The following is a 141527-nucleotide window of genomic DNA, read 5'->3' as shown; positions in this document are numbered from 1 at the left end:
TCAGGCGGTTCTGGCTCTGGTTCAACACGCTACTGGGTTTTCACCAATATAACCTTCAGTACCTTCAGGTCCCGACTCAGTCTGATTGGATTCCTTTGGCTTTCCAAAACAAGATCCGACATGGCGGTGGCTGCTGATCTGCTGCCTCTGATGAGGAGGAAATGCAGCAGAAAACGGATCCAACTCAAAGTTCCTGCTTCGCTCAGGAGTCCAAAGCAGGACAACGTCCAGAAATCCATCAGGTTTATGTCTGAAAGTCCAAAAACGCCACACATTGGAGTTCAGTTGGGTCTGAGTTCTGGTTCTCAGGACGTGTTCATGTATTTAGTTTCTTTCCTCTCCTGTTGCTGCAGGACTGGTGGTGGGAAAACCTCCAACACCAGCAGGTTCTGACCCGGCTGGTACTCTCACAGCCAGGATTAAGTTCACGTTTTAACCCGCTGTCCTCTCTCCAAGCGTCATTAGTTTCCATCAGAGGAGGTGATGCGACGCTGACTGCTGCAGAGAATATTCAACCTTTTGACATTTAGTACATTTTTAAGATGAACTTTTTGTTCCTTTTATTTTATTGATTCAATAATTATTTTAAAAAGTGGTGATTTCATTGAAAGCAACAAAATAGTTGGATTTTATTTTAAGACTGTAGACACAGAACAAACTATCAGCTAAAAAACAGATTTTTTATCATGCTATTCCTAACAGGAAGTTCAACACTTCATGGCTCACTACTGACACCTGCTGTTGCATTGAAAGAGTTGCAGCCTTATTACTGAAATAAATCATATTTCTAAATTTATTACAACAGAGCAGTGAGTGGCTGCAATAGTATCACAATATAGACAATAACTGGTGAACCCTTTTTAACCATGGCGTCTATTTTCAGTTCTTAAAATGATTCATATTTTCTCTAGATATAATCTTGTTTTTTTGAGTGGTAGCCACAGTATGGCAGACCATTTTACCATAAAATCAGTTTACTCTGACTGTCTGTATTTACATTACAGCTTGATTTGACAGGAACATTTTGACTATTCTGAATGTTAGCTTAAGATAATTAGAGATATCTTAATAAACTAACATGTCTAGTCATAAATCCATTTCAGATGTCTGCGATGTAAATGTGGTGAAGCAGATTTCTGTAATCGGCTTACTGTAGGCCAACAGCAGCACCGTTTTGTATTTAGAGGCAACCTGACGTGAAACCTGATGGAGGAAAGCAGAAAGAGAACAAAGAAAGCTAGAATAAAAGGAAGACGTTAAGTGTGTTTTTGCGTAATTTTGTAGCGAACATTGGGAAGTTTTTCACAAAATGAGCCGACAGTAACATCAAATGAGGACGATGAAACGGTCAGAGCAAAACAAGGTTCAGTCAGTGGACTGTGGCACATTGATGCATGATTTAAATGTTTCTGTCAAGACGCCCCACTACTTGGAACGTTTTCTCACCTGTTTAACATTATTAAACCTAATTACATTATTTTAATAACACGAGGATGTTATGTAAAGTGGGCCGGTCTAACATCAATAATTAATCTGCTTGATCAAATCAATTTATACTGATTGACCAGGAAAAGGTTTGTTTTTCTTTATTGCAACTGAAAACATTTTAATAGAAAATCTGAGTTTAAAGAAAATTATTTCTAAATAAACTGAATATGCATCTAGTTTCCTGCTCTGTTTCTTCATTATATTTAGCTTTTTATATCAGCAGCTTAAAAAAATACATAAAGCCTGTAATTCTCTTCCTGCCTATTTCCAGTGATTTTTTATTCGTCTTTCATTAGGATTATATTAAACTCTTTAGATCAAATGATTCAGAAAACATTTCATTTCCCTTCAGCTCTTTGCATCGTTTCCTCTTCCCAAATGTTGACTGTGATTTTTTTAAGCTGCTGCTTGTTTAATAATAATTTTTATTTTTGTCATTAATTACACACACAGCAGTTTTGATTGATTGAAAACGTGTTTCTGTTCCACCGATAAAGTGGAACAGAGACACGTTTTAAAATGACGGCTCCGCTTTCCGTCGCTGGATAAAAACTGCCTTGTTTTTCACATAACGCATGAACTAATTTCTACCTGAATGTTTCTGAAAGCTGAGCTGCAGTCGGCCTAATTTAACATGCAGAGAGGAGTTACTGGAAAAACACATAAAGCAGGAAGTGAGAGAGAGAGAACAGGAAGTTACATCACCACTGATCAGTTTTGTGGCAGAATGATCAGCAGCAAAGAGTCTAAACTCAGGATGGTTCCTGGAGGTGGAAAGGTTTTCTGGAGCTTCATGTTCCTGCTGGCAGGTGAGAAGTTTGATCTCCATCAGGAAGAAAAAATCCCTGAAAGCAGGAAATTAAATCTGTTTAAATAATTCCTAAAGTTTTATTGACAGCAGAGTTTTTCTCCTTCATCTCTGACTCTGAGTCTGGCTGAGTTCGGACAGAAAGGTGAAAGTTTTTCAGGTTTATAGAAACTTGTGTTTGTTGTTTCTTTGGTTTTCATGCTGATTCATGTTCTTCTTGTCTTGAAAGACTCACACCATTATTTAACGCATTTACTTTGTGTTGAAGAAAATCAGAACGGCCCGATTAAATGAAGCATCATTTAAAAAAAACATTTCAATATTTTGCTGTAAAATGTAGAAAAATCAATTAACTTTAATATCTTTAATTTGATCATAATTTTCATTTTGCATGACACACCAGGAACATGTTTGATGCATTATTTGGAAAGTTAGTATTTGTAGATCAAATCACTGACATCATACAGTAAATTATTAATATAATGTTGGATTCCTCTCAGCTGTTTGGGTTGGAAATGTTAAAATCTGATTTTTACATTGAAAGAGTGAAATAACTGAGGCCAAACACAAGAAACAACTTATTAAAAATGCAAATTCAAAACGCAACACAATCCAAGACCCTGAAAAAGATTTTTTTCCTTCTTACAACCAAACTGCTTTCTTTAAAACGCAGAATGAGCAACGATGAGGCAGCCGGCCCACATATTCACTAATTCAGTGTATTTCAGTGTAATTCAGTGTAATTCAGTGTATTTCAGTGTAATTCAGTGTATTTCAGTGTAATTCAGTGTAATTCAGTCTAATTCAGTGTATTTCACTGTATTTCAGTGTATTTCAGTCTAATTCAGTGTATTTCAGTGTATTTCAGTGTATTTCAGTCTAATTCAGTCTAATTCAGTGTAATTCAGTGTATTTCAGTGTAATTCAGTCTAATTCAGTGTATTTCAGTGTATTTCAGTGTATTTCAGTCTAATTCAGTGTATTTCAGTGTATTTCAGTGTATTTCAGTCTAATTCAGTGTATTTCAGTCTAATTCAGTGTAATTCAGTGTAATTCAGTGTATTTCAGTGTATTTCAGTCTAATTCAGTGTATTTCAGTCTAATTCAGTGTAATTCAGTGTATTTCAGTGTATTTCAGTCTAATTCAGTGTATTTCAGTCTAATTCAGTGTAATTCAGTGTATTTCAGTGTATTTCAGTCTAATTCAGTGTATTTCAGTGTATTTCAGTCTAATTCAGTGTATTTCAGTCTAATTCAGTGTAATTCAGTGTATTTCAGTCTAATTCAGTGTATTTCAGTCTAATTCAGTGTAATTCAGTGTAATTCAGTGTAATTCAGTGTATTTCAGTGTATTTCAGTATAATTCAGTGTATTTCAGTCTAAGTCAGTGTATTTCAATCTAATTCAGTGTATTTCAGTCTAATTCAGTGTAATTCAGTGTAATTCAGTGTAATTTAGTGTATTTCAGTGTATTTCAGTCTAATTCAGTGTAATTCAGTGTAATTTAGTGTATTTCAGTGTATTTCAGTCTAATTCAGTGTAATTCAGTGTAATTCAGTGTAATTTAGTGTATTTCAGTGTATTTCAGTGTAATTCAGTGTAATTCAGTGTAATTCAGTGTATTTCAGTGTATTTCAGTATAATTCAGTGTATTTCAGTCTAATTCAGTGTAATTCAGTGTAATTTAGTGTATTTCAGTGTATTTCAGTCTAATTCAGTGTATTTCAGTCTAATTCAGCGTATTTCAGTCTAATTCAGTGTAATTCAGTGTAATTCAGTGTAATTCAGTGTATTTCAGTCTAATTCAGTGTATTTCAGTGTATTTTCTTTATATATTTCCAGTTCAGTGAAAGTAGAGTTGCTTCACAATGTAGATTTTTTTCCAACATCTCATTAAAATTAGAGTTCAGGGAAATCCAAAGCTTGAAAATTAAAGAGTAAATAACCGAAACATTTTCAGGAAAATAAAGAGCGTGTTTTTCCAGGAAGCAGTTCCATCTCAACTTAGATTTCATAAATATGAGAACATGAGTTAGAGAGTAAATTTCCAACATGATTCTTTCAGAATTTCCTTTTGTCAAGCGAATCCATTCACAGATGGTTAGAGACACATTGCACTGTTCTCTGTGAGTTTATTCACACTTTCTATTGACCCTGTAATGTTTTTTCCTCTGCAGAAGTTGTTTTAAAGAAGCAGCGATCCATTTTTACAAAGTCCTGACTAATTAAGTTGAGTCACAATGAGCTGAATCATCGAGTATCAGATTTTTTTTCCTAAAAATCAGATGTGCCGCTCCAAGCTCATCATAATCCGAATGATTTTCGCTGAATGAGTAAAAACACCAGCTCACTCTGGCTGCTGCATCTTTCTTCTGACTGTAAGACAATTATAGGGCGTTGAGTCATAAAAACATTTAAATAATGCAGCTTTATATTACATTTGCTACAACACCACACAATTTATTAACTTGACTGATCAGTTGTTTATCTGTTTCATCATCCTCATTTGATGTTACAAACTGAGTTTGTTTTTGTGAAAAAGTTGCTATTTTTCAACATTTGAGTGTCTGTTTGCATTTTTCTCTTCCTATTTTCCATCTTTTGAGCAGCTCTGGCTGAGAGCATTGAAGTTTTACACCAGAGTGTCTGGAAATTAAAAAGAAGAGGAAGTTGCCAGCGGAGGCGTTTTGTGACTTCAGCATGTTCCTGGGTTAGCTTTGTGTTTATGGAACCGATAACAAAATGCAGAATTTACTTAGTTTCTAACTCGCAGCACAACATCAGTTTTCAGCCAGGGGTCACCAACATGGTGGGGGCCAGGTCTAAAAACAGCCACTGTCATTGGGAGCACTGCCAAAGAAATTATTTGTTTTTACATTGAAGTAATAACATTTGTTTATATTCAGAATTTTAAAAAAGTAAATTATAAAAAATTTAAATACATTTTTTATGCATAAAACTCTTTTCCATGGTGAAAGTTCAGGATATGCGCCTGCAGCCCTGCTGCTCCCACTCTGGAAGTAAAAAAGAAAAGAATAATTTCTGAAATTTTAATTATCGAAGCCTCTTTACAATTAACAAAATTGTGGGGAAAAAAGACCTTATGCGTCAAAACATCTTGCACATCTGAGTGTGTAGGGGTCAAAGGTCACCCAAAGCTCAACTCTTATTGGTCCGTTTGCTTTTGTTTATTTGGCGGTTTGGCGCTTTTTCTGTAAGCTAAAAATGAATGAGTGGAGTTTGAACCTCCCGGTTTGGGTCCCGGCTGAGCTTTTTACCGTGTGGTTCTGGCGGGTCCGGATGGCTGAGATCTGCTGCTCCTCCTGAGCGACTCAGCCTGCAGGTTAAACAGTTTAATCCAGTCGAAACTTTTCCCAACAGAGTAGAAATTAAGCAAACATTGTTGCTTCACCTTCTCCTCCTCTGGACGTCTGACCCCTGAACCTGGGATCAGCATCCTCCTCTTTCCGTGGATCTCAGGTCGGCTTCGCTTCCATGTCTTTATTATTTAGCACCGTTTGAAATAATAATAATAAAAAAAAGTCTGCTGCTCTTGTGGTTTAGGTTTACCCTGGTTTTGTGTGGTGCACACAGGATGTGCACTTCAGGTCAGGTGCAGGGATAGTTTTGTGTCACCTTCCAATCTGTCAGACTTTTTTTTTCGACATCTGCTGGTGTCAGCCTGCAGAAGCCAGCAGATGTCTCTGCACAATGTTGTTAATAGTAAAGAGGATTAGATAATAAAACAACTATTCTTTTCCTTTTCTATTTAAAGAAAAATCTCACAGTGCGTCCAGCTGCTCCAATAATCCAGACCGTCAGTCACTTGTGAGAAATTTAGAATCACACAGAAAAGCTAAAAAAGGGAATAAAACTTAAAACTCTGAACTAAGAACTTCTGATCACATAATAGCAATTAACCATGTCTGCCATGGTAAATCATTACTGACAACTATAGTCAGTAACATTAACATGGTTAGACCACATGTAATCATATGTATTATTGTTATAAAGGCTGAGCCAAGAAAATTTATGTCTTTATCAAACAAGCAGCCCTTCGTGTTACTCTGGACCCATAAAGTAGCTCCAGTCTCAAAAAGCTTGGTGACCCCTGATTCACGCGATGGATGCGCCCCCTAGCGGTCAGAGTGATTACAACAAGTACAGCTGAAGCAGAGGCAGACGGCAGCAGCAGCTAATATCTTTCACAAAGATCAGTTTTCACTAAGACAACCATTTTAAACTCCGTTTCTCCAGGAGCCGCGGCCCAAACGATCCGGTACCGGTTTGGATCGACCTGTGCGGTGAGAGGATCGACTGTCATCCTGCCCTGTTACTTCACTCCTCTGAAATCTTTCTCTCATGGAGGAAGAGAGATTCCTCTGAGGATCGTCAGAGTTCTCTGGTGTAAGAATCATCAGATCTGTCATAAAACGACTCCGTCTGTTTACGACAGCAACTCAACAGCCAGAGAGCCTCGGTTTCATTACCTGGGCAACATGGAGGCAAACTGCACTCTGCAGATCAGAGACATTAGGATGGAGGACGAGGGAACCTTTAGATTCAGGATGGAAGCGGATAATTCTGCTGGACATTTTACAAACCAGGCTGGAGTCCGAATCTCAGTGGCTGGTAAGATCAACACGTCACATTCAGACAGTAATCACAGATATTAATGGAAACTAATGAGAACGTTTCACTCAGATCTGATCAAGATGAAGTTAAAGAGCTCCAGCAACAGGTCAGAGGTCAGCAGAGGTCAAACTGTCTCCCTGCAGTGCACCACTTCTACCTGCACCTTCACTCACCTGGAGGTCACCTGGAGGAAAGATGGCCACGCCCTCCCAGGGAACGGCTCCGCCCTCCAGCTCGGCCCTCTGACCGCAAAGGATTCTGGGAACTACAGCTGTGCTCTGAGGGGGAACATGGAGACCCAATCAGAGCCGTTCAGCCTGCAGGTGGAGGAAGAGGAGGAAGAGGAGGAGGAAGGTTGGTTCTGGTTTCACCTGGAGACGCTTTCAGCAACAACAGCAACATCAGTGGTTCCCAAAGATTAAAGATTTTCTTCTCGGCCCCCCTATGGATTACAATAACCCCCCCCAAAGAAAAACAGAATCAACTGGGCACAAACATTGTTCAACCAGATATAAACCTACACACAACAAAACAACTACAAACCATCTTTACAGTGAAACACTTTTAACTGTTTTTGTTTTCGTTCTATACTGTAAAAGAGTTTTCTTTGCTGTCAGTGTTATTTCAAACATACTTATCTTTTTTATTTGTAACAATATTCAACTTTGCTATCATCAATACATTAAAAAAAGCCTCTGTGCAAAATGGGGTTAAAACATGAACAGCTCCCTGAGAGGTTTTTTTTTTTCATCGCGCCCCCCCTGCAATGGCATTGCGTCCACCCTAGGGGGCACGCCCCACACTTTGGGAACCACTGAGCAACATCTAAAAAAACTACAAAATCCTTAAAACGTTCAATGTTTTCTGTTAACACAATGAGTAAAATATTTCAAACCAAGAAAACTGAGTGGAAGGAAAAAGTGTATTAAGTAATGGTGTCCTAGCATCCAGGATAAGCACTGATTTGACAGGATTGTCATTCAGATCCTTGAAAAACTTTGTGAGATCTTTGCATGGAGCCGAAGCATCAAGCAACACAATGGGGCTTCCTGGATTTGGGTTTTCATTCATTGTTAACCAGAATCATCAAAACTACAAGAAATAAAAACTTTACATATTTTATTCAAGGTGTAATAAATCTACATAACTGATGCAACATGGAGGACAAAAATAATGAACTTTTTCATCATATTCTAATTTTCTGAGCTATGCATCCACCACATGTGACACTTTTTTTTAAAGGTTTTTTGGCTTCAGTGGCCTTTATTTAAAAATGTTATGACAGGAAAACATGAGGCAAAGGTCAGCAGGCTGGGATTTGATCCTGTGATGGCCATGTCTGGGACCAAGGCCTCCTTATTTGGGTTGTGCTTAACCCCTGCGCCACCACAGAACCCCGACACATTTTTATAGCTAAACTCTTGCGATTTTCTGGAAATAAAATCCTCCGTTAACGGTTTAAATCATCTAGATTTAATGGATCTGAATGGTGCGTCCAGCTGCAGAATAAACCTGATGGTTAGAAACTTTGTTTTCCAGACTCTAACTTTCCTCTGGCTGCTGCTGTGACCTTTGGAGTCCTGCTGGTGGTCACCACCCTCATCCTCCTCATCTTCATCTTTAAAAGGTACCGCAGTAGTGCTAATGTGCTAATAGAGTAGCTAAGGGCTAACTTTGAAAATGTTTACTGCACTTAGCTTCCTATTTTTCCTGATAAATTTTCAAGCGCTAATTTACTTGGCTGTTTTGTAAACTTTTAGTTGAACAAAGGTTGACATCTGTTTTCAGGACTGTTAAAGATTCTTTAAGTAGATGTTTATATTCACACTCTTATTTTGAAGTTTTTTACTCTGCAGTCCTGTTTCCTCTCTTCACCATTCTCTTTCTGTTTCTCCTCAAATAATTTTATTTAAAACAAGAAACATTCAGGAATAAACTAAAATAGACAGAAGAAAACAAGATAGAAATATAAATTCAATATCTAAGGGATTATAGAACATTTAAATAATAACGTAAAATTTAAATTTTGCTCGAGGGTTGTAGTCTTTTAAGAGCAGATAGAATTTAAATTGAAGTTTAGCATTAGCCATTAGCTTCAACTAAATACTGTGTTGGTGTAGCACTTTCATGTGCTAATTATTAACTAATTATTATACTAATTATTAACTAAATTTAATAATTAGTGTTTTAGGTTTAGCACAGCTAGTATTTTAATTAGCAGTGTCTGGGTGTTTCCAGAACCTTCCCAAGACAAACAGGAAGCTGAGTAATTAAAACTTTACTTAGGAATCAGTTTGTGTTAAACCAGAGTTTATTAAACCTTCTCACCCACATTCAGCCACCAAAGCGTCATCAGGGTGGAGTTAAAAATAGGTTACCATTAAAATACGAACATCAATCAGGATTATTTCTTCATTTGATTAGTTCTTTCTGCACTCAAAAAAATGAACTTAGGGGGTTATTAGATTAATAAAAGAATATCATGTACTTTTAACACAATAATTTCATGTTTTAAACAAAAACGTGATAAAATCATGTTGAACAAACAAGAAATTCATCAACTTAACGTTTATGAAATTGAATCATGTTGAGATAACACGATTCATTATAGCCAGACTGATCTTGTGCTGGAGGCGACGAGCGAGATCACGGCAGATCCCGCGAGATCATGGGAAATCACACGAGACCCTGCGAGATGATTGTTTTTCGTGCCAGGAAAACGCCAGCTGCAGTTTAGAGAATACTAAATTTTCCTGGCAGGATTGTGCACATATCAGTGTTGCTATGTACACTGAAAGAAATAACTCTTTGGATTAACATAAAAAAAATCATGGAAAGATTTTCCACCTGATTACTTTGCTTTATTTCAGCACTATGTAATTCTGTTACTTCAATTTAAAGCAAATGTGTTGGCTCAACTTAACTTTTGTGGTTGATTCAACTTATTTACTTTAGTTGGACCCAATGTAATTTAATAGAACCAGACCAACTAATTTGCAATGTTTTGGACCAAATAATTGACTTTACTTGATTAAGATGAATGCAAATTTAGTTGAAACCAACTTATTTAACAGTGATACCTTCACACTATGTAATTGATGTACTCATGTCAATGGCTAACATGTGTTAACATCACATGAAGTGATGGTTAGCTGGTAATTAATCAGCGTTTTTTCTAACATTTATTGCCTGCTTGCTCCATGCTTGTGTCAAAGCACAACTGAATTGAAGTGGTTATTGCATTTATAAAAAATAACATGTTTAACAGAATTATTTTATATTTCAAAGGCAAATATGACAAAATCACGTCAAATAAACATAAAATTCAACAACCTAGCGTTAATAAAATGTATTCAAGTTGAGACAACGTGATTCAATGTAGTCAGACTAATCTCCCGCCGAAGAGGGTCTAGCGAGACCCGGAGATCACGCGAGACACTGGCGAGATTACGGAAGATCACGCGAGATGCTAGCGAAATTATGGAAGATCACGCGAGATGCTAGCGAAATTACGGAAGATCACGCGAGATGCTAGCGAGATCACGCGAGATCTTGTGTCTGGGAAAACTTCAAACTGTTCTTTCAAGAGAAGCGGGAAGATTCCTGATTTGGATCTGCTTAATTTGAAAAAGGTAAGATTCAGTCTATTTTCATCCGTCTAAATCAAAATAAAAATCGAAATAAAAAGATGCAAATTAATATCATCAGACTTTTTAAAAAAAACATTTTTTTCTATGTTCGGTCACGTTTCTATGTCGGCCACCGTATGATGTACTCAAATCATGCTAACATCACATGAAGCAGTGTAAGGGTCACAAAGCTGCTGTCAAGACAAAAAACGGACCCCATAAATGTCACAGTTTTGCTCCTCCTCAGGTTGTTAAAACTCCCTGGAAAAAAGTTGGACTGATGTAAATTCAGCATCTGGTGCCATACAAACTCTGAAGTCTGAGGTTTAGTGGATTTTAAACACTGGGGCCAAACATAAGTCTATTTAAATGTTTTTTTATTATTATTATTATTATTTAATTTCAGTACTGTTATTATGTAGGTAAATGCAGAGTGGACATTGGATGCACACACACTTTTGTGGCTTTCTATCGTAACACAGATTCTTAATTTATTAATAATAAAAAGTATTAAATTTGAGTCAGAGGAACCTTTTTTTCTAACAGCATTGTTTCATATGCAGACAAAAATATTAAGTAACTTTACCTAAGATGTTAGTACTGATCTATTTGGAAATAACTACCACACATAGTCATGACATTTCCTCCATCCAGGAAATAAGACAGGTTCTTCATGTATAAGATGTTTGGTTTGTGTACAGTGTCAGGGCTTTGTTTGCACATAAGTAGGACTAGTTTAGAATGACAGTCTGTGTGGTGGATCCTCAGACTGTCATTTCAATTGAGGAGAACAGGCCATGGAATATGGGGCCTATTTGGGATTCATCCCTTCTCTTCATGTTTTTCCATATGAGACAATATACCGTATTTTCCGCACCACAAGGTGCACCGGATTATAAGACGATTTTTGTGAAAATGTAGAAAATATGGTACCTTTTCTAAATGGAAAATCTTACCACTGGACTCACAATTAACACAGACAGGTCTTTGATGGACCTTAGCTGTTGTTGAGTCAGCCAAATAAGTGTAAAGTTATTTTTTTATTTAATGGGATGTGAAATCTCTCCCCTCCAAAACCCCACCCATGTTCTCATCATCAAGGTGCACAAATGGCCGAGACCGTCTGTGGAATATGTTATCCGACCGGAGAGTGCAGAGCCTGGCGATGCCATTGAGGATGTTGGGATTCTCCTGGACGGGGTGGAAGTGATGAACAACTTGAGCAATCTATCTTTACATGTTTTTCTAAAGACCGCAATGGAAAACTAAATTTTAACTGTTACATTTCGCAAAGTTGAGCGAATTTACTGACACTTTTTATGTTGTTAAGAATTTGATCTATGCTAAACACAGCCCAGTTTTTTTCTGGAAAAACAAAACTGACCTTTTGTTGTTTATTTCAACTTTCAACTCAGCTGTTTTTTGTGCTGTGTAAAAAGAAAATGGATAACAATTTTGAAAATACAGTTCATGTTGTACTTTTTCTCATTGTTGAGTGTTCTTTCTTCTTTCAGTGTGGTCTTAAAACACTTCATTTAATAGCACTTAAGAAAATGTCTTTGATTTAACATAATTCAATCATGGAAAGATTTTCCACACGATTAAATAGCTTTCTTTCAGCATGAAGCATGTTTGTTCAGCTAACTTAATTTTCATGAGTTGGATCAACTTAATTAAGTAGTGTGAAGTTATCAGTGTAAAATTAGTTAGGCTGGCTCTATTAAATTACATTGGGTCCAACTAAAGTAAATAAGTTGAATCAACCACAAAAATTAAGTTGAACCAACACATTTCCTTTAAATTGGAATAACCTTAATAAATTAAGTTGAACCAACACATTTCCTTTAAATTGGAATAACCTTAATAAATTAAGTTGAACCAACACATTTCCTTTAAATCGGAGTAACAAAATTACATAGTGCTGAAATAAAGCAAAGTAATCAGGTGGAAAATCTTTCCATGATTTTTTTATGTTAATCCAAAGACTTATTTTTTTCAGTGTGTGTTTAAAACCTTTGTTTGTTACAGGAAGCGAACAGCAGCAGGGAGTTCAAACATCAGGAGAGGAGAAACAGAGCTGAAGGTGACTTCCTGTTTGTCATCGATTCTGTGGCGATGCTTGCATATTCATGTCTTAATTTATTCATTTATTAACCTCTATTTATGAGGACAGAGGTCAGGAAGGGACGAGGAAGTAAAAGCAAGATCCAATCCAAGATGTTTCTGTTTAATAATTAATTATTAAATTATTAGATTAAGTTATTAAGTAATTTTTTTATCTACATATAGTTTGCTAGCATAGCTTGCTAGCATAAGTTTACTTACTTAGCGCACTAGTTTATATTGTGTTCGTAGTTGGACAATTAAACCGATTAAGACTAATAATTAAATAACTTATCATAACATGGGAACATGCAGCTAAATGTGTAAATGTCGGTGTTTTACTTACACTCCGCTGTAATTACCCGAAGCCACGTTGTAAATCAAGATATAGTCGTTTGTGCATCACAAATATAGACTCACGCTTTGAACATTAAACTTTTTAAATATTAGAGCTGCATTTAACGGTTATTTTAGTAATAAATTAATCTATCAATTATTCTGAAGATTAATTGATTTATCAGATTTTTTTTAAATGGCACATTCTACATTTTTTTAATTTAACTACTTAAACATTTTTTATACTTTATTTAAAATACATTCAAAGATACAAATAAACAAATATTTATTTGTTTATTTGTATCTTTCCTATTTCTTTTTAAAATAGGAAAACAAACATTTTATTGCCTAATATGCAATAACCACATTCTTTTAGTGTGAAGTGAAAAGAAAGTTGATGATTTTTGGGCAAAACACATTTACAGACAAAAGTGTTTTTTCAGTCTTCATTGCAAAATGTATCTATTTTTTGGACAGTTTTGGCTTAATTAAATCTATGAACATGTTTTTTTTTTTCAGCAAATGGCCATTTTTGAGCGTGTAAAGGATTAATCAATTAAATTGATTAATCGTTTTAGACCTATTACATAAATCACAAGTTCACTATCAATGTCGTCTCAGGACAAATGAATCTGGTTGAAATAATATATATAAAACCAGGTGTTTGCAGCTGGTCGTTTTGCAGCAGTCATTCAAACTGAGGATGCATGTGGCGACAGTGGAAAGGAAAAACTTCCTTTGAACCAGAATCAGATTGAGTTTGAGGAGGCAGCTCCCTCAAACTCTGCAGGTTTGAAAACAAAACATCGTAGAAATTGTTTGCTTTGTAAAAATTAAATAACCCTCAGGGGGTATAAATAAATTTAAACTTAACATTTTGGGCAAAACCTTTATGCGGAATAGTTTTTGAAAGATCAAAGCCTCTTTTAGCGGATAATAAAAAATAAAAAAAATTTAAAGGCACGTGGAGCCTCTGTTTACAGAGCGAGCCGAGGTCGTGGCAGCTGGACCCACCGGTGGGTCTGTCGGGTTCTAGGGGCTAAAGATAATCAAGTCAGTTGAAAATTTTTGATACAATAAACAGTAATAAGTTTGTTCCTGCAGCTGTAGCAGTCCGTTCCTCAGTGTTCACTGTCTTCTTCTCTCTGCGCTCCTCAGACTGATCACATCTACAGCAGCATCCTGCCGCCTCTTCAGCAGGAAACAGGAAGTCAGAAACAGGAAGTAGAGGCTGAGGAGATGAGCTACGCTTCGGTCCAGTTCAAACACAGCAAACTGGACAGGTAGGACATGCAGACATGACTGACTGACTGACTGACTGATGAGCTGAGACACTTTTACATTTAGAACTTCTTATTTTTATTCTGTACAGAAAAGCAGAAGAACTGGATCAGACCATCTACTCTTCAGTAGCCACCAGAGGCTGAGGTCACGACCCGCGACCTCCCATTTTAATGTGGCTGTGCTGAATCAACCAGCAACACCTTCTGGTTTCACCTCAGCACAGAAGAAGAAGCAGCTTTCTGGAAGAGCTGTGCTGCAGATTAGCCTCACATGGATATTAATCCTCCATCCTGCTGCAGCAGAAGCTCAAACTGTTTCTGTTTGAGAAACCGGGTCAGAACTGAAGGAATCACAATGCTCAAGCAGAGCAGAAATATTTAACAGACAGCGTTAGAAACTGGATGGGATATAAATCATGTCACCAAATGAAATTATGGTGCTGACAAAACAAAAACAGCCTTTAAATGTCACCCAGTTCCTGTTGCTTAACTTTTATTCCTGAAATCTGTAAATATTTTCAAACACAAGATAAATTATGCTTTAACAAGAGACTGTATAGAATATGTAAATAGTACATAAAAATATATAAAGTTGTGCAGTATATCTGTCCTAACCAGTATTTTTGTTGTTAAAAACTCAAAGCTACGGTGGCCTACGGGTTCAAACAAGTTGCAAATACATGAATGATGAAAACTCATTATGTATTTGCACAAACACACACAAAAAAAAAATGCTGCAGAAAAACATTTTTCTGCATAGAAACCACAGAAAATGGAACCAAAATAAACAAAAGCAACAAGCAGGAGACCACATGCTTTTTTTAAGCAATTACAATTTGAAAGTTATTGCAAGAACAAAAATTCAGAGATAAGTATTAAAAATTTATTAGTTTTTTAGGCATCGTCGACATGTTTTCTGAAAACTGGTCTGCAGATAAAAACACCTTTAAAGGAACTTGTTGTTCCTGTTTTCATTGAGGAGAAACTCTCTGCTGAAATGCAAAATCCTCAACAAACTGGACCATTTCATAACGTCCTTCTCTTTTAGCATCACAGTGAAACTCTAAAATGTAAATCTAGTGTTTGTGAAACCGAGTCATGTGTTTCAGAAGACGGCAGTTTCACAACTTTTATCTCCCGAGATGTGAAGAGGAGGAAGTTCTTTCACCATTTTGGTTTTTGGGAGAAGGCACCGCCGGTTACTGCAGCTGTGTCTGCTCCTACAAATGACTGAAGGCTGCAGAACTGACAGTGAATAATCAGGAGGAAGCATCAAAATCATTCATCTCTTCAGGTTTTATTTGACATAACTGGAGGAGGAGAGAGTTACTGAGTCATCACTCCTTTATAAAATAGGAATCAGATCCAAAGAAAAAGAGCGGAAGGAATACAAATTAAATGATTTCAGTTGATTATATGGTTGAGCTCAGTTTTTCTTATATTCTGCCTTAAATAATCAGTGCTTCTCTTTTTTTAACCACCACTTCTGCAGATTTCTTGAGGTTAACATTTGGTTTAGAAGCTCATTTCTAACACAAGTACACTTGTGGCCAAACGTCTAACCATAACTTCCCCAAAAATCAGGTATATTTTGTGTGTCTACTGAATTTTTGAGATTAAACTTTTCAATTAAATTTGAGTTGTTTTAATATGTAGATTGGTGAATGTAACATATGCAGCTAACTGCTTTCAGTTCATCTTTTTATTGTTCATTTATTAATTATAAGACTTTAACAATATAATCTGATGTTGTAATAGAAGTTAGTTTATATATATATTTGGTTTATTATCCATATATTCTGTTTTGTTCAGCTTAAAATTATTTCATTTAATTTTCTTCACAATGATTTTATTATGTCTTCTCTAATTGAATTTAATGATTTCTGATGTTTCACATTTGAATTTATTTCAATAGAATTACATGCAATGTGCAAAGATTATTTGAGTCTTCAGTATAATTTTTAAGATGATACAAAATTATTTTATTTTATTTTATTTTATTTTGATACCCGCCGGTGGAGAAGAACGCTCCTTTTCCGGTGTTAAAGTTCATCTTCCGGTTGAAAAAGATGGCGGCCCCCGACGAGTTGTTTTGCTGGGAAGGAGACTGGGGTTTACCGTCTGTCAGCACCGACTGCCTGGTGGTTCTGGTGAGGGTTCGGTCGCTGGTACTCTGTGTCGGTTCGTCAGCTGCCTGTCGGCGGTGTTTCTGTTACCAAAAGACGGGTTAAGTCCTCCAGCCGAACCGCTGAATGAGGCTCTGGCGCCTAAACCAGATTATTTAAACTGGTTTAAATAAACTGGTTTATTATGACGGTCAAACTGGCTTATTTTAAATGTAATTTAGTGGTTTATTTTAACGTATAAACACACGGAAGCTGATCAAACAGCTGCAGTAGTTTAACTGAGTAACTTTTCTGTCTTCCAGTGGGAAATTAAGACCAGTTAACATTAAAATAACTCGATGATAACTGCAGATCACGTGGTCTTTGGTACTTTTGAAAGTCTTAAAAATAACAACGTTAATATTCAAAAGCTTGGATTTCCTAAACCTGGAATATTTTTTCCTCTTGTATTCGTTTTAGTCACTGGAACCAAAAGAAAATGAAAATCAACCTTGGAAGCCTGATGGTTGCATTTTTACCTGCTGGGTTCGATTGGTCGTAGCTTTGAAAACTGTAGAAAAAACAGCAAATATACTAATTGTTTATTTGTCATTTTATCCTAACAAAGTTTACTGTATTCATCCTGAAGTATCCAGGATGATTCATATCCTAATATTATCTTCAGCATCTGGATGTTCATGAATGTTGTGTAATTCTTCGGATTACCAGCAGGTGGCAGCAAACTGCCGGAAAGTGTTGGAAGTTTTAGTTTCTGAATATTTTTCTTTTCCAGTTCAGCATAAATTAAAAGCATTTAGCAGTTGTAGAAAGCTCCTGTTCAGCTCAGACGTCCAGTTTCTGGATATTCCTGTGTCTCAGCTTTTGACCAGGAAGTGTTTCTGCTGCGGGTTGAAGTCAGACAGTGATTGGTTAATAAATGAACTTCCCTGGAGTCTGATTGGTTCGTCTGCTTTAAGTAAACACTGCAGCTTTAAGAACCAGCAGAACTTTAAAAACATTTTCTTACATCAGACTGACAGATCAGATGATGACGACCACCCAGAATACTTTGTGTCTGGAGACCGCGCTGAGCGATTAAACCTGATCCAAACATGTTAGTGTTGGCTTCACATCAGTCAGCGGAGCAGCAGTGTATGCTGGGTAATGACGCGGGTGAGAAACCAGTTACTGAGTCACAGCTGGCTGTGGGTTTGCATGGAGGAGGCGGGGCTTCAGCCCACCTGGGCGGTTACCAAGCGCCCCCTGCCGGACTGACGCTGTGATGTCCCAACCTGTCTGAGCCCTTAAACGTTACGTAACGAACACATGCAGGTGAGTTTTACTGCAGGAGCTTCTCAGCAGCAAACTGACTTTACCTCCTGCCTGGTGATGCTGAAGCAGTACCAGAACCCAGACCCAAAGGAGCAGCACCCAGAGGAGGAGCAGCAGCACCCAGAGGAGGAGGAGCAGCAGCACCCAGAGGAGGAGGAGCAGCAGCACCCAGAGGAGGAGGAGCAGAACCTCTGATCCATATGCAGCTCCAGTTCCCTCACATCCAGCTGGTGGAATAAATGTCTTCACAGTTTTATGAGGAAATTCCTCCTCATTTTCCTGGTTGTAAAACTGAGTGAGGCTCTCGACTAGCAGCCAATAGTTTTTACGCGGCTTTTACTTCCAGAAGCTCTGAGTCACCTTTTACTGTAAGTGTCTGTCTGAAAGCTGCTTTTGGCCCCGTCGGATCGACCGGCAGAGGAACCGAAAGGCGCCGTTAAACACAAACAGCCTGAATGAGAGAACTCGTGAACAAAAAAAAGTGATTTAATCAGCAGCAGATTCTGGGAACATTTTCCAGATGCTGTCATCATGTCTCAGGCAGTTTAACAGAAACCCACACATCCCTACATGAGGAGACGTTTGTTCCTGCCGTCTGCAGAGATCGTTTATTCTGATTCCTCAAGCAGCTTCGGCTTCTGACTTCTGCTGCAGCTTCAATTAAACATAGTTTCATTATCCATCTGCAGCTCTTCAAAAGATTTTCTTAGAAATATTAAATATCAACTTTTTTAAACTTTTTTTCATGTCAATTTTCACAAATTTAACAAATATTGATGAGTTTTATGACTTTGAATCTTAAAGAGTAACTAAACCCCAAATATTCTTGATCTTGCAGATAAACTGACTCTTCAGGGTTTTATTTTGTTTACGTGCAAATTTTGACAATTTTGTTTAAATGCTAGTCACTTAAAGAAAAGGGTACTAGAGTTTTTTTGTTAGTCACGTTTTTGAGAAAAAAAAAAAAAAAGTTGCTAGATTTTTCCAGTCACTTTTTTGAAGTCACTAGATTTGATAGTTGCTTTTTGAAAATAAACATAAAAACTGTTAACTGGAGCAGGAGGTTAAACTGCTGGAGTAAAGATGTTCCTCTGATTCCTCTCGTTCTGCAGGCATATGCTCAGTTCGCTGGCGCTCCGCTGAAGCTTAGGAAGATCTGCAGCCCCTGGCGGAGTCCCGGCGGTGAGTCGGATCGTTGCAGCTCCGCTTCACTCCGACGGAAAAAATCATCCAAAACTTCTCACGCTTTACTGCTTCCCATGGTTTCACCAGGCTCTCTTCCTGCTCTGAGGACCAATCAGAACGAGACTCTGTCCCGCCCCTCTGACATCATCATCCACCTCAGGAAACAGGTGAACGACTCAGGGGTCTCAAACTCCAGTCCTCAAGAGCCACTGTCCTGCAACTTTTAGATGTGCCTCTGATGCGCCACACCTGAATAGAATAATTAGGTCATTAGCAAGGCTCTGGAGAACTGATCTACACAAGGAGGAGGTAATTAAGCCATTTCCTTCCAGTGTTTTGTACCTGTGGCACATCTAAAAACTGCAGGACACCGGCCCTCGAGGACTGGAGTTTGAGACCTAACCAGTCAGAGAAAATAATTATGATTTATTGTTTTTTAATAAGTAGTTCAGGTAAATTTCACCTGGATTTATGGTTGTTGACACGACTTTTGCAAAAATGACATTTTTTAAGATTTAAAACAAGAGAGAGACCAGATGCCTTTAATGTGAAACTTTGTGGACTGAACAGGAAATCCAGCCAGTCGCTCATTTGCATCTTTTATTTTTAATTATAATTTGAAGAGATTTTAGAAAAGAAGCAAAATAATCTCACTACAATAACACAAAACCTTACCAAGTATTTTTGTCTACTTTCTAGTGCAAATATCTACTTTTGAAAAAATACAAAACTAACAAGTAACATTTCAACAAGATAAAGGAGCTTGTTTTGTGTCAATAATCATTTAATAAGTATTTTTAAAAAGTCTTCCTCCACTGACAGTTTTTCACTTCTAACAGGATATTTTTCCTGGTTTTAAGTGGAAATCTGCCAGTGAAACTGGTGCTTTTTATCTGTAGTAACACTTGGAGTTACGTCATCTACGGTTATCAGCCAAACCTCTGGCTTCAGCTGGGATCAGCAGCAGCTGGAAGACATTACCCAGCATGCTCTGGGGCTCCCTCGATGTGGTAGGTTGTCCAGAAACCACAGGAGCTGCAGGAGGAGCAAACTGCGGTTTTCACGCTCGGCTGCAGCTTTTAAACCCGGTCAGTCACGTTTCTGCTGCTTGTTTGTCTCCGTCATCATGGTTTCCAACCACAGCTCCTGACTTCTTCTTCATCCCAACGCTGATCTTTGGTGGTTCTTTCTCCTTGTCAGGTTCTTTTCACCTTAATTTCAGAATAACTTCATGTCCTCACGGTAGTGAAGGAAAATGAAATGGGTCTAACCAGAATCTGCAGACCTATAAACTCCCCAACACCCAGTAAAACACACTTGCAGAGCTTCAGACTGGACCAGAACCAGAACTGAGTGAAGCTGCAGCCATCACAGCTGAACTTCTCCAGAACCCTCTACTTCAGCCTGTCTCCTTTAGTTTACATGAGAATCAGAAAAAATAGGCTTTTAATCTAAATGGGTTTTATTTATTCTGGGAACATAAAGATTAAGAAGAATAAGAATAAGGGTCAGACAGTTTTTTTATTAAAGTTTATGTCTTTAAATACACCTCAACGTGAATCCAACAAGTAACAAACTAATCAAATTGTCAATAAATTAACAGAAGTAAAAGGGGGTGAACGTGTATTGAATTGATCTGTAATATCGAGTTACACCAAAAGGTGGCGGTGTATCTTTTACCCCACTTTACCGTCCTCATATACATGAAGAAGTGGACAAGCACTTTTTATTAGTGTTCGGCTAATAACGTCCATCAAATACATTGAAGAAATTCCTCTAAAGTTTTTATCATAGAGTATTTGGCATTCCACCAACCAGTCTTTGGTAGACGATGTTTTGAGAGTGAAATAACCATTCTACTGCAAATAATACACTTTGTTGAAGATTGTGTAAGTTATGCTGCATTAACTGTTTTTGTAAAAACAATTTAGAGCTTCCTCTGGTAGTTATTTTGTGACCGTTTTTGTTTACCCTGAAAAACAAAACGGAGGAAGCAGAAAAATCCAAGATGGAGTATGTAATGCCGAAGTGTTTATAAGTTAAAGTTAGGTTGTTGGTTTGGACGATATTTGTCCAAACCAACAAACTCATTTTACACAGCATCAGAAATACATTAATGCAAATAAATAATAATAACACTTATTATTTTTTAAGGTGAAAAATAATAAATGTCTTTGTTTTGTGTAAAAAAGGTTTGATGATTTGTACATTTAAATGAGTTAAAATGCTTTTTATTAAGCGGCTATTCTAAAATAAATCAGGACAAACTTATTAAAAAAGTGAAAGTTTACAGCTCAGACATTTCAGATTATAGCATAAGCAAATTAGCATCTGCAGTGTCTGAAAACCCTCCTGGTTTGTGTTTCCTCAGAAATTCAACGCAGACTTCGACCTGTCGGCTAAAGAAGGTGCTGACAGCCTGGCCTTCATCTCTCTGCTGGAGGAGAAGCTCATGCCGGCGCTGGTAAGACAGATTGTTTCCCCCTGAACCCTGCGTCCCGTCCTGAACCTGCTCACCAGCCTGCGGGTCGGACTTCCTCCTGCAGATCTACACCTTCTGGGTGGAGCCGAAGAACTTCGTGGAGGTGACCCGACGCTGGTACGCCGAGCACATGATGTTCCCCCTGAACTTCTTCCTGCCGGGCCGGATGCAGAGCCGGCAGCTGGAGAAGCTGCGGCTGCTGAGGGGAGACGAGCACCTGGAGGCTGGGGAGGAGCTGGAGAAGGAGGTGAGACCAAGTTGGAGCTTCCCAGCAGCTTAAAGGGCCAGTATCATGTAAAATCCACTTTTCTGGATTGATTCTTTACTGCCTATTTGAGAAATCCTTTAATCTCTATGGCAATCATTCAGCTGTGCAAAATGCCTGGGTGGACGTAGCCCCGCCTTCGAAGATGAAGCTCCTTCAGACTAGCCAGCAGCAATTAGCAAACACTTGGTGGACCTGCTAAGCTCATTATAGGAGCTGCTGCAGAGCAACTCTGGTAAAACGCTAAAGGGTTAATAGAGGAGCCATGTTGGGATGACTTCCTGGAGGCGGAGCTTCAGAAAGAGCAGGAGTTCTTAAAGAAACAGAGGCTCAATTTCAAGACCTTAAATCTGGAAGTGAAATTTCTTTCAAGTCATATTTTATATATATATAACATTTTTATACCAACCGAAGGTAACACAGTTATCTGATTGTGCTGTAAAACTGCACTATGTGCCACATTTTGTGTAAATATGATTTATCCAGAACTCATCTAGTGGCAGATTTATTTTCACCTGCAATTCTGTAAATAAAATTTATTAATTACCTTTTAATCCAATTATTAATCAATATAAAATAATAATCAGCAGATCAGTCCTTCACTGTACTGCTGTTCAGTCAGCTGAAGGTTTTCTGAATGAATGCTGTTGATGCATTTTAGGTAATAAAATGTTGATTTTCTTATATCAAAAAGGAAATTATTTATTTGCATCTTTTAATGTATTTCTGATACTGTGTAAAATAAGTTTGTCGTTAAATGAAAAATCTGCAGAAGGATAATTTTTTAATCTGATTAATCTGGTTTATTTTAATATAATCTCAGGTCGGCTTCATTCGCTCCGTCTTTATGTGAATCCTTTGAGGTCGAAGGTCGGTCTAGTTTCTCTGAGGGTTTTCTTCCTGCTACTCAGATCTCCGGTTTTATTCTTTCTGAACTATTCCCTACAAACGGCTCTGTTCCGGTTCTGGTCATGTTCCTTGTATTTCCTGCTGCCAGAGGCATTTTGGACCTGTGTTTTTATCAGAACCCAGGTGTTTGTTGAGTTTTACCCTCTGAGTCGCGGTTTGGACCTGTGTTTTCCAGCTGTACCGGGACGCTGCAGAGTGCATGAACCTCCTGTCGCAGAGACTCGGCTCACACAAGTTCTTCTTCGGAGACTCGTAAGTTCTCAAGTTCTGCAGATTTTCCATCTCCGACCTCAGAGTGAAATTTAAAACGATTATTGTAGTGAATTATTCCAGACGTGCAGCGCCCACGCTGCCTGGAAATTGTTTCTACAAAGTTTTATTATATAATATGTGTTGTTACACCAAGCAGTGTCATGAAGTCGATGTTTTGAGAGTGAAATAACCGCTTTGTTGTGTTAGCATTTTGATGCTATCATGCCAGTTTCCCCACTAGCTTAGCAGCTAACAGTTAGCTGCTAACTGCTGGTGTATTTTGGGTTGGTTCTGCAATGTTTTTAAGTTAATGCATTGGTAATAATAATAAACTTTGCTCTGCCTTTTGTTAGTTGTACCAGATTAATGGTTTTTGTAAACTGTTTTAGAATTCCCTCTGGTTGTTCTGTGACTTTTTTGGTTACAAGAAAGTCCTAAAACGGAGGAAGCAAAAAAATCCAAGATGGCCGAATGTATCGGCGAAGAGCTAAGCTAACAATCTGAAATACTTACAGGGAGGGTATTTTTATTAATCTTCTTGTTGTATATCATTGAAATAATAAAAATAGTGTATTGATTGAATATAATTACAAGAAATAAGAATCAAAACGATTTAATTGCATTTCGCAACACTTCTCAATCTGTCCACTTTAGAACGGTTATCAAAAGTGAGGAAAGATGGTTTAATTAGTGTTTCACATAAACACCAGTACGGTAACATGTATTTGATCTAAACAAATGCTACAATCAGGCTGCTGCGGTGGCGCAGCGTTAACCCACATCAGGAGGCCTCAGTCCTCGATGCAGGTTCAAATCCTGACCTGGTGACCTTTGCTGCACGTCTTCCTCCTTCTCATTATTCTACTTTCCTGTCTGAGCACTGTCAAATAAAAGCCACTAGAGCCAAAAAAGGAAACATAAAAAAATTATGCAATTATATGAAATGAAGGTCTCTTGTTGTCCTTGATGAGTCCACCAGAGGGCGCATCGGCTGTAGCTGCTAGCTAACAGTCCAGTGAGTTAAATACTCAGTTTTCTAATTCTTGAACTAAATTGACAATTATTAATTAAGAGAATTATAACATGACCTAGCAAGATGAGAAATTATAGCAATAATATTTTAATTACTGTAAATAAGTATGTTACACTTTATTGATGTACATTTTAAGAATAATCCATAAATATTTCTTCCAAGGGTACGGATCGTGCAATGATAATATCAGCCTTAAAACATTGTTGCTTTGGACGAGATTTGTCCATAAGCACGGATTATGATGGCAATAATAATCACCTCTTTGTTTAAGTGAGTAATTAAAATGTTTGTTTATTTTAGCTTGCAGTAAGCATGTAACGTTTTTTACGTTCAGTTGGATGCCATTCTCCAATAAATCATCACTAACTTTATTAAAAAAGGGACGCGTGCAGCCCAGACACTAACGCTGACATTTCTGTTGTCTCGTTTCCCCTGCAGGCCTTCGTCTCTGGACGCCTACGTCTTCGGCCACCTGGCTCCCATCCTGAAGTGCAAACTTCCCAACGGAAAGCTGCAGCAGCACCTGAAGTCCCTGGACAACCTGAGCGACTTCTGCTCCAACATCCTGCTGCTCTACTTCCCCAGAGACGGCCGAGGTGAGCGACATCTGGAAGCATCTGCAGGAAAACGCTCCACAAGTCACTTCTGGGCCCTGAAATGATGGGTTGAAATGACTTCATATAAACTGTGTCTGTAAACAGATGAGCTCAGTGACAGAGGAGGAGCGAAATCTGGTGCAGGGAAAACAGAGTCACAGAAAAAAAATAAGGTTTTAAAGTTTTACCTTCAGCATGAGAATTATTATCAACATTAAAAAAAGTAAATTATCATAAAAATATTGTATAAATTAACCATTTGAGTGTTATGTATTAATTAATTTGATTTAATTGCTATGTAAATGTCATAACTATTTTTAATATTTTAAAATGTAAAGTAATATAACTATGTAAGCACGTTTAAATATATTCATATAATTTCTAATCAAATGCTTTATTAGTTAAATGTTTGAGAATATTATGTATGTAGGACAAATTAAATTAAATGTAGTATAATTAAAATCTTACATAAATGTTAAATATTTCAAATATTTAAAAATGTTTATAAAGCTATATAAACATTTAAATATAAATTATAATCATAAAATGTTATTATACATCATATTATATAAATGTTTAGAGAATGTTTTGCATTGATGAATTAAAACAAATTAATATGTAAATGGGAAATATTTTAAATATCTAAAATATATTCCAGATTTATTTATTTTATTGAAAATAATAAATAAGAACTTCAGTTATTGATGAAATTGTTGTAAAAATGAAGTGGAAAATATTAAATGCTTCTAGAACAGATTTTATATCAACATGAACAGTTAGAGTTGTTTAAAGCGTTGATGTAAAGCCACAGCTGATAATCCTCCGGATTCATCATTTCTCTGCGCAGAGCCGTCGGCTCAGAAAGCGCCGGCGGCGCCGGAGGCCGGAGACTTCGACAACGTCCCCAACAAGCGCAGGAAGCAGTTTCTGTCGGCTCTGTTTGCCTTGGGCGCCATGCTGAGCTACGCCCTGCTGACCGGCATGGTGTCCATCCAACACGGCCACCAGGAGGCGCTGGAGGAGCCGCCGGACCCGGAGCACATCGGGGCCCACGAAGAAGAAGGGGACGGCTGAGGAAAACGAAGGACGATACGGGACTGAAAACCAGATCTTTTCCAGGTTCACCGCCGCGGGGACGGCCAGGAAAAGATCCAAACAGAAATAATTTATGAGCCTGGAGCGGACAGGAAGTGGGTCTGGGTGCTGAACAGGAAATAAAGATATTCAACCCACTGCAGCTTCATCTGAGCAATGTTTGAAAGCATTAATTACTTCCTTTTAGGAAGATCCTCGGTTTGTCGGATTACATCTTTAAGGTTTCTGCTTTTCACTAAACTAAAATCAGATTACAGCATAAATCTGTAAATTAGGATTTAATTTTTAGAAATATTCAGCCATTTGTACAGACCTGCTGATTAACGCTCCTTGTTTGAGAAATTAAAATGAAAACATTCCTGTAATCTGATGCAGGAGAAAATAAATTAAACTCAAATTTGTTAACAGGAGTATAATATTACATTTCATCTCAGTGCTGAAATATAAGTTACAGTTATTTAATTTAACTACTTAAGATAATAATCTAAGTTTTTCAGTTAACTTCCAGCAGGTATTTGTCATATTTTTAGACTGAGATTGTTCTTTTAAAAAGCCTTAAAATTCACTTTGATATTTGCAGAGATCCTGTAAGAAGATGGAGAAAAACAGAAAGAAGAGCATTAACAGTAACTAGTGTGGAGCTAAATATTTACATTGCTGACTAAATATTTAGTTTGCCAATTAAATATTTCAAGCTGAATATTTAATTTGAAGCGACATTCATCTTGCTAATTAAATATTTAGATTTAAACTAAATATTTAACTAGTAAAGTTTGCTAGCTAAATAAATAAGTAGTTTGATAACTATGTTAAGCTAAATATTAAGGTTGCAAGGTATTGCAAATATTAAGGTTGAAGCTAAATATGTAGCTTGCTAGCTAAGCATTTGGTTTGCATCAAAAATAATTAGGTTGTAAATTAAATATTTAGCTTGCTAACGAAATATTCAGTTTGCAACTGAAGTTGCGTGCTAGCTACATATTTAGTTTGGAGCGAAGTATTTAGGATGTAAACTAAACATTTAGTTTGAAACTGACATATAAATGAATGAAAATGTTTGTTGTGGCCTGTAACTTTGCAAACGGCTCCATATATTTTTATTCTGAGTCATATTTTTACAGCAGACTGGATCAGTGAAGCCAGTTGGGAACATGTAAATGTGGCCCCTCTGCCCTGAGCCTCCAGCCGTCGGTCTGGACCGGGTCTGGACCTCCTGAGGGACACCCAGCTGCACATGACGGCACCATGCAGGAATCCTGGCCGGGGTCCCTCACTGCTAACGAGCTGATCTGGAAACAGTTTGTGGATTGAAATCCTCCTTTCATTCTGCTCACTGAGAAACTGGAGAAACTACCAGAACCGACACAGAACCAGCTCAGTCTCTGAAGGGGAAAACTCTCCTGCTTCTCACTTTTTATGTTTTGCTTTCTGCTGCTGCAGGCTGAGCAGGAAAACCAAGTCAGACGGTTGGAAGAAGGAGTTTCCTCCCTCCTCCTCCTCACCTGCTGTTAAATGCACGTTTCCATGGCAACGCTCCAGGATCCGAAACAAACAGCCGCAGAGCTGGAGGGGAGGCCAGAGGAGAAACTGTTGGGTTTGTTTCAGATCCTGGACATTTTCCTCCCTGAAACTCGTGTTTCCTGCTCCATGGATCAACGTTCCAGAACCTAACCACAAGTTTTTAAAAAACATTTTTTTATCAAACAGTTTTAATATCAACAACAAAAACTTATCGACGGTTTATATAGAAAAAGTTTTGCTACAAAATCAGGTGTGATTAGTAGTTCTCTAAGTCTTCCAAAAGTTGCTTTTTTAAATCTTTGTTAGCTTCTGTTAGCTTAACAGACACTGGGCTTCATATTTTTGTTCAACTTGTCTTTTAGCTTAGGTTAGTAAAGATCACCTTTACTGTTTATCTTAGTGCATTTCATTTTAACTTAGTTTAAACCCTTAGCTTAGCATCTGTTAGCCCAGCTCAGTTTATTTTAGCTTTATTAGCCTAGTTTTATTTGATCTCATGTTAGCTTAGGTTAACTTTGCTCTATTTGCTTATTTTAGCTTGTCTTCTGTTACCGTACCTTAGTTTAACATATCTGTGCTAGCTTAATTTATTTTCTGTTAACCTAGTTTAGATTAACTTGCCCATTCTATTTGACATAAGTTTAGCATATATTATCCATGTTTATCTTCCTTAGATTAGTTTAATTATCTTAGCTTGTGTAATTTATCTTAGTTTAATGCAGAGGTTCCCAAACTGTGGGGCGCGCCCCCTACGGGGGGCGCCGTGTCATTGCAGGGGGGGCGCGGGAAGCCGTCTGGATGAAAAAAAACAAAAACAAAACATGAACACTGTATGCGCTGGGTTTTTACCTTAGAATGGCCAACTCTCTGTTATTCCTATGTCAATTTGATACAGTAGAGGCTTCCACACTTCACATATCTGTGTCCTCTGTCACTTTTATCAGCAGTTAAAACTGTTTAATCCGTTGTTAACATGTTGTAATCTGTTTTTCCGAGCCGCCTTTAAACGCAACATGAGCGCTACGACGCTCGCGCTGGGTTTCCACCTGTGAAGGAGACCTGCTGCTGCTGGGCGGAGCTACGTAGGTTTGTGTTAGAATCACGGCAGCAAACCAGCAAAACGCAAAGAACTTGTAACAGTTTTTCCCTCCAAACTAACCGACTGAGTTGAGTAAAGCTGTTGGATGCAGGTAATGTTAGCTAAAAGATGACTAGCTAATGTTAGCTAAAAGATGACTAGCTAATATCAATACAGAACCTTTAGCTTAACAAGTACCTTGTAGGCTACCGATGTTGGTGTCTGTTTTCAGCTACGTACATTCATTTTGCCCCCAAAAAAGTCGATGCTCCCCCATCACACGCGTCGTTTCAACCAGACAGCCATTTGTAATCCATAGGGCGGGCGCAGAAGAAAACGTTTGGGAACCACTGGTTTAATGTAACTTCATCTCATCCTAGTTTAATTTTGTTTGCCTTTATCTTGCCATTATTTTACCTCTGGTCCTCTCATCATAGTTTAACTTTACTTCACATTATTCCTATCTTGGTGTTTTAGTATTGCTTACCTTTAACTTTGTTTATCTTAGTCTTATGTAAGTGTATTACGGTAGTTTAATTGATAATCTCATAGACTTTGGTTGATAACTCCAGCAGCAGCAGCTACCTTGCCTGAAACTCGTCTGTGTTATTAGGCCTCGTTAAAGAGCCTCTCTGAGGCGGCTTTGTTTCTGCGCCGCTGTTGCATGTTGACAGTATGCAGCTCTGCATTCCTAACTGCTGACTCTAACAGCCTGTTAATATCTGACGTTTACCCTAAAACAAGAGGGAAAGCGAACCTGGAGCACCTGCAGCGTCAGGTCAGGGGGAGTGGAGACTCTCAGCGGAAGAAAAGATCTTTGGTGAATTCAGAAGCACAAACTTTCTTCCTCTCCATCCAGACACTTTTTAAATTTATTTTGTTTAAAAGTAATCCTGCTTCATTTTTCTTTATTTGTTTCATAGTGAGATGCTCAAGTTTAATTTACATATTGAGATTTTTTAAATTTTTAGTTCCTAAAAATCAAAATCAAAAACTGAGAACAGATCACCTGCATGTCATGTGATTTTAGTTTTTCTAAAATGTCCAGTGGCGATGCACCAATGTGAAAATTTACCAATATTATAAATATTATATTTTTCTGTTCTTTCTACACTGTGAATAAACAACAGATATTACTAACAGGATTATCAGCTAGAGAACTGGTAATCCTGGATCAATAACGCATAACCAAACAAACAACAACCCAAACTAACAGGATGTAAATAAACATTGGTCGTTATGATTGAATAATTAATATCGGTCCAGTTTTACTTATTGGGCCGATATTGATATGTTAAGTACTTGATATTATCTGCTGCTTCCGATATCAATGCTGATGAAATTAGTCAATTAAAAAAAATTATACAAAATTTCAGAGTGGAACATTTGTAGCCGTTTGTTCCTGATACGACTGCAAATCTGATGCACAAGCTAAATCCGCTGATAGCAATGGATGACGAAGCCGCTTCTCTGTTCAATTCAGCTTCTAAATTGATATGGAAAAGACTATTATTGTGTTCAAGTTGTGCTAAAAGAAGCTAGCCTGTCATTGAAGCTATTCAAGCGTAACATCGCATCTCAATGTTAACTGCTAACATGTCAGCATGCTAACGCTTCTGAAGTTAGCATTAGCAGCTAATGCTAATGTCGGCATCCACATTCCTGAAAAGCTGAACTTTGCTCCAATCTGATGGTTGAAGATCAAATTAAAAATGATAAATATTGTCGTCGATGAGCTCATGTCTATTGTCGAGAAAAGTCGAGCTCAGCCCACTTCCCCATGCTGGAGATTTTAGTTTAATAATAACAATAAATAAAGTTATCTTTAAAACTGATTACACAGGTGACATCAAGACCCAACAGTAGAGTCAGACGGTAACAAAAGTAATCTGGTTGTGTGTGTTGTTATTGTGTCCTGCAAACTTTGCTTTAATTCTATTTTTTTCTATTTAATCATAAAAAATCATAATCAGGCAGATAGAGAGTCATGTAACAGGAAAAGCAGGTTTCCTGGAAAAAGAGGAAGTTTCCAGCCTGCAGTGATTAAAATAGTTCAGACTGCTCATTTTGAGCATTAAAGGTTTAAAGAATACAATCTAAACATTTTGAGTAATTGGATAAAACCCAGAGTAAAATACTTAAATTAATAATGATAACTTATGTTGCCCCCCAAGCAGTGGTTGATGTTGGTTTGATTATAAGAATATTTGCACTTACTCTTAAACTTATGGAAGTACTTAAAGGTGAAACAAGTAACTGTAACATGGTGTCAAATAATTAGAATAATGGATTATTCTTGGTTTATTTTCAGAAATGTCTGTAATAACTCACATCATGATTATAATAAGAGTAACTAATAAGTAATGGTTATTATAATATTATAAGTGAATGCTAAATCAGAGAAACTAAAAGGTTATAAATGTGATTTTGACATTGAACTGGAAATGGTGTAAAATGTGTAACTGTAACTAAAGGTCACTGATGTTGTGTTGGAGGTGGATGGTAGGTGAAAAGTCAGGGGAAAAGAGGAACCGAAAGGGGAGCAGAGGTAACCAAGACATTAGGTCATTAGAACAGACATCATGTCTCCAAGATGGTGATGGATATGAGATCATCTGTCCAAGCAGTCAGTATGGGAAGTAACAGGAAGTGAAACTGTAAGAAGCACATAGGAAACAGGTGCAGATGGAAGAAGAAGAACTGAGAGTGCAACTCGGAAAGAAAGAGGGTTAACTAAAGGTTTTTGTTAACCAAGGAAAAAGTTGACGTGAGGAAAGTTGTGTGGGCCGTGGGTCAGTGACACGTAGGAGATGGAAAAAGTAAAGATAAGGGAAATGAACGGATGCAGAAGGAATAAAAAGTAACAACGCAGAAAGATCGAGGTTCTTTGTTCCGCAGCGTTCGAGTCGAGCAGATGGAGAAGCAGAGTCAGATGAGGCCTGAGTAAAGACACCCCGGGATGACTGCTCGCTGCCAGTGAAAGGGACAAGATCCGTTTACCCACAACCCGGGACTCTGATTCGACTGTGGCCTCACGCTCAACCCAAAGGATTACATCGATGCTGCAGTGGACATGGGGAATATACCAAGATCCTTTTTGGATAACGAACTGAGTTCGTTGAGGATTCACACCAGTTCAACTTTGGATTTATTCTGAAAGGATTCTGCCAAGACAAAGACAGGACTCCATCCATGGACGTTAAAGTTTCTGCTGCCAAGATCGTCTCTGCATCTGGGTTCGAGTAGTATTGCCTCCCCCCAAAGCCTCTATTTAGATTAAGACAGCGTAGGGTTAGAAGTAGGAGTAATTTCTGATGATTCTTAAAAGTTTTAATTTCTTATATTTTTTATTAAAATGCTGTATGTTTTTTCCCCTGCTAAAGCTTGCTAATAAAATACTAAAGTCTAATTTGAAGTTGTGGACAGTTAAATTAATTGAGTCATCTAGATTTAATTTCTCTGATCGTTGTACAATCAATGTTTATGGTCCTAGTAACTTATGGTGGCTTCTTACGTTCTTTAGTTCAGATAAATAATGTCCCTGGGACTTATTCCTAGTCGCTAAAATTATCTAAGCCGGTTACCAAGTGCACGTTAATAATTAGGAGATGAGCTACCGTGAACAGGTGTGGTTCATGAGTTCGGACATCGGCGGGGCTACTCCGATGTCTGGGCTATGAACTGAAGCGGGGCATAACGTCTGGATGAAGGTAGTTAGAACTTGGACGAATCATCTCCGCTCCCAGCTTAAATAAAAGTTCTCTAAATTCTTATCTGCGGTAATACCCGAGAATTGGAGTCTTTTCGGACCCGTGAGACGGAGAGCTGGTCAGTAGTCAGTCTGCTGGAGTGGGGAGGAGTTAAGGGCGTGGCTGAGTACTGAGAATTAACACTATTTATTTAACAATTTAGCAGAAAAATGGTTTTAAAAATAAAAATATTGCTTAAATTGTTCATTATTTGGAATTAAGTTACGATTAATCAATAACACACACTGAAATCAACCTGATTAATCGCAATATGAAGCTAACCTTCCTTCATTCTGACTTAGAACTGCTGCTGATCAGCCGCATCCCTTCATAAATCAGGTTTCTGCTGTTTAATCCAGGATTTGAGTCTTGAACTCTTTTAGTTTCGGGTTCCGTTTGGATCAGAACTGGAGAAGGACCCGTCCGGTTCGGAGCTGAATCCTGTGAACGTCCCTCTCTCCGGTCGCGCGCCTGCGGGGTGAGCGCGCGCGCCAGCTGCAGTTTCCAGCTGTGAGCTCGTGAGGCTGGACCGTCAGTTTCTCCTCCGGTGGTTCGGGTCGGGTCGGTTCGGACTGGTGCGTGACTTATTGCTTTTCGTCTCTCGGTTTGGACCCAGCCTGTTCTCCCCCTAACCGCCGCTTCTTCCTCCGCACCGAAACTTCAGCCGAACCCCACCGCCCCCCACTGCTGCCGCCTCAGGGTTCGGGTCCATCCTCAGTTCCGAACCCACAGCTCGGTTTATTGTTTTCCATCATCATTCTGCTCTGCTGCTGGAACTTTTCAGACGGAACCGGTCCAGTAATGGGTTGGGGTTTCCCGGTTCTGCTGGCGGTTCTGTTCGCTCAGCTGTCGGCCGGGTTCCCGGACGGAGCGGACGTTCAAGGTAACAGAACCGAGCCGGACTTCAAGGGTTTATTTCTCTGAGAGGTTCTGGTCAGGTGAAGCTGAAGAGGTTAATTAACGGCTAATTAGTGGTTAATTAGTATATTAACTCAGTACTAATCGTCTCTGATGGGTTTGGCTATGGAGCTAAATTGGTGGCATGAAGTTTGTTTAAAAAAAAAAAAAAAAAGAAATCTGAAAAGTAATATTTTTTCACTTCCAAATCTTTTATTTCAGTTTAAAATAATTTATTTTTCCCTAATTTGAAATCTTTTATAATTTAAAAAATAGTTTTTCAGTTTAATTTTATATATATCAGTTTCAAAACTTTTTAGAATTATTTTTTCAGTTTCATATATTAAAAATCTGGTAAGCTATTTCTGAAACAGCTGTAAAATTCTTAGAGCATCTAAGTAAGGAAAAGACGCATTTTAAATGAAAGCTTTAATTTTTTACAGCGTGGAAATGAGCTCATGTGATGCAATCATGGAAAATTAAACTGAAGCACTTAAACAGCAGCAGGAAGATTTGCTTTGACAACAGGAGAAAAGAAATCAGACATAGCTTTGATTCTAATCCACCATATGCTGAGACTTAAAGAGGAGCGTATGGAGCTAAATTGGGGCCATGATGTTTGTTCTAAAGGAATACAGAATTAAATTGAGAAAAAGATTTGAAACTCAAGAATTATTTTGAAATTAAAAAAAAAATCTGGAGACCTCCCCCCCCCAACCCCTTAAAAAGAGTTCTGAACATGTTTTTTTTTTTTTCCCCAGATTCAGAACTTTTTAACTGTTTCATTTTTTTCAGTCTCAAATCTTTTTTTCAGTTTGGAAAAATAAATTAAGTTTTAATTAATTCTCTTTTTTTCAGTTTTAAATAGTTTTTTCTTTTGAGCAAACTTCACGGCCCTGATTTAGCTCCATAAAGTGTCAAAAGCAAACGAGGTGGATTAGCAGAGCGAGACAGCAGTTGATGGTGTCATTCAGGAAATGTTGCTTTGGAAAATCGTCTCTGCTGCCTGGATTTTGAGCTGTTAGCGACATGCTAACAGTCTTCAGTCAGAGGTTTCTTCAGACTCGTTGCAGTGGCTGCTACAAGAGATCCTTCCTTCATGTTTTCTGACAAACGTCAGTCCTTCGTTAATTTTTTGGAAAACTTTTGACTTTTCCAATCAGATTTAATTTCTGCAGCTCCTTTCTGATATTAGGTTGAAACCAGCAGCCGCAAACGTTCTGGAGACATTTTATGATTTTTAAGACTTTTTCTTTCCACTCGTGAAACGTTTCTGTTTTGTGGCTTCAGCTTTTTGTTTATTTTACTGTAGTTTCCTGAACTGTTCTTGTCCCGTAGTTTCCTCTGACCTTGGTATGACATTCAGGCCCACATCCTGACCGACACTGACCCGGTCCAGGTTAGCTTCTGTTTCTCCTGGAAACCAGCAGATCATCACCGTCTTGGATTGTTGGGAGACGTTTTGATCCAAATGTTTTTCCACGGCGGTTTTATTGGACAGAGAGAAAGCAACCCCGCTCGGGGATCGGGTTTTTACAGCATTTATTTCCCAGAAATCCTGATCAATCAGAAGGAGGATCCACCAGAGGGAAAATCTTTACTCCGGTCTTCAGTCTGGAGCCGACGCAGCTGCTGGACGCAGTCGGACATGTTGGATACGGGGCGCCGTTTGGGAAGCTGCACAGTCAAAACTAACAACAATAATTTGGTTTATTTATCCAGCCATACGAGAAAAAACGGGCTCATTTTTCAACTCCATATTTCCACAATGTTTAAACTTTAGAATATTATCTAAAGTTTAAACATTAGATAATATTCATTTATAAATGTAACAGTTTCATACTAAATATTCAGCATAGTATTTAGCTTGCTAGCTAACTAAATAGCAAGCTAAATATTTAGCTTTAAGTTGCATATTTAGCTTGCTTTAAACTAGTTAAATATTTTAATAGCTAAATACTTACCTTTAAGCTTAATATTAAGAAACCTTGAGCTAGCTAAATGTTTAGTTAGCAAGCCAAATATTTAGCCTAAGGTTAAAAATTGCCTTTATTATCTATACATAACATTTGTTACCTAAACATTAGATAATATTTAGCATAAACCTAAATATTGGTCAAATTTGGATATTTAGGGAATATTCAGATTCACTTGCCAAAATCAGGAAGTGGACCACCAATGTAAAAGTTTTATTTTTTCATTTAATTTGTAGTTGAATCTCTAGCTAGCTAACAATATATTTATTGTCATTTATTCATTCATTCACAAATGAATGAATAACATGGTGAAAATATGACTTTGAAAAATGAATCTCCCTTTTTATTTCCTACAGATGCAAAATAAATCAAATTATTTAGTCCTGACTGTAACATTACAAACCCATAGTTTGAACGTCTTTAATCGGCACAAAACCATTTGAGTCTCTGCCCAGGCTCTAAATAATTCAGAGAGATTTTGACATTTTTCTTGTTTTTTAATCTTATTTTCATCTGTGTGAACTCTATTAAAGAGGATCAAGTGTTTTCTTGTTTCAGCATGTTACAAAGTGGAGTCGCAGTGAAAAGCTGCAGATCAGAGCAACACCTAAAGTTTATTTAAAGTGACTGAAGTCTCCGGCATTTCGCTGACTCAGCGGTTTTCTGTTTCCACAGATATGAAAACTGTGTCAGGCAGCAGAAGTCTGATAATCAGTTCCAGGTTTTCAGAACTGGCCTCAGGAGCTCAGGGAACCAGATCCCAGTCTGTCAAACTGGGATTATGTTACAGAAACTGGGCAGTCTGGGAAGTCTGTCAAACCAGCAGCTGTGGGTCCAGTTCCAGATGTTCGGCTGGGTTTCATTTCCAGAACGGCTCTCCCTGACCAGTTAGAAGGATTTTCCACAATCTGCCAGCTGCAGCTGTAACGTTAAAGTGCAGCAGAAGCAGTGACATCATCATCTTGAATGGCTTTATGTTGTCATCTCTGTGTTTCTGTGATGTTTGCCGTGTGTCTGCATCTCCTCCCTGCAGTCATCGACGTTCTGAGCCTCCAGGACTCCAAGCAGAACGTGGCGGCGGTGGAGAAGCTGTCGGGCGGTCTGAGCGCGCTCAGTGACGTCTACGTGGTGTCGACGATCCGACTGCCCGTCAAGATGGGCGGGGTTCTGTTTGGGCTCTACAGCAAGCAGGACAACAGGAAGTACCTGGAGGTCGCCATCATGGGGAAGATCCACAAAGGTTGGTGGAAGTTCAGCGACTCGGTACAAGGAGAGCCGCTTACGCAACGAGACTTTGAGGGAAACAAAAACGGTTTCATGGGCCGTCATAAACGAGATGGACTTATGATCTACTGCTAATGATGCTAGCTAGAGCTAATGTCATTAGCAACAGCTAATGACATTAGCTAGAGCTAACACCATAAGCAAAAGGTAAGCTATTGGCAGGGGCTAACACCATAAGCTGGAGCAAAATCTATTAGCTAGCTCTCGCTAACACTACTAGCAGGAGCTAAAAACATTTGCCAGATTTGACATAACTGACTTGAGCTAACAACATTAGCAGGAGCTAATGCAAATTCAAAACAAATGGGAAGGTAATGAATAAATGTTTAAAGTGACATTAAAGCATCTTTAAGTTTTTGTAACAAACCGTTCATAAAGTAGAGAGACTGTTTTGATCTCGATGTTAGCCGTAAACAGCTTATTCTCTCAACCTTTTCCATGAAGTCTGTTTCCCTCCCTAATCCAACTGAAGCTTTCTCCTGTTCCACTTCTCTCCCACATAAACGAACCGCGGATAAAAGAAAAACCTAATTTTCAACCTAAGCTTTTCCTCCTCGTCCTCAGTTCTGGTCCGGTACGTCAAAGCCGATGGGAAGGTCCACACCGTGAACCTGCAGAACTCCGTCCTGGTCGACGGACGGACTCACTCCATCATCCTGAGACTGGGCGGCCTCCAGCGCAGCAACATGCAGGTGGAGCTGTATGCCGACTGCCGATTGGTCGACTCCAGTCAGGGCGTTCCCCCATTGGTTCCTCTGCCCAGAGAGGCGGACATGGTGGAGATCCGACATGGACAGAAATCCTACGCCCGACTTCAGGTTAGAGGGATAAGAGCAGCAAAGATTGCATGAATTAACTAGAGAAATCTGAATAACTGATTGTTTTACTTGGCTTTTACATGATTTTAGTTTGAAGGACGAAGCTGTGGAGGACATTTAACATTTCTTTACTCAAATGTTACTTCTGATTTCCCCTGGAGGATCCCATGGTGTCCGCAGGCCAGAAGGGAAAGGCAGTTTAGTCCAGGTGTCTCCAGTCCTCCAGAGCTGCTATCCTTCAGCTTTTAGATGCATCCCTCCTCCGTACCTGGACCAAGGGAATCCCTGGTTACCAGAGCTGGATGACTGCTAACGAGGGGGATTCAGGTGCGTTGGCGCAGAGAGGCATCTGGAGGTTGAAGGACAGTATCTCTGGAGGACCGGGCTCCTGAGTTGGTCCCGTTGGGCCAGGTCTCCGTTGTCTCACTCTAGACGGATAATGTCTGGTTCTGTTCCAAGTTGTGCATTGGCAGTGTCTTCCTGGCGGTGGAACGTGGGCGGTCCACCTGCGAGGAGGAGCTGTGGATGACACACCGATGATGTCATTTTGTTTGAGCAACCTTGATTGGCCAATTTCTCTTAAACCTTTCAGTCTGTTTGTTTGTTTGCTGGAGGTTGCACCATGACAATGCAGTTTGCTGCCAATCAAATCGCTTGCTCTTCATAAACCAGACATCAAAACAACCTGCGGACACGTTAACTTCAGTAAAACTGTTCAAGAAACACACAATCGGTCCCCTGATGTCGCTCCTGTTTAGCACACAGATGCAAACCAAACCTGTCATTCCATAGCCTACCTTCTGATGAGGACAGGAGATGGTAATGGACAGCAGCCGTCTGTCGTAAGCGCCACTGCTCTGCAGTGGATTTGCAGATTTGCAGCAAAAAAACCTTTTTATAAGGTAAGAAGATTGACGTTCATAAATAACTAAGAATAGTGACATGCAGTCAACTATTGCTTTATGGAGATGGTACGAGTCAGACTTAGAGGTAGAAATCGTCTGGTGTGAATTCAGGCAAAGTCAGCAGTTTGGTCAAATCAGCACACCCGTCAGGAGGGAGAAGGAAAAATACCGCTGCCGATGAGCTCCATCTGGGTCAGCTGCTTCCCCAGACAACTTAACTCAACTTGAACAACGGCTGTTCTGGCAACAACAACTTGGAAAAACTATTTCAGTTCAAAGTCCTGCCCGTCACTTCCAGTGTCCGTCTGTGTGCCTTGACGCAGTTGCAAAGGGTCAGCAGCCATCTTTGTCCGGCTGGTACGTTGCCGTGTACCAGCCCTGAACCTTACAGGGTCTGCTAGTGGAGGAACCGGTTGCTCTAGTGGGGAAGAGGCTGTGGAGGGTCTTCCTTGGGGTTTCCTACCAGTGGGACTGAAAACCGCAGGGCTCCGGGAAGCGTCTCGATAAAGTACCTCAGCTGACCTCTGAACTCTCGTTCTACTGAGGAACCTCAGTTTGGTCACTCTGAAGGTTTGGACCAGAACTCCTCCGTCACCTCAGTTCGTCCTGATTCAAGATTAGACGTTTTCCTGTCCAGCAGGACCGGCGCGTCTCTGCGTCTGTCTCATCGGGCCTCTCTCTGTCAGGGCGCAGTGGAGTCCCTCCGCCTGGCTCTAGGGGGCAGCGTTGCTAAAGCCGGAGCGCTGACCGACTGTCCGTTCCAAGGAGACTCGTCGGCCTTCAACTCAGGTGAGCTCACCTGGATCCGAACCTGAAGTTCAGCTGCTCTGTGGTTCTGATCCGGATCGGTGATGGGTTCTTTGTTTCCTCAGGGAAGGGAGAGGTCCAGTCCATCCTGGGTGAGGTTCTGATCACTTAACCGGTTCTGATCGTCCATGACCTTTACTCTGATCTCTGATTGGACATCCTGTTTGTGACATCATCTGTCAGGTGAACACACCAAGGCTCTGATTGGTCAGCTCATCATTTTCAACCAGATCCTGGGAGAGCTGCGACAGGACATCAGAGAGCAGGTGAGACACTGAGACAGGGAGACAGAGGGACAGGTGAGACAGGGAGACAGAGGGACAGGTGAGACAGAGAGACAGAGGGACAGGTGAGACACTGAGACAGAGGGACAGGTGAGACAGAGAGACAGAGGGACAGGTGAGACAGGGAGACAGGTGAGACACTGAGACAGAGGGACAGGTGAGACAGAGGGACAGGTGAGACAGAGGGACAGGTGAGACACTGAGACAGAGGGACAGGTGAGACACTGAGACAGGGAGACAGAGGGACAGGTGAGACAGGGAGACAGAGGGACAGGTGAGACAGAGAGACAGAGGGACAGGTGAGACAGGGAGACAGGTGAGACACTGAGACAGAGGGACAGGTGAGACAGAGAGACAGAGGGACAGGTGAGACAGGGAGACAGGTGAGACACTGAGACAGAGGGACAGGTGAGACAGAGGGACAGGTGAGACAGAGGGACAGGTGAGACACTGAGACAGAGGGACAGGTGAGACACTGAGACAGAGGGACAGGTGAGACACTGAGACAGAGGGACAGGTGAGACAGAGGGACAGGTGAGACAGGGAGACAGGTGAGACACTGAGACAGAGGGACAGGTGAGACAGAGGGACAGGTGAGACACTGAGACAGAGGGACAGGTGAGACACTGAGACAGAGGGACAGGTGAGACACTGAGACAGAGGGACAGGTGAGACAGAGAGACAGAGGGACAGGTGAGTCATGGAGACAGGTGAGACACTGAGACAGAGGGACAGGTGAGACAGAGGGACAGGTGAGACAGGGAGACAGGTGAGACACTGAGACAGAGGGACAGGTGAGACAGGTGAGTCAGCATCATGGTCTCAGGAGCCAACGGCGTGTCTGTCCTCAGGTAAAGGAGATGTCTCTGATCAGGAACACCATCCTGGAGTGCCAGGTTTGTGGTGAGTCAGCAGCTCTGTGGACGTCTCTGAATGACCTGAGGACCCGATTGAAGCCGCCCCCTGTCCGTCTGTCCCCCTGTCCTCCCACCTGTCCCTCCGTCTGCCTGCAGGTTTCCATGAACCGCGCTCTCGCTGCTCCCCCAACCCCTGCTACAGAGGAGTGTCCTGCATGGACAGCCTGCAGTACCCCGGGTACACCTGTGGACAGTGTCCACCTGGAACCACCGGCAACGGGACGCACTGCAGGGACGTTGACGAGGTGAGGACAGGACGCCACGAGACGTCCGGCAGAGGATGGAGACACTGACTGCTTCCTGTTTGCCGTCCGCAGTGTGAGCTGCAGCCGTGTTATTCTCCTGACGCCTGCATCAACACGGAAGGAGGCTTCATCTGCAAGCCGTGTCCTCCAGGCCTGTGGGGGGCGCCGCTGGCCGGAACAGGACTGGACTACGCCAAGACACACAAACAGGTCTACTAGGAGCTGTGTTTAGATCTGGGGCTGCTTAAACAATTATTATCGAGTATTATATCGATTATTTTTACGATTAATCGAATAAAAATTATGATGAAGTAAAATATTGGTAACAGCAGTATGAATATTAAATATCAACATCGGCCCAATTTTCATATTAGTGCGTCCCTAACAGTTACTGTCCTGTAGTACAGAAAATTAACCTGCAACAGTAATAGCTCCATTTTTAAGTTTACCAAAAATTATACAAATTATATTCAGTTTAATAAAAAAGCAGCAGGCTCACAACGACACTTAGAAAAAATGTCTATTAACCAGTTTTTAGTTTTGATTTGACTTTTTAATATTTATTTCAAACAGGTTTTGAAAAATAAGAAAACAGGCGACCAGAAGGACAGAAAACACATAACCAAGAACAAAATAATTTCTCACTACTTTTCTGTTTGTAAAGGAGTCAGAAGAAGAGAACACTGACTTAATCTCAGTTTAGCTTCTGTATCCACCTCCAGTCAGTTTAATAGATGAACTCTCACTTTGCTCAGCCATTTGTAGCTTTTTTCTTTCATGTCAGTGATGACATTTATTTGGCTCCTTCCTCACACATTAACTCAACACGTCCGTTTTGATTTCGGTTTGGGAGACAGTTCTTCTTCTCTACAGGAAAACGAGTCTTTCTGAAGTTAAATCTAAATTTGTCTTAAAAGAGCTCCATAATTAACCGCTTTGGTGAGAAACGGAAAGTCTGTCATCGTTATGTCACTGCAAACTCCGATCCAAAGCCGATGATTCTGTTTGTACAGGCGTCTTTAGCAAATCCAGTCTGACTGCTCGTGTAAATGAATGTTGGACTGTGCGAGTTAGCAGCAACAATCAGCTGTCGGTAATCCCAGTTTGAGTGTGAGTGTATTGCTGGGATGCAGCTGGAAACCATTAGAGCCTCTGAAGCAGCACAGAAAGCTCCCAGCTGTGGAAAAACCGCGTTGAGTCGGGGCGACATCATCTCACCGCTGGTAGGAAGTCATTAACTGCTGCTGCGTTCTGCGGAGGTTTCAGTTCTGACATCAACCTCCGATGCTCCTTCTCTTAAAAGATGAGATTAAATTTCCTCCTTTTGTTTGCAGAATATTCACTTTTTACCAGATGGATCTGAGACCTTTCCCAGGGAAATTTCACAAGATGTTCCTGTCAGTTAAGCTTTAAAATCCCAGCTGGATCTGTGTGTGTGTGTTTCAGGAGTGTGTGGACATCGATGAGTGTGTGGACCTCCCTGACACCTGTGCATCAAACTCGGTCTGCATCAACACTGTGGTGAGTGGAAACATGAGAAGACGCTCTGGTTTTATTCATTGATCCTGATCCAGACTGACTGCTGGCGTCTGAAGCGACCCATCAACGGTTCTGCTGCAGATCTTTCACCTTTACAGGTTTCTGTTTGTTCGTTCAGGCAGAAAAAAATCCTCAGGTTGAGAAATGAACCAGTTTTACTGAGGATCCCGGCGAGACGGCGCCCCCTGGTGTACATTTAGCTCTCCTGTCTCTTTCAGGGTTCCTACAAATGCGGAGGCTGTAAACCTGGTTTCTATGGCAACCAAACATCTGGCTGCTCCCCCAGGAAGTCATGTGCTGCGTTGACCTTTGACCCCTGTGACACCAACGCCCACTGTGCCATGGAGAGGAACGGAGAAGTTTCCTGCAGGGTGAGGGAAAAACTCTCAGCAGAGGAGATAAAACAGGAACTACAGAAGCACAGATGGAAGGAAAAAAGAAGGAAAGAAATAAAGCACATTTTGCACACAGTTATTAATTGGTTAATCAAAAAATCTGCAGAATGTGGCAAATTATTTATCTGATTAACTGATTAATTTTCAGAATAATCGATTAATCAGAATAATTAATTATTAAAATAATTGTTAATTGGAGCTCTAGGGTGTATGAATATATTTGAGCCTGAATGTTTAATTTTAGCTTCAGTAAATCCCAGCATGCACCAGGTTTTTACTGAAGTTGGGCGTTTTTAGTGAGGAATCTGATATAATGAGTTAGAGCAAATCAAATCTAACTCATCTATCATTTAATAAATGGATGGAAAAGGTGCTTAATTGGAGGTTTTTTCCAGAATCTGAACCAGGTGAATCTAAAACTTCCACTTCTGGGTTGATCAGAATTACAGACAAAGACATTTTTTCTATCTAAAATTCAAAATGTTTATATTTTTATAGAGTTTTGACATAATTTCTGCTCTAAATGTGTTGTTCTTTCAGCAGATGTCCTTTTATTCCAGTTAATGATTAATCAATTATTTTTAAATTATTAATCACGATTAATTGTTTCAGCCTTAAACTTTAAAGTTTTGCTGGAAGCCTTTCATGTGTTCTGAATGTGTTTCCAGTGTAACGTTGGCTGGGCCGGAAACGGACACACCTGTGGAATGGACACGGACATCGACGGCTACCCCGACCGCTCTCTGCCCTGCATGGACAATGACAAACACTGCAAACAGGTCAGGTCGCACCTGGAGACAGGTCAGATCGCACCTGGAGACAGGTCAGGTCGCACCTGGACACAGGTCAGGTCAGATCGCACCTGGAGACAGGTCAGATCGCACCTGGAAACAGATCAGGTCGCACCTGGAGACAGGTCAGGTAGCACCTGGAAACAGATCAGGTCGCACCTGGAGACAGGTCAGGTCGCACCTGGAGACAGGTCAGATTGCACCTGGAGACAGGTCAGATCGTACCTGGAGACAGGTCAGATTGCACCTGGAGACAGGTCAGGTCGCACCTGGAGACATGTCAGGTCGCACCTGGAGACAGGTCAGATCGCACCTGGAGACAGGTCAGGTCGCACTTGGAGTCAGGTCAGGTCGCACCTGGAGACAGGTCAGATCGTACCTGGAGACAGGTCAGATCGCACCTGGAGACAGGTCAGATCGCAGCTGGAGACAGGTCAGATTGTACCTGGACCGAGGTCAGATCGCACCTGGACACAGGTCAGGTCAGATCGCACCTGGAGACAGGTCAGATCGCACCTGGAGACAGGTCAGATCGTACCTGGAGACAGGTCAGATCGCACCTGGAGACAGGTCAGATTGCACCTGGAGACAGGTCAGATTGCACCTGGAGACAGGTCAGATCGTACCTGGAGACAGGTCAGATCGCACCTGGACCGAGGTCAGATCGCACCTGGAGAGAGGTCAGATCGCACCTGGAAATAGATCAGGTCGCACTTGGAGACAGGTCAGGTCAGGTTGCACCTGGAGACAGGTCAGATCGCACCTGGAGAGCGGTCAGATCGCACCTGGAAACAGATCAGGTCGCACTTGGAGACAGGTCAGGTCAGGTCGCACCTGGAGACAGGTCAGATCGTACCTGGAGACAGGTCAGATCGCACCTGGAGACAGGTCAGATTGTACCTGGACCGAGGTCAGATCGCACCTGGACACAGGTCAGGTCAGATCGCACCTGGAGACAGGTCAGATCGCACCTGGAGACGGGTCAGATTGCACCTGGAAACAGGTCAGGTCGCACCTGGAGAGAGGTCAGATTGCACCTGGAGACAGGTCAGATTGCACCTGGAGACAGGTCAGATCGGACCTGGAGACAGGTCAGGTCGCACCTGGACACAGGACATGTCAGATCGCACCTGGAGACAGGTCAGATCGCACCTGGAAACAGATCAGGTCGCACCTGGAGACAGGTCAGGTCGCACCTGGAGACAGGTCAGATCGCACCTGGAGACAGGTCAGATCGTACCTGGAGACAGGTCAGATTGCACCTGGAGACAGGTCAGATCGTACCTGGAGACAGGTCAAATTGCACCTGGAGACAGGTCAGGTCGCACCTGGAGACAGGTCAGATTGCACCTGGAGACAGGTCAGATCGTACCTGGAGACAGGTCAGATCGCACCTGGAGACAGGTCAGATTGCACCTGGAGACAGGTCAGATCGCACCTGGACACAGGTCAGGTCAGATCGCACCTGGAGAGAGGTCAGATCGCACCTGGAAACAGATCAGGTCGCACTTGGAGACAGGTCAGGTCAGATCGCACCTGGAGAGAGGTCAGATCGCACCTGGAAACAGATCAGGTCGCACTTGGAGACAGGTCAGGTCAGATCGCACCTGGAGACAGGTCAGATCATACCTGGAGACAGGTCAGATCGTACCTGGAGACAGGTCAGATTGTACCTGGACCGAGGTCAGATCGCACCTGGAGACAGGTCAGGTCGCACCTGGAAACAGATCTGGTCGCACTTGGAAATGGGTCAGATCGCAAATTTCCCACAGTTGCTAGTCAGCATTACGATGTGTTGGTGACACTTTGACCTCGTCCATCAGGACAACTGCATGTTTACGCCGAACTCGGGCCAGGAGGACGCGGACAACGACGGCATTGGAGACCAGTGCGACGAGGATGCAGACGGAGACGGCATCAAGAATGTGGAGGTTGGATATCAACCGGGTGTAGACGCTGCTCCAACTGCCGCGGTCAACCTAACGTCTTGTTTGTGGTTCAGGACAACTGCCGTTTGGTCCCCAACAAAGACCAGCAGAACTCGGACAGCGACTCGTTCGGAGACTCGTGTGATAACTGTCCCACCGTCCCCAACAGTGACCAGAAGGACACAGACAACAATGGACAGGGAGACGCCTGCGACCAGGACATCGATGGAGATGGTGAGGACAATCTGCCCTCTGCTGGTGATCAGAGGGAACAGCAGGCATCGTCTAACTTGAAGGATTTCAGCTCATTGATCTCCAAGGAAATGTTGCTGAAATGACTCCAATAAATGATATTCAGCATCAGGAGGCTAGTCTGGGTTATTCGGGTTGGATCAGAATCTTTCAGATTTCATACAAACCAGCACATCCAAACTTAAGAAACATTCAGAAAATAATTTCAGGTTTCGTGCCTCATAGCTTTAATATTTAAGATTTTTTTTATGTATCAAAGTCTGAGGCCTGGCCACGCCCCTTCAAATAACATAAAACATAAATCAACTCATCCTATGGCAGCTACTCCTTTGCCTTGCTATTGGCCTGCCTCTCTACCTGCTATGGTACCTTCAGTCAGTCCTTCTGAAGTCAAGTTCATCTGTCCTTTGCTGCTCTTAGGTGATAAAGTTGCTCACATTCACCCACTCTGCACAAACACAGACACAATTAACCTCAAGCAATCGGGAAACCATCTCCTGATATCTTCTTCTGCCCGGACACTTGTAGGCAACCATCTTCTCTTCACGATGTGCCTGAAATGTTGAGTCAAGGTTTAAAACACTGAAATCGGTTGTTGGATCAGGCTGTTTCTGTGTTCAGGTATTCCCAACGTTCTGGATAACTGCCCTAAGGTTCCCAACCCGATGCAGACGGACAGAGACAGAGACGGAGTCGGAGACGCCTGCGACAGTTGCCCTGAACTCAGCAACCCCATGCAGGTTCTGTGTCCTCCAGCGGCAACCTGGCTCATTTAACCAGCTCTGGTTGGTCAAGTTTTTACTTTGTCTTGTTTTGCAGACGGATGTGGACAACGACCTGGTGGGAGACGTCTGTGACACCAACCTGGACTCGTATGTCTGACAAACATAACATCTTCCCCTACTGTCGTCCAATCAGTTTAGGTTGCTGAAACCATGACAACACGCTGAAATACTCGTCTTGCTGTTCTGCTGCTGCAGGGACGGAGACGGTCACCAGGACTCCAGAGACAACTGTCCTGACATCCCCAACAGCTCCCAGCTGGACTCCGACAACGACGGCCTCGGAGACGACTGCGACCACGACGACGACAACGACGGCGTCATCGACGATTACGACAACTGCAGACTGATCATCAACCCGAACCAGAAAGACTCAGACGGTACCGAGCAGAACCAGAATCCTGATTGGACCGAACCTTTCTCTCTATGGACTCAGTCTGGACCTGTCTCTCTTGTTTCTGTCTTCAGCTAATGGAGTCGGAGACGTCTGCGAGAACGACTTCGACAACGACGCCGTGATGGATCTGATCGATGTGTGTCCAGAGAGCGCCGAGGTCACGCTGACGGACTTCCGAGCCTATCAGACGGTGATCCTGGACCCTGAAGGCGAGGCCCAGATCGACCCCAACTGGGTGGTTCTGAATCAGGTAACTTGTTGCTATGCTAGCTGCTTCCATCCCTTTGTCATGCAAAGGGATGGAAGCAAGTTGTTTTTGCAACTTTTAAAACGTTGCAAAAACAAAATGTGAACTAGGCTTGTTTCCATCTACTGGTTGGGGTGAATTTGTTAGATGTTGATGCTACGGATGGCTGTAATAAACAGGAAGTAGAGGTTGTAAGCTAGCATGATCCACAGATCTCAGGAAAACGGAGAGAGGTTTTCAGGAAAGCTCTAATTCTCCATCATGTCAACTAGCATTAGCAATCTTTCATGTTGTCTGATGACGGAGAGACAAAAAGCAATTCTAATGGCATTGGAAACAGCTGATCAGTCGTGAGAGGAAAATGTTCGCTACATCAGTTTATCTGGAAAATCTTTGGAAAAAACGAGCTAATGAAACCACTTCATGCTAGAAAAAGACTTAGTTTTGTGAAATTGAAGTTATTTTGAATTTTGTTGCTTAACCTTATTTAATGCGGTACTAACACATTTAACCTGCTACCTGAGGGCCGTTAGCTTCATGCTAACAGGCCTCGCTTCACCTTTCAGTGTCACAGAATGACATTGGGCCGAATGATTTCCTCTGCTGGAGAACGATGGACTTCAAACGGGCTGAAATGATCTTTGATCCTAACTTGCTACCTTCTGTCCTAGCTGGCTGGCTAACTTCCTTCCTAGATATCTGGTTCCTAGATATCTGGCTGGTTCTTGGTAGAAAAAGAAAGAAAAGAGAAAGACGACAAATCATGCAAATGGAAATTATTGAGCTCATGTCAGTTTAGATTGATTTATTGCTTGTTGGGACAGTCCTGCGTTTTCCTCTCTGAACAGAATAAAACCGTTTGAATGAAATGAAGCAGAGTAAAAACTCTGAATGTATTAATCCGCCGTTCTGCTGTCCTCAGGGCATGGAGATCGTTCAGACGATGAACAGCGATCCGGGTTTAGCTGTTGGTGCGTTTCCCTTTGTTCAGATTGAAATCTTCAGATTCCGACGGACCTGGTTCTGATCCGTCAAACCTCCATGTTTCTGCAGGCTACACGGCGTTTAACGGCGTGGACTTCGAGGGAACGTTCCACGTCAACACGGTGACGGACGACGACTACGCCGGCTTCATCTTCGGGTACCAGGACTCGTCCAGCTTCTACGTGGTGATGTGGAAGCAGACGGAGCAGGCGTACTGGCAGTCCGTCCCGTTCCGGGCCACGGCCCAGCCCGCCCTGCAGCTCAAGGTTCGGCTTTTACCGCAGGCAGCCGGCCCAAGGCATCAGCAAAATGAACACCAGAGTGCCTCAATTTCAACACTACCCAGAGAGATAAATGTTTACATCTGTTTATTCAGAATAAATACAATTTAAAATTTCAGACTTTTGTTACTATGGTTACAATCTGATGCTACAAGTTAAATCTTTAATGTTCCCAGCAGATCATAGCCAATTATTCCTGATTGCTCCTGAACGCAGCCAGATAAGCCCCGCCCCCTCTTCCAGGTTTCACCTGGATTGAAACAAAACTGAAATAGACTTTGAAACTGGAAAAAAACTGTAACTACAAAAATGTTAAAACTGGAGAAAACTATTTGAAACTGAAGTAATTTAAAACTGAAAAAAACATTTGACAAAAAATTTATATTAAAACAATTTTTGAAAAAAACATTTTGACATTGACAAAAATGGGGAGATAAAAAAACGCTTTGAAGCTGAAGTTTTTGGTCCTGCAGGCGGTGAAGTCTCAGACCGGGCCGGGGGAGTACCTGAGGAACGCCCTGTGGCACACCGGAGACACGCTCGGCGAGGTGAAGCTGCTCTGGAAGGATCCCCGAAACGCCGGCTGGAAGGACAAAACGTCGTACCGCTGGCAGCTGAGCCACCGGCCGCAGGTCGGGTACATCAGGTCAGACGGGTTCCCACACTAAGACATTAACACTGATCCCTAAATATTAACACTAAATATTAACACTGATCCCTAAATATTAACTCTAAATATTAACACTGATCCCTAAATATTAACACTAAATATTAACACTGATCCCTAAATATTAACACTAAATATTAACACTGGTCCCTAAATATTAACACTAAATATTAACACTGATCCCTAAATATTAACTCTAAATATTAACACTGGTCCCTAAATATTAACACTAAATATTAACACTGATCCCTAAATATTAACACTAAATATTAACACTGTCTCTTTATGACAAAGTAGTTCCATTAAATCCTCCAACAGGGTTTAATGGAATTACTTCATTAAAAAGATGCAACACAAACAATGAGAGTTCTGTGAAAAGTGTTTGTCCCCTATATGTTTCTGCTTTTATTCCCTCTGACTTTTTAATTAATATTAATAATAATAAAATTAATTTTATTGACATGACTTGAGAAAAACATAGAGCAGGTTTTTGATGTTTGTTTCCTTTATTAAAGGAAAAAATTTCAAAATCAACAGAATAAAGACGTACAAACATAAAGACACGATATTATAAGAATAGTCAAGATAACACAAGAATAAAACTGTAAAATAAACAATCATATTACAATTAGAGCCATAATAATATGACAGTACAGTCAAAATATTACGAGAATATAGTAATAAAATCATTCGGCAATAAAGTCGAATTATGAGAAATAAAATTGTAATAATTTGAGAATAAGGTTGCAGTATTACCCTGTAAAGTTGAAACATGAGAATAAAATCATATGACAAAGCCAAATATGACGTCAGCATCAAATTATTATCAGCAGGACTTTGAAGTAATTAATCAACAACTGAATAGAAAAAAACCACAAACTGATCTAGTCACATAGATCTAGATAAATTTATCCAAACTTTTCTCATTAAGACTTTTTATTATAATTTTACAACTTTCTGGGACATTTTGACTTTATTCTCATGATTAAAAACAAATCTCTGATCCTGGCATCAGTACTCTGTATGAAAGCCCTGTGTGGTATTTTCTGTAGTACTCTGTAGTACTGTAGTACTCTGTAGTACTGTAGTACTGTAGTACTCTGTAGTACTGTAGTACTGTAGTACTGTACGGTACCACTGAGTCGGACTCTCAGCCTGCAGATGTCTCCTGCACTCGTCCGTTATTCGTCTCTTTTCTCCTTTTTCTTTTTACTGCATTCTTTCCCCTCTGAACCTCCTTTGTGGCCCCGGGGCCCCCCAGCTCCCCATTGTACCCGTCTCCATGGCGACCAGAGCCCTGGCAGGAATCCGCTTCGGCCGCCGTTCATATGCAGATGAGATGCAGAGACGGAGCGAAACTCTGGAAGAGTTTATGAGGGAAAAACTGAACTTCCCTCAACTCTGGTGTAGGTCCGAAGAGCTGCTGGTCCAGAACCACCAGGTCCAGAACCAGGTCCAGAACCTGCTGGTCCAGGACCTGCTGGTCCAGAACCTGCTGGTCCAGAACCAGCAGGTCCACAACCTGCTGGTCTGGACCTGGTCCTGGTTTCTCAAACTTTATGTACTTCTCAAGTTTGAGGAAACACATCAAGTCCTGTTCAGTCTGTCAGGAGGAAATGAAAACAAGGGAGAGAAAATCTGTGGAGATGGGAAAAATATTCTGTGATCTTGGAAAGAAGCCAGTTAGCTACGAAGGAAGCTAACTAGATAACTGGATAGGAAGAAAGTTAGCTAAGTAGCTACAGAGGAAGTTAGCTAGGAAAGAAAGAAGCTAGTTAGCTACGAAGGAAGCTAACTAGATAACTGGATAGGAAGAAAGTTAGCTAAGTAGCTACAGAGGAAGTTAGCTAGGAAAGAAAGAAGCTAGTTAGCTAACCATGAAGGAAGATACCGAGTTAGTTAGTTGGGAAAGAAGGATGACAGATGGTTGGTTGATTGATTTGTTGGTTGATTGACTAGTTAATTGATTGTTTCATTGACTGGTTGGTGGGATGATTGTTGGGTTAATTGATTATCTGTTTTGTTTTTGTTTTCAGGGTGCGGTTCTTTGAAGGGACGGACATGGTGGCGGACTCCGGCGTCGTCATCGACACGACGATGAGAGGAGGCCGACTCGGCGTTTTCTGCTTCTCACAGGAAAACATCATCTGGTCCAACCTGCGCTACAGATGCAACGGTAAAAACCGCTCCGCCTGCGACTCTGTGTCGCTCGAGACTTTCCTTTAAAACTCTTCTTCTGCTGTTTCAGACACGGTGCCTGAAGACTTCGCAGCGCATCGTCAGCAGTTTCTCATGCACATTCATGTCTGAACGTGGCAGACAGACTGCAGACACACGGCGGCTCTGTGGGAGCCGAGCGCCTGACTGGGAGCAGGAGAAACAGAAACCAGCCATCATCTCCAGTGTGTCCACCTTTTCCCTCCATGGTCTTAACTCGGCTCTACTGTAAAGCTTCATCGTTTTCGCCCTTTGATTTGGCTGTTTCCGTGAAATAACCCGATCTGCTACCATCAGGAGAAGAGATGTTCCACCATGTTTGCTTCTGTCCTGATGACAGAAAAAGACTCAAAAAGCTCTTTGAGGTCCAGTTTGTTTCTGCTTCTGTCACTGAAAACCCAACAACCATTTGTGTTAACCGTCTCCAAATAAAACATGACACTGTGGACGATGCATCTCCAGCTTTTGAGCTCATGAATCGAAGCATTTTCCTTCCGTGTGGAGCACCTGACTCCTTTCTGCGACCGGCTTTAAAACGGAGGTAAATATGTCAAAAAGTCGTCGGAGGTTATGACTCACCTGTACGTGTTGCACACCTAACAATAACTATCGCTTACACTGTAAAACATGCGTGTTGTCACTCCAAACAACATGGAGCGGGTCAAGCAGTTCCTGCAGTGGAAACGGCAAATCTGGAGGCAGACTGAACTTCAGCCACAGGAGGAGGAAACATGGTGGAAACATGTTCGAATATGTCACACATAGCCATCAATACCAGTTTCACACACTGAAACCACAGAAGAAGAACAGCAAGATGAGGCTAATCAGCTGGAATCAAAGTGTCCTCCATGTTTTATATGTTTTTAATAAACAACCAACCCAACAACGGCCCCTTCGTTTTTTTAGGATTTATTCTCAGACGCTGACTCTCAAACAGAGAAACAAACACCAGAACCAAAGTTCTGAGACAAAAACATCTCAATCCTAATTATTTATAAATTTCAACAATATTCTAGAGAAATGTAAAAACAACTGATTTAACCAGTGGTGGGCAGTGCTAACTGTAAAGCTCTGCACTGCCATGGTATTTAATGGAAGCTAATGCTAAAGTGCTAATTATGAACATTAGTTCCACTAATGTTACTGCATTGCAACATATTAGCTCAGAATCAGAATACATGTCGTTGTACAAAAGCACAACAAAAATACATCTGCTAATTCTAAAGCTACATCAACACGTGTTTAGCAGAAGCTAATCTTAAAGCACCAATCATAAACATTACCTCTGCTAACGCCAAAACCCTGCGCCGAGGCCGTATTTAGTGGAAGCTAATGCTAAATTGCTAATGTCAATTCAAACTTATCTTTGCTCTAGAAAGTCTATAACCCCCGAGAACCAGTTTAATTTTGACATTATCATTTACATATTAAATCTTATGTGTAATTTTTATGTTTATATCTTATTTATATCTCTACCGTCTGTGTTTTTGTTCCTGTATGTTTCTTATTTGAAACATACAGGAACAAAACTTTTCCCGCCAAAATTATGGCGGGAAAACAGAGAACCAAAATTTCAACACAGATGTTGAACTTAAGTCAACTGAAACTTTTAAAAGCAGTTGAGTAAATTAGCATGTTAGAATTTATCCAGAAAAAAGTTATTTAGGAGATGCTAAGTGATGACTGATTATCTTCAATCAGCGCTAAACAAGAAGTTAGCTGCACTACTAGCGGAAGTGTGCTCACCACTGTGTAGAATAATTCACTCCGGGTTGACTTGTACAAAAAACACTAAAAAGGCTTTAAATTTCACAAACATAATAAAGGTCTAATAAATTTCAAATAGTTTAAATCATTTTAAACTTTTAGATTTTTTACTGGAGTTGATCAAATTCACTCCAGATTCTTTAAAAAACTGAGAAGTAGCCCTTTAATTTAGCACTGTTCATTATAAAAGATTCAAACTCAGGCTTCCTTGTTACCCAGCAAAAACAAAAAGCATTAAACTGCAGCTGACAGAGACCTGGGGTTTGTGCCGCCCTGGGGAGAGAGCCATGCAGAAAGAAACCGATACACACATTAAGCCGACGGTGCGGTGGTGAGGAAAACGGTTTTTTAAGGTTTAACGAGTCAAAAAGAGACATTTTTAGTGAAAATTTAAAAAATTCAAACTCTCGGAAGAAAAGTTTGACTTTCTGATGAGATTCTGACCATCAGCCGACCGTTGCCGTTTCTCGTTTCCTGAGGCCGCCAGACGTCGTGTCACCTGTCCTCCTGGAGAAGAGCGCGGGGTCGCGACCCCTGGGCCGGGGAGGCCGGGACGAGTGCAATATTGGAGGGACATGACAACAGTGCACCACATCCCGAACCTGCCCGCCCCCGGGAGGAACCTCACCAAACGACCTGGAAGAAAAACGTGACCTTTAGCCTCCAAGACTGTTAGCCTTACTGTCCCAGAACCGGCTGGAACCAGAACCAAGACGGTCCAAGCTCAACAGGGACATGCACCACAACTTTTGTAACTTGACTGAAGAAAACTAGAAAAGATTTAGGTGTTTTTAGCAATAAAAACATGATTAGGTGACTTTTTATTTGAAAAAAGTTTTAATAGTGTAAATAACTCGATGGATAAACACAACATTTACTGTGAAATTAAAGGGAAAGCAGAAAGATTGGCTATTACAAGATGAATACTAACATTTTTTGAAAATATGTCTCCATCTGCATCAACAATCTACGTTGATGGGAAAATTTCTATCCCATATGGACAACACAAAAAAAGTCCAGGGGCCACAAATGGCCCCCGCGCCTCATCTTGGACACACTTGTCTGAATAATGTAACTCCGGCGGGCAGAATGAGTCGTGTTAGCGTTACACCAGCAGGTTATTTCTGTTTCCAGAAACGTCTCCGATGAATCAGCCGTTGGAGGGAAAACGCGGCCGCATTCCAATTCTTTTGTTTCAGTTCAGCACCAGGATCTCTAAAACCTGATTCTGATCGTTAACAAGGTGACAAAACGTTTTCAGACGTGGTTCAGTTGGAAGAATCAGATTGACATTTAACCAACAGGTCTGTTTGTGAAAATTAGTTTTATTTAATGTTTTCAGTTTTTGGGAAGAAAATGCATCCTAAACCTGTTTTTAACATCAAATTATTTTAAAATCCTAAAAATAAAAAGCTCAAACTTCCATCCACACATAAATAAAAAGTGTTTTGTTACATATTACTTGTGTTGCTGAGCAGCTTGTTTGAAATGAGCCGATAAAATGTTTAATCTTTACTGTTAAAGCTGATCTAAACTGTTAAATATTGTTATTCTTAGTAAAAGTTCAGTAAGTTTTGAGTCTAAATGTTTGATAGAATCGCCTCACCTTCATGCTGGTCCCGCTGCTCCGGTTCTGTGGATCGTCCCGGTCCGTCCGCTCTGTTTTTATCTCCCTCCTCCTCCTCTTCCCACCCTGAACTCCAACAAAGACCCGGAGCTGCTCAGCGAGGCGTGCAGGGGCCCCGCGTTCAGGGGAATTAACCTGTTTGACCCTGCGGGGCCGCCGTCGATCCACCGCCGCGAACTTTACGTTAAAAATAAATAAATAAAAAGCTTCAGGTGAGGCGGGAACACCTGAACCTCATTCACCTGCAGAAGCAGCGCATCCTAGCTGCAGGTGGAGCGCAGAGGGCGCCCCCTGCAGGAGGAGTTTCACCGGCGCAGAGTGGTGCTGCCCCCTGCTGCCTAGCTGCAGGTACTGCAGCCCAGGTTCCTCTTTGTTAATTAATGATTTATTATTGTTTATCAGAGCTGAAATGGTTCCGTCCAGAAACATCTCAGCAATTTAAACTTTGGTTCCGGACTCAAGCCGAACTGGAAGAATATCTCTTCAGTTATTTTCTTACTCATGAATAATTACATTAAGTCATAAATAATACATTTTAGTTATTATCCAGTCACATTATCATAACATTTCCAAACCTCCATAAAATATATTTCACTTTTTCTTGTTTAAATACTAAAGTAACCAAGTAAAGCATCACCAAGACTGTCTGACACTGCTTGAAAAATACTGTTTTCACTTGTGTTTCTGTGCTCTGGTGGCCAAGCGATGATATTGACACTTCTGTTTCTTTGTGTAATGAAGAAACAGTCCGTCCATATCCCGACCCAGAGAAACCTCCAGAACCTCCTGGAGGTTTTTTTTACTGTCATTGTGCGATGACCGTAAAATAAGTCTAAGTCTAAATGATTTATTCCAGGTGAATTCAGTTTTACTGGGTTTTTTTATCTGTTTTTCTCAATAAAATTACATTTTTAATGCAGAAAATGAACATTTTATCTTTACTCTGAAGCTTGCAGATTATTTCAGATTAAATCAGATTTTAATCTGTCAGAATAAATAAAGAATTAGAGAAACAATTTATTTCAAACTTCAACATGATGTTACCAACAGAGTTCAGCTTCTGGAATAAAAATAGACTGTTGCAATGTGTGTGTGTGTGTGTGTGTGTGTGTCTCTAGGTGTGTGTGTGTGTGTGTGTGTGTGTGTGTGTGTGTGTGTGTGTGTGTGTGTGTGTGTGTGTGTGTGTGAGTGAGAGGACAGTTGTCGTGCAGCAGGTGGTCGTTGGAGATTTATTTAGCAGCAACAGAAGCTCCCAGTCAGCTGTGAACTTCCTGAGGCTCAGACCAGAACCGGACCGGAACTGGAGTGGAACCGGACCTACCCAGCCCGTCAGAACCAGGTCCAGGTCTCCAGGAGGTTCTGGAGGTTTCTCTGGGTCAGGATATGGACGGACTCTGATCCGGAACCAGCTGCAGGTAAAGCAAACACATAGGAGGTGAAAGCGGGTCGGGTTCAGCGGGAACACGCAGAGGTTCTGGTCGGCCCAAGCATACAGCTGCAGAAAAACATCCAGAAGTTTGATTTTATTCACTTTAAACCAGAAATATGTGATTACTAAGCAACTGGACGGAACATTTAATGTGTTTTATATGTCTAAAAATCCCAAATTCAATCAAATTCAAGCTTTAAAAACTTGAAATGTAAGTCAAATAAAAGTAAAACCTGACAATCTATAGTTTGATACTTTTATAAAAATGAACAAATATTCAATAAAGCAGGAGGATCAGATTGTCATGAGATGCATTCAAGTATTTCTGTCTGCGAAGCAGCTGGAGTTTAAATTTAACTCAGATTCACTCAGAAGTTTAGCCGCTTTGGTTCCATTCAGACATAAAAGTTTATTTTAAAAGCAAAAACAGAAGATTAAATAGGAAAATTTAAGGATCTCATAAAAGTCGAAACATTAAAATGAAAAGAAATGATAAAAATTATGAATATGCGACAGTTTGATGGTTGTACATAGAAAAAAAGGAGTAGGAATTTTACAATAATTCTGAGAAATTTTCTAGAAAAAACATGTCTGAGATTGAAAATTGGAAAATTTGCTACCTAAATGGTAAATCTGATGTTGTTTGTGCTAATCAGAATATAATTACAGATATATCAATGTGTTAACACGTCTGGTCATAAACTAACTTATGAGTTCTGGAGTAAGTGTGATAAAGCTGATTTTATGTTAAAATGGCTTGCCGTACTCCGGTTTTGTGTTTGATAGTTTAACCAATGGCAGCAGAGTGTTGCGGTAAGCCCCGCCCCCTGCACTCTGGGTTTGGTAGAATCAGTTGAAAGTCCACATTAAAACACACACAGAGGCTCAGAGCTGGTCAGATGATTATGGAACCACATTGGGGCCATAAAGTTTGTTCAAATGAAAAAAAAAAAAGTTTTGAAATCTGAATCAGAAAAAGTGAATCTGAAAAGTTTTTTTTTTTAACAAACTTTATGGCACCGATTTATCTCCATGGAAGATTAATCTCCTCTGTGCTCCAAACCAGCAGCTGGTTCTGGTTCTGACTCGGCTCAGAGACTCAATTCCTCTAGGCCACAGGTGTCAAACTCCAGTCCTGAGGGTCGCTGCCCTGCAGCGTTTAGATGCGTCTCTGCTGCACCACCTGAATGGAATAACTACGTCTTTATCAAGGCTCTGGAGACCTGATCTACACAATGAGGATCATTAAGCCATTTCATTCCAGCGTTTTTTTACCTGATCTAGACCGACTCAGCTGGAAAAACGCGACTCCCAGCTGAGCCACGTTTTCCCAGTGACACTGAGCCACTGGTTGCCATGGTGACTCCTTAAGGAGGAGGAAGAAGGACCCACAGCATCACTCCACCAACAGTCACTCTCTGCAGTATTTTCTTACCGGTTGAACTGAACCGCCAGGTCCGATTTCTCCAGAACGAATCAGAGCTGAGATCTGATGAGAGAGGATGACAGAGTGGGCGTGTCTCTCTGCTCTCTGATTGGATGGAAAACAGGAAGTACTCCAGCAGTGGAAGGCAGGAAGGTCTAAGTTAGGTTCTGGATAATTCACCAGGTTAGAACCAACATCACAGTTTGGAAAATCCTCAGAGTTAAACCGGGTTGGGAAAAGTCCAGTTCCTGTGACCCAGTTAGACTCTGATGATGGTTCTGGTGGTTTTGGTGGCTGAGATACGGTGGACCAAACAGAACTGGGTCTCATGACACTGATCAGTTCAGAGGAATTAGATTTACCCAGCAGATGACTGAGCAACATCTAGTGATGTTGATACTCATCACTAGTAAATCAACTATGGCATGATTTATTCCATCCCATAAATCCATCAGCGTCTCCATGGAAACGAGCCCCTCTGATGACCAGAGGGTCTCCAACAGCTGAATGTGTGACCTTCTGTGACCTCTGTCATCTCTCAGGCCGCTGCTTGCCACCGATGGAGACGCGGTTGCCATGGAAACATTGCATCCACCTGACTCTGCTGCTGGTCCAGCTGCGTTTACCTGAAGGTACGAAGTCAGAAACTCACTGGGAAATTTCCACAGGCTAAAACTGTTGCATCTCTTTGAGATCATTTTTAAAGTGCAACTTGACCCTGTGAAAGTAAAGGCCCGCCCCCAAATTTAGAGTAACGCCACGAAAGTGGGCGGAGCCAAGAGACACGGAGGGGGGTGGCCACATCTGGGTATGATTGGAGGTTGTTGGAAGGGGCGTGGCCACGTCTGGCGGCGAACCCCGTGGAGCGGCGAGCGACGGGGCCGCCGCGTCCTGACGGTGCGGACCGACAGTCCCGGCCGGCACGCCGAGATCCGGGCGGCGTACATCGGTACGCTGTTGGTGGTGCGGCAGAGCGGCCGCTCGCTCGGCCTGTCCGTCCGCTCGCCCCGCGGCGTCCTGGAGGCCTTCCACCCGGACCACGACCTGCAGCTGTGTGTGTGGGGCTGCCCTGCCTCCCACAGGGTGGACGCGCTGCGCCTGCCGCCGCGGAGGCTCATTGCGCCGCGCTGCTTCCCACTGTTTCTAAATAATCATTGATTTGGCTGCTGTCCTTTCTCTTGTCCATGGCCACGCCCCTTCCAACAATTGGAGGTTGTTGGAAGGGGCGTGGCCATGGACAAGAGAAAGGACAGCAGCCAAATTAATGATTATATAGAAACAGTTTTCTCTCTATAAAAAGCAAATCTGCTGACTTTGCAAAAACAGGACCACTGATAAATTTAGCAATTTTTCGTTAAAAAAAGCAAATTGCAAAAAATCTAGTAACTTTTTTTTCCAAAACATAACTAGCGACAGTAAATCTGGTGACATTTTTAAAAAGCGACTAGCGACATATTTAGCCACTTTATGTTAAAAAAAGTGAGTACTGACAAATTAGCTACTTTTTCTTTAAATAAAAGAGACGAAACAAAAATACATGTTTTTCTAAAATAATAACTAGCCAAAAATCTAGCAATTTGTTTTTCCAAGAACGCAACGAGCAACAAATTCAGGCACAGCGGAAACGTTTTGATCACTCTACAGTCAGACGGCTGAATAAATAAACACACTTCTACCAGGCTCTGCCGGTCTGAATCTTTATTTATGAAAACTGTGTATTTGTTTCCAGCATCATTTTCAAAATAAAAGCCCAGATTAAAACCAGACTTTATGACCATATGAAGCCTTCTCTCCTCAGTGGGAGCTTCCTGTCGGATCCTGAGGTGTAACTCTGAGTTTGTTGCTGCGACTGTCCACCTGAGCGGCGGTGGCAACGCGGCGCTCAGCAGCGACTCGGCGTACTGCAGTGCGCTGCGCTCCTACAGCCTGTGCACCAAGCGGATGGCGCGGCCGTGCCGCGGAGACCTGGCCTACCACTCAGCAGTGCAGGGCATCGAGGACCTGCTGATCCAGCACCGCTGCCCGCGGGCGGGGCCCACGGCCCGGCCCTGGCCCCGCCCACAGGGCGCCGTGTCGGGGGACGCCTGCCTCTACGAGCGGAGCTTCGTCATCAGGGAGGGTCGGGCGCCGGAGTACCGGCACTGCAGCGTGTTCGGAGACCCGCACATCCGAACCTTCAGCGACGACTTCCACACCTGTGCGGTGCAGGGGGCGTGGCCTCTCATCGACAACGACTACCTGTATGTGCAGGTCACCAGCACGCCAGCCAGTCACGGGACGCACCACACGGTCGTCACCAAAGTGGGTCAAAGTTCAGCTGGCGGCTTTCATTTCCTGCGTCTCTGCTGGCAGATGATTGGCTGCTGCTGTGAGCATGGCGGCTGCTGCTCTGGTAGTGGCAGCACTATCACCACATATGTTTGTAAAGTTACAGTCAAAAGTCATTTATCTTGAAGATAAATATTTAGCTTGCTAACTTCTTAGAATGGAGCTAAATCTAAAAATATTTAGCTTCAAACTAATTATTTAGCTTTCTAACTAAACATTTGTCTTGGAGATAAACTATTAGCTCTGACTTATATTGGTTAAAATTGAGCTATTAGTTTAGCTTCCAATAAAGTAAAAATTAGCTTAGTGGTACCTAGACTAATAGTTCCAACTAAATATTTAACTTAATTATTGGAGCTAAGCTAATTTTAGCTCTAGCTACATGTTTAGTTAAGTTGGAGCTAAGCTAATATTAGCTCTAGTTAAATGTTTAGTTAAGTTGGAGCTAAGCTAATATTAGCTCTAGCTACATGTTTAGTTAAATTGGAGCTAAGCTAATATTAGCTCTAGTTAAATGTTTAGTTAAGTTGGAGCTAAGCTAATATTAGCTCTAGCTACATGTTTAGTTAAATTGGAGCTAAGCTAATATTAGCTCTAGCTAAATGTTTAGTTAAGTTGGAGCTAAGCTAATATTAGCTCTAGCTACATGTTTAGTTAAATTGGAGCTAAGCTAATATTAGCTCCAGCTAAATGTTTAGTTAAGTTGGAGCTAAGCTAATATTAGCTCTAGTTAAATGTTTAGTTAAGTTGGAGCTAAGCTAATATTAGCTCTAGTTAAATGTTTAGTTAAGTTGGAGCTAAGCTAAACTAAATATTCTTCCCGCCTTGCGTCCTCTCTGTCTCAGATCACCATCATCTTTAAGAGCTGGCGGCAGTGTACCGACCAGCAGCTGTATCAGGCGGAACTGGACCACGTTCCCGCTGCCTTCGCCGACGGCTCTCAGTGGGGCGGCGAGCGACGGGGCCGCCGCGTCCTGACGGTGCGGACCGACAGTCCCGGCCGGCACGCCGAGATCCGGGCGGCGTACATCGGTACACTGTTGGTGGTGCGGCAGAGCGGCCGCTCGCTCGGCCTGTCCGTCCGCTCGCCCCGCGGCGTCCTGGAGGCCTTCCACCCGGACCACGACCTGCAGCTGTGTGTGTGGGGCTGCCCTGCCTCCCACAGGGTGGACGTGCTGCGCCCGCCGCCGCAGGCCGCCGGCGCCGCGGAGGCTCATTGCGCCGCCCTGCTTCCCACCCGGGACGTCTACTACCACGCATGCGTGTTCGACCTGACCGCCAGCGGGGACCTGAACTCCAGCGGAGCCGCGGTGGCCGCCCTGCTGGACGCCCGCAGCATGACCGGCAGCGGGCAGGGCGTCCACCTGCTGCCTGTCGCTGCTGCGGGACCAGCGGGGCCGCAGCCGCCGCTGGTCCCGCTCAGCATGCTGGGAGTTCTGGGCGGGGCCTGGATCACCTGCTGCTAGTTACATTCACTCAATTACATTCACTCGATTAAGTTTTTGAGATCAAAATAAAGTACTTTTAGGAGTACTTTTACAACGCTATACTTTTTACTTTCAGGTGAGTGATTTCTTTATGAAGTATCGTCACTGTAGAGTAAAACTTCTGGATCCTCCACAGTGAATAACGTCACTGAATGAAGAACAGACTTATACCATTTGTAAAATTACACATCAAGTAAAACGTTTACAGCAAAAGTTTAGTTTTAGTTTAGTTTTCACTATGTTTAATTTGTTACTAAATACTTATCAAAATAAATATTTAATTTGGAGCTAAATATTTGGTTTTGAAACTAAACTAAATATCTAGCTTGTGAATTAAATATTTAGTCTGGAACTTTGACATTTATAAATATAGGAATAATTTGGCTGAAATATCACTTTAAAAAATGAACACCCACATTTCTTTGACAGACTAAATAAACCAAACTTTTGCTGTTAGTTTTTTAGTGTAACTATGCAAACGGCGCCTCGTATGTTTTAACCAATCGCCATCAGAATCAGACACACCTGCAGATTTTGTTAAAGTTTCCTTAGTTTTATACTGAAAGAAACAAATTTGGAAAAAAAATATCTTTCTTGAGTTTTGTTGTTTTCTAGGTATTTATATAAATTATTGTCAATCTGGTTTTTAAAATATCAACATTTTCTCATAACTTTATGTTTTGGTTTGTCTGATTATGTAAGTCTTTAATAGGAAATGATGTTTTTTTCAGTTACTCAGCGCTTCGGTTTCCTTTTAACCAAAAGTCTTTTTCCTCTAACTTGAGTAATTTCTTGGACGGCTATTTTTTACTTTTACTGGATAAAAACATTTCAGGTTTTGTTACGCTTCCCACCACTGGACGTCAAGAAGCTGCAGAAGGTGATGCCTGTCTTCATCGTTTTGATGCAGCTGGAATAAAATAAAAATCCAGTTTTTCAGTTTTCATGGACACTCAAACATCTCGGCGCTCCATAGTTCAAAAACTATATTTGTTCTCAGCTGCTGCACATTAATCTGATTCTCAGGACAGTTTCCAGGGTGTTTGTTTCATAAAAACAATAAATTTCTATATTAAATAAATTTCTCTACTCTTCAGTCTTTGTTGTAGATTTGCTAAACAAAGTCATGAACTTCCAGCTAACCAGTTTCACAAATCCGCCATTTTTTTTCTCGCAGAGATTTTTTTTTTTTACTCCAAATTCAGGGTTGCCAAAGTTACAAGTAAACAAATAAAAATATTTGGTTTTTGGTTTTATTAACCCACACAACATATTGATATGACATCCAGGCTGTTTTGCTAGCAGTAGCATTCTGCTAATGTTAGCATGTGTGCTAGCATTTATGTGTTAGCACACATGCTCTTAATCAATCTGTGCTGAATAATCTCAATTGAAGAACCAGAACAAAAAGTATTTCTTGTTTTGCATTGATTGAATTATTTTTCCTGCTAGTCAGAATATGAATGCAGATCTTACATTTTCAGTCAGAATCAAGAAAATGTAGCTATGTCGAGTCAAAACTATGTTTTAAGTATCCGTAATGTAATTAGTCAGAAGAAACTGATTTCACGTTAAAACATAGATACTATATGTCCACTTTGAAAGAGTCGATGTTTCAGCAGTTTTGCAGTTTTCTGGACGTCTGTTCCAGATCGGTGGTTCTGGTTCCGGGGATGAAGAACCAGAACAAAAAGTATTTCTTGTTTTGCATTGATTGTATTTATTGACAGAATTTGTTAAGTTTTTCTTACCCTTGTTTTGTGGAAGCTTGAACGTAATAAACCTGCATTTCTTCCCCCAGTGATTTATTGGATTCGATCATCAGCTCATGAATATTTATATTTACCCCAGAGGAAGTGGTGGGAGTGAATTCATCATAAAAACTCAGAGGAATTTCTGAATGTTTTCAAAAGGAAACCTTTCATCACAGCGACCGACTCCCAGGCCCAGAAGTGGCCTAAGCTCCACCTGCCAGGTGCTGCAGAGACCTGCCACCGACCTGCCGGTGAAATCAAACATGTCAGACATTTACGGTAACATGCATTCTGCAAGAAAGCTCCAGATAAATTCAATCTGAGTCATGAAAGTAAGAAGAAATTTATCACTAATCCGGCCATTATTGATGTCTTTGTGTTAATTTCCCCAACCCCGAGAATCAGAGGATCTGAATGTCAATATGCTTAATGCAATTCACCATTACAACAACCGCTCAGCAGTGTTGTGGAGTGTGTGTGTGTGTGGGGGGTTTAGAAACCAGTCAGAGCAGCAGAATGAAGAACAATGATGATGACAGATGACGAGCCGCGGCTGATTTATGAAAACGTCTCATGTTTTCATCCGCCGGTTTTTAATGTCTTGTGGAATGAAAAAGTTTATTCAGGCCTGATTTTCTTTTAATTTTTATGTAATAGAAACACAGCAGTATTGAAATGTTTTTTCCAACATTAGCAGAATATTAACAAAGATTTGTAATAATACATTTTATTTGTAGGCACCTTTCTTGACACTCAAGGTTTAACATAAAAACAAACACAAAATTGAAATACATAGTAAAAATTAAGTACAAAACAAGATTTAAAAAGATTGTAATTGCAATCAAGGAGTGTTGAAAGCGATGGGTTTGATTATCGACTTGAAGTGTGGCACAGAGTCGATGTTACGGAGATCAGGTGGGAGCTGAACGCTCTGATCCCCGTAGTGACAAGACGGGCAGGGAACAGGGAGCTGATCCGAGGGAACGGAGGTTAACCTGTGAAGCAGGTCCAGGAGATGTGGAGGGCGAAGTTATGAACCGCTTTGAAAGTTAGGAGTATTTTCTAGTTGATGTGATGTGAGATGGAGCTGTGGTAGATCAGGTGGGATGTGAGAGATTGAATCGGTCCGTGTGATGATATTTGTACTAATTGTAATTTGTGGAGAGTTTTCTGTGGCAGACCAAAGAGAATTACAGTATCTAAAGTGACCAGACTGTGGCCAGAACAGCAGTGGACTGAGAGAAGGACGGAGACGACAAACAATTCAAGAGATACTACAAAGGAGAGGGCGACACCGAAACGCTTAACCTGACGGAGGGAAAAGTGGAGGAGCTATTAAGTTAACTTAGCATTAAGTACCAATTAAGAAAAATTCAGTTTTATTGCAATTTAATTTAAGAAAGTTAAGAGTGAACCAGTGTTTTATTTCAAGAAGGCAATCAGTGAGGGATGAAAGCAGAAGCACAGAATTTGGTTTGGTTGAGAGGTGAAGGGAGTCATCCACAGAGCCCTGAGGAACACCTGAGGTAACGGGAGCAGACCGAGAGGAACGGCTGAAACCAGTTCAGAGGTGAACTAAAATACCAAGACAGGATTTAATGTCAAGTAGGATCTTATGAGAGATTGTATGAGAGGCTGCAGTCAGAGTTTGGATAATAAACCAGAGTCAGCAGTAAGAGGAGGTCACTGTAACTCTAAGAAGTGCTGATTCGGTACTGTGGACGGAAACCAGATGGGAATCGGTCATTTAATTATTGCTGGAGATGAAAATGAAGTTGGGCAGCAACTGTTCTTTCAAGACAGGCTGAAGATCTGATTTTTGAATTAATTTGGTGACGTCATCGACCGAGTGGAGGCTGAAGACCCAAAATTAATTAGTAGAGAGAACTGGAACTGGAACTGATAACATTAAGGCAACAGTGGGTAAAAGTCGCTGTTGGACATGTTCCATGCAAGAAAACTGATACCAGAGTGTTACAAGAATCAGAGGAAATCAGGAAGAGAATCTAGATCAGCGTTTCCCAACCCTGGTCCTCAAGGCTCACTGACCTGCATGTTTTAGATGTTCCCCTGCTTCAGCACACATGATTTCAATTGATGGCTGATTAACAGGGTTTTGCTGAATTGCAACCTGATCTAAACCACAGGTGTCAAACTCCAGTCCAGGCCGCTGCCCTGCAGCTTTTAGACTCTGCTGCAGCACCTGAACAGAATAATCAGGTCGTGAAGGCTCTGGAGTCCTGATCTGCACCAGGAGGAGGAGATGAAGCCATTTGATTCCAGTGTTTTGTACCTGTAGCTCATCTAAAAACTGCAGGGCAGGACTGGAGTTTGACTTCCTGCTCTAGTGGTTTGATAAAGTACAGAAAACAAGACTTTGGTGTTACCAAACATGTCATGCTAAGCTAGTTAGCAAAGACACGAATGTTTGTTTCATCTGTTCTAGTTTGATAATACCAGGAATAAACCAATCCTTTCATTTCTGTTCGAACGTTTTGCTCCCTGTTGCTTTTCAAATATTTAAATTAAATCTTTAATGTCTCAAAAAGAGCAAAAAGTTGATGATGCAAAGTGTTCTCTCATTCTCTTTCCAAAATATCTCGGTCTGTTACAGGTTGCATAGGTTCATGTTTTTATATTTGGACACATTTTTATGTGATTTTCAAATTTTAAGATATTATTTTACTTCTGCATTATTTGTTTGTAAAGGCAGCAGATGCGTCATCCAGTTTGAATTTATCTTGATTAATTTTGCACACCAGTGATTTTTTGTTTCTATGTATATTTAACACCTATAGATAACTAAGCATCAACCAACCACCCATACAGATGCAACTTTACACACAGAACAGGTCATCTGCATCTGATGTAAAGACAATAAAAGTGAAACTAGATCTTCTGTAAAGAGAAATAAAACGCTCCGTTTGTTTCGTTCTGATCTGGATTCTGACTGCAGACGTTTGTGTCACAATTTGGCAGCTAAAACTTTAGATTATGTTAATTTATAGTTAACTGACTTTCTGGTGAATCATTTGCTGCTTGTCATGTGTGTGGTTGTTTTGTGGCTGCAGTGAGCCGCCAGCCTGCAGCAGGACTCGTCTTGTCCTGCTGCAGGCTGGCGGCTCACAGCAGGACAAGCTTCAACACATGGAGCGTTTACGACAGAGGAATCTCTCCGCCTTCCTGGGAACGTGGGCAGGGTAACGCGTAGGGATGATGCAGCATTTCATCACCATTACGTCGCAGCAGCCAGCACCTCTGCTGGAGGAAAAAGTGAAACTGTGCTGACTGGCTGCAGGACGGCCGGGTTCTAGAGGTCCGGATCAATAAAAGGAGGCAGGAAGAGTCGACTGACGAATGAGTCAGAGTTCAGCAGAACCGGACCGGGACGCAGGAAACCCTGAATCATTCTCCATCAAATTAGAGCACAAACATTTAAATTCATTTTATATTCAAAATCCCTCAAGCTGCAGGTCAGCATGCAGCCAAAATACCCTGACCCTGAAGTCCTGTCGTCTCTTATCTGAGGATGTAAATCATAAACACTGTAAAAACACAAACTGTAAAAACACAAACTGTAAAAACACTAAATGTAAAAACACAAACTGTAAAAACACTAAATGTAAAAACACTAAAAGTAAAAACACTAAATGTAAAAACACAAACTGTAAAAACACTAAATATAAAAACACAAACTGTAAAAACACTAAATGTAAAAACACTAAATATAAAAACACTAAATGTAAAAACACAAACTGTAAAAACACTAAATGTAAAAACACTAAATATAAAAACACAAACTGTAAAAACACTAAATGTAAAAACACTAAATATAAAAACACTAAATAAATGTAAAAACACTAAATGTAAAAACACAAACTGTAAAAACACTAAATGTAAAAACACTAAATATAAAAACACAAACTGTAAAAACACTAAATGTAAAAACACTAAATGTAAAAACACTAAATGTAAAAACACTAAATGTAAAAACACAAACTGTAAAAACACTAAATGTAAAAACACTAAATGTAAAAACACAAACTGTAAAAACACTAAATGTAAAAACACTAAATGTAAAAACACAAACTGTAAAAACACAAAATGTAAAAACACTAAATATAAAAACACAAACTGTAAAAACACTAAATGTAAAAACACTAAATATAAAAACACTAAATGTAAAAACACTAAATATAAAAACACTAAATGTAAAAACACTAAATGTAAAAACACAAACTGTAAAAACACTAAATGTAAAAACACTAAATGTAAAAACACAAACTGTAAAAACACTAAATGTAAAAACACTAAATGTAAAAACACTAAATGTAAAAACACAAACTGTAAAAACACTAAATGTAAAAACACTAAATATAAAAACACTAAATGTAAAAACACTAAATGTAAAAACACTAAATATAAAAACACTAAATGTAAAAACACTAAATGTAAAAACACTAAATATAAAAACACTAAATGTAAAAACACTAAATGTAAAAACACTAAATGTAAAAACACTAAATATAAAAACACTAAATGTAAAAACACTAAATATAAAAACACTAAATATAAAAACACTAAATGTAAAAACACTAAATGTAAAAACACTAAATGTAAAAACACTAAATATAAAAACACTAAATGTAAAAACACTAAATATAAAAACACTAAATATAAAAACACTAAATGTAAAAACACTAAATATAAAAACACTAAATGTAAAAACACTAAATGTAAAAACACTAAATGTAAAAACACTAAATATAAAAACACTAAATATAAAAACACTAAATGTAAAAACACTAAATATAAAAACACTAAATATAAAAACACTAAATGTAAAAACACTAAATATAAAAACACTAAATGTAAAAACACTAAATATAAAAACACTAAATATAAAAACACTAAATATAAAAACACTAAATGTAAAAACACTAAATGTAAAAACACTAAATGTAAAAACACTAAATATAAAAACACTAAATGTAAAAACACTAAATATAAAAACACTAAATATAAAAACACTAAATATAAAAACACTAAATGTAAAAACACTAAATGTAAAAACACTAAATATAAAAACACTAAATGTAAAAACACTAAATATAAAAACACTAAATATAAAAACACTAAATGTAAAAACACTAAATATAAAAACACTAAATGTAAAAACACTAAATGTAAAAACACTAAATGTAAAAACACTAAATATAAAAACACTAAATATAAAAACACTAAATATAAAAACACTAAATGTAAAAACACTAAATATAAAAACACTAAATGTAAAAACACTAAATATAAAAACACTAAATATAAAAACACTAAATATAAAAACACTAAATGTAAAAACACTAAATGTAAAAACACTAAATGTAAAAACACTAAATATAAAAACACTAAATGTAAAAACACAAACTGTAAAAACACTAAATGTAAAAACACAAACTGTAAAAACACTAAATGTAAAAACACTAAATATAAAAACACTAAATGTAAAAACACTAAATGTAAAAACACTAAATGTAAAAACACTAAATATAAAAACACTAAATATAAAAACACAAACTGTAAAAACACTAAATGTAAAAACACTAAATGTAAAAACACTAAATGTAAAAACACAAACTGTAAAACACTAAATGTAAAAACACTAAATGTAAAACCACTAAATGTAAAAACACAAACTGTAAAACACTAAATGTAAAAACACTAAATGTAAAAACACTAAATGTAAAAACACAAACTGTAAAACACTAAATGTAAAAACACTAAATGTAAAAACACTAAATGTAAAAACACTAAATGTAAAAACACAAACTGTAAAACACTAAATGTAAAAACACTAAATGTAAAAACACTAAATGTAAAAACACAAACTGTAAAACACTAAATGTAAAAACACAAACTGTAAAACACTAAATGTAAAAACACTAAATGTAAAAACACTAAATGTAAAAACACTAAATGTAAAAACACAAACTGTAAAACACTAAATGTAAAAACAAGTGCTATAGTTTAGTTTCTGGTGCGACAATCTGAGTTCACCTGAAATGAGAAAAACAAACGTATGAGGAACTTTTCAGCACCAAGTGAATAAATAATTTCTTAATATGGATGAAAATGTACAGATAAATTCATTTATAACAAAACATTTTCCCCCATGAAATAATCTGACAATGGAGCGAGAACGTTTTCATCAACATGGAGGCGTTATTTACCACAATAATACTTGGCAGCATGTGTTGTTTTTGTGGTGAATGAGATCAAAGTTGATGCTCTAACAGTAAAAATGGTTTATTGCAGATGTTGAGTTTCTGCTGAGTTCCTCGGACGTCTGCTGACATGTTGGTCCCGGAGTGAGTCAGAGAAAGTGATGAGCATTTCTGTGAAATGTGAAAAAGCAGGAAGGTGTGAATTCCTGCATCCCATCATGTGAGGAAACATGCAAAAGTTTCCAACTCTGATGTCAAAGCTTCTGAGAAGATGGCAGGAGGCTTCCGAAGAACGAGCTGCGATGATGGAGGATAAATATGAGCTGCTGCAGCCGGGAGCATCCACAGCACCAGCAGCTCGGGTCGGGATCAGGACCAGAACCAGGATCAGGACCAGAACCAGGACCAGGACCAGGACCAGGATCAGAACCAGGACCAGGATCAGGACCAGGATCAGAACCAGGACCAGGATCAGGATCAGAACCAGGACCAGGATCAGGACCAGAACCAGGACCAGAACCAGAACCAGGATCAGAACCAGGACCAGGGAGCCACCGGAGCGCTGCATCTTCTCCGCTGCTTCAGCCTCCAACAGAGGAAAACAAGTCAGTTCTTTCTGGCTCTTCATGTCCAGATTTGATCTGGTTTCACTGAAAGCTTCTGGTTTCTGATTAATGAAATCGGAATAGATCAGAGGAAAATAACGTTATTTTATGAGACTAAAACGATTTTGTTTCTGAATTTTCTGGAAGTTAAATTAGTTTCATTTCTGCAGCAGCAAGTTCTGAAACAAATTTAAATAAATTATCAGCATTTTATTACATTTCTTTTTTCATAATTTGACAAAAATAAACATTTTGGGGTCATGAATGAAAATCTAAATTTATGTTTAAATTTCTACCAGCGTCTTCTTCCTTACTATTTTTAATAATTTTAATGTCTCTATGTGTCTTTATGTCTTTAGTTGTTTGTTTGTTTTTAATAATTTTGTTTTCGGTTGAGATGTTTATGAATTATATTTGGTAAAAAAAAAAAAAAAACAATTAATAGACATAACTGAACTGAAATATCACAAGATTTTAACTTTATTTTCTAACAAGGAAATTAAAACCTTTTTGTTTATTTATTTCCATAAAAAACTGTTTAAAATATTAAAATAAAAAATAAAATGTGGTAACACTTTATTTGGTTTGTGCATAAAAGTGACATGACATCTGCCGTAAACATGAAGGAGTTTTTATGAATGTTCATGACTGTTGTCATGAAGTGTCATCCAGTAAATAATGACACTGTTTTTAGAAAGTTTAGTGGAAGGAAAAAGTTGGTAGAAAAGGTGCACAAGCAGCAGGAATCACTGTAGCCTATGAAGCAAAACCTGAATAGTGAATTTATGGTGTGTTGTTGAGAGGAAGATGAGCGATATCAGAACTAACTGGACTTCCAGAACCTCAGCTGAACCTCAGCTGAACCTCAGCAGAACCTCAGCTGAACCTCAGCAGAACCTCAGCTGAACCTCAGCTGATCTCCTCCAAGCTGCATTGATGCAGGAATTCATGCAAAATGAGCCCAGAGCCGAGCTGAACACAGCATGGAGATGCTGCCCAGTAGAATATCTTTGTTTGGCTTGATATATATATATATATATATATATATATATATATATATATATATATATATATATTTTTTTTTTTTTTTTTTTTTTTTTTTTTTTTTTAACAATTATTATTGTGAGAAAATCAGGAACATTCTTCCAAAGTGAAGAATTGGATTCCTGTGAATCAGTCTGGGTGGAACAGTTTCCATAAAACTTGTTTCACTTTGGAGTTAAATGACAGAACAAACATATTTTTTCATGCTCTCTAACTTATTGGATGCAGCTGGAAACGGATGGCGTCATGCTGTGGAGCCGTTTCAGGCAGAAGCAGCCGATCCAGAGTGATGGATGTTTTCAGCAGCAACTCGTCGGTTCCGGTGGGAATCGATCTCTGAGTTACTGTAATGTTTCCATGAGTCACTGCAGCGCCTGGCCCAGAAGAACCCAGAAACATTTCAGCATCTGGTCTTAATGCTCAGCAGCTTCCAGCCCGAAACACGACACCCAAAAAACCACCGACTGTGAATTTTACATGTTTAAACACAAAACATGCATTAATGTAGCATATTTTAAATTCAGGTGCAAAAAAAGGTTCAGGATTTATTTATTTCATTTTAAGGTATAAAAAACAAACAAAAAAAAATTTTTTAAGACTTTTTGTTGTTTTCTACAGACAATCAAAAACGTTAAAAACAGCATAAAAATTTTGGACAGATTTAGTTAAAATAAAAGAAATTTACACAAAAATATCAACAGAAACATGAAAATAGAGAATATTCAGTTTATCAGAAGCTGCTATATATGAATTATTTACAGCATAAATAATAAACTAAACATGTTATAACAACATTCCTTTAAATAAAAAGCCTGAAGCATGTCGGACCGACCCGCTGCTCATTTTGATTAACTGGATCATAGTTGGATTTAAAACTAAAAGATGCTTAATAGTTTTGTTTTTTTACTGAATCTGAACCAGATGAAGCTGAAACTACTGGAGGTTTATTTTTATCTTAAATGTAAAATGTTTATATTTTTGTTCAGTTTTGGATTCTTGTGTTGTTCTGTCACTAACTGCCTTTTCTTGAATCTGATTATTCAATCACTAATTTAGCTGACAATTATTCTAATAATCAATTAGCCAGATTAATAAATTTCAGCTGTAATAACTAGAATTGTACGCGGTTATAGCGGGCTCCTCGCCCGTCCACCAAGTTGACAGTTTTTTCAGGATGTTTGTTTTCTCCTGAAAGCAGCTATGATGTCATAAACAGGTACACAACTTCTGTTAGTTTTTTAGCAGCCAGCCTAGCCTTGTCTGCACAATTTGGAGGTGTTTACGCAGCTCCTCTCTCTGTGCGCAGCAGCTAGCATCTTGTTTCTGGGAGGCCTAACTAAGGCTGCTTCTCTTGCAGTGACTTGCCGTCTCGTTTGCGTCCTGTACCTGGGCTTGTGGGCGGAGCTTGTAATGGCGATGCCAACGAGCTGGACGTCGTCAGTGAACGCCGACGTGCGAAGCCTAGCCGGGAGCCTGGATGCGGAGCTGCAGAATTACAGCCGCTTGCTGAACGAGTCGGTGAGGCTCCATCTCTGGTCTCCGTCCAGCAGAAACTCGCCGGCGGTTTTAATCTCACTCTGTTTCATTCTGTTGTGTTTTTCACAGAAACACTTTAAAGGCCTGTCGTCTCTGAAGTGTGAAGAGACTTCGGACCTCTGGAGCAAGGTGAGCTGGAAACAGGCGCTGGATTCGGGGCTCCGTCTCGCCTTCATGCCAGGATTTCCTGTAAATGTGTCGGTTATCATAAGACATCCCTGGTTTAGCAGAGGACACGATTCCTCTATTGGCTGCTGAGGAAGTGAAAAATGATCAGCTACAAAGATGATAATTATTCGATTGTGACGTACTTTGGTGTCAACAAACAACAACCAGATGTCCAAACTATCTTTGCTTCTCTGAGTTCTTGCCACAATTTATATGTTTGCTCTTTGCCCCCCCCCCCCCGGCCCCGAGATCTGCTTTTTTTCATTTCTTAGTTGTGGTTTTTTAGGATGAAACAATAAGAAAATAACAATAAATCTGGAAACTTCTCTTTGGCTCCAATCCGTCAGAGGGTGCTGAAGTTAGTTTCTGCTTTGTAGTTTCAAATTCATGACCAACCGGCTTCATGTAGTGTGATTTAGCGTGGTTACCAGAGGAACAGTTCTCTGTGGTCATGAAGGGATGTAGATGGCCAACAGCAGGCTCAGCTAGGCCACAAAAAATGCTGAGTCAGTGTCCTGGCTTCTCCCATAGCATTATACCTCCTCTACCAGCCTGGACCAGGATGAATCAATTCGTTCACCAACTCCTGACTTATTGGACCAGGCAACATGTTTACAACCTGCAGGTTCAGTGACTGTGTGAATATTAGCCTCAGTTTGCTGTTGCTAGCGGTGAGGTCGTCTGCTGCTGTAGCTCGTCTTCTTCAAGGTCCAACATGATGCTACGCATTCAGAAACAGTGTTGGAAGCAGTGATTTGACCTCTGACATCAACAAGACAGCTAGGAGAACTTTAGGCGGTGCTAACTGCTAACTGAATGGTTATGCTAATCATTGACATTAGATCTGTTAACAGAGACTAAAACTTCAAACCAGAAGTTGAAATGTATTCAGTCGAAAGTTCACAGATTAATTTGGGGGAATCTAACTGCGTTAAAAGTTTTCAGTTAGCAAAAATTGCTAAATGAATAGTTAGCATCACTATTAGCGTGTTAGCAGAAGTGTATCCACCACTAGTTTTGAGTCATTCAGGTTTTCTATGAATTTTCAATAAAATGTTTTCATTGCAGTTGGTCGGCAGACTCTGTCAGAAGCAAACCTGCACAGCAGATATCCAACGTTACGTTGACGAAAACAAACGTAACAAAACGGAAACTTTGGCAAAAAATATGTTGACATTCAACGGAGAGCTGCTGCAACACCTGGTGAGTTCCTGCGAGCTGATTGGAGGAGAAACTATAGAAAAGAAGGGAAGAATCAAATTAGAAACGGAGGAAGGAATAAGGTGTTTTTTCATAGATTTTGTAAGAAGAAGCAGATGATTGATTGGTTGATTGACTGATTGGTTTCAGAGTGTGGACCCCTGTCCCGTCCCGTCGTCCACCAGGGGTCCTGCCCTGGTCCCGGGCCACCAGAACCTCTCCAACGTCCTGGTGGATCTGATGCAGTGCATCTCCTGCTGGAGGAAGCAGGTGAAGGCGGTAGTGGAGCAGAACCCGGGTTCTGCTCTCTGAATGCAGAGATGATTGAATTCCTCAGGATAATTTATTGGCTCCTCAGGATCCTTCAGGTCAGCTGGACTGATCGACGCTCCTCCAAACAGAAATCCTGTAAATTCACTCACATCTGAGTATCAGCCTCTCGCCCGCTGGCGGCTGGAGAGGCACAGCGCCCCCTCCTGGCCCAACAGCAGAAGGCTCTAAGAAATGGATGGACATGTCTAATTTTCTGTTTGCACTCATAAAGAGAAGCTTGAATTAATGTTTATTCCTCTTCTGGATTATCCATCTTTGTTATTTTATGGAGTCACGTTTTCCCTTCTTTCCTTTACTGCATTAAACTTTTTATTTTTTAATTGTTTAACTGTTGAGATTTTCTGCGCCGTCTCTGTGGGGCGCTGTTGAGTTTGGAGTAATCATTTATGTATTTTTGTAACTTTTCTACAAGATGACTGAAAATGTTTTTCTATTTATTGAATACTGAATAAATCATTTAATATTTAATACAATTAAGACAAACAAAAGTCTCTTGGTCACATTTAATCCCAAGGCTGATTTTCAACTTCTGGTTCTGAACAGTTCTGCTGCTACTTCCTGGATATGGAAACACTTTTTAAATAACAAATTTGCTCAATTTGCCTTTAATTATTTGCTACTAATTATTAACAACATTGATCTATATAAAGACAGCCATCATGTTACTGATTTCTCAGAATAATGATCAACAATGAGTTAAGAATGTAGGAAACAAATATTAATATGTGACACTTTATTTCAACAACATGGTCTAATATGAAACATATTTTCATCTAGTCAATTTCAAATTTACACCAGTGCAAGTGTAATTTTTAACAATAAAAGCAAACATCACAGCTCACTGCTAATGCCTGGTTCACACCACAGGATTTTAAAACTGTTGGGTTATTTTCAAAATCAGAGAAAATACACGAACAGATTTCAATAACCAACCTTCAGATGTCAGACGGGAAATCTCCCAAAATCTCTCGAGATCAAACGTGAGTTCAGAGTAAACAAACATGGCCGACGATGGCAAGCGATAGTTTGGTTATAAACGGAGATAAAAACAGCGCTACGGTTCTGTTTTCCAAAGGAACGTTTCTGAATCATTCAGTCGCAGCTTTATTAACCTGAAACACGGCGCAGATTTTTGAAGGAGAAAATAGTACTTTCTCTTAAAACTCCTCAAGCAGCCACACTAGTTAAGTACAGGAAAACTTTTAAGAAATAGAAACATTTTAGAGGAGAAAAAAAAAGTTTTTATTCAAAATAGAAAATGTTTACAACATTGTATCGGTGTTTAATAATGCTGACTAGCCACCTGGTACCCATGGTAACCCTGGTTCTGGTTGTAATGAAGTGGCTCCTGGAAGCCCTGGTTCTGGTTTAAATGAAGTGGCTCCTGGAAGCCCTGGTTCTGGTTGTACTGGTCATAAATCATGTTGTTGGCATCTCCAGCTGGCATGTACCCCTGGTTCTGGTTCTGGTTGTACTGGTCAGCTATGTTGTTGGTGTCTCCAGCTGTCATGTAATTTGGTTCTGGAGCGCCTTCATCCGGGTCCATGAAGGCGTAGTTCTGCTCTCCGCCGTCCGGGTCGGGCTCGGAGTCTGAGTCTGAGTCGGCGTCATCTTCACCAACGAGCCGCTTGTTTTTCTTTAAAGCGTCTTTTTGTCCAAACATGCGGAACAGAGACCCAGCGATGAAGAGGTCAAAGATCTGCAGAGCAAAGGGCCGTTAGCACCCCCTTCGGGCAGCCACAGTAATTACAACTGAAATGCAGAAATCCATTTTTTAAAAGTTAATGACTGAAATTGTATTAAATTGTACAAAACATTATATTACTTGTGATTTTGCTGTCTATTTGAAGTTAAATTAGAGATTAAAATACAAACATTTCATCCACCATTAGTGTAAATTTAGTTATGATGAGAATTAGATCCAGCAGGAATTAAAGTAATGAAAGTTCAATCAGTACATTGATCATTTTATTGATGCTGTTTTTGTTCAAACTAGACTTTATAACTGAGACAAATTATATGTTTTTGAACAGGTTTTGCTTTTTGTCATTATTCTATAAACCTAAAAAAATAAAAAGTTATAAATATTGAATTTCAACATATGTGCTTGAATTGGTGTTCAAGCCAGGAAGAATAAAACCATCAGGAATTCATAGTTACAAGTTTTAAAGTCACTATGAGATAGAATATTTCATATCATAATTTTGATGAATTTTAAAGTCATGATTATGATACTGGAGCTAACAGCATGACTTTCTATCTCATAATGTTTGTTCTAATATCTATGACTCTAAAACTTTAGAATCTGAAATCATTAGTTTTATTTTTTGAAATTATGACTTCCTGTAATTATGACTTTAAGACTTTTTCATGGTGGAAATGCGCTTCCATCCCGTTTCACGATGAATATTCTATTACCATATCTACTCATGTTAATTAATTAATATTCATATTTTAATTTTATGTATGTCATAATGAAAATATAGACTCAAAATTTCCTATTTCTACAAACATACCTACATTTTGCTAATTTCCATTGCTTAGTTGCAAGAGTCACTAAAAGCTATCAATTTCAAATTAGAAATAAATTTTATAATTTTGATCACATGTTCTCTATTTTGATGTATGATATACAGAAGACATTTCTCAGCCTAAATGTATATTTTACTGCAGAATCTAATTAAGGGTTAAGATTAATTACTGAGTTAATCGGCCTGCTGCATGTTTCCTCTTTAATAAACCAGGTGTAGTTCACACTCCGACCACTAGATGGTATCTAATTACTGATAATAGGAACCTTAGAATGAGAGGAAACTATATCTACCGACATTTGTAGTTTTTATACTCCCTCCTGGTTTTATTCCTAGTGAAAGAGGAATGAGTGGAGGTTAAATCTTTCAGATTATTCTTACCTGGATTAAAATGAGGAATGCAGCCATGGCAACGATGGTTATGAAGTTCTCCTGCAGCCATTGGTTGATCTTCTGACCGCAGCCCTGCGGCATTAAACACATCGTTTCATTGAACCAGCTCATTATCAGGTGAAGATTCTCAGTGTAGGCGTGTTGCATGTTGTTTACATCTGGAAATTTTGCACATTAGCGCAACACTGGAGTGCAAAAAGCTTATTCTTTTGCGTTCCAGGCGCTGCTGCGGTAGAACAGTTAACTAAATGAAATCTGGAGATCTATTGTTAATTCAGTGCAGTGCGCCACAGCAAAGGGGAAAACAACGCAGAAAACCCGTTAAAAAAACAACTCGAAACCATTCCTACTCTTTTTTTCTCGCTCACTGTGTCGGCCACCCTTCATGCAGACTCGTTGTCATAGCAACTGACTGACAACAATGCCACTATATGCGTCACTATTCAACACCAAAAAATATGCAAACATTTTCCACACAAAGAGCAGAACATTCAGTACATTACAGTTTTATGTTTTTATGCTTGATGTTTATTTTGTGATTATTAATAAGTGATTGCTGTGATAGATTAGCTACTGCTGCTATTAGCTAAGCTAACACAGCAGTGGTTGATTAGCTCATTTGAAGCCCTGCTCTACAGATTATTTGTCAGAGTTGGTGTGAGGGACGCTTTTTTTTAACTGAACCAAAACACCAAATTCCACAACATATCTAGATGTTAAGGTTGTCAAAGCCAAGCTAGCATAACTGACCTACTTACCTCTCCCTAGCAATTTTTTCTTAATTAAAACTTTCCTGACGAAAACACTGCGTCTCTTTTTCTTTTATGTATCAGACGTTAGCAGCTTTTTGCCCTCCAGCAGGGGGCTGCGGCGTCTAGGGATCCAGATTTCTGCTGTTCGTTTTAGTCGACTGTACCTCAATAAGAATCCCATTTCCTGTTCCAGACACCGTTTCATTGGTGTTATTGGTTTCCAAGCACCAGGACGAGTTTATGCTAGGCTGAAAGGACCGGAAACAGGAACACGGTAGCACGTTCAGACTCGTCAGGTTCAGAGTTTGAATGAAGGAGTTCTTGAGCCAGTCGTCCGGTCCATTTATTCCGCAGCAGTTGGTCTGTGAGCCAGAATAAAAACAAATATCAACCAGGCGTCTTTTACTTTAACTAGGACAGAAGTGATGGTGGAGAAACTCACATAATGCTGGATGTTATCCATGATTATGTCAGACCTGCTGCTGCTATTTCCGTACCGACTTATGATGTTATTCACGGTTTGAGTCAGACTACTATCGATCTGGTGAGGGAAAACAACAGTAAGCTACGATCTTTGATAAAGACTGAATTAAACACAATAACACACAAAAACAGACTGAAACATTCACACGTGCATTCAAACCGCACCAGAGTTCAACCGAACCGATGAATCATTGTTAGCTTTTATGGTCCGCATCAGAGTTTGCAGGGGCGGATCTAGAAAAATATTTATGGGGTGGCAAGAGGGGGGCAGGGATTTTTTCTGAGGTGGCAGTATATATATGAAATATTGTTTTTAACTTGCATTGTTTCAAAATGAGCTTCATGTAGCACCGAGGCTTAAATACAATTTCTTAATATAGTATAGTTAATTATTTTTACGTCTTTCATACTCCTGCTAATTGATGTATTACTGGACTGGACAGCGCCTATTGGTCACTATGTGATTCATTGTGTCCAGAAAACCATTTTATCCCAATGCAGGACAAGGAGAAATCTGACACGAAAATATTAGTAGCTCCATCATTTGTTATTAGGTATATCTATTAAATACGACTTAAAATAAAGATTAGAAAACTGATGTTTGACAAATTCTCCGTGATACAAATCTATAAACAATTTAGTTTCTGTTAGTTCTGTCAAGATGCAAGAAGGGGCAAATTTCTCTTATATTGGTCAATCGTTTTATTTTAAATATGCTGTAGGAGCCGTAGTTTGACGACTTTTATAAATATCAACACGTTTTGTGAACACAGGGGATTAGCTCAGTTTTTGTCGCTTGTTTTTAGGAATTGCAACGGCTGCAGGGCGCCACAATAAAGGTACAATAAAGCTGATAAACAGGTGAAGAACCAAACTAGACAGAACCACTTCTGACTGTTTGCCAAGCCAAACATCCAATAAAAGTTCCACCAAGCCACTACTGAGGCACTTGATTGGTTCAATGTAACTTATTGATTGTTCTTGATTATTTATTTTCCTCTTTCACCAAACAATTACAGAGTTCAAACATTCATTTGTTTTCATGCTACCTGCTCTGGTAAAAACCATCGGCCCCAAACCCAAATGCCTGCTGGTCCTTCAGGCCCCTAAGCTTATAGAAAGAGGACTGACCCACATTACTTCCTGAAAATAAATAAGAAAAATAATAAAACAAAAATAAATAAAATCAACAATTATCAACCTACAAATAAACTCTGTAAATAATACAAAAAATAGAAATTTAAGAATAAAGTAACAAAATTCAAATGGATAAAGAAATAAAGACAAAATAGCTCCAACAACTGCTATTCCGCCTTTTCTCGCTCTGTATGACCCGTTGCCATGGCAACCGACAAACAACAGGTCACAGAGCAGACAGAGCAGAGATCACCGACCAGGGGAATCAACACCAAAAAGCAAACATTTCCCACACAAAGTAGCAAAAACACCAAAACAGAACATCCAGTCTGTTACATTATGCTGTCAGGCTTAATGTCTATATTGTGATTATTAATAAGTTTTCGCCTGAGCACAGCGGTGGTTGATTACCTGATTTAAACACCTGCTCTACTGATGACTTGGTGGCGGGTTGTTTAGTGCTAACGGAACCAAAACACACCGAACTGCGCAGCACATGCTAAGGCTATCAATGTCAATAGAAGGCTAACAGTTAGGCTAGTATAACTGACCCACTGCTCACTTGTTCAATGTTTTCTTAAAATTAAAACGTTTTCCTCCCCTGTGAAATCTGAAGCCCTTATTACCATTATATATGGTTGAATTAACTGCTAAACATTGCGTCCATTGTTCTGATTCTTTGCGTGATTGTAGTATTTTCCTGACCACCGATATTCCTGACTCAATGAACAGCAATGGCGCTAAGTCACTAATGTCTAGTCCAGTAAAAAAAAAAAAAAAAAAAAAAAAAAAAAAAAATATATATATATATATATATATATATATATATATATATATATATATATATATATATATATATATATATATATATATATTTATTAGAGGTGTGCCGATCGATCGGTCACCGATCATAATCGGGCTGATTTTCGTGAAAAAGTGCATGATCGGTGATCGGCGATCATTGTCTCTTTTACCGATACCGATCACCTACATCTCATTTCCCAGCCTGCCTGTTCAGCTGGTCTCCTCTTTCCTTCACTCTGCGCAAACGCGCAACAACAAATCCTAAGCGATGTGGAACTATAACGCACTGAGTGAATGGGGAAGTTTGCTGCGGAAAATTGAAGCAGGTCAAAATGCATCAACACGACGAAGCTAATACGACATAAAAACAATGAGATACTTGACGGAGTTTGGCTACATCGAGGCTCACTGCAGTAAAAAAGACATACGGAGGATCAGACAGCAGGTAAAGCAGCGCACAGCTACAAACACTCACCCGGATTAGCATGACGGTCAGAAAGCTAAACAAATAACCCGCAAAATTATTTAAGTCTTCGAGCTGCGATGTCAGACGCTGGTTCTGCTCTCCTGTTGAACCGCTGCTACGCTACAGGTAGTAATATCTGACAGACGGAGCTTCGCTTCTGCTCCACCTGGTAGTGACTCTCACACCGAACCTGCTTAAAGCTGCAGCATCTAACTTAAAAAAAAACAACATTTTACACACATATTAAAACTTTCGCTGTCCTAACATGAGACAGATAATCTCTAAAAAAAATAATCGATCTCCTCCCTGATCTGCATAATTACTCCGCTCAGTCAGAAACAGCCAATCAGAGCTAGCAGTAATCAGCTAGCCGCCATGCTATCAGGAAGTTTTCATTCAGTAACTCTGGATTGTTTATTGTATGGAACCTGTTTTTGCCTTTGAATGTTAAGTTTTATACTTGAATTTTTTTGGCAATGTTGAGAGGTTTTATTTTGGCTCTTTGTATTATTTAGCCTCTTCAGAGCCTTCATATGTTATCAGTCTGTTAAAGATAGTATTATCAATAGCAGTACAATTTGCACAAAGCCTGTTTTGTTTAGTTTTCTTCTTGAAAAAAGTTATTAAAAACAAGTTTTTGTCTAAATTAAGGTGAATTCATGGTTCCTTTTTCCACATAATGTAACCGGTAGTGTTTATGATAAAAAATAAATAAATAAAATAATAATAATAATTATGTGATCGGTATCGGTGATCGGTATCGGTGTATCGGCCCTCATGGGTGATCGGTATCGGCAGGAAAAAACCTGATCGGCACATCCCTAATATATATATATATATATATATATATATATATATATATATATATATATATATATATATATATATATATATATATTATATATATATATATATATATATATATATATATATATATATATATATATATATATATATATATCCACCAATGCTGCTGGCCCTCTGTTCTTCTCTCGCACTTCCCGCTACTTAGCAGTGGGTGTCAGGTTACATTGTGTTGCATTTAATGTTGTCGGAAAAAAGAGTTTCATGCGCTTAATGTCCGATTTGCCATAACTATTTATTGAATTCATTGTCGTTAGCTGGGGTGGCAACAGGGGTGGCAAGGCTCTCATGCCACCCCAGTAGATCCGCCCCTGAGAGTTTGATTACGCATTCATACCTCCACAAGCAAACCAGACTTTCTAGGCAGATGTACTGGAGTTGGATTACAGTGGACTAAACAGCGCTGGTGTGAACGCAGCCTAAACAGCCAGACAATATCGACATTTACATTCTTGTCTTTTGAGTGAAACAAACTGATTACGTATGGAAAAATTTGACTTTTTCCTTCTTCTGTTCACGATTCACTATTTTCACAACCGCTACTAGCCTCACTTTTAGGTGTTCTGTCCAATGATTTCTGTGCACACCAGAGTAAATCCACATTGCACTTTGAAATCCCAGGATATGGTGCTGGCCTGCTAGGTCTCCTCATGACTTCCTCCTAATCTCAGGGTTAGACTTTTGAGCTAACATCCGAGCCACAGGCTTGTTTAGCTGTTTTATGGAGCTTCAGCAGTTTTCAGCTGTTCTGATAGACTCCAGCAATGGACATGGAAGGAATATGACAATGACCTTTGACCCTGGAAAGTCTTTAAATGATCTCCCTCTAGGTGGACGAGAATCAAACCAACTGATTTCTTCATGTAAAAAGTTAAAGAGGCGGTATTATTATTATTATTCAGGCACTTAGTGCCATTTTATAGCACAATCAAGTAACTTTTTTACTGTCACTTGTTATAAAAATGCTAAATATATCAAACATGATGTCAAAGAAATAGTTACTTCCTGATTTAATTGGGCCTTTGTCTCTTTAAAAACTCCTGCTCTTTCTGAAGCTCCGCCTCCAGGAAGTCATCCCAACATGGCTCCTCTATTAACCCTTTAATGTTTTTACCAGTGTTGCTCTTAGCAGCAGCTCCTGGAATGAGCTCAGCAGATGTTTGCTAATTGCTGCTGGCTAGTCTGAAGGAGCAGGGTGGGGGAGGAGCTGCGCCTCAGAGGCGGGGCTTGGTCCACCCAGGCGTTTTTTACAGGTTGCCAGTATTTCTCAGATATGAAAGAGTCAAAGCAAAACTTTTTGATGAGGGAAAAATATTAAAACATTTTGGAAAGAAAAAAAGTAGATTTTACGTGATAAACCCGCTGTGAAGATGACTGACCTTGTCTCTGTTCAGGAGCAGCAGGATGGTGACGTACAGCTGACCCAGGACCAGCGCGATGAGGAAGCCAAAGTACTGAGGAGGAAGAGCGCCGAGTGTTGACCAGGTAGCAGCTGTTTCCCCTCAGCAGGGAATCATGGGAAACTCACCACCAGCAGCAGGAACCGTTTCTCCAGGGCCGCTCCAGTACACCCAGTCAGGCTGACCAGTGCCACCACTCCACCGATTATAAACAGGCCCGCTGCCACCACCTGCAGCTCCTCTGGACACAAAAACCACAAAAAACATAAAAATACAAAAAATATAAAAAACATAAAAGTACAAAACTCAGATGGATTCAGGGTGAAGGTCACACCACCACCAGACATGTCCGACGCTAACTGGGTCATGCTAAGGAAATAATTAAAAAACTAGAAAATGAAGTCAAAATATTGTGACTTTACTGCCATATTATTTAGCTTTATGCCACAGGTGTCAAACTCCAGTCCAGGCCGCCGCCCTGCAGCTTTTAGACTCTGCTGCAGCACCTGAACAGAATAATCAGGTCGTGAAGGCTCTGGAGTCCTGATCTGCACCAGGAGGAGGAGATGAAGCCATTTGATTCCAGTGTTTTGTACCTGTAGCTCATCTAAAAACTGCAGGGCAGGACTGGAGTTTGGCTTTCCTACTTTATGCTCATGTAACGTCATTCTTGTAAGTTTATAATTTTATTCTCATATTGTTTCGATTTATTATTTTACAACTTTATTTTTATAATATTTTGACTCTATCCTTGTGTGACTTTATTTGGCTGTGGTACTCCACCACAGTGTCTGTGACTGTGTTGTGATCTGCAGGATTTCCCTGGGAAGTTTCTGAACCGTCAGCATCAGGTCCAGTTTTGTTGTGGATCGGGACAAAGCCTCCAGAATCCAAACAGTTTGACTGAAACTATTGCAAATTTACAGGAATTTTTCTTTTTTTTCCCATTCATTGGGTTGCAGAAAAACCCATCTGCCTTACTTCAAATGACAAAGATGAATAGGTTTATATTAAGTCATATTTATACCCAGAGAAACAGGAAGTGATGGATTATTAAATAAAAGTTCCTACAAACTCTGATGCCATTAGGAAAAAAGCACTGTGAAATAAAATCTGCTTTATTTACATTTACTTTACTGGAAATTTCAGTTCTCATCTTTTCCTCTGGGGAGATTTTCCTCACCCTTAATAAATGTTACGCTGTTCCTTTAAATAAAAGTATTTATTTTTATTTTGGTACCAGAGGAGAGGACATTCAGGAAGCTTCCGGTGTCGAAGAGGATCCAGATTCCACAGCCCATAACGCTCAGACCCAGAACCTGCAGAGAAAGTCCAGCTGAAGTTCAGACCTGCATCATGTTTATCAGGTTACAGGTGAGCGAAACACAGAAGCTGAGCCTGGAGAAGCAAAGACCTTCAGAGGAGACATGCTGGACATGCTAACAGGAAGCTAAAACTGAAGCTATGCTAAACCAGAATGTAAGCTGAAGTGGGATAAAATTAAATTTATGTTTAAACTGATGTTAGGCTACGCTAAAAAAACACTTATCCTAAAACAAAATTTAGAATATGGCAAAAATGAAATGTATGCTCAAAGGGAATTTATGCTAAAACAATTTTTTGCTTAAACAAAATGTATGCTAAAATGTAATTAATACTAAAATGAAATTTATGCTAAACTGAATTTATGCCAAAGCCAAATTTAGACGGATGCTATCATAAAGTCCATTGTGCACATTTTGTTATGATTATTGCATTTTGTTGATCTTTCTGGGCCACCATACTTCTAAACATCTAAACAGTTAAATCACTTTCTTAAGTCATAAAATGATGCAAAAGTCTGAAACTATAACCTTTCAGTCTGAATCCTGGGTCCCTGAATCAATAATTGATAGATTATTTTATTGGTTTAGGGACAAACACTTAGCATGTCATACACTGTAGCACTTCATGGCTCTTCCCTGGAAGGGCCTCGACTTAAACAGCCATTAAAACCTCACAAGAAGCAGCTTCATATGTCATGATAAATTATTTCCAGTTCCAAGTGCTGAGCCTTGGGGAATGCCTTTACAGAAAAGATTCACCACAGTCATTTCCTGTTGCTTCAAAGAGCCACTTCCTGTCACAACAAACAAAACAACCAGGAGGAACAGAAGGACTGAAGGCAACGAAACTGGATCTGGAAACAGGAAATGTTCTTCACATCACAAGTTAATATTAAACTCTGAAGAATAAACCAGCCCTGCGACAGACTGACCGCCTGTCCAGACTGCCTGTCCAGGCCACCTGTCCAGACTGCCTGCAGGCCGCCTGTCCAGACCACCTGCAGGCCGCCTGTCCAGACCACCTGTCCAGACCACCTGTCCAGACCACCTGCAGGCCACCTGTCCAGGCCACCTGTCCAGACTGCCTGCAGGCCGCCTGTCCAGACCACCTGCAGGCCGCCTGTCCAGACCACCTGTCCAGACCACCTGTCCAGACCACCTGCAGGCCGCCTGTCCAGACCACCTGCAGGCCGCCTGTCCAGACCACCTGTCCAGACCACCTGCAGGCCGCCTGTCCAGACCACCTGCAGACTGCCTGTCCAGGCCACCTGTCCAGACCACCTGCAGGCCGCCTGTCCAGACCACCTGTCCAGACCACCTGCAGGCCGCCTGTCCAGGCCGCCTGTCCAGACCACCTGTCCAGACTACCTGTCTAGACTACCTGTCCAGACCACCTGTCCAGACTACCTGTCCAGACCACCTGTCCAGACCACCTGTCCAGACTACCTGTCTAGACTACCTGTCCAGACCACCTGTCCAGACTACCTGTCTAGACTACCTGTCCAGACCACCTGTCCAGACTGCCTGTCTAGACTACCTGTCCAGACCACCTGTCCAGACTACCTGTCTAGACTACCTGTCCAGACCACCTGTCCAGACTACCTGTCTAGACTACCTGTCCAGGCCACCTGTCCAGACCACCTGCAGGCCGCCTGTCCAGACCACCTGTCCAGACCACCTGCAGGCCGCCTGTCCAGGCCGCCTGTCCAGACCACCTGTCCAGACTACCTGTCTAGACTACCTGTCCAGACCACCTGTCCAGACTACCTGTCCAGACTACCTGTCCAGACCACCTGTCCAGACCACCTGTCCAGACTACCTGTCCAGACCACCTGTCCAGACCACCTGCAGGCCGCCTGTCCAGACCACCTGTCCAGACCACCTGTCCAGACCACCTGCAGGCCGCCTGTCCAGGCCGCCTGTCCAGGCCGCCTGTCCAGACTGCCTGTCCAGGCCACCTGTCCAGACCACCTGCAGGCCGCCTGTCCAGACCACCTGTCCAGACCACCTGCAGGCCGCCTGTCCAGGCCGCCTGTCCAGACCACCTGTCCAGACTACCTGTCTAGACTACCTGTCCAGACCACCTGTCCAGACTACCTGTCCAGACCACCTGTCCAGACCACCTGTCCAGACTACCTGTCTAGACTACCTGTCCAGACCACCTGTCCAGACTACCTGTCTAGACTACCTGTCCAGACTGCCTGTCTAGACTACCTGTCCAGACCACCTGTCCAGACTACCTGTCTAGACTACCTGTCCAGACCACCTGTCCAGACTACCTGTCTAGACTACCTGTCCAGGCCACCTGTCCAGACCACCTGCAGGCCGCCTGTCCAGACCACCTGTCCAGACCACCTGCAGGCCGCCTGTCCAGGCCGCCTGTCCAGACCACCTGTCCAGACTACCTGTCTAGACTACCTGTCCAGACCACCTGTCCAGACTACCTGTCCAGACTACCTGTCCAGACCACCTGTCCAGACCACCTGTCCAGACTACCTGTCCAGACCACCTGTCCAGACCACCTGCAGGCCGCCTGTCCAGACCACCTGTCCAGACCACCTGTCCAGACCGCCTGCAGGCCGCCTGTCCAGACCACCTGCAGGCCGCCTGTCCAGACCACCTGTCCAGACCACCTGCAGGCCGCCTGTCCAGACCACCTGCAGGCCGCCTGTCCAGACCACCTGTCCAGACCACCTGCAGGCCGCCTGTCCAGGCCGCCTGTCCAGACTGCCTGTCCAGGCCACCTGTTCAGACCACCTGCAGGCCGCCTGTCCAGACCACCTGTCCAGACCACCTGCAGGCCGCCTGTCCAGGCCGCCTGTCCAGACCACCTGTCCAGACTACCTGTCTAGACTACCTGTCCAGACCACCTGTCCAGACTACCTGTCCAGACTACCTGTCCAGACCACCTGTCCAGACCACCTGTCCAGACTACCTGTCTAGACTACCTGTCCAGACCACCTGTCGAGACTGCCTGTCTAGACTACCTGTCCAGACCACCTGTCCAGACTACCTGTCTAGACTACCTGTCCAGACCACCTGTCCAGACTACCTGTCTAGACTACCTGTCCAGGCCACCTGTCCAGACCACCTGCAGGCCGCCTGTCCACACCACCTGTCCAGACCACCTGCAGGCCGCCTGTCCAGGCCGCCTGTCCAGACCACCTGTCCAGACTACCTGTCTAGACTACCTGTCCAGACCACCTGTCCAGACTACCTGTCCAGACTACCTGTCCAGACCACCTGTCCAGACCACCTGTCCAGACTACCTGTCCAGACCACCTGTCCAGACCACCTGCAGGCCGCCTGTCCAGACCACCTGCAGGCCGCCTGTCCAGACCGCCTGTCCAGACCACCTGTCCAGACTACCTGTCCAGACTACCTGTCCAGACCACCTGCAGGCCGCCTGTCCAGACCACCTGTCCAGACCACCTGTCCAGACCACCTGCAGGCCGCCTGTCCAGACTGCCTGTCCAGACCGCCTGTCCAGACCACCTGTCCAGACCACCTGTCCAGACCACCTGTCCAGACCACCTGTCCAGACCACCTGCAGGCCGCCTGTCCAGGCCGCCTGTCCAGGTGACCCTGCCTCTCGCTCGAAACGTTCACAGGAGAGGCAGCAGCACCTTCCGACCCACTAGGGACAAGGGTGGAAGAAAATGGATGGATGGAGAATAAACCAAACGTAGAAATATTTAAAAACATGACAAAACCAAATCTCCAGTTAGAATCCATGAAGAACCCGATTTAAACAAGTTGATGATGAAAATCCAGGAGAAACTCACCAGGAAGATGGAGTTTAAGACTGTGAAGCAGAACTTCAGCATCTCGATTTTCACGTCCAGCTTCATCCTGACCAGCAGCAGGTCGACACCTTTCTGTCACTTTTTCTTGTTTTCTGTTGTTTTTCTCTTGATTTCTGTCGTTTTCTGACAACAGATCCACAGCAACAGAGACGTTCTCCAACAAACCGCTTTGCTTCCCGTCCAACCCTCTGGGAACCGAGTCTGTGCTGAGATCAAAGGTCACTTCCTTATTACCTGTTAAACATCAAACAGCTCAGGTGGTTTCCATGGAAACAAACAGCAGGTGTTAATTTTTTACAATGTAGCGTTAGAAGCAGCTGCCCTACAACAGCGTCTTGCTGTTTCCTGTTGTTTGCAGCACTGGTTGTAACAGGGACATTTAAAATGTTCCTGAATGTGAAATACGGTGGAACCCGTCCTGATGTGTCATGACGTCCCTGCAGGACATCAGGAAAATCTGGTGTGTCCCCTGGGGGCCCTCGCACCTCACTGTGAGATCCTTCCCTACAGTTTATTTCAAACAGAAACGATCAGTGCGACCCTTTCACCCCGAGCCGGTGTTCTGTCTGTCGTACCTCGTAAATCCAGCACACCTCGTGGTAATGCGCACATCGATGTTACGTTTCTTATAAATCCATCATACCTGTAGAAGTTTCATTTTGTGTGTTTTATTTCTCAAGAAGTTTATGGTAAATTAAAAAAAAATAAAATAAGAAAAGTCCAGTTATTTCCATGCTGAGTCCAGAAAGAGGTGATGTTCTGCTGGTTGCCCAACAGCTTCGGTCAGCATCCAGCGTTATTCATGTTGTTTTAGGACACATTCAGTGCAGTTTTCTAAAGAAGTAATAAAATATTAAAAAGGTAGATTAGCTATAGGGACAAAATATTTTGTTGCGTTTCTCGATTGATTTTTACCCAGAAAGCACATGGGCAAAAACCATGAGTGAACGGTCACTGGGACTGACTTAGTAAATATTCCATTGAGGGAATGTAACTATAACATATTAATTTCTCATATGTTAACATAAAGGCTCGTTTTGAAGTATAAGCTGCTTCGAAGAACTCGACCTGGGATGCGGCGTTCATAACAGACACGTGTTCATCTGCTCTACCGCTAGCAAACAACCGAACTGATTAAATAGCATAAAAGTCAAGCAGTCCCCTAAAAGTCCAACAGATGGCAGCAATGCGCCCCACAGTTTACAGGACACACTTCCTGCTAAAGAGCCCCCTGGTGGTTGAAGAAAAATCCACATATAAAAATATAATACAATAAATAAAATAAAATCTGAATGCTCTCTGGTATTGTTCAGGGGGCCGGACCAAATGTGGACGCGGGCCGTAGTTTGGGGACCCCTGCCATAAGGTATGTTGGATTTACGGGTATGACAGAACACCTGTTACGAAGCCACCGCAGATCAGACAGGTGACACAAACCTGCGCCGCTCCCACGTCCATCAGGAGCCAATCAGCTTCACCGCTGCCCAACAGCCAATCAGCTTCACCGCTGCCCAACAGCCAATCAGCGTCCAGCTCTCCGCTCAGGTCGTTTCTGATTTAAGCCTCTGATTCAGATGAACAGAGGCTGCAGATAATAACTCAGACATTAAAGTGACTTTACCTGAAGTCAACCAGCAGAGGGCGCTGTGACGCACCCAGAGTCATCGAAAACGGAGAAACTGAGTTTCCTTCATCTAGAAGCTTTTAAAAAAATTTTTCACCCCAAAAGAGAAGAAAGTCTGGAGCCATAAAATCCTCCTCTGGCCTCAGCAAACACTCCTCGTGTTTCTCAGCAGGAAAAATGTCTGCAGGCCAACAATCCATCAGGAAACCCCGATTCTTCTCTGGAAGCATCACTGGGAACAATGGAGTTATAAATCTGTTTAACTGGGGAGGGCTGACTGGGAGCCGAGCTGAACAGAACCAGAACCCAGAATGGTGCAATCCTTTCCTGTTATCTGTTGGTTCTGCTTCACTATGAGCAGCAGTGGAGCAGGAAGAGGATTCAGATGAAACAAAACGTTAATTTACTTTATAAAGCTTTTAGCTTTCCAACTGATTTACATCTGAGCTAAATGATGTAAACCAGTTGGCAGTTAAGTTACCAAGACATTTTAACCTCTAATAGTTTGTAAACTAAGCATCTAGGCTAAAAACTAAATGGTTACCCTGCTGGTCAAATATTTAGAAAGAAAGCTAAATATTTGGCTTCAAACTTAATATTTATCTTTATAATGAAATATTTCCTCAGAGGCATGTATTTAGTCAGGAAGCTAAATATTTAACTTGTTAACAACATATTTAGCTTGCAAAGTAACTAGTTTGCTAACTAAATATTTAGTTCAGAGATAAATATTTAGTTTGACGTTTAACATTTAGCGTACTAAGAAAACAGTTTCAAAATAAACATTTATGGTCCGTGGTGCGATTTGGTTGGTAGATACCATCGGTCCTCCAAACGTCTGCTTGTGTGTGTGTGTGTGTGTGTGTGTGTGTGTGTGTGTGGGGGGGGGGGTGTGTGTGTGTGTAAAATGTTCTCTGCTGTAACTGATGTGGTGACAGATTACGGCTTTAACACTGTAAAACCGAACAGCTCCTCCAGTTGGATCTTCTCGTTTTTCTTTTAACTTTGAGTTAAAACAGCTGGAAGGAAAAAGTGGGTCTCATCTGATCTGCCTGATTCCCCGCCCCACCACTGCTGCTAATGCTAATGCTAACGCTGTGAGAAAAAGGTTGTGGGTTCGGATCCCATCAGAACATTTCTACGGGAAGTTTGAATGCTGTCCCTGTTCTCCAGACAGCTCCTCCACTTCCTGTGATGTCATCATCGTGTTCTGTGATGTCATCATGGTTCTGTCTGCTCCTGTCCCAAAGGAGTTTTATTCTGGTTCTGATCCGGTTCTGATCCAGCTCTCTCTCTCTGAGGCCACGCCCCCTCCCCCTCTTCTCGCCCCCCTCCCTCAGAGTCTCAGTCGGCTCCAGCGCCTCGTCCAGGATGAACGTCCCTCTCTCTCTCTCGATCGCCCTGGTCCTGTTTTGCTGCTATGGTGAGTGACGTTTGACCTCTGACCTCCTAACTGACCCCAGTCAGTCCAGGAAACTGTTTTTATTCTGTTTCCCTGGCAGCTTTCTCATCTGAGCCTCAAAGAGGAAACAGTTTTAGCACCAAAGTATTTAGTAAAGTATTTGATAAAGTATTTAGTAAAGTATTTAGTAAAGTATTTGATAAAGTATTTAGTAAAGTATTTAGTAAAGTATTTGATAAAGTATTTAGTAAAGTATTTACACCCCAGAAAGATTTTCAGCCTCAGTGTTTTTGAAGATAAATCAGGTTTTAGTCAAAGTGAAATTAAAGGGACATTCTGCTGCTTTGCTGCGAGGAAATCTTATTTCTGTTCTTGTTTAAACAGGTTTTTGTGAGTAAAATGAAAAAGAAAACGTTTGTTTTCAGTCTGTGGAGTGAGCGGAGGGAATCGGAGCTCTGTGCTGTGTGACAGGCTCTCGTACCTGTAGAGACCTGAACGCTGCAGGCCGGCCGTCACACAGACTTTAGTTTGAAACGTTAATCCTGCTGATGAAGGAAAGAAACGCTGGGATTACCTGAGTTTACACTAAAATCTCTGAGCTGCAGCGAGAATCGAGCTACAGGATTAAAGAGGTTTATGTAATCAGATGGTCTGGAAGGAAACGCCTGGAGGTTAAAATTACACTGAAACTAAAAATAATTTAAAAGAAGTGACTCAAAATTCATACAGAAATTCACAAAAAACAGAAAATTTTCTCCACTGCCGATAAAAGTCACCTGGTGAAAGCAGAGATGAACCCGGTTCAGTTTGGACGTCCATCAGAACCAGCACCCAGAGTCGAACCGGGTCACAGCAGCTTCCCAGTTAGCATTCTGACTCCAGTTTGACTTTGAGAAATTTTCTCAAATTTCCCCCAGACCACTCAGCTCAGATGGTTCTGACCCGGTTAAATCCTCGGAACAATTCAGGAAACAACGCGCTAATAGCAGAGCTAACTCTTAGCTTAGCGCTTTGCTAACTTTGAAAACATTTAGCGCATTTTGCTTCTCTTAAATTCATTCTTCAGATAAATTCTTAAGTGTTTACATTTACATGACAGTTTTGTAAAAATTCAGTTGAATAAAGTTCAACATCTGTGTTGAAGTTTAGATCAACTATTAAGAAATCTTCTTGTAGTTAGATGATTATATTCATGCTCTTATTTTGAAGGGGTTGAAGTCTGTTCATGCATAAATTCCATTTCCTCTCCTCACTTCTGCTCTTCCCCCCTAATAACTTTATTAAAACAGGAAATATTCCCAAACAGGAGAGAACAAGACATAAATATGAATACAATATCTCAAGTAAAAGTAGAAAAGTATTGAGTCATTTAATCTAAATAAGTACTGAGTAACTGATCAAAAGATTCAGCAAAAAAAAAAACAACTAAAGGTACATAGTAACTTAAAAGCTAAAATAAAAAAACTTTAACATAAATTAATAAAAAATATCACAAAATACATTTTAGCCAGAAGAAACTTTTCCAAACTACTGACAGGTAAGTAACGTAGCGTAGTGGCGCCAGCTAAAAAGCTAGCTGCGCTAACCCTAAAGCGCTAATCATAAACATTAGCCATGCTAATGCTAAAGTGATATAACAACATTGTATTATCAAGAGCTAATGCTAAAACACCAAATTAAAAATTATCTCTGCCATTAGCGCATTAGCAGGTTAGCATACCGGTAGCTCTGGTTTTTACTGCACCTTTAATTTACCTCCAAACATTAATACAGTTCTCCTATATACACATTTTCTCCAAAGTGTAACTCAAACCGCTGGTTAATCCATCTCTGATGAAATCTGTTTTAGTTTCACATTTTGAATTAAAAGACTGAAATAAATGAACTTTTTGAAGTCATTCTGTGCTCCTGAGAAGCTGCAGACATCTCTGCAGGGTTTGGCTTCCAAACACACTAAATGACTTCAACTTGCAGAACAAGTTTTCATGAAGAGCCGTGAAAGCCCATCAGAGCAAGAGTCATCGCTGATTGTGGGAATCTGTGTGAAACCACCGAACAAGTGAACCTAGAAACAAACTGGCAGTGAAGAAATGGGTGATGGCTCATGATTTACTGTGAGAAGGTCGTCAGTGATGTGGAGGAGTTGCTTGATATGAGCCAAAAAAGGAATCCAGAGGAGCTGCAGCTTCCAGGTTTAAACCTCCTTCAGCCGAGAAAACTGACTCCCTGACCGCAGTCGGACTGTGACCAACCCAGACTTCTTCTTTCTGCTTCTGCTTTATCGTGTTTTTTGTAAAACCAGCTTCAGTTAGGAAATCTCTGGTTCTGGAGTTTGCTGGAGTTTCTGTGGTAACAGAAACTGTTTGGGTTTTTAGGCTGATGTCTGGTTGAATCAGACGTTGTGCAGCCGTTCGTGTTTGGTCGACCAGAAGAAGAAAAGGCAACAGGAAGTTCATTTACAGGCCTTCTGAAGTCCACACTAAATGATTAATACATTTATTATTTCATTTACGACATAAATGAAACAAAAACCATTTAAAAATCATTAATTGTGACAATTATTCTACAAACCATGTTTTAACTAAATGGTCCAGACAGCAGAAATCCAACCAACTGGGATTATTTGGCTCTAAAGGACTGAAAGCTGAGATCGATGCGTTTCCTTTAAAAGATCCTGTTTCAAGAATCTGAAAGAATTGAATTCCAGATTTTATTATTTTTACAGCAGAGGAAACAAGAATGTCAGTTTTACTGCTAAAATGTGTGAATATGCAGCTCAAGGTGTCATTAAATAAAAATATCTAAAAGTTAAACTCAGAATGCAAATCAATCCAGAGAACATCAGTTTTAGCTGAGCTTCAAACTCTTAGCCTCTTTTTTTATTGTTTTATTGGTTGTAGCAAAAATAATCTGCAGATATAAACGACGTTTTTCTGCTAAATGTCTCACATTAAAGCAGAGAAATATTTCTAAAACTAAGAATGAAAAATGGATAAACAGAAGCAGCTTGCTCACCTTTATTCAGGTTTTCTTACCTTTAATCTCCACATATAGATTTACATTCTGTCCAGATATAAATATTTCCATGTTAAACATTGAAGATAAGCGTATTTAATAAAGTGAAATGTCTTTAGCAATGCTTAGCTTTTGCGCTGTTAGCCCATCTTCCTCCAGGCATAGAATTTCTAATCTAGATGTCTTCTGTAATTTAATGTTTTCAGATAATGGAGTGATTAATGGAGGAAATATGAGATCTCTCTTTCTGTGGCCTTCAGTCAGACTTTCTTTGTTTAGTTGTGAAACCTTCACTTTTCTCTCCAAACCACCAACAAACCGGGAGATGAAACCCTGAAACATGAGCGATCATGTTCATTGATTCAGAGCGATCCGCAGGATCAGCGCCAACAAAGAGGCAGCGGACACCGAGGTGGAACCGTCGGCAGTGCAGACATGTTTCTGTTTTCATGTTTGAATCTGTCTGAGACACATTAAAACCAAACCCTCTCAGAAACATCTCACTCACCACAGGCTGAATAAAATGCCCCAACCATCACATCCGCTTCAAACGGGGAGAAAACGAAAGACTTCTCAGAACCCTCAACCAGCCGCCATGTTTCAGACACAGACTTCTAATTTACTTTGTCCTCTGGGTCAGTAAAAAACACCTGAGACAATATTCCCACGGTTTCACTGGAGGCCTGTCATTCAACTGGTTATTGGTCCAAACAGACTGACGTTCGATTCCTGCTGGTTTGGGTCACAGTTTGAACCGCAGGTTTTGCATCAGTTAAAAAAAATAAACCAAAATGTAGAAGCGCTGTGTGAAAAACTCAGCTGCTCATGTTTCCTCTTGAATTAAGAGCAAAAACCATCAGCAAGCGTTGCTATGGAAACAAGAGTCGGTTTGCTGCAAGCAGCGACATGGGAAGGAACAGTAATTAGCAGAAGCTAACGCTAAAGTACCAAATTAAACTATGATGAAATCCACCATGTGTCAGTGAGACATTTGTTACGGCGTACGTCGCCCTCTACAGGGTCAGAGTTGATATTGCACTTCCTGAACGGTTAGCGCTTCAGGACCTCGGGAACAAAACTTTCACGGTTTCAGTTTTGTAGCTGCTGAGTTTTGCTAACCTTTGGTAGGCCGTTGCTATGGCGTTGCTATGACAACCTCTTTAGTCACACGAAGAGTTTGTACGTCTTTGAAACGCTGAATGTATCCGACCAAAGATTTCAGGTGAAGTTCCTCATGGTGAACTCGTTCTTCACCGAGTACTGTTAGCATCAGATCAGAGGAAGTTGGTCACATGGTCTGACATATTTTCCTTCTCCCTCTCATACGGGTCAATCCCGAGAGCAGCCATTTTGTTTGTGAATATTTCTAATGCACATTGGTTCATATATTTCCTTATTGTTGGCCTGGAAGCCATCGCTCAGCTTCGCTCTGCGCTGCGCTTGCCTACCAAGATGGCGCCGATCACTTCCTGTTCTGACTTGTTGGAACTACGTGTTAGCGCCTCTCTGAGCGCGTTAGCAGATCAGTGTCCACCTCTGGTCATCTAGAAACCATCTGACGTTCTTCCCAGCTGATCCCAGCGTCAGAAACGACCAGAAACCCAACAGCTCCATCTCAGACTCTACAGTTAGCAGGCCAAAGGTTAAAGGTCATGAGAGGACAGATGGAAAAACTCCAGAGCTGAACAGCAGAATGGCTGAATAAAGAGACTGACGGCGTTGTGAAGCTTCCTTGTTTTTCTCAGAAACGATTTAAAGTATTTGCTGATTGAATCTGAGTTCTTCATTCCTGATAGAGACTTTGTGTGAACCATCCCAGGATTTCGCATTTTCCTCAAATCCAGGTTTCCCTGGTTACTTCCTGGACTTAATGTCTCATTTTGCTGCTCTGGACCGGTTCCTGTGATGTCAGGCCCAGAACGGGGTCTGAGTGGCCCGGTCCGTTAAGCCTGAGGGGGATAAACTGCTGACACGGCGTTTATCAGTCCGCCTGCGGCTCGGACCAACAAGCCCTGACACATCTCTGTTTCAGCAGCAGCTTCAGGACAGAGGGCTGCTGAAGTTCACCAAGTCTGGAATAAATGAGGTTTTCCCAGAAACAGGAACGTCTGAGTCCAACCGTCGGCCATTCACCCGACCCAAACTGGATCCTAATGAATCTGCTTTCAGAATACTCTGATCTGCAGAGGGATAGACGTTTAAATCCCTTCCAGGTTTTTTCTGTTTTGTGTTGCGTAAGAGAATCTGTTACTTTCACTTTGAGTCTTTAGATTCCTGGATTGGAGGCTTGTTCTGGAAATGAGATTTTATTTCTCTATCATAACGTCTGTGTTCATTATTTGTTCCTCCTCAGCTCCTCACTTTAGCTCCCAGATCAGCTGCAGCACAGTCTGGTGATCAAACTGGTTTTCATGCTAGTAATCGCCCTACCAGCATTGCAAGCCTGTTGATTTTGCTTCAGTTACTGTCAGATCCTCCTGGCTTTCAGGCCCCTGTTTGTCTGTCACCAGGTATTTGCTGTTTGGATCATTTTCGTCCTGCCCAGAGATCTGGGTCGGACTCCAGTTATTTATTTTTCCTCTTAATTTGTTCAGATCTTTTTGTTTTTTCTTCTCCTTTCCTGTAAATTATTGTTCAGACCAATTTGCTGCTGAATGAGAAGTTTGAATCTCTGACATTTCTGAGTAAAGCTTGTTTTGATAACATAACAGCTTTTCTAGCCGCCCCAGGCGAGGACATGCTGGTGCCCATATAAACTCTGCTGCTGGAACAGACCTGCAGTGTTTAACCGCTGAATTAGCTCATAAACTGTGTTGCTAACAGATCTGACAGCTCTGCTGAGGTTTCATTAGAAGATCAGGTTACCTGATGGCATCTTAAAACAACAGCAGGTTTTAAAACTCCTTAACCTGAAAGCCTTTCAAATTATAAAACAGAAAAAACGTTTGGCAGTAAATATCCTTTATTTAACGAATACAGGAGAATTTAGCTTTTTGTCACACTGAAATGTTTCAGATTAAAGACATTTTTACATCAGATAAACCTGAGTTAACACAACAGAGTAGAAAAATATCCGAAACAAACCTGGCTGAACGTGTAAAGGTAATTAATCACCTGTTTAAATCACAAGTGACCTGATGAACGAGTTTCTGGTGCCGACCAGCAGTTTGTTTTCAGCAGCCGATTCATTGGGTCAAGAAATGAGTTAAATAGAACCTGCCTGACAGCAGGAAGTAGGTGACGAAATGACAAACAAGGACGGCAAGTAAGAAAAAAATCAACATGTTCACAATGTGATGGACCTGAAGCTGAAACTAGTTATTAAAAATAACAGTAAGAATCGGCAAATGTTCATAATGCTCAGCAACCAGTCGCCTTAACTTCTCTGCCGCCTGCTGATCGCTTCGACTGCAGAAATGTTCCCTGATTTCAAAACGTTTTTGAATGTTAATTAAACCAAATTAAAGTTAAATACAACTGAAAATGTCACCATTAATTGTTTTAAAATTGATGAGAAAAAACAATTATGATTGGATGTTTTTGAGCCTGTCAGTCAAAATTATGGAAAACAAAAAGTCTTTTAAGGAAAATGTTAAATACAACACAAAATATTAATCTTTTTATAACAGCTTTGATCATCAGAACAGCCACGTTTATCACTGAAAAGGCGACTTTGCTAGAACCAGATGAGTTTTTATTAATTTTTCAAACTTGGCTAAATATAGCAGCAGTTTGAAAGGAAGCGACATAAATAATGTTTTTATAACCAAGAACAGATTTGTTCAATCGAGCCAAAAAAATTCAGAAACCTTTTTTAAAAACTGCATTTTTTTAATGCATTAAAATATAAGAAATATGAATTCTGAGATTGAATCAAAGTGTTTATCTGCATGTGTGGATACTTATGCAACCAGCTAGCTTAAGCTAATGTGTGATGAAAATTTGACAAGAAATTCTAAACTGTGAACAAACTTTATTTTAAGAATCATAAAGTAGCTTAAGCTAGCTTCAAGGCATTTACTGTAAAATCCCTTTACGTAAAAATGCTTTTAATGTAACATTTATGCAGTCTGGGGAAGGTGTGAAGCTGGTTTAAGCTGTTAGCTTAAGCTAGCAGTTAGCATAAGCTAGCATAACCTAAGCTAGCTGCTACGTGGTTGCTAAGTTTTCACACCTTCCCCAGAATGCAAAATGTTGCTTTAAAAATATGTTTTAACCAAACAAAGACCCGACCTTCCACCAGGAGGCGTGTCAGCTGAAGAAGCCCCTCGGTCTCATTCAGCACCGGCCATGCGGGTCGGTTCCGACCCGGTTCTGCGCTCTGATGGACGGCTGTTGGCTCTGGCTTGCGGCCAACCAACACATGTTCCGACCGCTGGGAACAAACTCAGCTCAGCAGGCTGGGAAATATGATGTGCATCCATAAAACAAATAATAATAAAAAAACAAGATGCAATGGAGAAAATCCGTCCCACGGAACCAGCAGAAACTTCTGGGTTTTATTGCAACAATGTCTCTGATATTTGTGGATTTCTTTCCAGTCATTTCGTGTCACTGCAAATGTTGATGGGTAAAAACGGATAACAGGAGTTTTTCAAAAAATATTTCTCTGAATGCAACCCGATTAATTTTTTTTTCACGTTTATTTCCATTTACATAGAATTTGGAGATAATCGATAATCAATTTGGAGAAATCATAAGTTTGTAAGTTTAAACACAATAAAAAATTAACGGCAGTATTTTGGTTTAGTTTGTCTTAACGAAGAAAATGCTGGAGTTCATTTTTCAGTCATATATTCACCATGTTATTCATATATTTTCTTTTATTGCTCCTCATCCGTGAGGTTCCCTGAGCTTAAAGACGAAACGCAGTTAGGGGTGTTCAAAGTGTGGCTCCGGGGCCATTTGTGGCCGTTGGGACAATGTCAGTGGCCCTTGACTGCAACATACAAACTCGGTCCTGCCATTGGCATTTTATTTTTAGCAAGACAAATTAAATTACAACTTTAATCTTAAACGAAAAGTTTGATTATAAATAGTATTTTATAGTATGTTATATAAAGTATTTTTCTTCTAATAACGGTAATTTCTTTACATTTTAATTTTATATTAAGTACTGGGATAAACTCAGACCAAATACATTTTTCTATTTAACTTGGATAATAGAATAAGATTCTTTTTAGAAAGAAAGTTCTCTTTTTAGTTGCTAGAAAAAATATTTTCTAAATAATTGCCTAGATGTAGCCGGGTGGTAAATTTTGGTTAAATAATTGCACTGTTTCAAAGTGTTGGTTTTCTTTTATTGTTACAGTAGCAATGCTATTAAGTGATTTTGTTTCAGTTATGTAATTTTATTTCCTATGTGTATGTTTTTCACATTTAAACATGTTCAGGTAGTTGGTCTCAGGTGCTGCACATTTTGTCCACCAGAGAGCAGTGTTTCAAAGTGATTACTGTTTCCCAAAACGGGGCAGGAAATGCATTTTGTTCTCTTCCGGTGTTGCTATGCTACGTGATGAACTTGGACGGGAACCGTATGTGATTTATCTGCAGGTCATAGTTCCAGCAGAAAATCGGTAAATGTATACATCACTTGTTGAAATATGTTTGTATGTTCTCATTCATGTGCTAAGCAGTCAGTATTTTAGTAAGATGGTGTATTTCTGAAACGGATGGTTCAGGGAGCCTGTCTGTGCGGTGCAGGGCGGCCATTTACTGCACGTGAAAATAAGATGTCCGATCATCGGTGTTCTCCAGTATTAAGAGTGAACTGAGACATTACTGTCGAATGTAAGTGTTGATAAAATAAGTCATATCACAACTCCATGCGCTCTAAATCAGTGTGGTGTAATGCAGCTCTCTGTATTTTGTTTGTGCAGCCAGAGGCCACTGCCGTATTTCTATTTCTTTTCTTTGACATATTGTATGTTCTTTTGAGATCTGCCACATTTCATGAATATTTACCAAATGTTTAGGTACATCTATGTTCTGATTTTTGAACAACAGTAAGGAACAAGACAGCTTTGTTCAGTCTGTTCCCACTGATTAAATATACTGCACACTAAGAACCCCAGTTATTGTGTCCTGTGAGGCTAAGTATTTCCCGGGCTACACAATTTTGGTACCAGGAGTGGGGTGTGCACACTAAAAAAAAAAAAAGAAAAAAAAAAATATATATTTTTTTTGTAACCTACTACTACACAGTGGCATTTTGTGTACCATCAACTAAGAAATACGGCAGTGGTGAAGACTACGGCGATCAGCCATCACACGGAGAGGACGTGTGGAGGTGCTGATTTCACAGCGTGACTGGTGCTGCTTTGGAACGAAACTCATCTGGATCCCCCACTGAAGCCTGGCCACCCGGATTTAAGGGTGTTTCGAACCACAGACTTTCCCAAAGTATCCTTGTTTTTTTCAAAATTTCGTTGAATCTTCTGTTGGACTAACTTCTGGACTGAATCAAACATATTGGTTACATCATGTCAACCGTCCCAAGTGCTGAAGACAGTCTCAGCGGTAGTGATTCATCCAATCAGAGTACATTAGAAGCAGCAGGGCCAAACAGGGTTCCGGCTGATGAGATACAAACTCAACTTCAAGAACTCACTAGGTTGCGAGATGATCTTGTCCGGCTGAGTGATGAAACTAGGGCTCAAAGAGACAACACTAGTCGGGCCCCCACTCGTTCATACATTTATGTCCCACGTGAACGCCAGGTCCAATTCTTTTGTGGGGAGTGGGAGAAGGATGGGAGATCTGTTGAAGAATTTATTGAAGAGGTTGAGAGGGTCATAAGGACCAGAGAACAGACAACTGAGGAACAGTGTGATTTCATACTGTCATTGTTACGGGGACCAGCACTAGAGGAAGTCAGGTTGTGTATGGGGGGTGGATCAGTGGAGCCTAGTGATATTTTCTCTTTTCTGCGAAATGCTTTTGGAGAAAGACGCAGTGTTGCACAACTTTTGCAGTCGTTTTACAATCGTAAACAGGCAGATGGAGAAGACCTCCGTGACTACTCCCATGCACTGTCCCAGATACTGAGTTCTGTAGTGAAACAGTCCACAAATGCTGTACCTGATGAGAAAACAGTTCTCAGGGATCAATTTGTTGAAGGTTTAAGGCATGTCCCTCTGAGACGTGAACTAAGAAAAATGGTGAGAGAGAGACCAGACTCTAGCTTACTAGATGTGAGAAATGAGGCCCTCCTCTGGGAAATGGAGGATAACCGATCCCATTCTGCTAAAGGAGTAAGGAACAATATGGTTCAGTCAGGGGCATTCGAAACCCAGTGTTCTCTGACTAAAACAACACACCATGACCCCCCTTCAGCTTTAGATGAAGTGCAGCGGGCTGTTTCTCACCAGGGGGAGCAATTAGCTGAGTTAGGGAAAGCATTGACTGCCCTATCAACTGCTGTGAGTGAACTGTGTCAACGTACTAAGCTGACTTCACCAGAACCCAAACAGAGAGTTAAACCACAGCCTACATTTACACATGATGGTCAGCCTATCTGTTTTAAATGTCAAGGGGTTGGACATATTGCCAGGAAATGTCCACAAAGCAAAGTTGTTTCTATGGGTGCTGCTTCCCCTGGGGGACAGGGAAACTAGAACCCTCGGTTGTCAGGAGCCAAACAATTCGGGGGGAAACAACTGGCTCACCAACAGAAGCCTTGGACAGAGATAAAGTTTTAGAGAGGGCAGTTGGCGAATGTAAGACGGTTGTAATAAAGCTACAGGGTGTGGAAGTTTCATGTCTTCTTGACACTGGCAGTCAAGTAAGTACCATTTCAGAGGGTTTTTTCAACAAGCACTGGTCAGCAAAAGACAGCATCATTCATCCTACTTTTGAATGGTTAAAAATCACAGCCGCTAATGGACTAGAAATACCTTACATAGGTTATGTCGAGCTTGAAGTCGAGGCTATGGGTCTGACTATTCCGGAAAGAGGATTTCTTGTAGTTAAAGATTCAGCACAGTCATCCTCTGTGCCTTGTCTCCTTGGAATGAATGTGATAAAAAAGTGCCAGGAACTAGTGCAGGGCAAATTTGAAGCCACAATGCATGGGAAACTTGACTGTAACTGGAGGGAGGCTTTTCATCGAGTGCAGACAGTGAGGTTATCAGACAGGCCCTCATTTGTCAGGATTGCTGGGAAAGAGGCAGTTCATGTGCCAGCCTCATCTGTAGCTACTGTTACAGCAAAGGGACTTAGAACTATCAGTGAAAAAGGTCCGTTAATGCTACTGGAGCCTGGCCATTCCCCTTTACCTGGTGGTTTGGTAGTGGTGCCAACGTTGGTGACATCTGAGAGGCATGTTTTTCCTGTCCAGGTCATGAATTTGTCTGATGAGGACATCTGGTTGAAACCTAGGACTAGACTTGGACTTTTGACTGAAGCTGACTCTGTAAACAGTGATCAGTTGTGTAAAGTTCAGTTTCAGAGAATCTCAGCAGATACAGATGAAGTCAGCATTAGCAGACAACTCGAACCACCAACAGATGTCCAGTCTATCCTCGATAAGTTAAAGGTTAGTGGAACTCCAGAACAAGAAGCACAGCTAGCTCTGCTGTTGGGGAAATACTCATTTGTGTTTGCAGCAGAAGATGAAGACTTAGGTTACACAGACAAAGTACAACATGAAATACACCTCACAGATGACACACCTGTGACCCAGCCTTACCGACGGATTCCCCCCACACAATATAATGAAGTGAGGGAACACATTGGCAAGTTGTTAAGGAAAGGAGTTATCAAGGAGAGCTCCAGTCCATACGCTTCCCCAATTGTGTTAGTTAGAAAAGTTGATGGTAGTCTGAGGTTATGTGTCGACTACAGGAAGCTCAACTCCAAAACCAGGCGCGATGCTTTCCCGCTCCCAAGAATAGATGAAAGCTTTGATGCACTGAGAGGGGCCAAATTCTTCTCCACAATAGATTTGGCAAGTGGGTATCACCAGGTGGCCATGCACGAACGCGATAGACCTAAAACGGCATTCACCACCCCGTTTGGTCTATACGAGTATGTAAGGATGCCATTTGGTGTGTGCAATGGGCCAGCAACATTTCAGCGACTTATGCAGGCTACAATGAGTGATCTCACCTTTCAGATATTACTGGTGTATCTTGATGATATTTTAGTTTTTTCTGAAACATTTGAGGAACATCTTGAGAGGCTTGAAACTGTATTGAGACGATTAGCTGAGACAGGCCTTAAGGTGAAACTCGAAAAGTGTGCCTTCCTTCAAGACACCGTGAAGTTCCTGGGGCATCAAGTGTCAGCTAAAGGAGTTGGGACAGATCCATCCAAGGTGTCAGCTGTTAAAGACTGGAAGGTCCCATCCACAGTCAAGGAACTCCAGTCATTCCTAGGGTTCTGTAGTTATTACCGGAGGTTTATCCAAGGTTTCTCACAGACTGCAGGGCCACTACATGACTTGGTGAACAAATGTTTAAAAGCAAAGAAAACTGGGTGGGCAGGCCACCATTACAAAGCGATGTGGACTCAGGAGTGTAGCTCAGCTTTTGAGAGGTTAAAGGAAAAACTTACTTCTGCTCCTATTCTGGGTTTCGCTGATTTCACACAGCCTTTTATACTGGAAACAGATGCCAGTCAGCATGGTCTAGGGGCTGTTTTATATCAGCAACAGGATGATGCTAAACGGGTCATCGCCTATGCAAGTCGCCGGTTACGCCAGGCTGAAAGGAATGACCGTAATTACAGCAGCATGAAGCTAGAACTGCTAGCTTTAAAGTGGGCTGTTGCTGAGAAATTCAGGGGATATTTACTTGGTTCAAAGTTTGTTGTGCTTACTGACAACAATCCGCTTTGCCATCTTAAAACTGCTAAGTTGGGTGCAATAGAGCAGAGATGGGTCGCACAGTTGTCAGTCTTCGATTTTGAAGTAAAGTATCGACCTGGGAGCAGTAATGCCGCTGCAGATGCTCTCTCACGGCAGGAGTTTGCAGGGGAGCCTGAAACGGATCCGGATTCAGATTTGGATGGATGTATTGCTGTCTGTAACCTAATAAGACGAGGGACTGCTCTGGAGCCAGATCTGGTGGTTAAAGGGCTTGAATGCTATGAAGTAAGACAGATACGGGCAGTAGAGTCAGGTGCAGAAGCAGTGGAAGGGCAAGGTAACACTCCTACGCTCCCAGCCTACACTAAGGAGGAATTATTAGCATTTCAGAGCAATGACCCCACTATCACAGGTTTCAGAGCTTTTTGGGATCGTGGAAGGAAACCTAGCCCCAAGGAAAGGTCAACTCTATCTAGCCTGGTGAAACGACTCCTAAAACAGTGGAGCCTTATTCAGGAGAAGGAAGGTTTGTTGTACAGGGTTGTCCCAGAAGCACCCTCTGGGTCAATCTGGCAGTTACTTTTACCCGTTTGTCTCAAAGACCAGGTACTGGAGAGTGTCCATAACAAAATGGGACACCAAGGGATTGAGCGCACTGTGAACCTGCTCAGAGGGAGGTGTTTTTGGGTAGGTTTATATGAAGATGTGGAGAACTGGGTTAAAAACTGTGAAAGATGTGTCTTGTCTAAGATGCCACAACCCAAGATTCATGCCCCAGTCCAAGCTTTTCTAGCATCCAGACCGTTAGAGGTCGTTGCTGTGGACTTTACAGTCCTTGAGCCAGCATCAGATGGGCGAGAAAATGTGTTGATTGTGACCGATGTGTTCACAAAGTTCACACAAGCCTTTCCTACTAAAGACCAGAAAGCTGACACCACAGCTAAGGTTTTGCTTAGAGAATGGTTCATGAAGTATGGAGTGCCAGAAAGACTCCATTCAGATCAAGGGAGGAATTTTGAAAGTGAGGTCATAGCAGAACTTTGCAAGTTGTATGGTGTAAAAAAGAGCAGGACAACTCCGTACCGACCGCAAGGAAATGCTCAGTGTGAAAGATATAATAGGACACTCCATGATTTACTGAGGACGCTTCCACCTGAAAAGAAGAGAAGGTGGCCGGAATATCTACCTGAGCTTGTCTATGCTTATAATGTCACCCCTCATTCAACAACTGGGTATTCTCCCTATTATCTTTTGTTTGGTGTTGAGCCCCGCCTTCCAGTTGATGCACTGTTGGGCCGAGAGTGTGTGTCAGAAAACAGTCAGAACTGGCTCTCTATTCATCAAGACAGACTCAAAGAGGCCCACAAACGAGCAAGGGAGTACTCTGAGCAAAAAGCAGCAGAACGGATTTCTTTTCAAAACAAAAAGGTCTATTGTCCCCCAGTCAACATTGGGCAATTGGTGTTTCTTCGCCACAGATCTTTGGGGAGGCGCAAAATCCAGGATGCTTGGGGTCCCACTATTTACAAGGTAGTGGAGATTAAAGACACCACACACACTGTTGAACCGTTGGAAGGAGGGCCTACAAAGAAGGTTCATAGGTCAGAATTACGACCCTGTTCAGCCCAAGTTCCAACACTCAGGACTGAGACAGCTATTCAGATCAATGATCAGCCAGTGGAGAAGGAAGAGTCGGTGGCATCTGAACCAGATTTTATTGTTGTAGAGGAATTGAATATGTCTGAGAGGGACAATCTTCCAATGTTAACAGCACATGCAGATGGTATGGTGCCAGATGGGCCTGATCCAAGTTTTCCTGACGTGACTGCTAGAGGCTCAGACTTGGTGACTATTCCTGATTCTGGATTCACTAACTTCCCTGGTGCCGACTGCATCAGGTCAGAGACCAATTTAAGTAATGATGTGGAGTGTAACAAAGGTTCAACGCCCATTCCTGCGATTAGGAAAAGCAAGCGAAGTACAGCCGGGTCACACTCAAACCCATTTCACTTGCCCAAATCAGCCTGCAACGCTGTAGCAGTTAGCACAGATGTGGTGTCTCAGGTTTTAACAAGTCTTGGTACAGCACTGTTTGAAAAAGTGTTGCAGGAAGCTTTTCGTTTAGTTGAGGTTTAGTAGTCACCGGGGTCGTTGACTAGTTGCAGGGGAGGATGTAGCCGGGTGGTAAATTTTGGTTAAATAATTGCACTGTTTCAAAGTGTTGGTTTTCTTTTATTGTTACAGTAGCAATGCTATTAAGTGATTTTGTTTCAGTTATGTAATTTTATTTCCTATGTGTATGTTTTTCACATTTAAACATGTTCAGGTAGTTGGTCTCAGGTGCTGCACATTTTGTCCACCAGAGAGCAGTGTTTCAAAGTGATTACTGTTTCCCAAAACGGGGCAGGAAATGCATTTTGTTCTCTTCCGGTGTTGCTATGCTACGTGATGAACTTGGACGGGAACCGTATGTGATTTATCTGCAGGTCATAGTTCCAGCAGAAAATCGGTAAATGTATACATCACTTGTTGAAATATGTTTGTATGTTCTCATTCATGTGCTAAGCAGTCAGTATTTTAGTAAGATGGTGTATTTCTGAAACGGATGGTTCAGGGAGCCTGTCTGTGCGGTGCAGGGCGGCCATTTACTGCACGTGAAAATAAGATGTCCGATCATCGGTGTTCTCCAGTATTAAGAGTGAACTGAGACATTACTGTCGAATGTAAGTGTTGATAAAATAAGTCATATCACAACTCCATGCGCTCTAAATCAGTGTGGTGTAATGCAGCTCTCTGTATTTTGTTTGTGCAGCCAGAGGCCACTGCCGTATTTCTATTTCTTTTCTTTGACATATTGTATGTTCTTTTGAGATCTGCCACATTTCATGAATATTTACCAAATGTTTAGGTACATCTATGTTCTGATTTTTGAACAACAGTAAGGAACAAGACAGCTTTGTTCAGTCTGTTCCCACTGATTAAATATACTGCACACTAAGAACCCCAGTTATTGTGTCCTGTGAGGCTAAGTATTTCCCGGGCTACATAAATATTTAAGAAATTGTCCACCATCTATTAGAACAAAAGAAATCCTCTTTGTTTTATTAAAATTTTGCACCATCATAACTTATGGTTTTAGGACATCATCAACAGAAAATGTTATTTAAAAATGTGGATATTTTAACTCTGAGGTTTGAACTAATTTATTCCTTTTCCTGACAGGAAATGTAAGCAGTGACAATGAAGAGGAACAGACGACCCAACCCAGTTACACTGAATCAACGACTGACTTCGACTACGACTACAACGCCACCTTTGAGTATTACTATGGTAACGGCAGCGCTCCGGCACACGCAGCTTCAGTTTTATTCATATTTATTTGACTGACAGAAGAATCTGGGTTTTCTGTCTTTCTAGTGACCAATAACAACAACTACATCAACTCAGACGAGGTGAGTAACGGCTCTGCTGCTCTCATTTGTCGATTTTATATAATTCATACATTTATTATAATATAATAAATGTATAAATACTGGATGATGCTGTATCTGTAGATACTGTATCTACACAGACAGTCAAAGGAAATCTTTTACAAATTAAAGTCTAAACAAAGTTTATTTAAGAATTATTTATTTGTTAAATAACTTATCAGAAATATCTAAATCAAGTCAAAACTGGAGTTAGGATTTTTATTCTTCCGTTTTTACTCAGTTTTTATTCAGGCAATAGAAAACATTTCAGATTTATGCACATAATGTTTCTGTAAAGTTTGTTTGATGACAAGAAGTAGATGTGTTTTAAAAATGTTCAAATTGAAAAAATGTTTACAGATTAAGAGTTCCCAATGAGGGAACAACAGTGACACCTACTGGCTGCAGTGTTTAAAATAATTCAAAATATATTGTTATATACCAGAAAAACCACCAGAGTTTTTACAGCAAGATCTGAGCAGAGGGAGAAATCACACAGCAGAGTGTGTGCAAAATGAAAATATCTCATTTATTTTGACTGGAAAGTGTTTTGGTTTTGTCCAAGTGGTTCATTTGTAAAAACATATTTTCTTTCTCTTTCAGATCTCTCCAGAATCGACCACTCCGGTAAAGACAATCAATTCATAATAAATATGCAGCTCCCATTGCTTCCAGTCATGTTTGGTTTAAACTGAATATTTAGATTTCTTGATATTCATAAATTTTAAATATTTATAAATCAGTAGCTTGCTAGCATGATTAACATTAATAAAGGAACAATTTAACACTTAAGCAACAGAAGAAATTTGTGAATTGAGCCAAGTGGGAAGTCTCAAATTCACACAGAAATTAATTTATATGGAGCTAAATTGGTGTTGATAAAGTTTGTTTAAAAGATAAAAACAAAACATTTAAACAGAAAATTTGATTTTTTTTTTATTTTCTTTCAGTTTAAAATCTTTTTTCGCTTCAAAACCTTTTTAATCAGTTTTTTAAAAATAGTTTCAAAACTTTCAATTTCAAAAAAGGATGTTCAGTTTCAATCATTTTTGTTTGAAATTTTTAGTTTCAAAACTTTTTTTCCAATTTCAAATCTATTTTGTGTAGTTTTATTTTTTATTTGTTCTTAATTTCAAATATTTTGAAATTGGCTCCAGTTTAGCTCCATACAGCGAAGTCAGACCAGAAGCATTTGGTGAATCAAGATATATTTTTGTATCACAAATAAATGTGTTCATGAGTAAATATTGAGACTGTTTCAGCTCCATAATGAATGGGATCAGGCGCTGCTGCTTGTCTCATTACTTTTACGATGATGATGATGATGATGATGATGATGATGTCACACCTGTTTTTTCTCTTCCAGATGGTCGACATCAGACAGCTCATCTCTGAGAGCGACAGCAGCAGCTGCAGATCAATAACCGACCGATCGCTGCTGATCACCTTCCTGCTGCTGTCTCTGGCGGCTCTTTTCCACTAACAACCATCGTTTCCATGACGATGCTGCCACTACACTCAGTTTTATTGTATAGAAATGATTTCACACGCACGAGGAGCCGCATTGGGGAACCAGTTTGAACCAAACCTTAGTGGGACGTTTGAGTTTGGACTTAAAGTCGTTGCTAATGTCTGATCAGTTCTGATCCGTCCAGAGGGGATTTCTGTTAGCAGAGGAGACCAACGATACCAGTTAGCATCTGCTGGTTACCAGTTATTGATATGGGGTCGTTGTTCAGCCATGATGCTGAAATGACTGTTTAAATTCAGGGTAATTATGACACCAGGACGGGTAAATCCTCCAGACAGAAAACATTTTGGCCACATTAGCATAATAAACAGAAGATGAGTGCATCACATTCTAACTTGGACCCAAATGAAATGTTTGTTTTTGATTTTAAATCTTAGTAAATGGTCGAACTGATCTGATTCTATTTGTCTTTCTATATAAATGGGGTCTGTTTGTTCTTATGTCTTCTGAGGTGTTGGTGTTATGAAAATAAACTGGACTTACCATTTCTATTCTATTTTTTTAAGAGTACTGATGACTAAAGTTTTATATTAAAACCCGAGAACTGTCTTGAACAATCAATCAATCAATCAATCAATCAATCAATCAATTAAATTTTATTTGTATAGCACATTTCAGCAGCAAGGCATTTCAAAGTGCTTTACATCATTAAAATAAAAACAGCATGTGACATTGAATAAACAGTGAGAAAGAGAAAGAGATTTTGAAAAAGATTAAAAAAGATAAAAACATTAAAACCCTTTTAGGACTTCAGTTAAACGTCGTTTAACTGGGACTCCAACCCTCTGGGACTTTAGCCATAAACGATTCTAAACAGGGTTTAAGTTGAGATTTAAAGGCTCTCAGTGTTTCAGCTGTTTTACAGTTTTCTGAAAGTTTGTTCCAAATCTGTGGTGCATAGAAACTGAATGCTGCTTCTCCTCGTTTGGTTCTGGTTCTGGATGCAGAGCAGAACCAGAACCAGAAGATCTGAGGGGTCTAGACGGTGTTATGTCTCCATCTTCCTGGTTTTAGTGAGAACAGCAGCAGCAGCTTCTGGATCAGCTGCAGCTGTTTGATTGATTTATTAGTCAGACCTGTGAAGACGCTGCTGCAGGAATCAATGCGGCTGAAGATAAACGTATCAGTGTATGAATGATTGCTTTGCTTTGCTGTAATCTGTGGCAGAATAAAAGACACATTTATTCTAGCAGACCAGCGTGTGGACTCATTTTTGTTGCCAATCACCTCCTGTTTATCCTTTTATCCTGTTCAAAATTTCACAGAACATCAGTGGTTTGATAACTGCTGTTTTCAAAGCCTGGGGGAAAACACCTGAAGACAGCGATGAGTTACTATTTGGATTAGATCATTAGCAACATGTAAAATCTAGAGGGCAGAGATATCTGCGGCTTATATGTGTATGTTTACTGTTTTTTTTTAAACACTTTGGGGTTGCGGCTTATAGTCTGGAAAATACAGTATTTATTTCATAAATAGTGTTATTTCCTGGATTTTTTCTGTGAAGAACCCAGAGAGGGTTATTTGGTTGTGGTTTCTGGAAAACAATACATTTTTACATTTAGACACTCCTGCAATCGTCACACTTTTTCTGTTACAAACTGACTCCGGCCCCCCGCCAGAGAAGGGAAAAGTTATGTGGCCCTCACAGGAAAAAGTTTGGGGACCCCTGCGCCACACCATACTTTTTATATTCACTTGAGTAACTTCACTATATGGCAAACAAACATGCTTTAGCCAAAATTCAGCAGATCCAGACACAAATTTACAGTTTATGTCAAAGTGAGGCCTCTTGTTCATACACAAGCTTTGTTGTTCCTCTAGTTTAGAGACATTTGAAAGTGAAAAAGATGCAATAAACTCTATATATTGTTATTGTGGTAATAACTCATCCATTAGCATTGCTTCTGCTAATCCACTAATAGACAAGCTAATTTTTCATTTCTGGAGATAAAGAGCAAAGAATGTGCTTCAAAAATAAAATTTGGAAAAAATATATTTTATGAACAAAACTTAGAAAAAAATGTAACTTTTCTCAATAAAAAAAACATCTTTGTCGTAATTTAAAATAGTCGAGCCTACATTTATGTGGTTTGCTAATTTTTCACATTTTATTTTTGAAATGTTTGCTTTTAATTTAATAATTTTTTTCAGATTTTTAAACGATTTGTTCATATGTATAGTCACACGAAATTCAAATTAAATGTGAACTTAACGGTTTATCGGCAGACTGGTTTTGCTAGCTAAGGGAGCTTGCCACTCACAATATGGCGGCGAAAGACGAGCTGAATGTGGGCGGAGCAAACAGAGGACGCAGGCAGTGGAAGGAAGGAGGATGCTTTGTTTTTAGAGCAGAAAGCGGCTGGAGGAAACGTCAGTTTCCCCCCAGATGGACCTACTGCGGTACAGAAAGCTTCACGGAGTTTGTTGACGCAGAGATGGATCCGGTTCTAAACCTGGAAGTTCGGGTTCTGCTCCACAGAACAGGTATGAAGCGCTATCACCGGAAGGACCGCTGGGACTTTCACATAGAAACAACATGGAGGCATTTCTCCCCATACGCCTCATGTAGCGGGTCGCCCGTTGCTGCGATACGTCTCACCGTCCGCCATATTGAATGTGGAATATGTGCCAGTAAGCTAATACAAGTAAATGGACCGAACTTCACAAAGTGCCGTTCTATAAAGTATTTTAAGTTAATACCCGTTATTGACACATTTTCTCACACACATTAATATATTTGGCAATCAAAGAAATGAGAGTTTCTAACTTTAGATGTGATTAATTATTTGGGGCATTTCTGAATAAAGAGCACAATGTTTTTATTTGATAGAAATTATTCTGATCATTTTTATATTGACATTGATGAACAGACACTTTTACAGTGTTTAATTAAAGGACATATTTACATAATTCCATAATTTAGTGTACATTTAATGTTTCAAGACAAGAAAATTATTTTCTTGTATTTATTTTTTATACATTATTGAGAAATGACTTTTTATTTATAAATCAGTCATTGTCAAACATTAAACTACATATTTTTCTTACTTTTTTCCAGAGAACAAATATTTATTACAATCAATAGCAGAGTATGTCAACTCTGCTGTTGACAGCAAAGAGTGAAAATAATTCTAACAGAGTAAATCATTTTTATTTCATTACATAAGCTGCATTAATACACTAATACTTCAGACTGAGATATTTAAAAACACACAAAAAGTGAAAGAATAAAACATTTATTTATTATACTGGGAGCACTGGTCACAGGCTTCAGTCTGCTGGTCACACTGGGAGAACTCAATGACTTCTGAGACGTCCTGGTTCACAGGCTGAAGCCGAGGATAAAAGAGAAATTATCCAAAAGTTAATAGAAACTACATATATGTTTCCTTGACATTCATAACAAGCCATTTTCAGCATGTTGGGCTCTGACTCGTAGCATCTTTATAGCTAAATACCGACATGGTGAAGCTGAGCTGGAAACAGACTGAAGAGCAGCAGCTCCAGCTCTGATCCTGACTGATCTTTCCTCACTAAATCCTCTGGTTTCTAATGAACTTCTCCTCTAACAGCGGTTTCTCATCAGCTCTCATTAGAAAACAGTATGAAAACGTTAGCTGCTATGCTAACAATCAGCAATTACTTCGGGCCAATTTAGCTACATAGGAAATATTTTCTGGTTGTTTTCCGGTTGTAATTCTGATCTTTCATCCTTACCTGTGAAAGGTAATGCCAATGAATCCAGTTTGTTTCATAAAACGGTTGAAATAAGTCCACACAGAACAGGACTTAAGGAGCTCCGATCGCTTTGCTGCCACACAGAAGATGGCGGACGCTGTTACGTAGGACTCAGCGCTCCATGAGGCGTCTAGTATTGATGTCTATGTTTCTCCCACCCAGCAGAAACGTCTCAGCTTCAGTTTCTGCTGCGAGAAGTTCAGTGGTGGAGAGTTGAAGCTCCTCAGGCAGGTCAGGTCAGCCATGTTTCTACTCACAGAAACACGACCAGATCTCGTGAGAATATCACAGAGTCCTGATTTTATCCTTTCTCCACGATCATCCATCAGGCTCCAGGTTACCAGATGTTTCTGACTGCTGTATATATATCAATAACATATAGATATGTCATGATGTCTGGATCTGTTGCAACGGTAGCAACTTTAGTAACTGATCCTCATAGAAAATTCAGTGGAAGGAAAAACTAATTTGCGTTACAGCTGGAGTTTGTTTTCTTATTAAAATGTACTTTAAATTTTAAATGATGTTCTGTACATTACATCAAACAAATACACTTCAGTGTTTCAGACTACACTTAAAAAGGAGAAGAAGACAGGAAGGGGGAAGAAACTGAAACTGAACCAAAGAGAAACTCTGAAAGACTTCCAGGAATCCTGGAGAATTATTGATAACAGGACAGTTTGTCTGCTTAAAGGAAAAAGAAAAGACAGAAACTGAACTAAAACTGATGTTCGGTTTGAACATTCCTGACCTGCAGATAATGTTCAGACCGACTGGTGAAAAACATCTGATTTTTTTCCCTGCAGACGTCCAACAGCAACATGTCTGCAAACAGGAGATGGTTCTGAAACAGGAGGACTCTGGTCTGGATCAGGAAGAACCAGAACCACCGGATATTAAAGAGGAGCAGGACGAGCAGAACCAGACTCCTACGGACGAACCAGAAAAACCAAACAAGCGTGAGTTCTGTGGGAAAATCCAGAAATAGAAGCCGTCCAGGTCCTGAAGCATTAAGTTAATACTTTAAATCCAAACATGGACTAAATTATTCTACACCAAAAACAGAGTATTTGAAACCTGGTTTGAGAAACATTGATTTATTTTGTGAATGTACCGTCATGGTCCTTTTATGAACGTCCATCTGTCAGATCACAGAACAGACGGATTTGGTCAGAAGAGTCACTGAAGGCCGATTTGATGACATGATTGGAGATTAATTTATAGAATAAATGATGTGAATGCAGCATATGAAGAATTTTTAAGAATATTTAAATTACTAAATAATAAGAACTGCCCAGTTAAGGAAAATGAGATGAAAAGCAGAAAAATGAGCAGCGGATTGCAAAACGCATGTAAAGAAAAATAATAATAATAAAAAACTTTTTAGGGAATTTATAAAACAGGAGAACTTCTGAATTAGAAAACAAATATAAGAAATATAAAAATAAGTTAACTGATATTATAAAGACATGTAAAAATGAATATTACAATAATACAAAGGCAACATGGAACATTTAAAATAATATCAGGAAAAGTGATTATCTGTGGGGTTTTCATATATCTAAAGAAAGCTTTTGACACAATAAATCATATTTTGGTTAAAAAATTAGAACGTTGTGTAGTTTTGAACTGGATGAGGAGTTATTTAAAGAGCAGAAAACAATTTGTGAAAATGGAGATACTGAGTCTGATTGTCTGGAGGCTGCATGTGGGGAACCTCAGGGTCAGCACTGGGACCAGTTTAATTTAATTTAAACTTCCAACAACTTCTTTCCATAGTCGCCTAAATCAGTAAATTAAACAAATGGTTTGACAAGAATAAATTACCACTAAATTTGAACAAGACTTTTATCATCAAATTCAAGTTCAGACAGAAGATAGAAAGGGTTTCTGTATTTTGTTTCTCTGTGTGATAATAAATGATAAAATCAGTGGTAAACCTCAAATTAAACATTTACAGAATAAACTAAGCAAATCAATCCTTGCTAAAGCCAGACATATTCTGAATAATAAATCACTTCATATTCTTTATAACTCTCTGATTTTGCCATATTTAACATTTTGTTCAGAAGTGTGGGGAGTTAAGTAGTAAAGCTCTTTACATTCACCGAGTATCCTACAGAACCGAGCCGTTAGAATCATAATGTTGGTTGTTATGAGACCACAAACCCGTTATTATTAAAATCTATGATTCTTTAATTTGAAGACCTGGTGGGATTAAAAATAGCTGAAATTATGTTTAAGGCATCTAATAAACTGAGCTCAGACAGAGCAGGTTTAATGAAAGAGAACGAGGATAAAACTTAAACTCAAACTTCCGGATTCTGAGTTTACCAACAACAAAGAGCTTCTGTACTTCAATTCATGGTGTAAAGTTATGGAACAAGTTAAATTAGGAGTTAAAATAAAGTCAAAATTTAATACAATTTAAGAGGAAATATAAGGAAGTCATTTTCACAAGATACAGAAATATGGGCGAACGTTAGCATTACTGTGTAAATTGAGGCTAACGCAGAAGTGTGGATATGTAAACACAGATAAGATGGAAGATTGATTAACCTGTCATTTTCCTAATTTTTTTGATTTATTAATGAGGATCCATCTGAAAACAGTGAGTTTATGGGGTCAGAGTTCATACGTTTCTTACTTCTTCCTGCTCCGTTTGAAGCATGTTAAGGTTACTGTGGTACAAAAATATGTGCCTTTTGCATTCCTTGTTCATGTGTATGATTTTTTGCTTCTATCATGTTCAAGATAAATAAATAAGATGCTACTCGCTATCTCAAGGCTAGCATATGGTAAGGCTAGCATTTGCCGATGTCAGTTGATCATTAATCCATTCAGTAGCTAGCTTCAGAATGGATGTAGCCTCTTGCTACAAGAAAGTAGCCACTGCTTGGTGCACGCTGGTCTTAATTTTGGCCTTAATGCCATGCCATAAAAACAAAGCACAGGTAATTCCTGATTGAACCAGTTGGTGGCAGCCTTTCTCACACAACAAATGAAGAAGCTTCTCACTGAACTCGCTTTTCTTCTTCTTTTGTCTCCAGGCCAACAGGACATTTTCTTGGATACTCGGCTTATAAAACAGGAGAAAATTTCCAGACTGGACCAGGAGGAACCAAAACCTCCACAGATCAAAGAGGAAGAGAAGAATCCACGCCACACTCAGGCCGAAAAGCAGCTTGAAATGAACCAGGAGACCAAGCCTGTCATTTTGACCTCTGCTAACAAAGAACAAGACCAAAGTGAATCCGAACCAAACCGGAACCATCTCAGAAGAACCAGCAGCGAAGCAGACACCTCACCCGTCTCAGAGAGTCGGAGCAACACAGAATCAGATCAGAAACCTTTGCAGTGTTCCCACTGTGGGAAAACGTTTGTGTGTAGAGCCAAACTGACGGCTCACACACGAGTTCACACCGGAGAGAAGCCATTTGTTTGTAAAATGTGTGGAAAAAGATTCAGAACCAATGATTGTTTAAAGCGACATCTGCTAATCCACACAGGTGAGAAACCTGTGATTTGTGAGATCTGTGGGAAAAGATTCAGTCGGAGCTGCTACTTATCAGTTCACACCAGAACCCACACCGGAGAGAAACCGTATGAGTGTGAGGTGTGTGGGAAAAGTTTCCCCAGCAACTCTGCCTTGCACAGTCACACCAGTGTTCACACGGCGGAGAGGCCACATGCGTGTGAAGAATGTGGGAAAAGGTTCGGACGGAAGGGAACATTGGACAAACACAGGAGAACCCACACCGGAGAGAAACCGTATTTCTGTGAGACGTGTGGAAAACTTTTCAGAGATAACTACACCTTATCACAGCACATAAAAATCCACACCAAGTAATGAACCGGAGCGGAGTTGCCATGGTGACCACATAAGAAGTCTGACTGTAGTTGGTGTATCATGAACGTTTCAAACTCAACACTGATACCAAGAAATGAATCATTTTAAAAACTTTCCTAGTTTATTACTCACTTTGCTTCTCTATTTAGCAGCTGATCTGTCAGATGATTAACATCTTCTGGCGTTAATTCGTACTGCAGCAGAATGGAGCGTTGCTATGGACACTAAATCCAGACATAAATATTTTGTAAATCAGAATTCATAGTTAAGATTTTGCAGGATTGTAGAATAAAATGTATGAACATTTCACTAATTAGAACAAACTTAGAATCCATAGAAACTTCTCATTACCTTAGAGCAGTGGTTCCCAAACGTTTTCTTCTGCGCCCCCCCTATGGATTACAAATGGCTGTCTGGTTGAAACGACACGTGTGAGGTGGGGGTGGCATTGACTTTTTGGGGGGCAAAATGAATGTACGTAGCTGAAAATAGACACCAACATCGGTAGCCTACAGGCTACTTGTTAAGCTTAAGGTTCTGTATTGATGTTAGCTAGTCATCTTTTAGCTAACATTAGCTAGTCATCTTTTAGCTAACATTACCTTCATCCAACAGCTTTACTCAACTCAGTGGGTTAGTTTGGAGGGAAAAACTGTGAAAAGTTCTTTGCGTTTTGCTGGTTTGCTGCCGTGATTCTAACACAAACCTACGTAGCTCCGCCCAGCAGCAGCAGGTCTCCTTCACAGGTGGAAACCCAGCGCGAGCGTCGTAGCGCTCATGTTGCGTTTAAAGGCGGCTCGGAAAAACAGATTACAACATGTTAACAACGGATTAAACAGTTTTAACTGCTGATAAAAGTGACAGAGGACACAGATATGGGAAGTGTGGAAGCCTCTACTGTATCAAATTGACATAGGAATAACAGAGAGTTGGCCATTCTAAGGTAAAAACCCAGCGCATACAGTGTTCATGTTTTGTTTTTGGTTTTTTTCATCTAGACGGCTTCCCGCGCCCCCCCCTGCAATGACACGGCGCCCCCCCTAGGGGGCGCGCCCCACAGTTTGGGAACCTCTGCCTTAGATCAACTTTATCAGAACAAGAATCCAGAGAAACCCCCACGACTTTATAAATCAGACTACTTATTCTTAAACATGCAGTTATCCTTTTTGTTTTCTTTTGCTCTTTTCCTTGGTTTGTTTCATTGTATTTCCTTTTAATTCATGTAAAGCACTTTGAATTGCCTTGTTGCTGAATGTGTTTTAGAAATAAAACTACCTTCCAGTACATTAACCATCTTGGTGTGTAAAACCTAACTGAACAGTGGTGGGCACACTTCTGCTAACCTAACAGCAGAGCTACGATTTAGCTTAGCACTAATAGCTAACTTTAAAACTTTAGTGCACTTAGTTTCCCCTACAATAATATTTTCAGATACATTTTAAAGTGCTAATTCACTTGGCTGTTTTGTAAACCTTCAGTTAAAGTTTGAGGTCTGTTTAATTCTTCATGTAGTCAGATTTATTTTGATTGTTTACGCAGGATTTCCATTTCCTCAACAGATTTTCACATTCCCCAAAAACCATTTCAAACGAGGAACATTCAGGAACAAAATAAGATTGATTTGTTCAATATAATTTTGTCACTAAAGCGTTTGTCATATCCTTCTCCACCTGTGATGCTGTGCATGAAATGCCATGTTGGTGTTGTGCTTTAGCATTAGCTTTAGCTGCTGCTAAAGCTAGTGCTAGTGATTTTCTGTTTCATATGAGCAATAAAAACCAGGAGGGAAGAGAAACCCAACAGAATATTTTCATTTCAAATCTGTTTATTTATGATTATAAGGCCACTGTGGACTGTGCAGAAGTTGGAAAGGAGAACAGAAATTAACTGACACCAGAACCCAGTGACACCCGTCCCGTTCAGTTTCTCTCCTCCAGGAGTAAAAGTCTCAGTCTTTCCGACCCAAACTGCCGTTTATGGATCGGAACCAGGCTGGCGTGTCTAAGGCCACTTCCCATCTACGTGATAACCCAGGCGTCTGACGCAACCTGGAGCTTCCAGCAAACTAACACCAAGTGATATGAAGAATAAAAACTTCTTTGGTTTCTTCTGCCAAACTCAGAGGATAAGAGAGATGTTTTCACACAATCAGCCGTCAGAGTGAAGAAAATGCAGGAATTCATTCATCATCCACAGGAAAAACAGAAACTGGAGCAGTGGATCAGAAACTGAAGCAGTGGATCAGAAACTGAAGCAGTGGATCAGAAACTGAAGCAGTGGACCAGAAACTGAAGCAGTGGATCTGAAACTGAAGCAGTGGATCAGAAACTGAAGCAGTGGATCAGAAACTGAAGCAGTGGATCAGAAACTGAAGCAGTGGATCAGAAACTGAAGCAGTGGATCAGAAACTGAAGCAGTGGATCAGAAACTGAAGCAGTGGATCAGAAACTGAAGCAGTGGATCAGAAACTGAAGCAGTGGATCAGAAACTGAAGCAGTGGATCAGAAACTGAAGCAGTGGATCAGAAACTGAAGCAGTGGATCAGAAACTGAAGCAGTGGACCAGAAACTGAAGCAGTGGACCAGAAACTGAAGCAGTGGACCAGAAACTGAAGCAGTGGACCAGAAACTGAAGCAGTGGATCTGAAACTGAAGCAGTGGACCAGAAACTGAAGCAGTGGACCAGAAACTGAAGCTGGCCCGATCAGCTTTCACAGATCCAACGTGAATCAGCTGATGTGAAAACGCTCCAGCAGCTTCCTCCCTCTACGCTCTAAGGTCTACGTGAAAAGAAAAGACGTGATTCTAAGGCCTCATGGTTTATACAGCGGCGACAGCGCCTGACACACAAACTCACAGAGTCCAACCGGGTTCCTCCTCTCCGCAGCTCCAGACGACCGCAGGAGCCACAAGGGGGAGCTATCGCTTCATTCTACCAGAAATCACACCAACAGGATTATTTCACAGCAAGTTTCTCCTGGAGTTTGGTTGAAGAATTAGCTGCAAGTTTCTCTGTAGCAGCTTTTTCTGCTGCAGGTTTCTGTGCTGCAGCAGGTTTCTGTGCTGCAGCAGGTTTCTGCGCAGGCGGGTGCAGGCCAGACTCGGTCCCGATGTTGACGGTGATGTTGGTGTAGAGAGGCAGGTAGTCCCTGGAGACGACCTCGTACTCCACCGTGTTCATGCCGTCCATCTTCCAGGTCTGACGCGTCTTCGCCAACATGTTGAATCTGAACAGAGACAAAGTTAGATTGACATACACAAAACAAAACATTTTCATTTCTAATTATTTAAGAAATAGACACAAAGTCCCTGACAAAGATATTTAGAGTTTTTAGAGTTCCAAGAATCTGATCATTCATTGAACTTCTTTAGAAATAAGGATTGCGGATGCCAACATTAGCATTAGCAACATGTTTAGCATTGAGATGCTGTGTTAGCTTGTGCAGCTAACAGAGCTTGAATAGGCTAACTCCTTCTAGCACAACTTGAACACAACAATAGTTTTTCCAGATCATCGATGAAGCAGGAATGAACCCCAGACGGCATCAACTTTGTCATCAGTTAGCCTGGATGTAGCAGGTCCGTCAGATTTATGGTTGTACCAGAAACAAAATACAAAAGTTCTGGCACTTTAGTATGTATTAAAACACAAAACCGCAATTGTGTTAAAAATATTTTTTTTTAACCTGCTAAAATCGATGTAACTGATTAATCAAAATTAACTTTAACATAATTAGATTTTGACTTTATTTCTGACTAAATGTGTCATTTTTCAAGTATTGAAATGAAATGTGACCAACTCCAAAATACACTAGCAGTTAGCAGCTAAGCTAGCATTGCATCTGGCATGCTAACAGAACTTTTGTTTTTATCTCAAAATATTTACATAAAACAATAAAAATCTTAAAGGATTCATAATTTGGTGAAAATTATCAACCTGGGATTAAAACTCTTTACTGCTTGTCCACTTCTTCATGTGTCTGTGATGATGGGAAAAAGATGCACCGCCACCCTCTGGTGTAACGCGGTACTGCACCCTAATTCAATATACGTTTACCTCCTTTTAGTTCTGTTAAATTATCAGGAAAGGATTCATGTTGCTGTGCATTTAAAGTCTGGTTCCTTTGACTAGGCCATGGACTCCAGGCTGGGTGTGCAGCAGCAGTCGTGCGGTCGGTCTCTACCTCTTGGGGTTCACGTCGTTGCCCTTGTCCAGCTTGTGTTTGATCATTTTGTAGCGCCCGACTTTCAGAGACGGACGGCTGATGAACATCCCCGCCAGAGACACCCTGAGGACGGAGAGCATAAGGTCAAAGGTCGGTCTGCGGCTCAGTCGTAGAGCATCGGAACGGGTCTGACCTGACGCCGATGTCGTCGTCCTCGCCGCCCCAGCCCCAGTAGTTGTTGGGGAAGCCGTTCATCTTCAGGTAGTGCAGCGGCGACAGCGCCGACACGCCTCCAAAATACATTTTGTACGGAAGCCTGGAGGGGACAAGCAGCAGAGACAGCGTGAGTCTACCAGTAGGAGGCGCCGCGGGCTAACGGACGCTGCAGCGGCCCACTTGTAGCCGAACTTGTCCATGGCGATGGCAGCGTGCTTGGGGTTGGCGTCGCAGACGTAGAGGTTGCGGTCGTCCTCGGGGATGAGGTCGACGTCGTGGAAGAAGAGGCAGTCCCAGTCTTCCTCCCTCATCGCCTCCCGGAAGCCGACGTTCATCAGCTTGGCCCGGTTGAAGGTGTAATTCCCCGCCTGCGGCGCAAAAACACCCAGAAAACCCAAAACTTTTAACAGAAAAAACTTTACGAGACGCGCTGCAGCTGGAGTTTTTATTTTATCTGCTAAATAATGAACTAAACTACTTCATTTTCATCAACAAAAATAAAATAAATATTTTGTAGAAAACATGTACAAGTCATTTTGGATACAGAACATGAACACCAAGTTTCTCATGTTTTGTTGTTTGCTTTTTTATGAGAAGTAAAATTTGCTTTGAGAAAAAGTAGGTCACTTACACAAAATTAAGATGAATGCAAAAAACTTTAATGGTAATTTATTTTTTACATATAAAATTCAAAGTGTTTATTTGTAAATAAAACAAAAATAAATGCAGCTCAAGGGGGCCGCCTAAAGTCCACCACAGGGTCACAGATGGCCCCCCAGCCACACTTTGGACACCCTGAGCTGAACAAAAGGTTCATTTCTGAAGCATGAAGCCGATTCTTCAGAGGCTGTTAATGCGGCTCTACATTCAGGGCTTCACAGCCAGGGGGCGCCAAAGATCCGGCTGCTTCAAATCAAAAGCTTTTCTTCTCTGAATGAGGATTTAATCTGGATTCACTTCAGATTAAAAACGTTTCTGATTCCTGCTAACGTCATTAAAGCGGATCATATTTTTGTTCATATCTAGATGAATCCAGAATTAAAAACTATTTTTATAAAGACAAAAGTTTTCCATAATAATCCAGGCTGCATGAACCAGTTTATGGTTCATCATATGATCCTGTTTTCACCAGTTGACCTGAACTGGTTTCCAGTCTGATGCTTTCAGAACCAGACTGGAGACATCCGGTATGGGTCGATACCGAGTCAGTTTTTCAATCGCTAAAGGTCATTAAGGTCCAATTTATTACAGAAAAACATAATTATTATTTTTCCTTATTAAAAGAAAATAATCTGGATGAATAATATGATGAGATTTTATTCAGTCATGCAGAGAGCAGCCAGCAGAGGGAGCAGCAGAGCCGACACCGCTGGGTTCTGCCGGGTTCTGCAGGGTTCTGCAGGTCTCACCTGGTGGATGACGTAGATGCCGTAGCTGAGCTGCTGCCGCTGCAGGAACGGGTGCAGGTAGTAGAGCAGGAACTTGAGGTGATGCTCGCGGTGGCGGTGCGGGATGATGATGGCGGTCCGGTGGCGGGCCTCGCAGTCCGGCGGCCGGTACCGCCCCCCACTCACCACCAGGGGGTTCTTCCTCTGGACCTGGGCCAGGGTCAGGCCGGATGGGAAACTGACGTGGATCGGCCCACCTGCGGACACAAAACAGGTTCTGGTTTACCGGACCGGAGGCAGAAACTGGGTCGGCGGGCAGTTCGGGTGGTTCTGACTCAGGCCAGCAGGTAACTAGCAGAACCAGGGGGTCAGAGGTCAGAGGTTAACATCAACAGGCCCAGCAGAGCTTAGAGCAGCAACAGTTTCATAATCGCACCCTGAGGAAAAGCCAGCAGAAGCAGAGCTGACTGGTGGATCGTTAGGCTGAAACGATCAATCAGATTAATCCATTATGGAATAATCAGAATCAATTAATCATTAACTGGAGTATACAGACTCTAAAAAAGGCTATTTGTTGAAAAACAAAACAGTAATGAAGCCAAAACTGTACAAAAATATAAACATTTTGCGTTTAAAGATTAAAAAACCTTCATCTGTTTCACCAAGAACTAATCTGGCATTTTAGCTCCACATGGTTCAGATTCTGGAAAACATTTTCCATCTGGTTAATCAATAAATAATCACCAGATCAGAAACGGCTGAACTTTTCACTCACTGATGATTTGTAGAAAAGGATGAAGCTAAAAACACTCAGAAGAAAACTGCTACTGCATTTTAGGCTAATTGTTTATTTTCTGATTTAAAAGAGAAACTGAATTATTTGTTTGCATCTTTTAACTTTTCTACTGTCGTATTGAAAAACATGCAGACTCTGGGTGTTAAGCACAACCCACATCTGGAGGCCGTAGTCTCTGACGCGGCCGTTGCAGGTTCAATTTCCGATTAATCATTAGAATAATCGATTAATCGATAACTACAACAATGGAGAAACACCCACTGGCTTCAGCAGCAGAGGGATGACCTCTGACCTCAGCTGGTCGACATGCAGAACAGCCACTTCTGTCAGAAAGTTTTCCACCTGAGCCACGATGAGACGGGAGTCGTGTAATTCTGCGATTGATGGGTTCAGAAACACAATCTTCATATTTCATGTTTTAGTGCCTAAAAGGCAACAAACGCCAGAACCAACAGAAAAATAATTTCTGGGTCCGGTTCCGTCTCTGCAGCGGAACCAGCAGCTGCTGCGGAGGTGAAGACAGACAACAGATTCATCCTCCTCTTCTCTGTCTTTAGAAGACCGACTTTCACCGGGATAATTAATCCCAAATCCCCAAACGGGCCGGCAGCGCCGCACTCATCAAGCTGGATCCGGTAAATTAGCGGCGCTGCACCTTTAAGGGCTCCCCTGCTGCAGCGTCGGCACGGCGACGGGCTTACATAAGCCCTGATCTCGCTGGAGCAGAACGGCATGAAGATGCAAAGCAGGAACACAGGAGGGAGGAAGAGGAGCAGGAGGAAGAGCACCGGTCCGGATCAGAGCCGGAGCATGAAGGTTCTGACCCAACAGAACCTTCAGCCCTGCAGGATCAACATTAAAACACGGCTGCTGGATGGGAAATACCACAATAATAACAATAACAACGATAATAATAACAACAACAATAATTATAATAATAATAATAACAATAATAACAATAGCAAGTGGAACTTGGTGAGATGAAGGCAGTAAATGTTCTGGTCCGGATCAGTTTCTGTTCATCTACAGAACCAGAACCAAACAGCTTCACGGCAGTTTAATCACGATTAATCGATTAGTGAAATAATAGTTTAAATCAGTAATCCATCATTTACAAGCATAAAACCACTCAGAGCAGATATTAGACCAAAACCGTCTAAAAATATTTTACATTAAAAAACCTTCAGTCACCTGGTTTAAAAGATTCGATTAATCACCTTTTGCATTCAGGTATTAATAGATTAATCCAGAAATAATCCCCAAACCAGCATTAATGTTCAGCTGAGGATTTTTCCTCTGCTCACTAGAGGAGGGGGGGGGGAGGGATGGATGGATGGATGGATGGGTGGGTGGATGGATGGATGGATGGATGGATGGATGGATGGATGGATGGATGGATGGATGAATGGGTGGATGGGTGGATGGATGGATGGATGGATGGGTGGGTGGATGGATGGATGGGTGGATGGATGGATGGATGGATGGATGGATGGGTGGGTGGATGGATGGATGGATGGATGGATGGATGGATGGATGGATGGGTGGATGGATGGATGGATGGATGGATGGATGGATGGATGAATGGGTGGATGGATGGATGGATGGGTGGATGGATGGATGGATGGATGGGTGGATGGATGGATGGATGGATGGATGGGTGGATGGATGGATGGATGGATGGATGGATGGATGGATGGATGGATGGGTGGATGGATGGATGGATGGATGGGTGGATGGATGGATGGATGGATGGATGGATGGATGGATGGGTGGATGGACGTTATTTTTATTTTCTCACCGTTTCCTCCCTGAATCGTCAGTAAATGTAAAAACTGATTAGATGGTTTTAATTTTAACAGTTTACTCATAAAAAGCATTTATGTTTGTTGCATCAGGTAAAAAAGTAGCAATAAATAGTTTGTAAAATTGTTATCGCTATCGGAATAATACCAAAAAATATCATGACGAAATTCTGAAATCGTCTAGTTAAAGTCCAGGCAGAGTAGACTGCATGTGTTTATGTTTGTGATGGTGGGACAGGAAACACCGACTAGAAGGTTCCCCCTTGTTTCAGAAGGAAAAACGGCAGTGATGATTGGCCGGGTTCTGCCGGGTTTGGACTGGAGGGTTCTGGACTCACCGATGAGCGGGGACGTCTTGGGGCAGTAAGGCAAGTCGTCGGCGTGGCCGTGTCCCCGGGACAGCTGGGACAGGTTGGCGTAGACGTCCCCGCCGCCCAGCGCGGCGCCGGTGCGGTTCCGGACCGGGCCGGCCGCCTCGCCCTTACGGAAGATCCGGATGAAGTAGCTGACCCGCTTATGGTAGCCCTCCCGGGACAGCAGCGCCATGACGACCAGCTGGATGCCCAGGAACATGAACAGGAAGCGCCACTTGGACTGCAGGGTAACCATGGTGACTGCTGGACGAACGAAGCGGTTCTGAAGGGTCCAGGTGAGGACGTGAGGCGAAACGGATCAGTTCAGGGACAGGGAGGCACTTCTGGCAGGCGTGGGGGGGGAAGCGTCCCCCCCAGACAGGAAACGGGAAGTATCAACCAGCAGGAGAGGAAATGAGCGCCTGGCAATCCTTCAGCTCATCGCCGCTGCAGGTCAGCAGGGGGCCGACCTCTGCGACCTCTGGGGGTCCGGCTCGCTGCGTGGTGAAGACCCGGCCCGCGGGCGGCCCGGCCCGCTCATTCTGCCGCCGTCGGCTGATTCTGCTGCCGCCCCCCTGTCATGGCCCCCGCGGGCCGCCGCCAGAACAAAGGGAGCAAGGATTACAGCCGGTTCTGGAACAATGATGCTGGCCCACAGGACTCGCTGGCCCGTTGCCGAGGCGACCAGGTTCTGAAAGACAGAGGAAGAAAAGGCATCAACAAATCGAGCGAGAACGACCTCTGACCTCTGCTGCAGCATCAGAAACAAACCCATTAATTAGTCGGTTAAAGCAGCCGGCGATAATCCTAGTCCTAATCCTAATCCCACTGAAGGCTAGCAGCTTCCAGCTAATCACCTGACAGGAGGAAGAACGAGATTAAAACTAAATCTGAAGAAAAATACAGGAAACGATCGACTTCACAGAACAGAAATTAGTTTCAAATAAAAAAAAGCCAAATTTTTCTCTAATGACTTAAAAAAAGTATTCTGTTGCAAAATACTTTTTTAAAGTTAGAGTTATATAAAAAGATGATTTGCTGCTACAAGCCAAATTTATAACAGGCTAGTCTCTTAAAGATAAGTCCACATTTCTTCACTAGTCACTTTAAAAATGTGTCAGATTCTTACAAAAAAATTAATTTAACTCTTCGCTTTTTTCTTTTTTAAGACAAATAATTTTTTATTGAAAAAAATAAGAAGCTTGATTTGCTGCTTGAAGTCAGATTTATGTTTTAGATTTGTCGCTCGGTTTTAAATTCTGAGAACGAACATGAATCCCAGGAAACGGATCTGGAGTCGGTTTGTTTGGGCTCAAATGAACCATCATCTTCTTCATCCTCTTCATCAGCTCTTAGAGAAGGTCTCAGGGGGAAATCTGCATTAGCAGCGCTCTGCAGCTCGTCTTCATCATGTTAATAAAGTGGGAACATGAACAGCTGATTGTCGCTCCTCAGTGATCTGCAGATGAACCGGTTCTCCTGGGAGGAGATGTTTGGGTCAAACAGGAAGCTTCCCGCTGCAGATGATCCATCAGAACCGGGCGGCCCAGGAGACCCAATAAGAACTGCAGAAGCTCAGAGCATCAGCGGCGCGCCTCCTCACATCCTCAGCACCGAACATTTGTCCTGTTTATGATGAGAATCAGAACAACTAGCCGCCTGAAGCACAGACCTGCTCAGCAGCGCCCCCGGTGGAGACGCCACTGCAATGCATGCTGGGTGGTAAGCAGACTGAGTCAGAGTGGTGTGGAAACGCTTCCCACTCAGGAGCAAAGCAGAACATCAGGACGGGTTCGCAGCGCAGCAGCAGCAGATGGAGGAAGGAAAAGCAACGAACCACCAAACCAGCTGGAGTTTTTCAGACAAACTGTCTAAATTGGTCTTTTCTGGTTTCATCTGTACGTTTCTGTGCAAACAGACATTTTTGTGTAAAAAGATTCACCAGATTTAAGAAAGACTCTAGATCTACTGCTTGTCATTGATGAAAAAAGCTGCTAGATTTGTTGTGACTGTTTCAACAAAAAAATTAAATAAATAAACAGTATTGTTGCTAGTTGGGTGTTTTTGGAAAAAAAATTGGCTAGATTCGTTACTGATCGCTTTTTCTTTTAGTTGCTAGTTTTTTTGAGAGAGATGCTACATTTGTTGCCGCTGTTGGAAAACATTCAACAGTTCAATCAGATTAGATTTTTGACAAATGATTTGATTTGACAAAAGATGCCAGTTTGTTCCAAAAAATTCTGTTTTTGGAACAGAAGTTGCCACATTTATTGCTAATGACTGCACTGAAAAAAATCACTCAATTTGTCCATAGTCGTTTTTTGTATAGAAAGAAAAAAAAGCATCTCGAGTCTGTTGCCACATTTAGTGACATTTTTTAATACAAAAAGCGACTTGACAAATTTAGTGACTTTTCAAAGTCATTACGTTTGCAACACCGCTGTTCCTCCCGACCACACCCCCATGAGCTCCACACCTGGCCACGCCCCTCAGTGGCTCTTGGCCCCGCCCACTTTGGCGTTTTTCCAAAAAAATCCCAGAGAATCAATGGAGTATTGTCAAGAAGAAGGCTACAGAAGCATAAATTATTTTTTTAAATTGGTTGGATGTTAAATACTGACTGAATTTTTCCAGGTAGAAATAAACTGACGTGGATCGCTCCTCCTTTGGTAGGAGACGATAAACTTCTGCTCATGTTTAATGTCCCTATAATCTGTTTTTAGCCGCAGCAGCGGATGCTTTCAGTGTGCAGGGCATCAATATTGCATCTGCTGCAGACATAAGAGAGAAAGACCGCCATGAAGTTAGTGTGAGGATGAGAGGAAGCCGGCAGTCAACAGGAAGTAAACTCATTAGTCTGAACGCATTAACCCATGACATGCTGGAAGCATCTGTAATGATGACTGATTGAACATTATGTGTCATTATCAGCCGAGCTGCATTTCCTCCTGATGCAACATGAAGCCGCCGCCTCAGACTGGAAGAGATCAGCAGCAAATCCACCCAGTCCATCAGGTTTCTGACTTTTTAGCTAATTTTAGCTCTTACACAGGCGTTTGCTCACTGAATGGAGTAACTTAATGTTAGTCATGATGGCACTCATCAGCTACATTTCAGCTAATTCTAACATTAACATACTGAATGAAGTTAATGTTATCCAACACGCTAGCATTAGTCAACATGCTACAGCTAGCATGTTATCTAATGTAAGCATTGCATCCATTACATCTGAGCTAATTTTAAATTAAAAGCATAAAATTACATCCTGAATAGAGTAATTTAATGCTGTCAAATATGCTCGTGTTAGCCAACATGCTATAGTTAGTATTTTAGCTAGCTTTAGCTTTTCGGCTCATTTTACCTTATACTGCTGTTTTCACTCTTACAGGCGAAAAGTGGGCGCTAGCAACCCACAACCTTTAGCATCTTGGCTAAAAACATTTTAGCTCATCAAAACAGACCTTTGATCTTTAGCTCATTATGCTCCTCAGCAGACGGTTTAGCTTTGTCTGCAGAGTTCTGCTCCAGTTTCTAATACTCATCTTCTTCTGCTAATTTATGACATTTATGTAATTCACAGCACAAACATTCAGCTTACAGGATTCACAATGCTTTCTCACAGGAAGCGTCCATTTTCTAGCTGTGTTCAAAGCCTGAGCTCTTAAAAACTGCAGTGAAATTCCTTGGTGAGGCTCAGTCCAAGTCAACAAAGCTGGTTCTGATTTTACGCCGTTTGACCCGAGCCAGCTGTTCCACACACAGCTGGTTTGGATCAGAACCGGTGAGGCAGCAAACAAAATGTCCCAACAGAAGCTGGAAGGACCTCATTTCTGAAGTTTCTACATGGAGAGAAAAGCTTCAACCACCAACGACCTTCAGCCCGTGACCCCTGACCCCCTGACCTCCTGACCCCTGGGGAACTGCTGAGGCGAGTCTAGAATCCGATCCAGAAATCCGCGCCAGGTTTTCAGGGAAACCGTCAGCAGGAAGTCTGCTACTGGGAATGCGCTTCTGACTGGCAGACATCAGGAAGTGCGATGGCCCGAGGCTGGTTTCCATGGAAACCGAGAGGAATTCACGATCAGATTAAATCTGGTAAAGTCGGGCCCAAGATGGGTCCTGGATATCTGGAGTCATTTAAGAAACTAATTAAAACATTAATTTGTGATTTCACTAAGGGGTTAATTTGTTCAAATGCATCAAAGAATGAAATATTCATCCATTCATCAACCCAAACCAAGTTTAGTTAGTTTTAGTTTAGTTTTATTTCATTGCAATTTTGTCTAATTCAGTTAGTTCTAGTTAGATTTGACTAATTACTAGTTTTATTGGTTATTTAATTTTTATTAGTCATAGTAGTAGTTTTAGTTTTTCACACTGTGGTTAATTTTTAGGTGCAGAATTAAAAAAAAAAGTAAAAAGTTGTTACGTTTACATCGATTGGGTGATAAATACTCGACAGAAGATGGTGTTTTCAAAAAATGGACTAAGTTTTTGTTGGAGATTTTATCTCCAACACGGTAAAAACAAAACCAACTTCCTGTTGGAGGCGTGAATACTTCCTCCACCACTAATGAACTTCTGTCCTTCCAGGCATCTTTTCTGTCTGATAACTTTATGACTCATATTTTAGGCTGCAGCTCTACCGTACATGACAGCTGCTGCTCTCTGTGACGGTGCGTTCAATGACAAATGAGAAATCCAAGGTCAGGTGTTCCATGTTATCGTCCAATTGCTTTGATTTAATCTGCAGTTCATCATGAAATAATAATTCAGGCATCCCAGTCCGTCGGATGATGTGATGAAGCCAGGATGAAGGCAAAATTATGTTTTTCTGATTCAAAATTAATTTATTCATCTGAAATCATTCTGTTACAGCAATAATTTAAAATGATTTTTTTTTCATTTGATTTCTTTCAAATCCTTTGTTCCATACTAATTTGTTAAGTTTTAAATACATTTTTATGTCTTAAATTACGTTTTTAGCTTCAAAATATTTTTTCCCACTTAAAATGTTTTTTTCTGTCAAAGACAATTCTCATTCTATTGTTTCTCCTTTAGAATTATTTATTTCTGTTTCTGGTCTTTGTTTAAATTTAGTTTTTTTATTTTATATAATTTCTCTTAAAGATGTTTTGTTGCAAATATTTTTTGAAAATAAAATAAATAAATAATTCCCCCGATGTAGCTCCATAGAACGTCGGGTCAGACTGCAGCTCCTCTGTGTTTACTGTACATACAGCAGGTCCGGCACTGAACAGGCATTACCAGCGTTTTTCAGGAAAAGCTGAACAAACACTGAACGTCATTCTTATTCCAACAACCAACCAGGAAGAATGCGTCGGCATGGCGACGCCTGCCAGCTTCCTCGTCATGGAAACACATCCAGAAGCCAGTTCGTGTCTCCAGGGGCCAAGGCGGACTCATCCTGTCGCTCTGATAACGTTTCCACCCCCAGGTGAAGTCCTGCCCCCATACAGGTACCAAGCAGCCACCGTTTCCATAGCAACGAGGAAGCCCAAAGGGAGCCAAGCGACCCACAACAAAACCAGAGCAACAACTTCCACCAGACAGAACACGGCGGTTCTGTTTGCACTCAGTCAGCCGGTCCAGCGGCGTTGATGTCATCAGGAGACCCGACGGACTAATACGGATTCATTATCGTTTCAAAGCCCAAACACAGATTTGGTCCCAACAGATCACCGACCCGTTCTCATCCAAGCATCATTATTTAAAAAAAATAAAACATTTAATGAGAGATTTGTGATTATTTAATTCCAAAGGCAAACATTAAACACCTGGTACAGAAAATTATATAATAAATCATTGTTGTCTGATAACAGACAGGTTAATAAAATAAGTTAATCTAAAGTTAAAAATTTTAGTAAAGCATTATTATTACTATTTTTTAAATAAAACAGTTCTGAGCGGAACCTTTTATTTGAGGTTTCTGGTACACCCGTAATTCTGACGCACAAACAGCGGCGAACAAAACGACTTCTTGACCCACCGGAGTTCATTTCTGCTTCAAAAAGACGGAGTTTCAGTTGCACTTTTCTCCAATCTGATGACTGAATAACGGATTAAAAACAAACATATTTCTTCATGAGCTCATGCGTCAATTCTACAATTTAGCAGAATCATACAATAATTTTTAAATTAAAAATGTTGTTCATTTTGTGAATATAGGTTGATTGAAATGTACTTAACTCGATTAAACATTTTAATCGAGTTCTTTCAGCCTTTTCCGCGCTCCAGCACAAAAAACATCTACAGGTGTTAAAGATTCTGACATCTGCTGCAGAAAAAGGACCAAGAACAGACGGACATCTGGCTTCAGATGTCAGAAAGTAAAAAACATGATTCCATCAGAGCGGTTAAAACTCTGCAAAGCCACTCCAAACACAAACTCTACTAACTCCCTGTAAAAACTGGGACAACAGTTTTCTAAACTGCTCCACCGACTTAAATCTTAGGGTTTTCTGTACTTTTCTAAAATCTGGACTTCTTATCCGTCCCATTTATCCTTGGTTCTGACCCATGTTTTTCAGTTTACTCCAAAGTTTTTCCACCGTGGGATAAAAATCACCAAGTTGAAAGAACTCAGGGGAGACAATTTCACTTTTTTCAGCAAAAAATGCAAAATCATTTAATTGTTAATTCTTTTCTTTTTACCCGCTGAGCAAGAAATCAAAGTGTATTTTAATTAAAAGGTAGGAAAAAGGGTCTCAAAGCTGCACAGTGTCCTAACCTGTCAGTCAAGATATTAATTTTAGTTTATTCCCAGCAACAAAAATAAGAAGTCTTTTAAAACCCTTATCTGTAATAGGTGTGTTTTTGAGTAAAACGTCACTGAGGTCTGTGGTCCTACTTACCTGGTTTAGAGCCTACAATTTTCTATTTAAGTTGTAAATTTCGTACAAAAAAAGACGCAAAAAGTCACTCAAAACCAGAAAAAGGCCGCAAATGGCCAGAAGAGCGGCTGTCCCGCAAGTCCTGAAGGCGGTCCGGTCATTAATGTGAAGGAGGAGGAGGAGGAGGAGGAAGAGGCCCTGCGGGGCCTTTTGTTTGGAGCAGAACAGTGAAACTCCTCCGTTAAGATGAAACCCGTTTCAGCTGGAAATCAGCTCCTCCAGTCGGAACCAACCAGGCCCTGAAACGTCTCAGTTGACCCAACTCAGCTGCTGATGAAACAAAGAGTTTCCGGTGATGATTAAACTCGGAGCGAAACTTTTCTTTGTTCCTCTTTCTCTTTGGACGGGAGGAACATTTGAAACGAACTCGCTGAAATGTCGCTTTAGCTCAAAAGTGAAGCGCAGAAACGAGCTAATAACCCGCTGAGATGTTCAGGTGTCCTCGGATCACCCAGCTCCAGAACCAGCGTTCGGTAACAGCAACGGTTCTGCTCCCGGTTCGGAGAGGAGCTAACAAGTCCAAACATCTCCCAGGAAACACCAACAGAACCAGGTCCACCTCAGGGGAGCTGTGGTCCGGTTCCGGCAACAGAACCAACTCTTTAACCCAGGACCAGGTCGCCAGATGTGGGGGAAACCGAGCCGAGACGAACCGAGCTAACGGCTGTTAGCTCACTAGCTCGCTAGCGAACGCGACCAGAACAACAGTATCAAAACTTAATTATTTTAACTTTATTCCTTAATAATGAAACTTACCGAGAAGAGGCGTGGGGATCGGACGGAGCTTCCCGCAGCCGCTCCGCCGTGTTTCTGACGTGTTTGTGAAGTCAAGGCGGTCTGAGAGGAGCAGGAGGTTCCCTCCCCTTCACCACGAGTCCCACACCGCCCACAACAGCCGGCGGAGGGGGAGAAGGTTCACGCTGCCCCGGCAAAAGTACAGAACTACCGAGGTGCCAAAACCACACTGGGGAAGATTCACTCTACCACAAGAAAATGCAGAGATTTTGAAGTGCCACAACAAGAGTCAAAGAAAGAGAAAATATTTAGTCTAAATAGTTAAAATTACAGAACTACTGAGGTGCCAAAAGGGAGTAAAGATTCACTCTGCTGCCATAAAACAATACATAAGTGTTTAATACATATACAGAGTTTGTCATTCAATTGTACATTTAAACATTTACAAATTGAAAGAAATTTCATTGCAAGGCTCCAATACTTAATAAATAAGTAATAAAAGTATCAATGTAAATATATGTAATAAAAGATGAATCTAATGGGAGTTTATCATCCTTATGGCCTGAGGGATGAAGCTGTTGTGGAATCTGGTTGTTCTGCATTTGAAGCTGCTGAATCTTTTCCCAGAGGGCAGCAGGGAGAACTGACCCTGCTGAGGGTGGACGGGTCTTTCATAATGGACCGAGTCCTGGACAGGCAGCGACTGGGAGCGGCGTCAAGGATGGAAGGAAGCTCAGTCCTGACGATTCTCTCAGCTGTCCTCTCCAGTCTCTCCTCACGCTGCCAGTCAGTGTGAGATGCTGCAAACCAGACAGAGATGCTGCTGCTCGGTTTGGTCTCCGTTGTCTCTCTGTAGGAAGTGGTGAGGATGGGAGGCGGAGGTTGGATCTTCTCATCCAACAAGCTTTTCTTCACCAGGCCAGAGGATTGGAGGGTCAAAGTGTCAGTGATCTGTATCCCCAGAGGTTTAATGTTCCTGGATCTGGTGAACCGGTCTCTCAATGCAATTGATCAAATTTTCTCGATGAGAAGTCTGGGCACAGGAGAGCCTCCTGTCCTGCAGGGACAGACCCGGCGGGATTCACCCTGGATTTATTCATGAAACAGGATTTCTGCTGTTTGGAGCTTGTGGATTTCTGGCTTATTGATTGTGACGGACTTGGTTGAACTGGCAAACACTCAGATGTTGTGGGACAGAGACGAGTTGGATGTGAGTCTTGCTGAGACTCGCAGCCTAACTGAAGACTCAAAACTCACTAACGGGATGGAACCCATCTTGGACAAGCTGCTAGTTTTGGCTCAGTGAACTAGTTATTCTGAATCTGGCTCCCTGTGGCCTTTATCTCCTGGAGTTTATGTAGACAAACGGCTCCTTCCATCTCCTCACCCTGGAGTCTTCTGGCTGAACTGTCAGGGACTCTCTTGATATTTCCACCTTTAAAAGAGACTTTATTTGGGAGAACAGAGAGACATGGGGCTAATCTGCAAAGCCTCATAGTTACAGACAAACACTCCCTGACCTCTACGCCTTTTCCAGCAGGTCTTTGTGTTTGTCTTGCTATATGTGCCACATCCACCCAATGCAGTCTTTTCATCCAGTTTATCAGTTATTATTTAGAAACTGTACTCACTGGTAACCAGCAAAGGAATTAGATTAGTCACTCTTTAGCTTATTTTTTTAGAAAACAGGTGTTGTACTCACTATTTAGACCAATACTAAACTTCTTGGATTAATTTTTAGATTATTATGCAGAGACTCCTATTACTGCAACCCAGACCAGAGATTAGAACAAACTTAGAAACGACCTTAGCAACTATTTGTTAGACTCTTATTCCTCCAACATTGTTAGACGACTTTTCAGGCTCCTGTTCTTCCAACCCAGAACAGGAAGTAGACCAGAGGACACTTAGCTACCTGAACAGGAGCTCCTACTTTACATACCTTAGATCAGCATTAGATTCTTTTCTTTTGCTCTTTCCTTTGGTTTGTTATTTTGTTTGTATTTCATTTTAATTCATGTAAAGCACTTTGTATCGCCTTGTTGCTGAAAATGTGCTGTAAAAATAAAATTACCTTTCCTGCGGATCAAAAGAGGAGGGCAGTTTGAGATGATGTGATCCTTCATCAGCCTCTGGAAACTCTTCGTCACGATGGGGGCGAGATGAAGAGGGCGGAAGTCATTCACTGATGAAAGGGTGTTTTTTTGGGCGCTGGGTGATGATGGCCGTCTTGAAGCAGGATGGAGCAGCAGCACAGCTCAGCGAGGTGTTAAATATGTCAGAGAGGACGAGAGCCAGCTGGTCGGCACAGGTCTTCAGAACCAGACCCCGTATCAGGTCCTGCTGCTTTATGCATGTTGATTCTTCTCAAGGTCCTCTGGACATCAGCTGTCTGGTTATCTGTCCTCTGGATGAGGAGAGGGTTTTCTCACAGGTCTGTTGCTCAGGGCTTCAAAACGACCAAAGCAGCAGCTCAGTACATTCAGTCAGTCTGTGTCGTCCTCGCAGCACAAAGGAGCAGCCTGTGATTGTCCTGGTGCTTTGCCACCTGCACTGAGCTTCACAACCAGAGCCGAAGGAAGGAGGAAAGATTCCCTTTGAAAATGACAGAAGTCCTGAAAGGCAGAGATCCTCTCTACAGCAGCAAACAGTATGGAGCAACTCAAATCAATCTGACTGGGAGGCGTTTCCTCAACTCCAACCTTTACAGTAATAAACAGGTTTGAAATTTAAAGCCTCTGAAGAAACCAGATCAAGACCCAGCTATGAACCAGAACCTGAGCAACAGGTGAGGCTCTTCAGAGGTAACCGGATCATGAGGTCAGAGGTCAGAAATGAGGAAGAATGAGGTCATTGTTGCTTATATGGAGTTATGGTTTAAAAACTGATGCAGTTCTAGAACAAAATCCAGTTAAAAGTCAACATTTCACCCAGAAGATCAGCTTTGGAAATCACCACTACCTGTAAGTGAGCTTTACCTTTATGAAAGCTTTGAACCAAACCTCATTTCTTCATCCGATACCAGACACAACCCTGCTGGAGACTTTTAGCTCCTGAATGAGTCTCAGGTCAAAGGTCAAAGGCTTAAATAGCAAGACACCTGGGAATGTTCTGGTACCAGACTGGAAATGAGAAAAAAAAGTAGCAAAAAGCCCAAAATAAGACTTCAGGTTGCATTCACACCAGCACCGTTTAATCCACTTTAGTCCAAACCTCGGTTTGGGTTCAGCTGAAGTAAACTCTGGTGCTTCGAATGCATATATGAACGCCAAGTGGACCAGAGACCGCTCCAAAAGCAGGAAGCGAACTATAACACAGGGCATTCTGGGTAAATAGAACCAAAACAAACGCGCTAGGCTAGTGCTAGCGGGAGAAATGGATCCAGAGATGAAAGAGACAAACACTAAAATCTGAGCCACTCCATGTTTGTTTCATTTGGTGAAGAAGGAAGTTGCATTCAGTGTTTTCTGCAGAGGTTTTTGTGTCTTCAGTGGTTTTGGTGCGGCGCCCCCACAGGTGAGGCAGGGAACAAGTTTTTCAAACTTTTAGTTTATTTGACACAGAGCAGTGTGAAAGAGAACAACAGCAACTGAAGATGTTGGGAACAGGTTTTTCAATTAATTAGGGTCATTTTACATAGTAGTTGAAACTTTGGTCCCAACAGAACCGAGTCTACCTCAGAAACCCAGGAGAACGTTGGACCTCCTGAATCAGAGGTTTTGGTGCAATGATCGTTTTGCTTTCAGGGTTGTTGGAGAAATGGCCCAAACTCGTTTGTACCGGTTGCTTCCTCGCCGGGTCTCGGCCGCCCAGACCAGGATGGACAGCCTTGTGCCGGTTCTGTGGGACCGGATGTTCCCCAGGCTGCTTTTCGGGCCCAACCACAAGTTGGAGCGGATCTTTGGCGGCATGCTGCACCACCCGGAGCGCTCCGCCATGCAGATCTGCCCGTACTACTTCGACCAGGTGACCTGGAGGCTCCCAGCCGCGTCGCCCTGGTTGGTGGTCCGCTCACTCTGACGTCACGGCCGCCGCTGGTTTGTCTCTGTGTGACCAAACTTCCCTCCTGGCTTCAAGGCAGAACAACCTGGAGCTGCACTGCTTCGACTCGTGGGGCGACGTGCAGAAGGAGAAGCAGCGGAGCGCGGAGCAGCAGCAGAGCGGAGGCAGCCAGCCGGGGAGCCGGCCCGACGCCGGGGTCTACCTGAGCCGGCTCTGCCAGCTGCAGGACCTGCAGACCGGAGGCAGCATGACCACGCAGATGTTCATCCACCTGATGTACGACTACAGCGACTGACGCCTCATTAAAACACGCCTTGTTTTTAAAAACGTGAATGTTGAAGGTGTGAAAAAATGATTAAGTTTACGCACCCAGGATGAGAAGAGCTGGAGAGGATGACCTTCAGGATCAGCACAAGGTCAGGGCAGAAATACGGGGAACCGTGTGTGACGTTACACTGTCAACAATTAACAGAGGTAATTTGAGTTACTTAGCCTGACATATTTTACCAAACTAAATATTTAGTTAACAAACTAAATGTTTAGCTAGCAAATTTAACTTCAAACTGAATATTTAGTTGGCTAGCTAAATATTTACACAGTAACCAAATATTTCACTCCAAACTAAATATTTAATTAGCAAATGAAATATTTAACTTCAAACTAATAGTGAGCAAGCTAAATATTCAGCTCCCAACCTTTAGCTAGAAAACTAAATATTTAGCTTCAAATAAAAATATTTAGCTGCAAAATAAATGTTAGTTAAGAAACTATAAATATTTCACTCCAAACTAAATGTTAACTTAACAAGCTAAGCATATAAATTCAAACTGAATATTTACTTAACCTGTTGGTCTCAGGTTTTCATTCACAATGACAGGGGTGTCAAACTCCAGTTCTCAAGGGCCGCTGTCCTGCAGTGTTTAGATGTGCCACAGGTAAAAAACAGTGGAATGAAATGGCTTAATTACCTCCTCCCTGTGTAGATCGGTTCTCCTGAGCCTTGCTAATGACCTAATTATTCTTTTCAGGTGTGGTGCAGCAGAGGCACATCTAAAAGTTGCAGGACAGTGGCTCTTGAGGACTGGAGTTTGACACCTCTGTCACTAGAGGACCCAAATTTGGGTCCTCTAGTGACAGACAACTACATATTTGGCTCCAAAGTAGTTAGTCAACTAAATATTTATTTTCATGTTATTTTTTACTTAATTCACTCATTAATAAATATAAATAGTTTATGTAACAGCTGAATTAAATGCTTTGACCTTTTTTACAACTTCATTAATTATGTTTCTTTTGTACTCGCTTTAGTTTTGTCCAACAATTTGCTATATTTTTTCAGTCTTATTAACCATGTCAAATTATTGTAGAATGTTTTAAAAACTTTATTATACAAACCAGTCAATAAATTTGTTTTATCATTTTCCCATGTAATCTTTATGAACTTCATCCCATCTGTTTCCTGATGTCAGCTGATCTATTCCTTATTGATCTATTTAACGGATCTTGTATCTTAGCTCTATATTGACTCATAATTGATAAATACGGGAAGATGATCACATTAGTCATTAAAATTCCACCTAATAACATTCTGTCATCATTCCTAGTATTGACAACAATTTCAATTATCAATATTTGTTGAATTCTAGTTTAACAAGCTAACCATTTCACCTCAAGCTGCATATTTAATTTCAAGCTGAATATTTTTAGACAAAAATCCTTCAAGATAAATATTTTGCTGCACGGCTAAATATTTATCTGGGATAAAGTCAAGGAATTAGTGTAACTAAATATGACGCTCAGAGAAATAAAACACTAAACTCAACTCGTTTTCAGAAAAACATGAAAACTACTTTAAACCGTTTTTTGCTGAAGTTTTGTGCAGATGAATGTACCGTTTCCTGATTGATTTTTGAGCTTTAATGAAAATCTGTTATAGTATTTTGCAGATGGCAGAATTTCCCATAAATTATTGATAGTCATAATAACATGGAAAGAAGTTTGAACCTCAGTAAAAACAGTTAAATGTTTAATTTACTCATAAATTATGAATAATATTCATGGAAAACTACCGTGGTCATGGCAGCAGATACTCCAGTTCTCAGCCACACGTTAAAGCCCCGGGTGTTGCTTTGTGCTAATGCATTGTCTGAGGCTGCAAAACAAATTGAGGACATTGTTTGGGGTGAAGTTACATCTGCCTGGTCGGCATGTTGAGCTCAGGAATGCTGATGGCTGCCTGGTGTTGGGCCAAACCTTGGATTGATGAGCGCAGAGGAAGTAACTGTTATTCTTTTTAATTAATTTGGTGAATCCTGTAGCAAACAACCAAGAGAAGTCAACCTTTGTACACTTCTTTTGTTTGAAGTAAAGTTGTAATATTGAAACTGGATCTTAAAGGGTTAAAGGTCATAGAAGGAGGATTTGAAAAGGAGTAAACAAGTTTGACTTGTTGAAGCAGAAAGTTTCTTGTTTCTCAAAACAAGATGGCTGCAGGGTTTAGGCTCACGAAGCTGCAACTGAATGAAGTACAAAATGTCTGAATGATGCCATAAAGCACTACAAGACACTAAGACCAAAGTTAACTTTTATTTTCAGATAAAGTGGATAATATACTGGGTTCTACCTGCATGCTTCTGTCAAAGTCTGCAGCATTTTAACCTAAAAACGTCTCAGTGCTGCCCTCTTTGGGTTGAACGGTGGTATTGCAGCTGACATTTCCTATTGGTTCCAGCTTGGTTGACGTCATCACTCAGGCCCCGCTGTATAAAACCCATTTCCCTCAGACACGCCCCCTGGTGGCGAGTCCAGAGGTGGTGCTTTGCTGAAAAAACACTGATAAATTTGTTGCTAGTTGTGGTTCTTCAAAAAAGTTGCGTGATTTTTAACTAAATTTATTGTTCATTGCCACATTTGTCTCTAAGGTTTTTTTTAAGTTACAACATGCTGAAAGTTTACTGATTTTGAAGTCACTGGATTTGTCCTTTTGAAAAAACAAAGAAGATTTGCAGGAGACGTGAAAGGTTGGTAAAACCTGCGTTAAAATCACTGAGTTGGGCTCCGGTTCATCCTGACCGCCGATTTCTCTTGGCTCCGCCCACTTTGCTGTCATTTGTCATCGTTCGTTTAACGGCCCTTAAGCTCGGTGGTTTGATGATGCAGGTTTGTTTTTGAGAATCCTGGGATTAAATAACCAGTGAAGCTCGGACGTTAATCACCTGCTCTGCTGAACCCGCTTCATTAATCTGAGCTTTATTTTCTAAATAAAACACAGATTCTCTCCTGGTATGGAAAACATGTTTATTGTATTTCTTTAAAGTAACGCCTTGTAGAGGGAGCACGTCCTATTAATAGGAAGCAGCAGAGGCTGAGGAGCGCCTCTCCCTGGTGGTTGGGGGCGTCTCAGGGCTCAGACTCATCCGAGGTCAGGCCCGGCGCCATGACGACTAAATTTAGTCCAGAAAGACAGAACAGTGATGAATCCAGGCAGACAGAAATCGATATCTGGACCCGCCGCCTCTCTACTTGTAGAACTCGTGCTCCTGCTCGTCCTTCTTGATCACCGTCTTGTAAGCTTTTTCGAAGTCTTTGGCGAGGACGATGTACCTGTTCTCTCGCACGGCCAGCATGCCGGCCTGAGGAAGAGGAGGAGAATGAGCCAGGAGCCGACCTTTGACCTGGGGATGGAAAGGTGAAGGGTCAGCTCACCTCTTGGCAGATGGAGTTGATGTCCGCTCCAGAGATCTTGTCGGGTCGAGCCACATCTGAGCAGCAGTTAAAGAAGAAACGGACGGAGGGAACGCGGCGCGGCCTTCCGGCAGCAGGAAGTGATGTAGGACGTAAACAAACCACCTGACCTGAGGAAGACTCTGGGCGCGACTCTCCAAACGGGGCAGAATGAACCGCACAGCGTTTCCTTTAATCATGACGGTAAAACCTTTAAACATTCACAGCCGTTGACGTTTCCTTTCTAATCTGAACCTGCTTCAGCTTCACGTCACGCTGCGTTCACTGACCCTCCGCAGCAGGAAACCAGAGCTTCCCCAGGTCTGCTTCAACAGTCTGACATCAGTTGCCAGAGGAAAACCTTTCCGGTTGTTCAGAGTCTTGAACTCTTACAGGTTCTGTGACAATCAATTTATTCAGTAAATCTGCATAAAAAAAACCCACATAATGCAAAATCCACTGTTTTAGCCCTTAAATACATTTTATAATTTGAGTCTCGGAGAGAAGACAAAGTGAATCTAGTCTCTCCTGCTGCTGTGGATATTTCTTTATATCCTGTTTGGGTCTTAAGTTTCAATCCGTTCAGTTTTCTCATTTCCACATTGACATTTTTAAACTATTACGTTACAGTTTTTCATGAAAAAGGTTTCATGATCTGCTATGAAACTACAAAAATGGCAGAAGGGTGCGGAGCTGGACGACCTGCGACCTGGAAGTGCTTCAGCTGCATTTAAAGAGACGGAACCGAAACGAGCTGCTCTCTAACGCAGTGATCGGACCAGGAGTCGGAGAGGAAGCTGTGGGTCACAGTTCCACTTTATACAACCAAAACTGGATGATTTAGAAAAGGAAGAATTAAAAGCACCATGACGGTTCCTTTAAAATGTGACCCAAACGTTTCTATAAACCGTTTGGGTCACATTGCTAACATGCTGCTGAATATCCAAAGTGTTGTGTTAAGAATATAATAAGATATCATAAGTCCTGGCAGACTTGGACTTAACCAAGAAGTAGCTTCCTGACAGGAAATGAGACGAGCGTCGCAGACAGACGAGTCAGCCGAGTGATTCAGAAGGATACAGTCCTCCAGGTCCACCTCCTCTGAGAGGTTCATCTTGCTGGTGATGGTGGAGAAGATGAGGCGTTTCTGCCGGCGGTCGGGCAGCGGGAACTCGATCTTCCGGTCCAGACGGCCCGGTCGGAGCAGCGCCGGGTCCAGGGTGTCGGCTCTGTTGGTGGCCATGATGACCTGAGGGGGGGCGGACACACCGACGGTGAAAAGGCTTCCAGGTTCACAGACTTTTAAAGAAGAAAACTTTCTATTTTAAAAAAATGGAAAAATGTGAAGTGAGTTTCTCTCTAAAGGGGATTTTATAGCACAATAAAATAAAAGTCACCTTTGGAGGTCAAATGTGACTTAAATTAGGAAGTAAAATTTAACGTCTTGAAATTGGGCCTCTGTCTCTTTTTTTAAAGGTTTTGTTGGCTCTAGTGGGCTTTATTTGGAAGAAGTTCGACAGGAAACAGGGCAATGAGAGAGAGGAAGACATGCGGGAAATGTCACCAGGCTGGGAATCGAACCTGCGACCACCAGCATGAGGACCAAGGG

At 41.1% G+C, this 141527-nt stretch overlaps 9 protein-coding genes and 1 long non-coding RNA gene across 11 annotated transcripts in view; 7 read left to right on the top strand and 3 right to left on the bottom strand.

Moving 5' to 3' along the window:
- Positions 1-2218: 2218 nt before the first annotated feature.
- On the top strand, positions 2219-14884 carry LOC148154919 (hemicentin-2-like). Its single transcript, XM_088013748.1, has 7 exons — positions 2219-2297; positions 6554-6928; positions 7001-7285; positions 8471-8558; positions 12589-12643; positions 14158-14282; positions 14372-14884. Exons 1-7 carry the CDS (start codon positions 2246-2248, stop codon positions 14424-14426), a joined length of 1035 nt encoding a protein of 344 aa, XP_087869874.1. The 5' UTR covers positions 2219-2245; the 3' UTR covers positions 14427-14884.
- Positions 14885-16305: 1421 nt separating this feature from the next.
- Positions 16306-25673, top strand: mtx1a (metaxin 1a). Of its 2 annotated transcripts, XM_088013749.1 has the most exons (8): positions 16306-16432; positions 18832-18901; positions 18992-19071; positions 21276-21368; positions 21451-21633; positions 22736-22812; positions 24284-24441; positions 25289-25673. In XM_088013749.1, the coding sequence occupies exons 1-8, from the start codon at positions 16352-16354 to the stop codon at positions 25513-25515; spliced, it is 969 nt and encodes a 322-aa protein (XP_087869875.1). In that variant the 5' UTR covers positions 16306-16351; the 3' UTR covers positions 25516-25673. The 2 variants fall into 2 exon arrangements, with proteins under 2 accessions (XP_087869875.1, XP_014827897.1); XM_014972411.2 differs by lacking the exons at positions 16306-16432; positions 18832-18901; positions 18992-19071 and adding an exon at positions 19746-19992.
- A 6604-nt stretch (positions 25674-32277) lies between these two features.
- On the top strand, positions 32278-51383 carry thbs3a (thrombospondin 3a). Its single transcript, XM_014972410.2, has 23 exons — positions 32278-32767; positions 35791-35997; positions 36606-36859; positions 38451-38553; positions 38637-38663; positions 38755-38837; positions 39707-39758; positions 39869-40017; positions 40090-40227; positions 41464-41538; positions 41775-41927; positions 42620-42730; positions 44566-44673; positions 44745-44904; positions 45544-45662; positions 45742-45794; positions 45903-46084; positions 46173-46351; positions 47271-47319; positions 47402-47598; positions 48087-48259; positions 50317-50456; positions 50529-51383. The coding sequence occupies exons 1-23, from the start codon at positions 32686-32688 to the stop codon at positions 50588-50590; spliced, it is 2856 nt and encodes a 951-aa protein (XP_014827896.2). The 5' UTR covers positions 32278-32685; the 3' UTR covers positions 50591-51383.
- Positions 51384-55013: 3630 nt separating this feature from the next.
- On the top strand, positions 55014-62365 carry hjv (hemojuvelin BMP co-receptor). Its single transcript, XM_088014135.1, has 4 exons — positions 55014-55306; positions 57289-57378; positions 58545-59047; positions 59920-62365. The coding sequence occupies exons 2-4, from the start codon at positions 57306-57308 to the stop codon at positions 60538-60540; spliced, it is 1197 nt and encodes a 398-aa protein (XP_087870261.1). The 5' UTR covers positions 55014-55306; positions 57289-57305; the 3' UTR covers positions 60541-62365.
- Positions 62366-74640: 12275 nt separating this feature from the next.
- On the bottom strand, positions 74641-89140 carry LOC148154918 (CD82 antigen). Its single transcript, XM_088013639.1, has 8 exons — positions 87363-89140; positions 83493-83571; positions 82381-82493; positions 82232-82306; positions 77541-77639; positions 77263-77460; positions 76335-76418; positions 74641-75121 (listed from the first exon to the last, which is right to left on the bottom strand). The coding sequence occupies exons 1-8, from the start codon at positions 87426-87428 to the stop codon at positions 74705-74707; spliced, it is 1131 nt and encodes a 376-aa protein (XP_087869765.1). The 5' UTR covers positions 87429-89140; the 3' UTR covers positions 74641-74704.
- Positions 89141-90347: 1207 nt separating this feature from the next.
- LOC148154916 (uncharacterized) lies at positions 90348-108720 on the top strand. The gene is made up of 5 exons (XM_088013640.1): positions 90348-90430; positions 106455-106562; positions 106650-106684; positions 107306-107329; positions 108069-108720. Exons 1-5 carry the CDS (start codon positions 90379-90381, stop codon positions 108183-108185), a joined length of 336 nt encoding a protein of 111 aa, XP_087869766.1. The 5' UTR covers positions 90348-90378; the 3' UTR covers positions 108186-108720.
- LOC148154917 (uncharacterized) lies at positions 98669-106238 on the top strand. Its single transcript, XR_015765577.1, has 2 exons — positions 98669-105741; positions 105847-106238. It is a non-coding gene; the product is annotated as an uncharacterized LOC148154917 (long non-coding RNA).
- A 1810-nt stretch (positions 108721-110530) lies between the features above and the next one.
- Positions 110531-116133, top strand: LOC106921201 (uncharacterized). The gene is made up of 3 exons (XM_014992709.2): positions 110531-110720; positions 112781-112933; positions 115025-116133. The coding sequence occupies exons 1-3, from the start codon at positions 110672-110674 to the stop codon at positions 115822-115824; spliced, it is 1002 nt and encodes a 333-aa protein (XP_014848195.2). The 5' UTR covers positions 110531-110671; the 3' UTR covers positions 115825-116133.
- A 1498-nt stretch (positions 116134-117631) lies between these two features.
- LOC106921200 (beta-1,4-galactosyltransferase 3) lies at positions 117632-132352 on the bottom strand. Its single transcript, XM_014992707.2, has 7 exons — positions 132215-132352; positions 124530-125235; positions 121615-121850; positions 120386-120573; positions 120183-120305; positions 120008-120112; positions 117632-119050 (listed from the first exon to the last, which is right to left on the bottom strand). The coding sequence occupies exons 2-7, from the start codon at positions 124798-124800 to the stop codon at positions 118780-118782; spliced, it is 1194 nt and encodes a 397-aa protein (XP_014848193.2). The 5' UTR covers positions 124801-125235; positions 132215-132352; the 3' UTR covers positions 117632-118779.
- A 7123-nt stretch (positions 132353-139475) lies between these two features.
- psmc4 (proteasome 26S subunit, ATPase 4) overlaps positions 139476-141527 on the bottom strand; it is a 10192-nt gene continuing 8140 nt past the window's right edge. The window contains exons 9-11 of the mRNA XM_014992706.2: positions 140999-141167; positions 139901-139956; positions 139476-139827 (exon numbers count right to left, since the gene is read on the bottom strand). Coding sequence (XP_014848192.1) covers positions 139714-139827; positions 139901-139956; positions 140999-141167 — 339 coding nt within the window. The 3' untranslated portion in view covers positions 139476-139713. The remainder of the gene's footprint in view (positions 139828-139900; positions 139957-140998; positions 141168-141527) is intronic.

Source organism: Poecilia mexicana, unplaced genomic scaffold (assembly GCF_051168715.1).
Source record: "Poecilia mexicana isolate PSO_F unplaced genomic scaffold, ASM5116871v1 scaffold_16, whole genome shotgun sequence".
Classification (NCBI taxonomy): Eukaryota; Metazoa; Chordata; class Actinopteri; order Cyprinodontiformes; family Poeciliidae; genus Poecilia; species Poecilia mexicana.
This window is presented reverse-complemented; position numbering and strand designations above follow the sequence as displayed.

What these genes read in the sequence shown, in the direction of transcription:
- LOC148154919 (XM_088013748.1), top strand. Translation starts at nt 2,246, where the DNA reads ATGGTTCCTGGAGGTGGAAAGGTTTTCTGGAGCTTCATGTTCCTGCTG. An exon ending in CTTCATGTTCCTGCTGGCAG is followed by an intron (nt 2,298 to 6,553) that starts GTGAGAAGTTTG and finishes CCGTTTCTCCAG; the next exon opens with GAGCCGCGGCCCAAACGATC. An exon ending in GAGGAGAAACAGAGCTGAAG is followed by an intron (nt 12,644 to 14,157) that starts GTGACTTCCTGT and finishes TGCGCTCCTCAG; the next exon opens with ACTGATCACATCTACAGCAG.
- mtx1a (XM_088013749.1), top strand. Translation starts at nt 16,352, where the DNA reads ATGGCGGCCCCCGACGAGTTGTTTTGCTGGGAAGGAGACTGGGGTTTA. An exon ending in CCGACTGCCTGGTGGTTCTG is followed by an intron (nt 16,433 to 18,831) that starts GTGAGGGTTCGG and finishes CTCGTTCTGCAG; the next exon opens with GCATATGCTCAGTTCGCTGG. An exon ending in CCCCTGGCGGAGTCCCGGCG is followed by an intron (nt 18,902 to 18,991) that starts GTGAGTCGGATC and finishes TGGTTTCACCAG; the next exon opens with GCTCTCTTCCTGCTCTGAGG.
- thbs3a (XM_014972410.2), top strand. Translation starts at nt 32,686, where the DNA reads ATGGGTTGGGGTTTCCCGGTTCTGCTGGCGGTTCTGTTCGCTCAGCTG. An exon ending in CATGGGGAAGATCCACAAAG is followed by an intron (nt 35,998 to 36,605) that starts GTTGGTGGAAGT and finishes CCTCGTCCTCAG; the next exon opens with TTCTGGTCCGGTACGTCAAA. An exon ending in CCGCAGGTCGGGTACATCAG is followed by an intron (nt 48,260 to 50,316) that starts GTCAGACGGGTT and finishes TTTTGTTTTCAG; the next exon opens with GGTGCGGTTCTTTGAAGGGA.
- hjv (XM_088014135.1), top strand. Translation starts at nt 57,306, where the DNA reads ATGGAGACGCGGTTGCCATGGAAACATTGCATCCACCTGACTCTGCTG. An exon ending in CCAGCTGCGTTTACCTGAAG is followed by an intron (nt 57,379 to 58,544) that starts GTACGAAGTCAG and finishes TTCTCTCCTCAG; the next exon opens with TGGGAGCTTCCTGTCGGATC. An exon ending in ACCACACGGTCGTCACCAAA is followed by an intron (nt 59,048 to 59,919) that starts GTGGGTCAAAGT and finishes TCTCTGTCTCAG; the next exon opens with ATCACCATCATCTTTAAGAG.
- LOC148154918 (XM_088013639.1), bottom strand. Translation starts at nt 87,428, where the DNA reads ATGAAGCTGGACGTGAAAATCGAGATGCTGAAGTTCTGCTTCACAGTC. An exon ending in TCTTAAACTCCATCTTCCTG is followed by an intron (nt 83,572 to 87,362) that starts GTGAGTTTCTCC and finishes CTTTCTCTGCAG; the next exon opens with GTTCTGGGTCTGAGCGTTAT. An exon ending in CCTGAATGTCCTCTCCTCTG is followed by an intron (nt 82,494 to 83,492) that starts GTACCAAAATAA and finishes TTTTGTGTCCAG; the next exon opens with AGGAGCTGCAGGTGGTGGCA.
- LOC148154916 (XM_088013640.1), top strand. Translation starts at nt 90,379, where the DNA reads ATGAACGTCCCTCTCTCTCTCTCGATCGCCCTGGTCCTGTTTTGCTGC. An exon ending in GGTCCTGTTTTGCTGCTATG is followed by an intron (nt 90,431 to 106,454) that starts GTGAGTGACGTT and finishes TTTTCCTGACAG; the next exon opens with GAAATGTAAGCAGTGACAAT. An exon ending in CACCTTTGAGTATTACTATG is followed by an intron (nt 106,563 to 106,649) that starts GTAACGGCAGCG and finishes CTGTCTTTCTAG; the next exon opens with TGACCAATAACAACAACTAC.
- LOC106921201 (XM_014992709.2), top strand. Translation starts at nt 110,672, where the DNA reads ATGGATCCGGTTCTAAACCTGGAAGTTCGGGTTCTGCTCCACAGAACA. An exon ending in GGTTCTGCTCCACAGAACAG is followed by an intron (nt 110,721 to 112,780) that starts GTATGAAGCGCT and finishes TTTTCCCTGCAG; the next exon opens with ACGTCCAACAGCAACATGTC. An exon ending in ACCAGAAAAACCAAACAAGC is followed by an intron (nt 112,934 to 115,024) that starts GTGAGTTCTGTG and finishes TTTTGTCTCCAG; the next exon opens with GCCAACAGGACATTTTCTTG.
- LOC106921200 (XM_014992707.2), bottom strand. Translation starts at nt 124,800, where the DNA reads ATGGTTACCCTGCAGTCCAAGTGGCGCTTCCTGTTCATGTTCCTGGGC. An exon ending in CAAGACGTCCCCGCTCATCG is followed by an intron (nt 121,851 to 124,529) that starts GTGAGTCCAGAA and finishes TTGTGTCCGCAG; the next exon opens with GTGGGCCGATCCACGTCAGT. An exon ending in GACGACGACATCGGCGTCAG is followed by an intron (nt 120,113 to 120,182) that starts GTCAGACCCGTT and finishes CTCCGTCCTCAG; the next exon opens with GGTGTCTCTGGCGGGGATGT.